This window comes from Myxocyprinus asiaticus, chromosome 36 (assembly GCF_019703515.2).
Source record: "Myxocyprinus asiaticus isolate MX2 ecotype Aquarium Trade chromosome 36, UBuf_Myxa_2, whole genome shotgun sequence".
In the NCBI taxonomy this organism is placed as follows: Eukaryota; Metazoa; Chordata; class Actinopteri; order Cypriniformes; family Catostomidae; genus Myxocyprinus; species Myxocyprinus asiaticus.
Genome location: NC_059379.1, coordinates 27,169,951 through 27,314,129, shown reverse-complemented (window position 1 = coordinate 27,314,129; position 144,179 = coordinate 27,169,951). Strand labels below are relative to the sequence as shown.

Sequence of the window (144,179 nt, the reverse complement as noted above, 5' to 3'; positions counted from 1 at the left end):
TGAATGGGTGCCAAAATGTTGATGCTCCAAAAAGCACATAAAGGCATCATAAAAGTAATCCATACGACTCCAGTGGAATAATCCATATCTTCAGAAGTTATATTGTAGGTGTAGGTGAGAAACAGATACATATTTAAGTCATTTTTTATCATAAATTCTTCTCCCTGCCCAGCAGTAGTGTAGTCTAGGGCATATGCAGGCATACGCCGTATGCCGACCTATCTTTTTTAGGATTTTGCATATGCCCACATAAAATATGTGATGATATGTATGGCCACCAGTACAACGAGTAAGCTTTTGACCCCGAACTTTTTCTAATAACGTGATGCCGCAGCACCATGGAGTGAATAGTTTTTTTGTATGTGTGTACAGAGATTCTCTCTAATCGCGCATGGAGCTGCTGGAGGTGGGAGCGCAACTGATGGCACTGGCAAGACAGATAGTCCGACTAAGCTGATCCACCAATCAGATCGTTAATTTCAGATGTGATTGAATATTTGCTATAATAATCAGTCATATTTTCTGTTTCGGTAAGAGGCAGGACATTTCCAGCATCTATGATGATGCACAAGCATACCTGGAGTAACCATAATTTGCGCTGTAAATTGAGTTCCCTGCTAAACATAAATATATATATATATATATATATATATATAGTATATATATAGAGAGAGAGAGAGAGAGAGAGAGAGAGAGAGAGAGAGAGAGAGAGAGAGAGAGAGAGAGAGAGAGAGAGAGAGAGAGAGAGAATCGGCATAACAATATAAATAAAGGTTTAATGATAAACTTAACCAAAAAGACAAACACACATACACAGGTGTCGGACAGCTGTCCGTAACTCTCTCTCTGTCGCACTGCCGTCTCCGGTCGGCCTTATCCCTCTCAGGCTTAATCAGCCTAATTAGGGGCCGGGTGTGCGGAATCACAACCCGGCCCCACCCTCCACCCTGCCACAATATATAAACAATATATATATATATATATATATATATATATATATATATATATATATATATATATACCGCTGGTTCATCGTGGGTCACGGTGGAGTCGCCGAGCCCTGGAGTGAGTGCAGTATATGTAGCTTTTGGTGTAAATGTAGTGTGGGCTCTCACTAAAGATCATAAAGTAAGTCAGATTTGAAATGTCATATGCTGTATCTACTGTAAAACGTATGTGCATAAATAATATTATTGTTCTTTGCTTAGTTTGTTTGTTTTTCCTCTTTTCCTAATGTATAATAGGTCTGGTTTAGACGGGGCGTGAATTCCCATAATCCGTGTGGCTCAGTTTGGATCGGTATGGTTGGAGAGATGGTGATGATCAACGTGGGTCTTAATGACTAGGTCAGAGATTAGTAATGTTCCTTTAGTTTTTTTTTCCCTGGGTTGTGTGATTTATCTTATCTCTTGGATACTTCTTCCATTGAATGAGCATATATGGGTGGTTGACTTGGAAATATTTTGATCAAATCATAGAGGAACACTCTAGGAAAGGATATGATAGTTGAAGTTTTATATATATATATATATATATATATATATATATACACACACACACACACTGGCAGCCAAAAGTTTGGAATAATGTACAGATTTTGCTGTTTCGGAAGGAAATCGGTACTTTAATTCACCAAAGTGGCATTCAACGGATCAAAAAGTGTAGTCAGGACATTACTGGTGTAAAAAACAGCATCATCACTATTTGAAAAAAGTCCATTTTTGATCAAATCTAGACAGGCCCCATTTCCAGCAGCCATCACTCCAACACTTTATCCTTGAGTAATCATGCTAAATTGATAATTTGGTACTAGAAAATCACTTGCCATTATATCAAACACAGTTGAAAGCTATTTGGTTTGTTAAATTAAGCTTAACATTGTCTTTGTGTTTGTTCTTGAGTTGCCACAGTATGCAATAGACTGGCATGTCTTAAGGTCAATATTAGGTCAAAAATGGCAAAAAAGTAACAGCTTTCCCTAGAAACTCATCAGTTAATCATTGTTTTGAGGAAAGAAGGCTATACAATGCTTGAAATTGGCCAAAAAACAAAAAACTAAAAAAAAAAACTGAAGATTTCATACAAAGGTGTACACTACAGTCTTCAAAGACAAAGGACAACTGGCTCTATCAAGGACAGAAAGAGATGTGGAAGGCCAGATAAATAAACAAGAAGATAAGTACATCAGAGTCTCTAGTTTGAGAAATAGATGCCTCACCTGTCCTCAGCTGACAACTTCATTGAATTCTACACGCTCAACACCAGTTTCATGTACAACAGTAAAGAGAAGACTCAGGGGTGCAGGCCTTATGGGAAGAATTGCAAAGAAAAAGCCACTTTTGAAACAGAAAAACAAAAAGAAAATGTTAGAGTGGGTAAAGAAACACAAACATTGGACAACAGATAATTGGAAAAGAGTGTTCTGGATCTTAACCCCACTGAGCTTTTGTGGGATCAGCTAGACTGTAAGGTGCGTGAGAAGTGCCCGACAAGACAGCCACATCTATAGCAAGTGCTACAGGAAGTGTGGGGTGAAATGTCACCTGAATATCTGGACAAACTGACAGCTAGAATTGCAAGGATCTGCAAAGCTGTCATTGCTTCACGTGGAGGATTTTTTGATGAGAACCCTTTGAAGTAGTTTAAGTAGTTTTGAAAAAAAATTTCAAATTGTAATAGTAATTTTTCACATTATTAATGTCCTGACTATACATTTTGATCAGTTGAATGCCACTTTGGTGAATAAAAGTACCAATTTCTTTCAATAAGAGCAAAATCTGTACATTATTCCAAACTTTTGGCCACCAGTGTGTGTTTATATATATATATATATATATATATATATATATATATATATATATATATATATATATATATATATATATATACCGAGTCCAAATGATGGATTTGTATACAGTATTCTTTGTGTTTTGTTACTTTGGGCTGATTGAGTGACCATCCGGCCAATCACAGGTGAGGTTAGAAATGTTCCTTTAGTTTTTTTTTTCCCTGGGTTGTATGACTTATCTTATCTCTTGGATACTTTTCCATGAGGTGAGGTAGGAAAATTCCTACTTAGAAATTCACAGTATACCCACCTCTTCAGATACTACTACACCACTGCTGCCCAGCAGGGGCAATACGCATGAAGAATGTGAATCACCAAAAACACTTGAAGAAGAATGTGAAAGTGAAAGTTAAAGTGGAGATTGACTGAGCAGGGAGGAGAATAAGTAAAAAAAGACTTAAATATTGATCTGTTTCTCACCCACACCTATCATATTGCTTCTGAAGACATTGATTTAACAACTGGAGTCTTATGGATTACTTTTATGATGACTGTGATTTTTGGAGCTTCAAAATGTTGGCACCCATTCACTTGCATTTTATGGATCAAAACAGCTGATAAATTCTTCCAAAATCATTTGAGTTCAGCAGACGAAAGAAAGTCATTCACATCTGGAATGGCATAAGGGTGAGTAAAAGATGAGAACATTTTTATTTCTGGGTGAACTATTACTTTAAGTATTAGCATTACCTAGCTTTGACATAAAAAGTACTGAGTATACCTTTTGCATTAAAGAGAAAAATGGGGTGCAATCCATTCCAAAATGCACATCGCTATGACTTAGTTCAAGGTTTTGTGGGTTGTAGGGTGTAGGGCTTAAAACAATGGACATTCAGTAAGCACTTCAGCGTCATCTTTCCAAGCCAAAGGAGCTGCTTTGCCAACATATAAAGACAGGTGCTAATTAACATCAGTTGTACCTAATCAGAAATCTTTATACATGATTTGTATTCACTCTTGATTACTTCTAGAATGCAACCAAATAACAAATGCTTTAAAACTGTCAGAAATTATGAAGGAAATTAGGTCCCTTTCTGAGCACTTTTGTTTGGAACGACCCTACAGCATGGCTGCCAAGATTGTTCTCCCTTCAAAGTGCCCTTCAGAAGTGCACTTATTCCAATTGGAATGCAGGGATAGTCACTTGCTGAAAACTAGTTAGCAATGCTTTGTTGGTAACTCATTGACCATTTTAAAGTCAATTTGAGACGTCGTTCACAACATATTTCACTAACATCTGACGTATTTCAACAACAACACCAAAATAAATGTACATGAGTGCAGATGAGTCATGCATAATAAGACCTGTATTGTGCATTAAGAAACTAAAGAAGGACAATTTTTATTTCATTGTTTTGAACTTTAAATATTGTATGATGAATGATGGTGTTTTTCCTTTTTTGTCATCAAATATGCAGGTTTGTACTCCCAATGGATCAACAACTTGTCGTGATCAGGGGGCTTGAATGTTTTAGTGACCCCAGGAGCTATGCCAGCGGGAGCTAGTCTCCTGGTAGGGTCATCCAAGCTGGACAGGTCAAAGGGCAGAGACGAGACTAAGTGCAGTCCCTGGCCCTCCAGGTTGGGGGTTGGGCACAGGGCTTACAACCTAGTCCTATGAAAATACACCTTGTTATGGAAACAGCAACAAAAGAAACCAACACTACTGTGTGCAAAGGGCTTCCAGGTGCATCAGAAGATACTCGAATGAATAGCAGTGGTGAAAACTGACAGGAGGCTATTGACAGGAAGACGGAAGTCTCGAGCACCAAATGCAAGACCTGGAGAGCCCTTACAAAAATGTACTGCAGTATGAGTGCATGTGACGAAGTGATCATCACCGTTGGGAATGGAAGCACTGGCTTTACACACCCACTCACCACAACCACACTCCATTTTTCCCCCTTCCGCCATCTCCACTATCGGAGGAGTGGGTGCACACGTGCACACGTGATTCCAGTAGCACAAGACATTACACCATATACACGGATAAATAACACTTACACGTGTTGTCTTGTTTGATGTGATTGTCTTTCTGGCTTGTGTAGGTATAGTCGGCCTTCCGTGTTGCAGTGCTGCGCCAGCCAAACTGAGTGGCCAAATGGGGAACAGTTATAACATCATTGGACTGCAGCGCACTGGCGCAGTGCAGCCAGAAACCAACGAAACCATCTGTGTTGTCAAAAGGGGAACAAGAGGAAAATATACCTGAACAACAAGGGGGTTTGATATTGTTTATTGTTATGTTTGATGTCAGCATTTGATCTGATAACGCGGAAATGTGAAGTTTGTTGTTTCTGTGTTTCTAAGTAAGCATATGCAGTACTTAAGGTGATTGTTACTTACCTGTAGATAAGGAGGACTTGGTCTGGGACTTGTTGGAGATTTCGGAGAAGGAGGTGATAGCAGACATCCCAAGGGATCAGAGAAAGTCAAGCTGGGATAAATGGCTGCTGTTCGTTCTGTTCGCCTACAGAGAAGTTCCCGAAGCCTCGACCGGTTTCAACCCCAACGAGTTGCTGTACGGCTGGCATGTCCAAGGACCACTGGACCTGCTGTGGAAGGGATGGGTGGCCCCTGCAACCCGTACAGAGGAGAAAGGCATCATTCAGTTCATCCTGGAGATGAGGGGCCATCCCATGCGCTACCAGGACCAAGCGAGGGAGAACCTGCAGCAAGCACAGCAAGAACAGAAAAGGTGGTACGATCAACATGTGAGGCTTCATCAATTCCAGCCAGGGCAGAAGGTGTTGTTACTGTTACCGACCCCTGCAAACAAGTTATTGGCCAAGTGGCAGAGGCCATACTCCGTCATGAGGAAGATGGGGCCAGTGACATATGAGGTTCACCACCCTGATAGTGGAATGTCTCACCAAGTTTACCATGTCAGCCTGCTTAAAGAGTGGAAGGAACAACCCGATAAGACCCCAGAGACATCACTGTTGATCAGAGAGGTAGAGGATATAGAGGATGATGAGCCAGCTCCAGAGGCAGGCAGTCTTCGGCGGTGACCCTAGAACATCTGGCGGAACCCCAGAGGGCTGAATTACAAGACCTCCTTGACCAGTTCCCTGCCTTGTTCCATCAGAGGCTTGGACAGACTGAGGTGATCCACCACACCATCTATCTCACCAACACCACTCTTTCTAGACAGCGGCCTTACCAGGTGCCAGAGAGATTTGTGGCTCCAAAGAAGGAAAAAATTATGGGGATGAAATGGCTGGGAGTGATAGAAACCTCCATGAGTGAATGGAGCAGTTCGCTGGTCATAGTCCCGAAAAAAGATGGATCATTATGGGTCTGCATTGATTCCCGTAACCCGAATGCCCAGTCCAAATTTGATGCCTACCCTTTGCCCAGGATTGATGATCTGCTGGAGAGGATAGGACCTGTGTAAGGGAGGTGCCCCTTGATCCTGCCTCCAGAACGTACACTGCCTTTAAGACTCCGCTAGGGCTATTTCAGTTTACAACCCTACCCTTTGGACTACATGGGGCACCGGCTACCTTCCAGAGGTTAATGGACCGAGTTCTCCAGGGCTGCGAAGAGTGGTCTGCTGCCTACTTTGATGATGTGGTGATTTACAGCAACACCTGGGCAGACCACCTGAAACATCTGCGCCAGACCCTGGAGAAGATCCATGCAGCAGGCCTGTCCTTAAATGTGAGAAAATGTGAGTGGGCACAATGGGAGACCAGCTACTTAGGGTACCATCTAGGCAACGGCGAGCTATGACCCCAGGTTGACAAAGTGGAGGCTATTTGACGCAGTCCTCGACACAGGACAAAGAAAGAGGTGCGGTACAGTTCAGTGAAGTGTATCTGCATTCCACACTGTTATAACCAGGGACTAAATGTAACGTCTGGAAGGAAGTTACGAGAGCTGGATCTAGGTATGGCAAAACAGTATTTAATAAAATAAACAAAGTGCAGAATAACGGGGTAAACACAGGAACAAAATAAACATCCACGATGGGAAAACCGAGGAACAGATAAACAGTGGAGCAGACTCAGGCGTGGCTGTGACATGGCGTGAAGCAGACTCAGGTGTGGCTGTGACATGGCGTGGAGCAGGCTGAGGCATGGCTGTGACATGGCATGGAGCAGGCTGAGGCGTGGCTGTGACATGGCATGGAGCAGTCTGAGGTGTGGCTGTGACATGGAGTGGAGCAGACTCAGGCGTAGCTGTGACATGGCGTGGAGCAGACTCATGCGTAGCTGTGACATGGCATGGAGCAGGCTGAGGCGTGGCTGTGACATGGCATGGAGCAGGCTCAGGCGCGGCTGTGACATGGCATGGAGCAGGCTCAGGCGCGGCTGTGACATGGCATGGAGCAGGCTCAGGCGTAGCTGTGACATGGCATGGAGCAGACTCAGGTTTGGCTGTGACATGGCATGGAGCAGGCTGAGGTGTTGCTGTGACATGGCATGGAGCAGACTCAGGATCCAGGGCAAAAGATGGCGCTAGCTCAGCAACCTTGACGAGGGACTCTGGCTTGGCGGCCATGACATGGAACTCTGGCTTAGCGGCCATGACGTGGAACTCTGGCTTGGCGGCCATGATGTGGAACTCTGGCTTGGTGTCCATCTCCCCCACAGTGAATGATGAACCACATATTAGTTGGGCAAGGTTGATATACTGAGCCAGGCTGTGGGTTCCTCTGACTGCCTGGCATCAGGGAAGAGATTGACTCATTCAGTCAAAAGCGAAAACAGTCCTTGTGGGCAATCTCATTAAAATCGACCCTGCTGGCCAGAGCACAAATGTCCTCAACATATTCTTCAATGGAAAATTTTCCTTGCGTAGATGAAGAAGTTGAACTGCTGGGTTCATCTTGGTCAGTCAGGTATTCTGTAACATTGTTGCTGGCCATGACAATGACGATGACGTGTGATGAACCCAAGTGCAGTTTTATTAACAATCGTGAAATCCAAAACCCATAACTCCAAACGTGAACAAAATACAAAAAAATGAACTTGACGTAACTTGACTAAACATGAACAATCCTACAATGTTACATTCACAATACCTGACAATGGACAATGGCAAACATGAGGCTTAAATACATGGACAAGGGAGAAACATGACAATGATAACCAATGACAAGACAGAACTGATAACAAGGTAACAAGACAATAAACCAATGAGAGCAAGACACATAGTTCAAACTGAACTAGGGTTGTCGAAATTAATGCATGTGATTAATTTACAATGTTTGACGCATTAATGTCTGGCATTCTATTCAGCTCTGTGTGAGATCTAAACACTCTGCAAAAGGACAGAACCTTTGTGATGTAACCGGGAGGACCTTACACAGAGTCGCACACACCACAAACACACAGCAGCAATTCTGAGTTGGTGATCAAAGTGATGGAGAAATTACCTCTTAATGGTATTTTTTTGTACAAAACAAACCCAAATGCAGCAAACTAAAACCACATTCACATGACTTGTTGGAGTGAAGCGGCCAGGGTTTCCTCTGCACCTCGTTGTGCTTCTGTCTTACCGGACTATTCAGATAAAGTATCATTATGTGGGCAGTATTAGTGCTAAAAGCAAAACAAGCCCTATTGACGTCTGCAAAAGAAAATGCATGCCTTCAGATGACAATTAATTCACGGTGGAAGAGCGAGTTTGGTCATCCTATGAACCTGAAGATTTGCTTCTTATGTGGTCAGTAGCATGTAATATTTGCAATATTTGTATTAAGACTTTGTTGGCTAATCGGTTATTTCTGCCTCTAGTCAATGTGTTGGGTTCATACCTACTAGTGGAGTATCACATGAATTTTGTTGTGCTTGTTCCATATGATGACAGCAAGAGGAAAATTCCTCAGTCCACAAACTGTGTTCTGTGTATTTTGTGAAAATACATTTTCAAATATAGACAATACAAATATATTTGAAATTATGCTAAAGTGTAAATAGAGTGAACACGGTGCACTTTGCTCATGCTTTCGTTTCTCACATGTTGAGATGAGAGCGCATCATCAGTTGCGCGCACGCCCTTTCTCTCCCGCACATATACCACATACAGTAAAGGAAATGTGGAACATTTCTGGAAAAGTTAGGTTAGTGCAACCTCTTTTTTTCAAATTTTTATTCTACGTAAGAACTTTATTAATGTGAATAATAAATTTCTGTGAATTTCTTCACATGCTCATTAGCATACATCTTGACAAATAGTAACCATACGGCACTTGGCAGAGGTCAAAAAGGTTTTCCAAAATGACTTTTGCATTGATTCCTGCTTTTAAACTCAGAGATGTGGATTTGCATGGAAATTACTAAATGCATTTTAACCAGAAAAGTGTATTTCATATTTCAGTCATATTTCAGCATTTTCAAAATCTGTGATTAACTATTTTAAAAACATGTAATTAATCATGATTAAATGTTTTAATCGACTGACAGTGCTAATGTTTATACATTTATACATGCCAATTTTTTAATGTTTATTTTATACTTTTATATTTGCTAGTGAATGTTTTATTTAAAATATTCCGTTGCTGATGCTCAGGTGTCTTAATGGCCAGGCACCTTTTTAAACATTTGAATGTCAAAAAATTGCTGATTGCTAATAACCTGCATTGTGTTTGCAGTCACTGGTCAAGTTTTGAAGAATTTAGGGAAGTATGGCAAAAGTATTAAGTGTAGGAGTGCAGTTCTAGAGAACAACAGTAGAACTACAGTACAAGTTTCAGTACAAATTTGGACGCAGTATTCCTGCAGTTTCCAGAACTGCAATTCATGTGTGGTAATTTGGATGCAGTATTACTGCAGTTTCCAGTAATGTAGTACATGTGTGGTAATTTGGACGCAGTATTCCTACAGTTTCCAGTACTGCAGTACACGTGTGGTAATTTGGATGCAGTATTCCTGTAGTTTCCAGTACTGCAGTTCAAGTTTGTTCATTTGGACACAGTATTCCTGCAGTTCAAGTGTGGTAATTTGGACACAGTATTCCTGCAATTTCCAGTACTACAGTTCAAGTGTGGTCATTTGGATGCAGTATTCATACAGTTTCCAGTACTGCATTACAAGTGTGGTCATTTGGACGCAGTATTCCTGCAGTCTCCTGTACTGCAGTACAATTGTGGTAATTTGGACGCAGTATTTCTGAAGTTTCAATTACTGCAGTACAAATGCTGTCATTTGGATGCAGTATTCCTGCAGTTTCAAGCACTGCAGTACAAGTGTGGTCATTTGGTTGCAGTATTCCTGCACTTTCCTGTACTGCAGTACAAGTGTGGTAATTTGGACGCAGTATTCCTGCAGTGCAAGTGTGGTAATTTGGATGCAGTATTCCTGCAATTTCCTGTACTACAGTTCAAGTGTGGTCATTTGGATGCCATATTCCTGCAGTTTCCTGTACTGCAGTACAAGTGTGGTAATTTGGACGCAGTATTCCTGCAGTTTACAGCACTGCAGTACAAGTGTGGTAATCTGGATACAGTATTCCTGCAGTTTTAAGTACTACAGTAATATTGCGTCCAATTTACCTTGTACTACAGTTAAAAAACTGCAGTTATTTTTGTAAGGGTGGGTTCTAGAACATAAGAACTATGTATGAATCAAGTAAGCTATCTTAAGTAACTCCATCCTTGGAGTCAGTGAGAGTAGATGGACAGGATCAGGCAGACACAAGACCTTTACACGAGAGACAGTCCTATACTCTGGAAGAATTGAGAACTAACACCAAGAGGGAGTAGCCATAACCCTGAAGAAAGGAACAGAGAAGAGTCTAATGGAGTGGAAGCCTATCAATAGCGGACTCTTAAGGATTAGAATGAGAGGAAGACAGCTTACCATCATCCAGTGTTATGCCCCCATGAATGACAGTGGCCAAGAAACCATGGACATGTTTTATGACCAGTTTCAAGCTGAAATGGAAAAGTTGGAAATGACAACACAAATTATGAAAGAGTAATGGGGAAAGAAGGATGCTTCTCAATGAATGTCAACAGAGAGAAGATGTTAGAACTCTGTACCACCTACAACCTTGTCATCGTAGGAGCTCTTTTTCCACACCGTGACATTCACAAGCTGACCTGGTGCTCCCCCAATGGAAGAGACAAAAAACAGATTGACCACCTGACCATCAATGGCACCTCAAGAAAATCACTCCTGGATGTCATAGTGAAGAGGGGAGCCAATGTTGGCAGTGACCACTACTTTGTAACAGCAATGATGAAATTAAAACTGCGAAGAACAGACTGTAAAAGACCAGGATACCAGCGTTGTAATGTGAAAAAACTATGCAAACCCCAGGTAAAGGAAACCGTTGTTCTGCAATTGAAGAACAAGTTCCAAGCTCTTGCAAAAAAGGAAAATCACACACAGTTAGACCAAAACATCATCAACACCAAGTGAGAACAGATCAGGAAAAATCACAACAGATACCTGGCAAACCATTGAAGACAGGAGAAACATTAAGAAGAAACTGATGGAGGCCAAATCAGAAAAAACTGAGGGAGAGGTACAAACTACAAAACACGGACGCAGATCGAACAGCAAAATGATGGCATGAGGGAACAAGAGAGCATACATAAACATTCTTACCAGCTTGGCAAATGATGCTGCCAGCAGGGGAGTCCAAGGAAAGGTGTACAAGATAACCCAGACATAATGCGGCAAGTTCAATAGAAATGCAGATGTTCCAATCATGGACAAACAAGGGAGACTTCTCACAACAGAGACGGAAAAAGAAGCACATTGGGCAGAGCACTTCAGCGAAAAACTAAACAGACCACCACCAACAGCAAAATCTGGCATCAATGAAGCAGAGAACGTCCTTGATGTCAGTGTTGCGACACCAGAGAGAGAGGAAATCATATCAGCCATTAGATCCCTCAAGAATGGAAAAGCCCCAGGACAAGACAATCTCAAGACAGATCCAAAGCTTGCATTACAAGCGTTACAGCCACTAGTTATAGCCATATGGGAAGGGAAGAAAAGAGTGCATGGACACCATCATCACCAGAAGATGGAGTTGGATTGGACACATCACCAGAAAAGAAGGGGAGATCACCTTCACTGGACACTAGAAAGGAAACGCAGCAGAGGCAGACCAAAAAACACCTGGCGCGAAACAATGGAGACCGAGCTGAATGCCATGAACCAGACCTGGGACACCATACAGCAGCTGGCCCAGAACAAACAGGAGTGCCAGACTTTGTTGCTACCCTTCATGCCAATAGGCATAATGGGCAGTAAGTATGCAGGTCTGTAAGGAACCATACACCATGTAAACATGGAGAAAATAAACTAAGTATGTGAGCAATATACAGTATAAAGTGTTGAATAACATTATGCAGTAAACAGAATCCAGTGCCAGTACACTGTAATAGTACAGTATTTAAAGTATTGCAAATAGTATAAACTTGTATGTGTCAAACACGTCGAAATGGAAGGCTAGCATGCTCGACTGTCCAGGAGACATAATGGGATTTGGAAAAACTAAATATACCCTAGCCTTAAGGCTGGGGTGCTGTGGAGCAGGACGGATGATGCTGGATATGACTATAGACTGGAGATACTAAGGAAAACAGACTGAAGTAAGGGTGGGTGGGATGATTTAAAGACCTCTCTGCCAACAACAATGGTTGATGATGTCTTTAATGTCTCGAGTTGATGTCCTGAGTCCCAGTGATGTGCTGGGCAGTTTTTTGTATGTCGGGATTCTCTCAACAGTGCATTTTCTCCAGCAGCTGGACAAGTAGTTGGAGTTTTACTCTTCCTCCTTGGAAGAATGCTGATACCCTTACCATAGCAACCAACGTAGATATACAAGAAAATGACTGCATTACAGATTTAATTTGATCACTTGCACATTGCAGTTGCAAAACTGTGCAAATGATTAGTCCTGAAGATCGGATTTGAAAAACAAATGGGAATTGTCTGCCTCTTCCCTGTAGGCTGATTCATCGTTTCTGGTAATCAGCCCAACTGTGTTGTCATCTGTGAACTTGATAATAGAATTGAAGCTGTGGAAAGAATGCAGTCATATGGAGAATACAGGAGAGGGCTCAGCATGCATCCCGGTGTGCTCTGGTGTTCAGATTTATGATGAAAGAGAATGATCTTTTCTGACCTTGCTAAACCTTGCTATTGTTTCACATCATAGGCTACTTACCTGGGCTGCGTTTCCCAGTAGCAAGCTTAAGTTGATCATAGAAACCATTGATACCAATGGATTCAACAATCTATTAGGCTTACGATGCTTTTGGGAAATGCAGCCCTGGACATTACCCAATGTTAATTCAATAAAAAAAGGTGTCTGATAAACTAGTTGAAAGAAGTACATTAATTTATAATAAATTAGTTAATGATTCATGTCCATTTTTTTTATTGTTTTCAGCTTCAGCTCACTTGAATTTGTTCTAGAATCTAGATCATTAAATGTGACAAGATGCTTTAGAATGTCTTTTCTTTATGGAATATTCCACGTTAAATACAAGTTAAGCTCAATCGACAGCATTTGTGGCATAATGTTGATTACCACAGAAAATTATTTAGACTCATCCCTCCTTTTCTTTAAAAAAAAAAGCTAAAATTGAGGTTACAGTGAGGCACAACAATGGAAGTGGATGGTTTAAAGGCAGAAATTTGAAGCTTATAATTTTATAAAAGCACTTACTTTAAAGGTGCTATATGTAATATTTTTACTGTACTAAATCATAAAAATGACCATAATATGTCATTAGAGAATTAGGAAACATGCTAATTTGAAATACCGCCTTCTCCGATAACAATGCTACAGCCAGTATATTCTACTCTGAAGTTTCCATTCCAGCCAGAATTTTTGTTTATGTTTTGGCCTGTGTGATCCCACCCACTGTCCACTCACAACACCGCCGGGTTGCCAGATTTGAACAAGTTTGCAGGCAAACAATACTGCGTGCTGCAGCTATGGAAGCCAGCAAACGAAATGGATCAGAGATAACAGATTCCACCCGACCTAAAAAGCCTCGCCATCCATCTAAAAACCACAAGGTGTAGTAAAACAAGGATGAATATTGGAGATGCCTTTGGAAGATGGAGACAGCTTAAAGCCCAGAAATCCTTTAAAACGGATGCTGAGTTGGCTAATTTGCGTGTCCTCATTCTGGCAACCCACATGAGCTTCGAGTCTGGGGCGAGGCAGATAACTCTCCAATATTTTGAATTTGGACTGCAGTACCCATTTCAAACGCTTGTTGTCAATCTTACATATAGCACCTTTACATCTTCTGTTAAAACTCTTATTTTACTTGAGCTGTAAAGTTGTTTAAATTGTCATTTTTACAGTAATTTTAGGGTTTGTTGACATTACATCGTCATGGCAATGAAGTTGTAAAATTGGCTATAATTTTACACAGAAGCTATTTATCTAACTAAAATCATGTTTACATGCATATTGTTTGTCTTGTGGCTAGAAATTTGAGAGTGAAGGGTAAAGTGAGTATTTTAACATAAAAAAATGTGCCCACATTCACTTCCATTGTAAGTGCCTCACTGTAACCTCGATTACAGGACAAGGACAGACGAGTCGAAATAAATTTTTGTGGTAATCAACATTATGCCACAAATGCTGTCCATGGAACCAAACCTATATTCAACCCAGAATATTCCTTTTAACTGAAAAAAATAACAAAACAAAAAAAACTACCTTACCAGAGTCAGTTGTTCTGAAAGATCAGTTTTGGTGTTGTTATCCAGCCACATGCCAGTGTAGATCATAACACAATTGAAATTTTTGCTGTTGCTTGGGTGAATCTTACAAGACCTGTCAAAAACATGTCCAGATTCACCCAATTCTCATTGCTGTAATGAACAAAAACAAACAAAAAAATTAGATAATATTTATGTTAAATATTTATAGATCATGGTAGCATTTGTAATAAAGTAAAACATATACAATAATGACAAACTTAATGAGAATTACCTTGGAGAAAAATGGAAATGACAGAAAACTCAAAAGTGAAACAACCAAATGGATTACAGTAAAGGGGGAAATGAAGCTAATGTCATAATGCAACTTTAATGATTATTAAAAAAATGGGGGGCATTAGCATTTAGATATTATGGTGTGGTTACACAAAGCATCCAAAGTTATTCACACAAATACCTGTGCATGGAAATCATGGAAAAATAAATAATATACTGTATGCCCAAAATGTTGAGTTATGAGTGGATGTACTGTATACGCCTGCCTCTTGAGATGTGGACAGAACATCCAAGCCTTAATTGACTCCAGGCACCCCCACCACCACGTCACCCTCTGTTTTTGGCTTTTGTACTAAAAGCCTGGAGATAAACTCCAGAAATAGAGGAGAGAGGGAAGAGAGGGTGAGTGAGTCATCCATATCAGCTGCACTTGTCCCTGGGAGCATGTGTGGCTTAATGCCTTCATTGCACACATGTGCACCCATAAACACACACACAACACTTTCTAAGATGTTACTAAGTATGCATACAAAATACCAGCTTAAATAACAAAAGAAAATGTTACAATATTAAATGAATTTGATCCAACATCTGTATGAATATACAGTTGAATTGAAAAAATAAACTAAAGAATTTAAGCTGTGGCTAACCAGCAAAGCTTAAAACACTTGATTAACCACAATGATTGATTGACAGGTGAGTAATGGTACTTCGCTGTTGTCCGACACACATGATGACAAATTAGCATTTAAACTAAAAATACAATGGTCACAAATGTTTTTGACCACAACTGAATGTGGTTTTATCAGATCGCAAATCATTTTGGACATTATATACTGTATTTAGCACTGTCTACTTTTGATTGGATCACCTAGATGGATGAATGAGTCCCCATTATCAGAATTAGAATCAGAATCAAAATCAGCTTTATTGCCAAATATGCTTACACCTACAAGGAATGTGTCTTGGTGACAGGAGCTTCCAGTGTACAACAATACAAAAACAGCAGCAAGACATAGATAATAATAAAAAATAAAAAATAGTTATACACATATGTACATACACACACAGACACACGCATACATACATACAGACAGACATACACATGCGTAGTGCAACCTAATAAAAAGATTACTAAACACAATAAAAAAATAGGAGTGCTCCACACTGAGGCTGCCATCCACGGCGCCATCATGATGATAGTTTTCTTTCATGTATAGACATATTTCCTATTGAAACAGGTCATTTGGGCGAGACTTATCAAAGCTCCCTTTTTCTTCAAATATTTTTTATTTGAAATAGGCTAAATCTGCTTAAAGTTAATTTTGCCAACTTTTAGGAGTACCGCTTACATACAGATAACTTCAAAGGTAGTAGACATGGATTAAAAGCCACAAAACTTGAATTTTGGTTTCATATGGCCTTTAAACAGGCCTCAGATACATAGCTGCATGGATAAAGAGTGTGATTTGCCTGTCAACCACTTGGTTATGATCACCTAAACATTTGGGACAGTGTTTGCCTATTTCAACAATTTTAAGTTTGTCAGTCATCCTGTGTTTTTACATTCCAGACTCGAGTTCTGGGAGCAGCTCTGGCAGCTTTGCTTTGCCTGTGTTTCTCAGTTGGCTGCTGGGTAAGAGCTAATAGTGAGCTTTGGAGTCGCTGCACATTTACAGCTGACTTGCATGCTGTCTGTGTCTCAGCGAGGACCAAAAGTCTGGATTGTACGCAGTGTACCCTGAAGCACATTTTCCTGGCTGGGATTCAACAGCAGTAGCTTGTGTCACTGGGACAGCAAGACCCCCACTTTCTTTTGCAGTGTCCTGCCAGAATTGTCCAATTCCAGTCTGAAAATTTTGTAAACATCAGAAAGCTTGTCATGACGTTATGATATATTCTGTTTCCAGGCCAGACCTCATAGGAGAAATAAGTAATATAAACCAACATATAAGCTACATAACTCCTTTGAACAGGACATGAAAAGCAACTTTCTGTGTTGTAGATTGTTCTGTTTCAATATGATCTTGCTCTGGTTTGATCAAATGCTTATTGTCTACATGGAGATATAAAAGCATGCTTTATTTATGGAGTTAAAACAGTATTCCGCTGCTCTCCTATCTGCATCTAAATGATAGAGATCACAGCCCAGCAAATGATTACATCTACCTCTGATCAGACAATCAGGCAGCTCAAAGGGAAGTGAGAGCTTTGCTGAATAGGAATGTTAGCATTGTCTCTGAACTACTATCAATGGTCTGTCCTTGGCAAAGAGAAGATCATTCCACTCTCGTATGATCTGCCCTTTAACATTATGCATTTGTTTGCCAGTCAGACAACAGAGCACAGTCAGGTTCTGGAAGTAAAAATACTATTCATTTTCTTTATAGAGAATCCGATTTGTCAAAGATAATAAACCGTCCTACTATGAGTTTGTGTTTAAAGGGATAGTTCACTCAAAAATATAAATTTTCTCATCGTTTACTCACCCTCTTGCCATCCCAGATGTGTATGACTCTCTTTCTTCTACAGAACACAAATGAATATTTTTAGAAAAATATTTCAGCTCTGTAGGTCCATTCAATGCAAGTGAATGGTGACCAGACCTTTGTAGCAAACATAAAAGTAATCCATAAGGACCTACAAAGCTAAGATATTCTTCTAAAAATCTTTGTTTGTGTTCTGCAAAAGAAAAAAAGTCATACACATCTGGGATGGCATGAGGGTGAGTAAATGATGAGAGAATTTTCATATCTGGGTGAACTATTCCTTTAAAATTCTTTATTGAAATTGTTTTTTAAATCCCTGTGGTGAAAATGAATAAGAAAGGCCACTGAAAAAGTGGGAGGTCACTGTGGTTCTATTGTGTGCTCTATTGTGGTTCAAGGTCCACTTCATAACATTTTAAACATTTGCTATTTCAGAGGAAATTATTAGAACCTCTTGCCATTTTTGAAACTGAACTTTACTGAGACGTAAAAACTGAGAAGCTTTTTCTTCAGCTCAAAAACTTGCTCTTATCATGCCTTATGCTCTCCTTCTCTGTTTAAACATGATTTTCATAGAATGTCTGTACACCTGGCAAATGCGCTCATGTGATTCGGACTTCAAAGCACTTTTTTAAGTCGTGTTTTCTTCCCAGAACCCTCTGGCAGGCACTGCTTGCAGTACGGAGAATGTGTTGAAATTAATGTACTGGTGAAATCAGTTTGTAACAGGCTTAGCCACATTGAAATTGAACAAATTACCTGGAACTGGCAAACAATAAAGCAGCCAAATGAAACCATAGCAATCATCCTTTCGATTAGGCGACTGAGGCAGTGGCGTAGCAGTAATTTTAAAAGTGTGGGGGGGGGGGGCGGGGCAGCTGTCAGTAGGTGGTTCGCACAGGCTAGGGTCGCTCCGATACCAAAATTTTGGCTTCGGTACGATACTAATTCGATACTTAGGCAACAATTTAAAACAACTTAGGTTTTTTTATGAAATTACAAAGAAAAATATTGACAAAAAGAACTGCATAAAGTCTTATAGATACAAATTATGCCTTTTCTGTTTTAATTTTTCTGGATTCCATGTTAAATGTTGAATTAAAGGTAATGATCAACTTGTGTTTAATCAAAAACAGTACATACTGTACAGCTTTAATCAAATGAAAATATAATACTTTTCAACAATTTATACAGTATATATATATATATATATATTTATACAGTATATATATATATATATATATATATATATACACTATATTGCCAAAAGTATTCGCTCATCTGCCTTTAGACGCATATGAACTTAAGTGACATCCCATTCTTAATCCATAGGGTTTAATATGACGTCGGCCCACCCTTTGCAGCTATAACAGCTTCAACCCTTCTGGGAAGGCTTTCCCCAAGGTTTAGGAGTGTGTTTATGGGAATTTTTGACCATTCTTCCAGAAGCGCATTTGTGAGGTCAGACACTGATGTTGGACGAGAAGGCCTGGCTTGCAGTCTTCGCTCTAATTCATCCCAAAGGTGCTCTATCGGGTTGAGGTCAGGACTCTGTGCAGGCCAGTCAAGTTCTTCCACACCAAACTCGCTCATCCATGTCTTTATGGACCTTGCTTTGTGCACTGGTGCGCAGTCATGTTGGAACAGGAAGAGACCATCCCCAAACTGTTCCCACAAAGTTGGGAGCATGGAATTGTCCAAAATCTCTTGGTATGCTGAAGCATTCAGAGTTCCTTTCACTGGAACTAAGGGGCCAAGCCCAGCTCCTGAAAAACAACCCCACACCATAATCCCCCCCTCCACCAAACTTCACAGTTGGCACAATGCAGTCAGACAAGTACCGTTCTCCTGGCAACCACCAAACCCAGACTCGTCCATCAGATTGCCAGATGGAGAAGCGTGATTCGTCACTCCAGAGAACGCGTCTCCACTGCTCTAGAGTCCAGTGGCGGCGTACTTTACACCACTGCATCCGACGCTTTGCATTGCACTTGGTGATGTATGGCTTGGATGCAGCTGCTCAGCCATGGAAACCCATTCCATGAAGCTCTCTACGCACTGTTCTTGAGCTAATCTGAAGGCCACATGAACTTTGGAGGTCTGTAGCGATTGACTGCAGAAAGTTGGCGACCTCTGCGCATTATGCGCCTCAGCATCCGCTGACCCCGCTCTGTCATTTTAGGTGGCCTACCACTTCCTGGCTGAGTTGCTGTCATTCCCAATCACTTCCACTTTGTTATAATACCACTGACAGTTGACTGTGGAATATTTAGTAGCGAGGAAATTTCACGACTGGACTTGTTGCACAGGTGGCATCCTATCACAGTACCACGCTGGAATTCACTGAGCTCCTGAGAGCGGCCCATTCTTTCACAAATGTTTGTAGAAGCAGTCTGCATGCCTAGGTGCTTCATTTTATACACCTGTGGCCATGGAAGTGATTGGAACACCTGAATTCAATTATTTGGATGGGTGAGCAAATACTTTTGGCAATATAGTGTATATATCTGTCATGGTCCAGTCACCTTTCAAGTTGAGGCTTTATCTGACGGGACCGTGGCAGTATCGGCCTGTCTTAGTGTTTTGTGTTCCCACTTTTGTATGAGCCGTGCACTCTCCGGTGATGTCATGGTCCTCTCAACCGGTCAGGTTGGGTTTTGGCTGACGAGGACCATGACATCATCGTCCCCTGTTTGTCTTGTGTTTCGTGTTTTGTGTGGCCGCCATGCACCCTCCTGCGATGACATGGTCATGGCACCTTGCCAGGTTGTGTGTTCACCTGTGGAGAACCGTGGCATCATCGTCCCTTATTGGTTTTGTCAAAGCGTGTTTACGTTTTGCCCTTATGTGTTTCAGGTGTCGCTGGCATGCTGAACACTGATTGTTTCCATGGGAATGCTGATCATTGCAACTTTCAGCTGCAAGCAACACCTGCCCCTTGTTTGTTTCTCTTATTTAAACCTCCACGTGTGTCATGTCCGATGTCGGATCATTGTTTCTGTGACTGTCACATTGGTGTTAGTTGTCTTGTCTAAACTTTTGCTCTTTGTGTAGTTGCAGCGGGCTTGTGTGTTGGTTGGGGGCTGGTCTCTAGAGGTGAGGTTTCTCTCTAGATCGCCTTCACCTTCACCTTTGATCGGTTGCCCAGTATTCCCATGGAGGAGGATTCCTTTTCTCCACCTGTGTTCGGGGAGATAGTTGCCTGGGTGTGACTTTGTTGTTTTTTTGAAGAAAGAACTTTGTGTTGAACATTAAATCCTTTTGAACCATTTCATCTCTGCTTTTGGGTCCTGTCTTCCCCTACCATGACATATATATATATATATATATATATATATAATTTTTGGTAAAAAAAAATAAATAAAAGATCAACAGAGCTTTACAGTATTAATGAAAACATTAAATGAAAACTGATTACTGATTAATACTAATAATATAACCATTTATTATTATATTATTGTTACTATGTGTATTATTGCGACTGCTTTGAATATGACATTTTTACACAATAGTAATATTTTTCTGTCGTAATGTCTTCCATTTCAGTTGAATAGAGCACTCAATTCAGCGGGACTTTTATTGTGAAAGATCTTTGAAGTTCTACCTGTTTGTGAAGGATATATCAAGCTTCCCACAACTGGTGAGTTGAAATCTCAGAGCGGCAATGGAGAAAGAGTTAATTTGAGAGTTCACAGCCGTTTATACACTCAACACACTGATCTGTGGCTACTATTGGACACACTGCATGAAAATCAAGCATTAGTATTGTGTGTTCGTGTGCGTGCCTGTGTGTGTGTGTGTGTGTGTGAGTGAAGGGGATGACAGGGCAAAGATTTGCCTCATACTGTGGCACGCAGCGCATGTGACTGTATATTATTTCATTAAATGACATCCTTCTGATGTTTAATGATCACACTTGGCCATATAGAAGCTTTTTTATTATTATTTTCAAATGGTCTTTGATTTCATCTCAAAACTCTCACATTACATTACATTTAGCTAATGGCAGCATACATGATGATATCCTACTGTTTTCATTTTTTTGGTATCGCGATATTTTGTTAGTGCCGGTATATCGTGCAACCCTAGCACAGACCCAATACTTACAGTGCAGTATTAATATATTACAGTATATATTAATATATAAGTATGATATAAGTATTATATTAATATATATGTATTATTTACTTTTAATATTTGTAGTATTTTAAAGATACAAATATTGTAAAATAATTGCAAAATTAGCTGCAAAAATAAAGGGCATCTTGTGGAGCACTTACTTCTGTTTCACACGTGACAATAAAAGACTGAGCACAAGTTGGTCCTGAATAAATTATTGAATCAATTACAATAATGACAATTGTGCATGTGCACAGTTTTATTTTTTACACTGTGCTTGTGCATTGTAGGATTGAGTATTTGTACTACGTTCACCAAAATTAGTTCAGATCCATTTAATGATTCAGTGACCATTTCTGGTGATGCCAGAGGGTGGTGACAAATGAGTGTCTTGTGTGAAATAGTCACTGAATCAACGATCAAAAGAACATTTTAATCCTTTAAAATTTGTTTGTCTACAAACCTACAAAGAGACTTTAATAGAGGTTTTAAGTAGTGGTCGAAAGATATGGGTTTTTTAATTGCCGATGCCGATATCCAGAGACCAGGGTGGCCGATAGGCACACAAATTAATATAGTAAATAACAAACATAAAATTGCTAAAAATATATATAAGCTCTTATTTAGCACTTTATTTACTCAATTTCACACAAAACTAAAAAAAATAAAATTGTATTTTGAATGGTAGATAGCAGTTTCTTCAGATTTCTGTTTAGTCATCACATTTTTGTAATTTCTTTTCACATGAAGAAATTGTTAATATATTAGGAAGAAGGAAATAACAGTACACACAGTAGTCCAGCAACCATGGATGGCATGTCCACATTAGCAATCGCATTTTCTCAAAAAATACAGAATCAAACCAATTGTACATACGCTTTTGAAACAAAAATTTGAAACGTGAAACGCTTTTAATTTGGGCTGCATCTGAAAATGTTAGCAGCTGTCTTGCTACCTTGCTGCTTAATCAGTTAATGGCTTAACTGACAGCTGTTTTGAATGAATGGAACTCTTAAGGAAACTGGTCTCCGAACAGATTGAAAAGCACCTTATTTTCATCCTACCTCCGTATACAGCCTTCTGGAGGCAGCATTTTCCTAGTTTCGAATGCAGCTTTGAAGATGCACTTACGCACTTGTGCGGATCCAACCCGAGCCTCATTCTCCTGACAGTTTTCTCCTGGATTGCCTGCTTGGAGTAACACGGAGTGACCGTCATGATTTGTGAATCAGAGGAACTTTTGATCCTGATCCTGAAGTTTTTGATTCTCGCTCATGGAATACGCGCTTCAGAGGAAGATACTGTTATTAGATGAGCGCTCGATGGGAAGAAAATGTTGGATTTTCGTGAGGTTCGTGAATTACATCTGTTTAAACAAGATTTCTGTATACTTGCAAACGGTATATAATAGAAGTTTTACTGATATTTGCCTTTATCATTAGAAAATAAATTTAAAGGTGACAGGGAACTGTAGAGGAGTGACTGTTAGAATATGTGCTTTAGAGGTAAATAAATGAGTGCTACACATGATGCTGGATCTGCTCAAGTTGTGTGAGGCTGGTTTATTACATCTATTTAAATGAGATATGTGCACATTTGCAGATGGTATATCATATTAGTTTTACTGATATTTGCCTTTTTATCATTAGACAAGATATTTAAAAAAAGTTACAGGGAACTGTTGAGGAGAGAGAGGGAGAATGAAACAGGCGAGCACTTTAACATTATGAGCTCAAACGCATCTGCCGTGGCTCTGTTATGCAGACCGTTTAAATGACACTGTGTTGCACACAACACGGTCTATTATTATAGAAACACAATGGCACGTAACAAGAAAATGAACCGTAACTGGTCGTTTACATGTCTCAGTCGCTTCACATGCAAGCAAGCGATTCTCTAGTCTCTTTTACATGATCTAGTAATAGATCATGTAAAAAGCATAACTTAATGAAGACTCATGTGCTGATATACTGTAAACTCCACTTACAATGTGTGCTTTAAAGAAGGATTGTCCTTTGTTTTTTTTCTGCAGTGTATTTCATATAATGCTGCCAATCAAGAATGATATGCCAATAAATAACTCTCATTTGTGTGTTCTTCATCTCTAGATTATTAATTTAGATCAACATCAATGCCGATACAAAACATGTTTAAATGAGCATTGTTGAAAGCAACTTTGTTGAAATGAACGAAGCCATGTTGATTAGACTGTCTGACTAACGGCCTATTACGTAAGGGTTGTTTCGGCTCATGAAACTCACCTATGATTGGCCGATGGTCGCTCAATCAGCCCAAAGTAACAAAATGCAAAGAATACTGTTTACAAAACCACCATTTGGACTCTGTATGGATTTAGGTTGGAAAAGTGCGGGGGACAAAAATCACCTTTTTAAAGAGTAAAAGTGCTATGCCCTTGGACTGAGGTGATTCTTAAATAGCACACTGCTGAATAAGAATGTCACAGAAGCTTAGGTAACTGTAAAATTACTGTTTCATCAAAATAACATAACATACACATAATGAAACACAAGGTACAGCATACTCACAAGGGTAGAGTGGCACCTAAAACAATGAATCATGCTAATTACTCTACGAATGGCAAAAATTGAATGTCATTTTCCTTAATTATACAATGACTGTTTTGGCCCCTATGTCTCAGTGTTGTCATCACTGTGTGGAACTACAGTATTTATTAAAGATTAAGCCCAGAGCAAATGCCTGATCTCTCTTGCAAAAGAGTGTGTATTTGAGAAACATGCCCAGAACAAACTGAGGTAATGCGGACGATGATCTCCATGTATCAGCATGATCATCCCAAATTTAGCTTCTGCTCATCCAGACATGCAGCAAACAGTCTCTCCAAACAGTGTTTCCATGTCTGCATCTTCAATGATTGACACAACCAGAAATATTTACAGTGGTAAGTGGAGTAACAAAGAGATCTCTAAAAGTGATAAAAGCTCTTTTCCATGTAATGAAAGTGAATGAGGACTGGGGCAGCCAAGCTCCAAAATGACAAAACGAAAAGCACCATAAAAGCTATCATAAAAGTGGTCCATGTAATGAGTGTGATATATTCCTTGCTAAATAGACTTCTTAATCCATTCGATAGAGATTATGTGAGAAACAGACTGAAATTAAGTAATTAAACACAACATTTTTGAGTGAGCTATTCCTTTAATTAAAATTATTTTCTGATTGGTCAATTGCGCCATCTAGCAGTCTGATTTTTCTCAGTAACAACTGCACATCCACGTATCAGACCGCTCATCTGGGTATCTGAGTCATATTTACTACTTCTCAGTTAACTGTGAGATCTCTACAAGTAAGCTAGTAACATAATTTCAATGCTAATCAATGTTTCATGTCCATTTATTTGTTTATTTGTCAAGTAACCTTGTCATATGTTTGATAATGAGGAGTAAGATGGTCATTTTCACAAAATAAACACCAACAGAAATCCTGTCTGGGTTTATTTTGCGATAACAGATGAGTGTACATGATCCCTTACTTTCCTTTCATATGTATATACTGTGCCATTCATTTGATGTGTATTTTTCATTTAAAGATCAAATTTAGATTGAAATAGTTCCACTAAAGTTACCAGGGACATATCTGAGGAAACACCCACAAATTTTCCAGAAAGTTGTGTAAAGTTCATCTTAAAAATGTCCACTTGTATGCCGGTTGTTTTTAATCCTCATTTATGATGTCCACTACAAATCCAGACAGTCAAAAGTCACTTTAAAAGTCATTTTTAACCATTCGAGGTGTGATTTATATCAAAACATGAATTCAACATGGCTGCTGAAAGAGTTGAAAGTACCTCTGGAAAATGTACCATTATCTTTGATTACAATGGACAGATGGGTAACTCTTAATTTTTTTTTTTTTTTTTTTTTTTAAGAAATGGGAATTATATGCATGTTTTTAAGTAAAAGGAAATATTAATTAAAAAAAATTATTTTATGATTTAATAATTCATGCAACAGAGGGTTAAAACAAATAGTCATCCAAAAACGCATTTACAGATGGAAAAAGAGTGGTAACTTTAGTTGCCTGTGGGCTTAGATGGGTTAATTTATAGAAAAGAAACTCGATTCTGAAACTGACCATATGCTATCAAATGGCAAAATGAAATTGAATCACCTGACTTTGTTCGATCAAGGGGCACTCTGCCCTCGGAACGGGCGCTCTGCCCTTGGAACACCCCCCCACCCCCCCCCAGTGCTGGCCCTGGTTCATACACATTCATATCTCTTTGCAAATAAGAGGTCATGTGTTGATTGAACTGTTTCTGAGCATCCTATGTGTCAACACCCTGCGAGAACTTTAAAGCTGATTGCATAATTTGAGAAACACGGTCAGTGAATTTTTGGAGCAGCTTGCTCTAGCTGCAGAATGTCCCTCAGACCTCGATGAGTAAGTTATATAAGAGGGAAGCAGAGATGAATTCAGGTCGAGTACTGGCAAGACAGAGCAGAGGAGAGAGAGAAAGGATCAGCAAGATCGTGAGAGACAGAGCACTTGTACAAGTGATTTAACAAGACACCCTGAAGTGTCGCATATGGAGAGGTTTTGATTGTCTTGGTGAGGTAGTGCTGGATTTACCCTTGTCTTCCTACATCCCTATGCCTAAGCCTTATGGAGTTATATATGTGCCAAAACTTTTATTTTGAGCATGGAAAATGATATTTTGAGCACACAGAAATGTTCTGTGTGCACAAGATGATATTTTGAGCGTGCAAGTTGATATTTTGAGCACAAGAAATTTATTTTGCACGAGCAAGATGATATTTTGAGCGCACAAAAATGTTTTGCGCGCACAAGATGATATTTTGAGCACACAAAAATGTTTTGCGCGCACAAGATGATATTTTGAGCGCACATAAATGTTCTGCGTGCACAAGATGATATTTTGAGCATGCAATTTGATATTTTGAGTGCAAAAAAGTAATTTTGCGTGCACAAGATAAACTTTTGAGCTCACCAAAAATGTTATTTTGTACACGCTTGAACTCAGTTTTGTAAAGCAAAGTACCTTCTTGCAAAGATTAATAAAATTTTTGCGTGTGCAAGATCTCACTCGTTCTCTCACCTCGTATGCCCTCTGCGTGCGCTTGGAACTTTAGATTGCTTGTTTGCTTTTCCAACCATATTCCGACAAGTCCCACCTCCTACGTCAGGACTGGCTATTAGAAGTTGCTTACAAGCGCTCTGCGATTGGACAATTGAGGTAGCGACAGCAACCATGAACATCTCAGTGTAAATGTAGCAGAAGAGCCAACAGGCACAATGCTCCAAGTTCAGTACACACTTTATATTCTGTATGCAGTTGTCATTACAAAAGATATTTATCCCATGGGTTATAGATATACCATGAATACTGTAAGGTTTAACTTACTGTAATATAATTTTTTTCAGAATATAGTAGCCTGGGATCATGCAATGCTAAGGATTTCTTTCTATTTTTAAAAACTTTTTGCAGTCTCAAAGAATTCAGGTTCAATATACTGTACATTTAATTTACCCCAAACTAGGACAGGAGACATAATTAGCCTCTTTTCCTTTTCTTCCATTTCTTCTCATTAATCAATTTTACCAGAAGAGTTGTGGTAGAATGCATAAACTTCATAAAAACAGCATACTGAACATTTCAAGATACCCCACAGCTTTGAAATGCAAACATAAAAAGCTTTTCAAATGTATTATCAAGAACAGAATGTTAATTTTGTAAATATTCATAATATTTATAATATGCAAGGCTGTTGAAAAATAGGAGAGGACACTAAAGAAGGTGGACAAAATAACATGTTTATTAAAGAAAATAATATTTCATATAATAATAACAAAAAGAAGAAGGTTCAGTGGTTGCTGATTCATGGTAGACTGTAATCTGGTCATATTTGTTTTAATAAACTGATCTCTCAGAATATCCTTTGGGATAGACAGAAGTCAAATTAAGTTCCCACAAAACTACACAACTGTGTCAGTCTTAAAGAGTTTTACACATGGGAGAGATTAAATTAATATAATTTCAGATGAGCATGATAGCTAACATGACCAAGCTAGTAGCTTCATAAGCTTAACTTGGTAACCTAGATAACCAAATACTAGCCAAGAGAACCATACTAAGAGAGATAGCCAGATAGTTAGCTAGCTTGTAAGCCTATTGGCAGTGTACAGACAAAAAAATATATTTCATAAAGGTTAAATAAAAACAGTTAAGTCAACAAAAGAGCTACTTTCATGCGGTCATAGTGTGTTACACATTCCCTTTCTTGAAAACAAACTATCCTCTTCTCCTCATCTTTGTTTTTATTAGCAGTATGATCTGTGGTCTAGCCAGCCAATCAAAATGTACCACCTCATCTATGATTGGCTGAAATTCTGGCACATTATAATGCTGTGGCCTTGTTGAGCAAACAAGCAGTCAAAGCTATGAGTGCATGCAGAGTGTGTAGAAGGAGAGAGAGTGAGTGAGATCTTGCACACGCAAAAAAACAGCAGAGTTACGTAAATTTCAGAATTCTGTGCAAATTCACATTCAAATAACCTTTATTCAAGTGCAAAATTGATTTTTGTTTCCTCAAAGCGAATTCATCTTTGCAAGAAGATACATTGCTTTACAAAACTGTGTTCACGCATGTGCAAAATACCATTTTGTGTGCTCAAAATATCACCTTGTGAGCGCAGAACATTTTTGTGTGCTCAAAATAAAATCTTGCACGCTCAAAGTATAATTTTGTGCGTGCAGAATTGTAGCACACAAATAACTCCATAGGAGCTGATTGAGACAGGGTATCATTACACAAGCACTGGGACTGTTCTGCTCAGACACACTCTATTCCTGACTATGGCATTCATTTTTCCAAAAATAAAATGCAATAACTGGCTTCTCACACACCACAATGTTGTGTTTTGGTGACATCAACGTAACTCTTTGCTTTGAGTTTCAGAGAATGGATTTGCAAAGACATTTGGTGACGCCCAAATAGAACACCAATGGCCCCTAGTGGAAATTAGATTCATTTTATATCAAGTCTCAGTAAGTATTTCAATCCATACATGGTGGTTCAGATCAGGGATTGAAAACGAAATGTTTTTCATTTCGGTTTGTTCTGAGCAGAAACAGTATTTTTTTGTTCCAGTTCCTGTGTTCCACTGCCTCCTTTCCAATAGTGACGGGTAGAACGAAATAAAAGAACTGTTAATAACATTCTTTTTAAAATGATGGTGCTCTATGCAAAGGATGGGTGATATTCTATTTGCAGTGTTTCCAGATATGACAAGAGAAACAAGGCACCTGTTTTGGAAAAACAAGCTCAAAATTAGGGACTTGCCTCGCCCAAAATAAGAAAAAATAAGTGATTAATTTTTCCCCATGTGGGGAATTTTTAAGACAGAAATCATGACAAGCATAGTATACAGTAGCCTATATAAAGTAGCGTATTTTCAATAAATTCTTAACATTAAATATATACTAAAAATATTTCAATTATTTATTTGGCCACCTAAAATTAATTAATAGCTTAAATCCCTCTCTCCTGCATGCATGCAGATGCTGCATGGGCTCATTTTAACTGAACATCACCTTTTGCAAGTAAAATGTTTTTTTTGTTGTTTTTTGTTTTTTTTAATTTGGAATGCTCAATTCCCAATATCCTTTTTTTTTTTTTTTAAGTCCTGGGTGGTGGAGGACGAATCCCAGTTGCCTCCGCATCTGAGACCGTCAACCCACGCATCTTATCACGTGGCTTGTTGAGTGCGTTGCCACAGAGACATAGCGTGTGTCCACCATCCACCACGCCATCCACCGCAGCAACCACACTCACCACGTGCCCCACCGAGAACGTACCATATTATAGCGATCACAAGGAGGTTACCCCATATGACTCTACCCTCCCTAGCAACCAGGCAAATTTGGTTGCTTAGGAGACCTGGCTGGAGTCATTCAGCACGCCCTGGGATTCGAATTAGCAAGATAGCGAACTCTAGGGGTGGTAGCCAGCGTATTTTACCACTGAGCTACCCACGCCCCTGTTGAATGTTTTTTTTAACAAGCAGTGTCATTCAGAATCAAATGGTCTTTGGTTTCATTGAAAAAAATTATCGGAATAAAATTAACTGGTTATTAACCGTTTACCAGCATTTCAAAATAATGTTTTCTCTGTGAAACAAGTGAAATGGATAACTTTCCGCATTTGGTTACGTTCTGCAAAAAAAAAAAAAAAACGTTTTCATTTTCGTTTCTTGAACCGTTTTTAGTCCCTGGTTCAGTTTAATATAAACAAATGAGCAAACGCAGAAGTTTGTGTCTGCGTTCATGATGAACAACTGTTTATGTATTAATAGTGAGTAAAGTGGGAAGTTTCCATGTGAAGGCATAATCGGAAATACAGAAATTTCATGCTTGAAGATCATGATGTGATCAGTACAAGCAGTTGATAGTAGGAGAAACCATAAAATGTAGACCTAGAAATCAAATAACCGCTCACTTTAAAAATAAATAAATAACTGTGATTATATTTTAAGACATAGACTTTAATACAGTATATTAGACTATATATTATTATTAAAGTAACTTTAATTTTGTAATTACAAATAAATTATGGATTTATCTTCTGCATAGTTTTAATAAATATTTTTCAAATATATTCAAAGATTCATCAGCCAAATATCAAAGGGCAATGCATCTACGTTCATTTCCACAGTTAATTCAGGATGACTTCAAAGACTTTGTCACCAGTCTTACAGTTCATACAAAATCTTTTTTTTTAACATTGGTCCCTGACATTATATTAGTTTATTAATTTAAACCATGACTTCTTCTACACATAAATAACTAATATTGGCATTATATTCATGTTGTTTAGCCAGAACTGGCTCCCAAAGTGAGCATTGATTCTCCTTTGGTAATTTTTTTCCATTAACCAACATCTTATGGAGTTTTTTTGTTCCTTGCCAAAGTCGCCTTTGGCTGGCTCACTGGGGGTCTAAATGCAAATATTATTTAGTTATTAAGGCAAAATGAACAATCACATTTTTATCAAATAGCACAATGATGACTAAGACATTATTGGCTTTATTTTCTGTTATAGCATAATTTTCTGTACAGCTGCTTTGAAATGACATCTGTGGGGGAAAGTGCTATACAAATAAAAATTACTTGACTTGAATATTGCCAACTGATCCAAAACAATAATGTAATAATGTTTCATCATGTTTCACTATCTAGAGGAAAATAAAGAAACCCACAAAACATTTTATATTCAGATGCATATTCCCTTAAATAATAAAGGCCAAGTTTAGATTATAGTGAAAGACCAATAACTGAAGCGCTTATGTCTTGAAACACACCTCCTGAAACATTGACTGTACAATGCTGACATCTACTGATTTGTCCAGATAATTGGCATCACATTTCCCAGACTGTGGTGTGGACATGCCATGTGGACACCAAGAGAAAACATATCAAATTTAGATTGTTATAAAATTAGCAACAGTATTTGATTTATGCTATTCAGGCAAATTAAAAACAATATTTTCATTTATGATGACGGCAAAACAAAACGGTCCTCTTGAAGGAGGACGTTTTGTCTTTTCTTTTCTTTTTTCTTTTCTTTTACCAGACAAATTAAAAGCAAGATTCTTAGTTATGATGGTCTGGAAATAGTATATTGTCCCATTGAAGGAAAAAATAATAATAAAAATAATAATAATGAAATACAATAAAGTATATCAGGTACTGTAAATAAAAAACATAGTCCATAGTCCTAATGCAAACTACACATAGTACACTTTAATTATAAACAGCTAACTAGCTGAGTTAAAATAATGGACAAAGCTGGCAAAACAGAACATGCGACTGATACATATTCTGTCCAAAGCATTAGCAATTCTCAGTAATATTTGTGTAATCAATAAAAGGTGGTACAGATGTAAAATTGTCCAGTGTCAGCATTTTCTGCAATTGTTTCCCATCATTAATGGCAAACACATTTTAGGAAGAGCAGGTAAAGAAAAACAAAAGTTTTTGTTTTAGGAACATTCAGAAGGATGCAAATTGATGATCTATTTTAATATATGGTAGAGTGACTGTATTTTTCAAATACAGTTGTGTTAACCACGCAATGTTTAAGCTTGTGAAGTTCTCACCTTCTTCAGAATAGAATACAGTATGTCACAGTAATGTGTTTTGTAGGGGACATTGGTGGCTAATCTGATAGCAGCATAAAGAACATCTGTACCTATAGCATATTTGTAAATAACATCTCAATATTCAAGTATGGACGATTAAAAATATATTTATTTATTTTTATAGACAAACATTACACGGAACAGCTGTCCAAACAATAACCCAAGCACTAAATTATTGCATTCAAAAATTGAATAATTCAAAAATGCATGGTCACTTTAATTGAAATTAAATTAGTAACATTCTTACTAAATTAGTATATTTCTTACATGTGAACCAATCACACCTCTTTTTCTCAGGCAGAGAGACTGTACTTAATGTAACTGAGCATTTGTATAGTTTCTGAACTTTTTTTTATCAACAACACAAGTCCAACCATGTAAATAAAAAAACATAATTACACATATAGTTCGTTTTTTGAATAGACTCCACAAAGTTATTTGAGGTAACATTTTTGGCGAATATCCCACTGTGTAAACAAAATTATTACGATAGCAATTATGGCTCCGAATTTGACTTTTATTGAAACCAATTAAGCATTTTTTGACTAGCAAACCAATATAACAAAGCCACTAAAATGTGGTTTTCAGTTTTTCATTGCCTAGTATTTGTGTTTAACCTTGGCAAACATCTGCTTTATTATTCGATGTTAAATGGATGCACGTTGATGTGGGTCTGTCGTGTCTGTGGGGGCCAGATCGAAGTAGCAGAAATCGTGGAACAGAAACCACCACCAGACTAAATTCATTGAACAAGATTTACATAACTCAGCACACACTTGGCAGATCAGAGACATGCGTGAGGTTCCCATTAATCTGCATTGGAATGGCACCCATAGTGCCATCAATTTTATTTTATGATGCCAGGAGGATTTGCAGCTACAATGAACCATTTCTACACTGCAGTATTTACAACAGGAAAATTTTGAGTACTATGGGAAGCCAGTATGTTTACTTTGGGTGAGAGAAGGTATTCCCTGCTCCATCTCAAGTTATTACCAACTAGAAAACTGCAGGGCATCCAAGGACACATCCGATCTCTCTCCTCTTTCATACAGATGTTAAAACTTGGCCTCATTTTTGTCTTCATGGACAGTTTAGCAAAAAATAAATAAAATAAATACAAGTTATACTCATGTGTCTCTTTGCTGTAACTCTGAATGACATTGAACAAGATTAATTAAGACATAATCTTTCCCCCTGGCCCCCTTGATCGGTCTACTAATCATTTGGCAGCTAAAAAATGAAAGTCTCGCTTTTTGATATTTTTCTATTCGGCCACTCCTTGCCTTTAAGGTCAAGGGTTTGCTTTCCATCGCCTGCGGCAGGCATCTTTTGAAGCCCACCCTGAAAAACTATAAGGAAACCATCTGTTAGGACATTAGATCTCTGGCAGAGGAAGTCCCAAATGTTCAAACCTCATATCCAAACAGCTCTTCATTTTCCAACTCCCCCTCCACCCCACAACTCAGCATGGCCCTCCGTCTGGGGTGCGTGTGTGGTAGTGTGCTGGAATGAGCTGAGGGGCCCCATCCCAGTGAAATGTCTACAACTTTATCAGTACAGCTCAAACTCTCTTTCCTGGTTATGATGGTGTATTAATTTTTGGATACATGTTTATATTCATGACAACTTAATAAACGCAGCATGATCCTTTAATAAAAGAGTCATGAAGGAATATGTTTAATGGTTATTGTTTTATTATAGAACCATTTCTACAGTGTTTAAATAAGGTAAATGTTGTTTATCTAGATACAAAAAATAAAAATAAAAATGCAAACTTGAATTGAGGATGAACCTCGCGCTGAATTGCTCATTTAAATGTTTTAAAAGGGATAGTTCACCCAAATATAAAAATTATGTTATCATTTACACACTCTCATATTGTTTTAAACCCATTGGACTTTCTTTCTTTTATAGAACACAAAAGGGGATGTCTCAGTCACCATTCGCTTTCATGGTATGGAAAAAAAAGATGCATTGAAAGTGAATGGCGACTGAGGCTGTCAGTCCCTTACATTTTGCTAACCATCTTCTTTTGTGTTCAATGGAAAAAGGAAAGTCATACAGATTGAAACAACATGAGGGTGAGTAAATAATGACAGAATTTTCGTTTTCTGGGTGAACTATCCCTTTAAAACCTTTAAATTATTTAAATTGTTGGCTAAGAAAATATTTGCATTATTAGCAAATAGAATAGAATTACACCGAGGTTCAAATATTTTTGTGTCATTTCTGCAATGCAAATCATAACAGACACTGAGCTATTGTAAAAAGATTATTTTTAAAAAGTATCGTAAAAATATTTAAGTGCTTATAAGAAATGACAGTCAGCTTATTGGTTCATCAGTCATTTAAAAAATAAATAGTTTACAAAATAAAGACTGTCTGTGCTAAATCGTCTACGCTCAAATTTCTCTACAGACGTAAGGCTTAAAAGAGAGCAAAGAAAGATTTTTTTCCCTGCTGCAATCAACATTTCCTTCAATATTATACAATATATCTAAGTGCATTAAGTACATCTAACTGTATAATACAATGGACTTGTCATTTAATCAACAGACAGCTTTGAAACAACAGCAAATCTTTAGAAGAGTTCTACCAAGGGGGTGGGGGGGATTCAGAGAGCAAGTTAATTTATCAAAAATATCAAATGAGACAGCATTACAAAAAATGTGCCAAAAAGTTCATTTCTCATAAAGTATTACTGTCATTTTATAGTGCAGGCATGAAGTTCCTTTTGAAGTCAGGGAAGTGAGAGTCTAACAGATGGGTTTGATTAATGGGTTTTATGTCCACAAGTGAGTTCTTTAACATGGGAATACTGTAAGGGCAACTCTTTTAAAAACCTTTAAAGTTCATGTTGCTGGAGAAGTGATCATTTTTATACAAGCTGCAGGAAAAAAAAAATTGTAGATACAAGAACTGTACATCAATTCTTAAAACAAAAATATTAAAACAAAAGCACAATGATTCCATTATTATTTTATATTTCTCTCTGCCTCATGACAATCATGTCAGACACTGGTTAAAAGGGATAGTTCACCCAAAACAAAATTTTTATTCTGTCATCATGTACACACCCTCATGTTGTTTCAAAATCAAATTACGTCCCTTTTTCCCATGGAACACAACATTTGTCAACCTAGTCTCATAGAATAAACATTACTATACCATTTTTGCGAACTGACTTTTACCTGGCTCTACAAAAACTGTGCGTTTTATTCACTTCCACACAAATCACAACAGCTGATTATGACTTTATAAGCATTTATTTTAGCACTATTATTCACACACTGCTATGTTATGGTATTGAAACACTTACTATAATGCATCATTTTAAGAACAATACATTTTAACACTTGTATTACACACCCACCTACATTTACACACTTATTCCAATGTTATCAATTTCTGCGGTAGCTTACCTCATAGAGTGTTAGACTTTGAACTCAGTCCACAGTTTGAGTCCTGCCAAACACGTAAGCTGACGTGTGAGACAAAAGTGTCATAGAAGCAACAAGAGATGATGTGGTTGCTTGAGAAAATGTGCTTTTTATTTCTCATTTTGTTTTTGGACACTGTTGGTTAGGGTTAAGGCAAAGCCTTGGTAAAGGGTAAGGATGTCTCCTTTGTGTCTACCACTCATTTGATTTATGATCACTATTGGTAAGGTTTAGGTTAATGTTTTAGGTTAGGGAGGTACGTTTTACTCATTAAAACCACTATCTAATATTCAACTTAACAATCTTACCTGATTACGAGACCATTTCACTCACTTTTGGCACCCCCCGCTGGAAATTTCACAGGGAAAATGCACCGAAATGTGTAATAGTTTTTGCAAAAATGTTGCCGCATTCACGTAATGTTCATGAGATCAGGCTCAAATAAGTTATCTGGCAGAATGTAAGGCTCTGTCACCATTCACTTTCATTCTACGAAAAAAAAAAAAGATGCAATGAAAGTGAATGATGACTGAGGCTAACATTCTGCCTAACAATTTTTGCATTCCACAGAAGAAAGAAAGGAACAACATGAGGTAAGAAAATTATGACAACATTTTCATTTTCGGGTGAACTGTCCCTTTAAAGAAACAATTTGCGTAACTTGTGTGGTAAAGTCCTATTGGATGAACTCTTTCAAAATGTCACAGGTGTTTTTGTTGATGACCTCACGGAGCCTACGGACACGTCGGACACTGGAAAGGCTGATGAAGCTGTCCGGCTGCAGGACAGCCATGCCATTATTCACTTCACCCATGATGATGATCTGACCATCTGCAGTGGTGATGTTAGGACACGGGCAGGCCCAGTCCATGTGCTGCAATGTCACTTCCAAGGGCTCCTTCCCAAAGAATCTCAGCCCCATTTTTTCATCCTTCAGGATTTCCTCCACAGTGATCAGAGCATGACCAGAGTCCTGGTCCTCCGTCAGCTCCGTCATGCGTCCCAGAATGACAAAATCGCTTTTACAGAAACTGGTCACCATCTTGTGCCGTGGCTTGCACGGCTTGCACTGGTGGTTCCTTGGAAACGGACAGGCATCCTCACATGCTTCTTTGGTTTTGAAGTTATTCTCGTTGCCTTTACAGCCACTGTAAATGAAGGGCTGGCACTGGTGCAGGGAAGCACTGTAGGCCCATCTTGGTTCATATGCCTTGCAAGGCCCCTGGTTGCTCGGAAGGTGACAAGGGGCAGCAAGCTCTTCCTGGCAAGATAGCATGCATGTCTCATACGTGTCAAAGTGATTTTGATTTTTGTTGCAGTTACCATAAGTAAAAGTGTAGCAGTTGTTCCTCTGAGGGTCATAAAACCAACTCAACTTTTTTTCCCCACAGTTGTCATTGTCAGGCACTTTCGAGCACTCCTTGGCTGGGAACCGTGTGGTGTTGGTCTGCTCCTCTTTCATGACTTTCTCTCTCTGGACCACAGAGAGTGGAAAATGAACTTGGAAGGAGCCACCTTTGTTTGTGGCAGTGCAGGTATAGATACCTTCATCTTGCAGTCGGGCATTGTAGATGACCAGCTGGCCAATATTGATGACAACCACGTTTCCATGTACGTGGTTGGGTTTCATGACCACGTTGTCTTGACCCTCCAGCTGCTTCTCCCAGGTTATCTCAGGCTTTGGCCGGCCAGCAACTTCACAAAGGATGCTGGCTGTATCACCGACAAAAACAGACTGTTGCGAGGGGCTTCCCACCATCACAGGGGCATGCACGTCTAACGGGGTGGTGTGCTGCAGGGCGGTTGTGGGGAAAGCGGTAGTGCCTGCATGTAGAGGTGAGCTAGTGTTGGGCCAGGTGAGGTGGAACCTGCATGTTACTACAGACAGGGAGATGCCCTTGGAGCAGGCTTCCGCATCCATGTAGCACATGTTGTAATAGGTCATGCCGTCAGAGGCACAGGTGAAGTGGGGCTCCCTCTCACAGCGGTCATGGCACTTGCACACAGGCTGGCCGTCCCAGATGTCACACTCTGAGCCTTGCTGAGTGCACATGAACTTGTCGCAGGTTGCTTTTTTAGGTATACCCATGGGGCCTTTTTTTCCAGTGGCATCAGTGAAGCGGGCTGCCACACAGCTTCGATTACCACAAACATTGGTGCAGCACTTTTCAAACGTTTCACATTCCTGATGAGTAAATGCATCATTTTAAAATGTACAAAATGCAATGTAAAAGCATATGTGTATGTCCTGGGAAAGAATATTAAATAATCCATGCTTGGGCAAAAAAATAAAGAAAAAATACTTATCATTCATCTGATAAAACTTACTGACAGAATGACTGATGAATAGTGCAATGGACATACTGCATGCATGCAAAGAGATGCACAATTTAAACATTTAAATTGAATTTAAAGTCAAACCTGATCAGATTCACATTCTCGCGTGCAGGTGCTCATTGCATCAACCCACAAATTTGGATTCATGTCGTTGGGACAAATTCCTGCGTGGGAATACACAACTCTTTGCAAAGTCATGCCTTTCACGCACTGCCTGTACACAAACAGGAGCAAAAACTGTCCCACCACGAACCAGATCCAGCGAGGAAACAGCATCCACCACATGTTGGAGGACAGAAAGGAGGAATTGTTTGAACTAACCCAATTTTATTGAAACAGCTGAGCCAAACTGAGCGCCTCGAGATTCCAAGCAGCAGGAGAAAAAAAAAAGTCTCCTAGAAATTCCTTAGTATTGTGTAGGACTTGAGTTTAGATCTCTGTATATATATTGTAATAATTTTCACCTCTTGAGCAACAGAGGCTATTTCCCTGACCGCAAAATTCGCCCTCACGCGCAAATGACAGTTATGAATTACTCTGTGGTTCTTGAGAGGATTAAAAGCATCTGCCCCAGTCTTGAGTTGGTACTGGGACACCTGCCTCTCTTTGAAAGTGCTGTAGCCGGATTTAACCCTTTATCCTCATCATCATGAAAAAAATTAATGATGCGTGCTTTTCGCGTGCAAACCCTTCGCATGTCTCCTGTCTGACAGCGCAATATTTACAGAAGGCCTATTTTAGACATTTTTTGCCGCAAAAAAAAAAAAAAAAGAAAAGAAAAGAAAAGAAAAAATACACAAAAGTTGAATTGGATGTCCAGCGCAAAAGCTGCGTCTAAAATGCGTTCCTGTAAAGATTAAACTCAATCGCTTAAGCTAGTTTAAGCATAGCCTATTACATTAGCTATATGCATTTTTTTTGTTTGTTTGTTTGTTTGTTTTTTAATCTGAGGGTTCATGAAGGATTTTGTGTTCGTTGAGTGATAAAAAAAAAATAAAAATAAGGTAAAGAAAATTATTTATAATCTAGATTTGCCTAAAGCATATATTTCTAAATGTGGTTAATTTGTTCTATAAGTTTTTTATTTATTTATTTATTTATTTTTAATCGACAGAAACAACCTTCACATCAATGGTCCATTTGGTTGCTTCTCGAGCATAAAATCATCATTAAACAAATGTCGGACTATAAAATGATGCAATGAAAATTGGAGTCTGGTCAACACAAGTTTGGCACAAAGTAACAGTGTAATTAAATACTATTAATCTATAATACCGTGTTACCGTGAAAATCAATCATCTTTATTAGAAAACAAACGGGGTGCCTGAGTTGGCTGAGAGGTGTGTCCGGTTGGAAAAGACTAATAACTTGTAGGTGATGTTTTTAAATCATAACATTGTCGATAGCCTACAGCAGCTATTTATGAAAATCACTAATGCTGATTAAAGAAAGGCAAAATAACCCTCATTAGCGCTGCCAAAAGAATGTGCCTAGAACAAAGGTCATGTAACAGGAAATGTATTCACAGTGCAGTTTAGCACATGATTAACACGCGTCCTCGACGTAGGCCTATACGTTTTTTTACATGCAGGGGAGAGTGGGGCACAAACTAACACTTTTGGGTTTTCTTAAGTTTGTGTAAATGTACTCGGGGTTGGAAGTATTTTTCTTTTTTCACATTCATTTCATACGTGTCTGTTACACATATGTGGTCTTGTTTCATGAATACAGCCTATACTTTTCTCGCAATCTACCTCCAAAAAAGAAAGTGAAATGTTACAACATGCCCCGCCTATGGGGGCACGTTGTAACATTTCACTTTTTTTTTTTTCGGGCACATTGTAACAAGACCATATAACAGCTTAAACCCCCCTCTAACAACTGTATCTGATCTTATTAAAAAGCCTAGAAGATAAACTAAATCTTCATGACAATAAAAGCCATTTATTAACTTTGTCATATATAATATAGCAATAATTTTGACATTTGATAATAAATACACAACAAAACCACAGCATTGACTGAAATGATGCATGGATTGATGTCAAAACACACACGCGCGCGCGAGCGCGCGCATTAAGAGGAATTATGTAAATTACATATCTGACAGCATGGAATTGCATATAGTTTTTTGTAATTGGGGCACATTGTAACGCAGTGTTACAACGTGCCCCGTCGGCGCAACTGGGATTTAAAGCTGGCTGGTCAATTCTGCTGGCTAACTGAGAATTAAAAGACTATGTAAGATGCTAGCTAAAAGATTGGAGATTAAAATGATACCCAGGGTTGGGAGGGTTACTTTTGAAATGTATTCCACTACAGATTACAGAATACATGCTGTAAAATGTAATTTGTAACGTATTCCGTTAGATTACTCAAGGTCAGTAACATATTCTAAATATTTTGGATTACTTCTTCAGCACTGGTAGATTTTTTCACTTGTTTTGACTATAAAAACTCTGCCAGTACAGTAAGACAAAATACACATGTTAAAAATACATTCTCTGAAAAACCTAAATATCTTATGCAGTGTTGTTTCTAAAACAAGATAAATCAAACTGATCTTAAGGATTTTTAGATATTTTTTACAGGAAAACAATAAAAAAAATAAAAAAATAAAAAGATTATCAAGAATAAGATCTTTGCCCTAATATCAAAGGTCTTACTAGAAAAAAAGAAATTATGATACAAAGTGAATTTTCTTGATAAAAACAAAAAATATGATCGTGCCTGGAAACCTGCATGTAAAATGGACAAACAAATGAAGTTTCGTCTTACCAGTGTGTGTGGAAACGTTTAAACCACGTGTGTTACATCTAACACCGCATTAGTTTGTGCCTGCGTTAATTCACTAACAACTTTCAGCAACAACTTTTAAATGAATTAAAACAACAAAAGTTAATGTCACAGTGTTTTGTGCAGAATTAGAACAGACAAACGGGATATTGGCACACCAAATGTTAGCTTATTAAACACTATTAAACTTCTATAATATTGTTTGCGTTATAAAACTGGATAATACTCGAACTGGATATGTTAATAGGAGCTACTGTGTGAGGTTTAAACACTGAGCTGCAAGTTTCACCTCACTTTACCCCTGCAACCATATATTAACTTTTACAGTGCCTGGTTGTGCACCATTAGCTCTCTGGTAAAGAAACAATTCCTTGTTCTCACACATGCTTCCAAAGGGGAAAAGCACATCCAGGTGTCAAGTGAGGACAAACGCTTTATGAAACTCATTATAAATTATGATAATGAGCCCTAAGCTTATTACATTGCCTTTTTGACAAAGAAGGATTGTTGTGAATTTGAAACGGAGATTTTCAAAGTAAATTACACAATGACTGTAAATCAATCTGTCCTGATATTAAGAAAAGTGAAAGTGCACAAGTATGTACAGTATCTTATTTAGAATACTCTAATGAAATTACTTTATGAGAAGTGTTTGGGTGAACTTTGGGAGAATATCAGCATTTCATCTCACCTTAAATACTAAAACATTTCACTATATGAGACTACAAAAGTGAAATTCATGATACTCTCTGAAGTCAGCTACAATTTGGCCATTAACAGTAATCATCAGCAGTATCCATATGAAATCACGCCCCAGGTGTTTGGATCCAAATATATCATTAACTGAACATCTAACAACATATCAGTGTCTGTTTAAGCATTTTAGAGAGAGAGAAAAGTTTCAATGAAGTATTTGAGTGGACGTTTTGAGTATGGCCTCAAGCTAGAATCAAAGCTTTCATGAGGCAACTTCTAACTGCTGGCATATTGATAACATACTGCAACACCAACTAAGATTTCTGCCTCTTTGATTGATTGCTACAGGAGTAGCTACAACACAGTGCATTCTTTTACGGATCCTACTTCGGAGACAGATTACCTTACATGCCCTGTATGGAGGCAACAAATGATGTATTTGTTGAAGGAAATGATTCAGTGGGAACAAAAATTAATAAACACTTGCCAGTCTGTGGGTCTTTAGTGAGGACTGATACAGCCTCAGGCTGTAGGTTTCAAATAATTGGCTGGTTATTTCTGAACATGAAAAGGGACATCAAGGTAAGTCCACTATCCATAGTTTAAAATCATACCCATCAAATATTGTCTGGAAATGTGTTATTTGAGAGGTAGGTACCAGAGATTTGCAAAGCAGACTGTACAAACAAGTGCATAAAATTAAAACATGATTGTTCTTTGATACATTCTTACTTTTAAAAAGTCCCCGAACGTTACCATTATGATTGTTAGAAATGAATTAATAAAAAATAAATGACAGTGATTTGCTATTCTGAAACTTTGACCACCAAGCCACAAAGTTAGATGTATTTAAATAGAAACATTCCGTTTGACAGCAGCAGAAAATACCTATTGTCTTTGCAATAGAAATGCTAGTAATTTTAAAGTAAACAGAATGTAAAAATGTTACAGTAAAAACCTGTAAATTTGTTAACTGCAAGTTACTAACCATACACAGCGTAATAAAACGGTATACAATTTTAATAGAAAATGCATTTTCAAAATGTACTTTTACAGGAAAATGTTGTTAAAAAATTGTTTTTTATTTATGGTTTTTAGAAAGGACAGAAATGAATTTCATTGACTTCATGATGAAGTCATCATGTGGCCTTTTATTGTACCAAATGTGTCATAATGATGGTTATCAGTACAAAGTATCAAGCAAATTTTTGTCGTTTAAGTAGGATGGTGTCTTTTAGCCACCACTTTGACAGTTTTTTTTACCATAAATTTAAAGGTGCACTGGAGGTGTAATTTTTTGTTTTTGTTGTGTTAGCAATATGCTGGCAGTTGAATTCAAAATTTAATCAATTATATAATAATTATTAATTAAATATGTATGTTAAATAGGTCTGTCGACATACAAATTTTGTTTTGATCATTGATTCAGTGACTAACTCATTTCACACAAGATGAAATATAAATTTTAAAAAAATTATTTAGCAAAACTTGAATCTTTAAAAACTACAAATATTAAAAGTAAATAATACGTATATATTAATTATATTATAATACTTATATCATACTTATATATTAATATATACTGTAATATATTAATACTGCACTGTAAGTATTGGGTCTGTGCAAGCCACCTACTGACAGCTGTGTTGTCCCCCACCCACCCACACTTTTAAAATGACTGCTATGCCCCTGATATCAAGGAAGTTGCTTCTTGTGCTTAAATCCTGCTTGTTTCACAAAATCAGATTAGATTATTTTCACGGTTGTTGTTATTACATCATATTTACATCAATAACGTTCCTGGATTAAGTATGTCCAAAATCTATTCATACTACTCGCTTGCATACCTGAAGTAGGACTATGTACTGTTTCACCGGACGAGAAGTGCATCCTTCATCAAATGCAGTACATAATCTGACAGTATGAGATTTTGGATGCAAGGTTCGAGATCAGTCTGATCACACACATCTTGCTAATGTCTGTAGATTCACCTTCGTCTTGAAAAAGGGGGTGCATGTAACCTGCTTAATGTTGGGTGACCACACGTCCCCGTTTTCCAGGGACAGTACCGGTTTTTGACGGTCTGTCCCCGACTGGAGCTGTCCCCGGAAATGTCCATGTTTTTACTTTGCATTCAAAACAGTACACAAAGGGAAAATACATGGCAAGAAAGCCACTATTTAAGCCTACAGGTGTTGTATCGAATTGTGTTCCCCGTCGGAATCTGTTTCCCCCTAGCCCCGATAGGGTATGGGGTTATGGTTAGGGTAGGTAGGGTAGTGTAGGTTAGGGTAGGTAGGGTACAGTAGGGTAAGGTAGGGAAGGGTTAGGCTTAGGTTTGTTTATGGAGGAACACATTCTGACAGCAGAGAATGTTACCGTCAGATACTGTTCCCCCCTTACAGATCTGCTGGGGGGAATCAGATCCCGACAGGGAAAGTGAGTTCGACACAACACCGGTAACAAGGTTTACTGTGTGCTGTTTATTTTGACCAACAGAGGGGGCTGCTCGCTATAGCAGCTTTAAGTCATCCATCTTCCTTTACTGATTACTTGTTTGCAAGTTTTACCATTAAGAACTGGACCAGGGAGCAAGGGCAATTGAAAAGAATTATCATCATTTTTATCAGATTCGAGGGGAGGCACAAACTAGCTGTGTTATAATGAAATTATATTGTTATATATTATATAAAATTAATGCATTTTAAATAAGAATATGTCATTAAGAACATGGACAAATAAATGAAATGTATAATAAAGTATCTGCAAAGAGCAACAATAAATGTAAGTCAGCACATTACAGCATAGATTACTGTCACGTCTAGGTGTGTTTTTGTTCATGTTATGTGTTCATGTCTTTTATTTTGAAAGTTTAGTTCCTGTTCCTGTTCATGTCATGAGGTTTCCTGGTCATGTGATGTCCTGTTTCCCCTCCATGTTCATGTGTCTTGTGTTCATTGGTTTATTGTCTTGTTAACTCAGTATCAGTCTTGTCATGTCATTGGTTCATGTTTTAGTATTTAGTTATCTTGTTATTAGTTCAGTCTCATCTTGTCTTCGTCTGTCTGTCATTGCCTGCCCATCGTTACAATTACATTGTGCTTTGCTGGGAAAGATGTGACTGAAAAGAAGCATCATAATGCATAAGAGTTGATCAAAATAAAAGGTATAATTAAGAAAACAGTTCCATAGGAGACACTATATGAGATAACTCATAGAAACAGTTTGGTTAAATAGTGTAATAATAATAATAGTGTAATAATTATTATTATTATACAATATTGAAAATCTTTGGCCATGACTACAAAGTGGAAAAATCCCCAACAATATGAGGCACCTAAGGGGAGCAATCCCCCCCTTCAGAAATGAATTTCAGGCCCTGATATTCGTATGATTTCAGTTGTAATACTGTCCCACGTCATGGCCACGAAGCCAGCGTCCCATGTCATGGCCGCCGAGCCAGGGTCCCACGTCATGGCCGCTGAGCCAGGGTCCCATGTCATGGCCGCTGAGCCAGGGTCCCACGTCATGGTCACCGAGCTTGCACCACCTTCTGCCCTGGATCCTGAGTCTGCTCCATGCCTTGTCACAGCCACGCCTCAGCCTGCTCCATGCCATGTCACAGCCATGCCTCGGCCTACTCCATGCCATGTCACAGCCATGCCTCGGCCTGCTCCATGCCATGTCACAGCCACGCCTGAGTCTGCCCCATGCTATGTCACAGCCACGCCTGAGTCTGCCCCATGCTATGTCACAGCCACGCCTGAGTCTGCCCCATGCCATGTCACAGTCACGCCTGAGTCTGCCCCATGCTATGTCACAGCCACGCCTGAGTCTGCCCCATGCCATGTCACAGCCACTCCTCAATCTACTCCATGCCATGTCACGCCTCAGCCTGCTCCATGCCATGTCACAGCCATGCCTAAGTCTGCCCCATGCCATGTCACAGCCTCGCCTGAGTCTGCCCCATGCCATGTCACAGCCATGCCTGAGTCTGCCCCATGCCATGTCACAGCCACGCCTGAGTCTGCCCCATGCCATGTCACAGCCACGCCTGAGTCTGCCCCATGCCATGTCACAGCCATGCCTGAGTCTGCCCCATGCCATGTCACAGCCATGCCTCAACCTGCTCCAAGTCACAGCCACGCCTGGGTCTGCCCCATACCATGTCACAGCCACACCTCAATCTACTCCATGCCATGTCACGCCTGAGCCTGCTCCATGCCATGTCACAGCCACGCCTCGGCCTGCTCCATGCCATGTCACAACCACGCCTCCGCCTGCTCCATGCCATGTCACAGACACGAGTCGGTCTGCTCCATGCCATGTCACAGCCACGAGTCGGTCTGCCCCATACCATGTCACAGTCACGCCTCAACCTGCTCCATGCCATGTCATGCCTCGGCATTGTGCTTTGCTGGGAAAGATGTGACTGAAAAGAAGCATCATAATGCATAAGAGTTGATCAAAATAAAAGGTATAATTAAGAAAACAGTTCCACAGGAGACACTATATGAGATAACTCATAGAAACAGTTTGGTTAAATAGTGTAATAATAATAATAGTGTAATAATTATTATTATTATACAATATTGAAAATCTTTGGCCATGACTACAAAGTGGAAAAATCCCCAACAATATGAGGCACCTAAGGGGGGCAATCCCCCCCTTCAGAAATGAATTTCAGGCCCTGATATTCGTATGATTTCAGTTGTAATACTGTCCCACGTCATGGCCACCAAGCCAGCGTCCCACATCATGGCCGCCGAGCCAGGGTCCCACGTCATGGCCGCTGAGCCAGGGTCCCATGTCATGGCCTCAACCTGCTCCAAGTCACAGCCGCGGCTGGGTCTGCCCCATGCCATGTCACAGCCACACCTCAATCTACTCCATGCCATGTCACGCCTCAGCCTGCTCCATGCCATGTCACAGCCACGCCTCGGCCTGCTCCATGCCATGTCACAGCCATGCCTCCGCCTGCTCCATGCCATGTCACAGCCACGAGTTGGTCTGCCCCATACCATGTCACAGCCACGCCTCAACCTGCTCCATGCCATGTCATGCCTCGGCCTGTCCATGCCATGTCACAGCCAAGCCTGAGTCTGCCCCATGCCATGTCACAGCCACATATCAATCTACTCCATGCTATGTCAGAGCCATGCCTCAGCCTGCTCCATGCCATGTCACAGCAATGCCTCAGCCTGCTCCATGTCATGTCACAGCAATGCCTCAGCCTGCTCCATGCCATGTCACAGCAACGCTCGAGCCCGTCACAATAATGCCTCAGTCTGCTTCACGCCATGTCACAGCCGAACCTCAGTCTGCTCCATGCCATGTCACAGCCAAGCTTCAGTCTGCTCCATGCCATGTTACAAGCAAGCCTTTGCTCCACGGTCCAGGCCGGCCTCTGTTCCACAGTCCATGTCCGCCTCTGCTCCATGGTCCAGGCCCACCTCTGTTCCATGGTCCAGGCCTGCCTCCACTCTACGAGCCAGTGCTCATGCCTGCCACGGCCAACGAGTCAGCATCCACGCCTACCATGGCCAAATCAATATCCTGCCGTACCATGTTACCACGTCATGCCATGTAGCCACATCAAGTCGCCACAACAACTTGATTCACCATGGTCAAAAATACATAACATCCGAATTGTCCCCTTTTTTTAATTCATAGATAAGTAACGTGAAATTTCAATGACATATTTACCACTGAACTAGAAATGTCTCCATTTTTCATTTCAGAAATCTGGTCAACTTAGTTTAATGTAATCTGTTTTCTGTACAAAAACAGCTTCTGTGCCAGAAATCATTCAAACACCTTGGGCCATTACCGCCACATACATCTAAATTGGGAAAAGTACTGACAGTTTGAAGATGAATTGTGCTTCAGTAACAAACTAGCGCTTTGTTTTTATATCCGAGAGAAATCTTGCTTTGTCACCACTTCATTGTAACATACCCGCCTTAGCTCTTATCCTTCCGCCTGAAGCATGAAGTGAACTGGCAGGTAAAGAGGAAGAGTCAAACCCATTTATATGTCATGTTGTTCAGCCTGAGAGAATGATATTGCTTTGTACTCTGGCACTTTAGACATTATTCATCCTTTTGAATCCATCATCTGTCAACACAGCAGCGGGGGTGAGACAGCAGTCTTTAAATAAAGTACCACTGATCCTAATTAAGAAAATAGCATAAGACCAGCCTCACCTCCCAATATTCAAAACGCAGAACATGAGGTGTCTTGTTTGGAGATTAATGGGAATAAACAGCCCCCCTGTTAAGATATTTGTGGCCCTGCCAATGTTTGTCACTTGCGGGAAACCACATAACAGAGGATGTTTGAAGATCTGGAATTGTTTTCTGCCTTCAGGAGACGATTCGTGATTAAGCTTTCTCCGTGAGCCCAAAGTAGATGTGGAGTGCTTGTCGAGATTTTTCTGGGCTTGTGTCATTCAATTGGGATATTTAATTAAGGAAATAGTTCACCCAAAAATGAAAATTCTGTCAACATTTACTCACACTCATGTTGTTCCAAACCATGTTGTATGGCAAACATATGGGCAAATTTCATGATTGGTGGTAAAATATGAAATGTATCAACAACTCCACCCACACAAACACATACAGTACATACTGTATAAGTACAATGGACTAGGATCAAATATGTACTCGATATTGCCATATGACATTACAGCAGTGTTTCTCAACTGGTGGGTCCCCAAAAGTGCGTCGCAGGTCCATTCGGACTGGGTCGCGGATAGCAGGGAAAGAATATGCATAATATTTTTTTTTTTTTTTTTTTTTTTTTGCCTAATGTGTATTAGGTACTATTTTATTTCATAAATACTATAATTTTTTGTTGTTGTTGTTATTATTATTTGAAAGACTAGCTAAACTGACCTAATCATGGTAATGAGGAGCCATCTATGGTCTTACCTGTGCTTATATGTCATTGCACTGTAAATAAAAGGGCAAGTACATAAAGGGCTTTAAAATCTGGACCTCCAAGACTTATGGACAAATTTTGAACAAAGTTTTCCTCCTGTGTAATATATGTTCTGTTTGAATAATGTTTGATATTAGGAAATAAACTGGATAATACATATAATAGGTTCATATACATAAATATGCTCATCAACTTTTAAAAGCGGCGAGAGAAAACTTCTTGTTGTTGACATCATCAACAAAAATAATGTCAAATGATACATGCCCTTATACTTGAAAACCATGAACAAAACTATGCAAGATAAAAGACAATCCAGTGCAGGATACATTGAATACAGATTATGTTTTCTTTACTAAGGTGGGTCGCCACTTGATGTCCAATGTAACATCTGGGTCCCGAAGCAAAACCAATTTGAGAACCACTGCACTACAGTATATTTCTATATTACTCTACAATCAGTTAATGTACTACAAAAATAATACCAGTGTACCATGAGTAAAATGGCAGATTATCAATTCATAAACACTTACTTTTCGCCCTGTTCCTTACACAGAAGCAAGTTTTTGTTGATTTAAAACATGATAAAGCATTAAACTTACAGGGATAGTCCACCCAAAAATGAATATGTACTCACCCTCATGTCATCTCAGATGTGTATGACTTTCTTTTTTCTGCAGAACACAAGCTAAGATTTTTAGAAGAATATTTCAGATCTGTTGGTCCATCCAAGTGAATGGTGACCAAAATTCTGAAGGTGAAAATGCACAAAAAGTCAGCATTAAAGTAATCCAAAGGGACATGATAGGTGTGGGTGAGAAATTGATTAATATTTTGGTCCTTTTTTACTATAAATCACCACTTTCACTTCCACATCTTCTTCTTTGCAGTCTTTGTGCATATCACCACCTACTGTTTGGAGCTGGTCAAAGGTGGAGATTTGCAGTAAAAAATGACTTAAATATTGATCTGTTTCTCACCCAAACCTATCATATAACTTCAGAAGATATGGATTTGACCACTGGAGTCTTATGGATTACTTTTATGCCTGCTTTATGTCATTTTTGGACCTTCTAAATTCTGGTCACCATTCACTTGCATTGTGAGGATCTGCAGAGCTGAAATATTTTTCTACAAATCTTCATTTGTGTTCAGCAGAAGAAAAAACGTCATACATATTTGGGATGGCATGAGGGTGAGAAAATGATGAGATAATTTTAAATATTTGGATGAACTATACCTTTAAAAACGTATCTGTTTGGGAGAAAATCTAACTCGCTTCTAGCGTTAACATAGTGGACATTTCACCTCAGAAACTATACCAATTTATACACAACATTATTAAATACTGACTACTGTCCTTAATGCCCGTGCATATACACTCAAGTATATTGGGGGAATCCTGGAGTTTGACGAAAGAAGGAAACCCCACTATTGCAGCACAATTCCATTGCAAAAGTGAAAAGTAAAGGAAACAAACACAGCAACAACTCTGGTAAAGCAAAGCAACAGAGAATAAAATAGCGAAGTTGTCCTCAGACATCATGTCTGTTCTTTACGCAAGCATCACAGGGAAATTACGTTGCTGTTGAGAAAGTTGCGTACTGAATACGGGAGTAAAGAGAAAGACTATAACACACTGCATGCAAACGTGTACGCCACTTTCGAGTCTTAAGCAGCTTTCTTGCAATAAATGACTTTCTGATGTTCATGAAAACGAGCTCTGTAAGTTGAACTCAAGAACCGAACCAGTCTGATTCGTGAACAAAATATTCAGACTGGTGTTATAAACCAAATCATCTGATTCAATAAAAATATCAGACTCACAAGAATGAAATAGTTCTTGTGTCAAGGCACATGCCAAGGAAAGCCAGGTCGGATGTCAAGATTTTCAGTGAATAACAACTTAAAGTTTGGTCTGCTTCTCACACAAAGCTATTGTATGGCTTCAGAAGAGTCTGAATATGGAGCATATGGACCACTTTTATGACTATTTTTGGGGCTTCGAAACTCAAAAGCGCCTGTCCCCATTTTTTTGTAATATCTCCTTTTGTGTTGCATGGAAGAAAGTCATAAAGGTTTGAATAAAATGAAGGTGAGTACATTCAGAATTTGTTTTATTTTGGGTGAACTATCTCTCTCTTTAATTAAGTTTTTGATGATTGGAGTTTGGAGTTTTCTGGCTTTACAAAGGTAGCACTCTGGAGAAAAATGTGAGAAAATCTGCCCATTTAAGCCCTTTAATTATATAAAACTAAATCTGGCTTATTATTTGAATAGGAATATCTTTATTTGGGAGGTGAAAAGAATAAGTTGTAGTGACAATCTGCAAGATATTTATTTTTCACATTCAGTTTGTTTCACCCTGTACTTTACATTGGTGCTAAAGGTAGTAGAAATGTGTATGGTTGAGAGCTCAGAGGAGCACAGATAGCAGCTGTGTCCAGTATGATAGGAATGACGCCCTTTGACCTGCTTTATGTTGTATCTGTAAGTGCAGATTTTTTTTATATATATCCACATACAGTGTCACACTTCCTTTCAGGATTTACATTACTTAGATTTTACAACTTACATGAGATGTGTAGTCTTTTGAAACCCATAAGGATGATGTAATTAATTAATGAAAAACATTGGTAAATGTGTTAGCTTCTTTTGATACTAAAAAAAGAAGGGCAGTATGTGCCACATACTGCTGTATATGTCACTTATGTACTGTACGTCCTCTAGTGGTGAGTAACAGCCTAAATATCTATAGACACTGCAACACAATTAGGGTAAATTCAGGTAATTGGGCCACTGTATCTTAATATCAAAAGTGGCCCAATTTACCTGAATTCACTCACTTTTTAGTAAATTATAATTAAACAGTCATTTACATAAATAGATTTTTAAAATTGTAAAAATAAAAATCTAGGATTTTTAAAAAACATGCTGAATTTCACTTTTCATTTGAACTTCACCAGAACATTTTGGTCAGTTAATCTTTTAACCTAGATGTAATTTTTTAAGTTGCAGTGTTTTCAGACCTCGAATAATGCAAAGAAAATAAGTTCATATTCACTTTTAAACAACACAATACTAATGTTTTAACTTATTAAGAGTTCAGAAATCAATATTTGGTGGAATAACCCTGATTTTCAAACACAGCTTTCATGCATCATGGCATGCTCTCCATCAGTCTTTCACATTGCTGTTGGGTGACTTTATGCCACTACTGGCACAAAAATTCAAGCAGCTCGGCTTTGATGGCTTGTGGCCATCCATCTTCCTCTTGATCACATTCCAGAGGTTTTCAATGGGGTTCAGGTCTGGAAATTGGGCTGGCCATGACAGGGTCTTGATCCGGTGGTCCTCCATACACACCTTGATTGACCTGGCTGTGTGGCATGGAGCATTGTCCTGCTGGAAAAACCAATCCTCACAGTTGGGGAACATTGTCAGAGCTGAAGGAAGCAAGTTTTCTTCCAGGATATCCTTGTACGTGGCTTGATTCATGCATCCTTCATGAATCTGCCCGATTCCAGCCTAGCTGAAGCACCCCCAGATCATCACCGATCCTCCACCTGGTTGCTTAATGGTTAGACGGAGACCTGGAGAGGCCTTCAAGCCACAGTGTCACCCACTGTGAAATTCGATGGAGGATCGGTGATGATCTGGGGGTGCTTCAGCAAGGCTGGAATGGGGCAGATTCGTTTTTGTGAAGGACGCATGAATCAAGCCACGTACAAGGATATCCTGGAAGAAAACTTGTTTCCTTCTGCTCCGACAATGTTCCCCAACTGTGAGGATTGGTTTCACCAGCAGGACAATGCTTATAAATACCTATAAAACACATACCTATAAATAGTAAATCCAGAGAAACTGATCATTTTGCAGTGGTCTCTTAATTTTTTCCAGAGCTGTCTATATATACATACATATATATATATATATATATATATTTTACTATCATTATTAAATTATTAATTATTATGTTTAATAATTTAATGTATGCCATGTTCTGTGTCCACTCCTTACACTTAAAATAGATAGGAATTCATCAATTTCACATTTCTTCATCATGGTTTCTGTTATTAAAAAGCTCTAATTTTAATGTCCATGTACTTTATTAAATACTAAATGTATGAAGCCATGTGCTTAAATTATAATTTGAGTAAAATAGACGCTCTATGCATTTTCCACTTAAGGTGCAAACAATTCACACAAACTCTGTAAATTATAAAGGACCCCTGAGATAAGTTATGTGCAGCTGCCTTAAACCAAGTGCCTAGCATCAATGGAAATAGCAGATTAAGAAAGTGAATTTGTTAAAAATCTGTAGTAATACCAAAACAGAATTTGGAAACTGCCCATGAAAAAAAATGTACAAAATACACATAGAACAGAAATAGCATTACTTTTTTTAATAAATGCGACGATACTCCAATTCTAGTAACAGAATTCAAGTTTTTACAGATTTGGAATCACACATTTAATTGAGCAGTAATCTTCCCTATTGAACAACTTCAGAAAGTGACTTAAATAATACAGTACAAAAAATACACTGCTTCATCATGAAACTTAGTCACTGAAGTAACAGTGTCACTGTAGTTTATAGAAGGAAAAAAACAATAATGTAAATATAAAAACAGATCCTGAATGTAGCTTGCTGCTGAGTAAAAAAAAAATATTACATTCACTGGCATTCTGTGTGATACTGTGTGAAGGCACTCTTGGCTTTTTTACAGCATAGCAGGTTCACACCAACCCCGCATCCTTAGCCATTCCAAAAAATATTCCTTTCTGTGCAATAAGGTTTGCCGGTGTATCGAATTCAGCTATCTGTCCCTTGTCCAAAACAAGCACTCTGTGACAAGAGAAAAGCATGCAATTAATTCAATTTGGAGTTGAATTTGTGCATATGCATTGCCTTAATAAAGAAATGTATTTGAAATGTCTGCTCTTTATTCCAATGAATCGGTGTTAACTCATAGACAGTTACATCAAAGAATTATCAAGTCTTTTAATTCACGTATCAAGCATTTCAATTTCAATTTACTATTTACATTTTTAATTTTACATCACAAGCATGCTTTAATAAACAATAATATTTTCTCTAATAATTTATTTTAACAATTTAATAATTCAAATTTGATTTGCATTGACAAATGTGCATGAAGTACCTGGTATAGTCCATGATGGTGTTGAGTCTGTGAGCTATAGTGAAAACTGTGCAGTCTTCAAACTGAGTGCGGATTGTGGACTGGATTAGATCATCTGTCTCCAGGTCAACAGCGGCTGTGGCTTCATCAAGGATGAGGATTCTGGTCTTCCTCAGCAAAGCTCGTGCCAGACATATCAGCTGTCTCTGACCCACACTAAACAGGTACCAGCAGGTGTTATATAATGATATCACCAAAAGGTCCTAACTATAATGTTGCATAGCATATACAGGAACAGAAATGTGAATGCAACGATCTCTTTTTTACTGTTCCCAATCTGTCACTCACTCGACGTTGTGTCGATGTAGTGACACTAGGGGTCACTCCTGGGAGCCCCAAACACCTCTGCTTCTTTGAAAAAAGGCCAATGAGAATTGGCGAGCGGAATTTGCATGCCACACCCCCAGACATACAGGTATAAAAGGAGCTGGTATGCAACCACTTATTCAGATTTTCTCTTCGGAGCAGTTCTATTCAGTGCACTGAATTCAATTCCCTCCAAAGACGCACCTCAAAACTGCTGGATTTACAGCGCATTTCAGCGGCTTCTCCCCCTCTGCACCCGTGGAGTGCAGAGAACGCCCCTGGGTGCTTCGGCAGAGTGAAAATAAGAGAGTATATTCTAAAAGAGTATATTTTCATTCACAAAAAGAGCGGCACACACACGGAACATCTTTTTAAAGATGACTTTCCGTTTGTGTGTTATTCCTGGTTGCGGTCGTTATCTCTCCGCTTCTGACGACCACGATCGCTGTCTTACATGTCTGGGCGAGAACATGACCATGGCAACGTTGCGGTCATGCCTTGCTTTCGTAAGAAAGTGTATGTAGCCGCTATTTCGGCTCATCACGATGCAGTAGATGGTAAGTACTTGGGGAAGCACGACTTGATCATCAGGCTTCTGAGAGGCGCTAGTTGGTTGAATCCCTCCAGACCACGCCTCGTCCCCTCGTGGAACCTCTCTGTAGTCCTTCGGGGTCTACAGGGAGCTCGCTTTGAGCCCTTGGAGTCAGCTGAGCATAAGGCATTCTCTTTGAAGACTGCCCTCCTGACTGCGCTCACTTCCATCAAAAGGGTAGGGGACCTGCAGGCGTTCTCTGTCAGAAAATCATGCCTGGAGTTCAGTCCGGGTTACTCTCACGTGATCCTGAGACCCCGACCGGTTATCTGCCCAAGGTTCCTACGACCCCTTTTAGGGATCAGGTGGTGAACCTGCAAGCTCTGCCCCAGGAGGAGGCAGACCCAGCCTTGGCATTGCTGTGTCCGGTGCGAGCTTTACGCATCTATTTGGATCGCACGCAGAGCCTTAGAAGCTCCGAGCAGCTCTTTGTCTGCTTTGGTGGACAGCGGAAAGGAAGCGCTTTCTCCAAACAGAGGATCGCCCACTGGGTCATTGACGCCATTGCGATGGCATATCAGGCTCAGGACATGCCACCCCCTGTGGGGTTAAGAGCCCACTCTACCAGGAGTGTGGCGGCCTCCTGGGCCCTGGCCAGTGGCGCCTCTTTGTCAGACATCTGCAGAGCAGCGGGCTGGACAACACTCAACACCTTTGCAAGGTTCTACAATCTCCGGGTAGAGCTGGTCTCGTCTCGTGTATTGGCAGGCACGAGCAGGTAAGTTCCGGGACAGCTAGCCGGGTGTACCACTTGCGCATAGCGCCTTTCCCCTCCCTTGAGGTGAAGACGTGCGCTCTTGACTCCCAGTCGTGTTCACAGACGATGATCCCTGGATGACTTTACTCCTTAGCCCTCTGGCAGTTGAGTTTGCAGAGAAACTCTCTGCCAGACCAGTACGTGTGCTAATGAGACCCTGACCCCTGTGGAGGTAGGTGCTCCACATGTGCTGGTTCCCCGAAGGCGACCCCATGTGATATATTCCGCAAAATCGTTTCCCTGTCGGCAAACTGCGTCTTCCTTGGGCAGAGGCTCCTCTGCCCCCGGTCGCCATGCTCTGTAGAAACTCCTCCCCCTTCGGGTAGGACTTACCATGGGACCTCTCCACATGACATACTTCCGACAAGACTCGGTAAGACCATGTGACGTATTCCACTCAAAATACCCCTCCCCCCCTCTTTTTGGATGGGGTGTGGTCTCTGCAGTGTCTTCCCCTTGGGAGGGACACCCCCCAACGCAGACACTTATGGCTCCCAGTCAGTTAACAAATTCCACTCTTTATGGGGAGAAAAGAGAGGGAAAGAAGCCTCGGCTGGGCTAGCCTGTCCCTATAGTTGGGCAGTCGACTTGTTCCTGATGGACCGTTCGACGCTCATAAGAGCGTTGGGGGAGGTTACGTGATGGCCTGGTGTGCTGGCTATGAGGCACACAGCGGTATGCCTGTCACACACCACCAGTTCACGTAACACAGTTCGACTACATCAACACAACGTCGAGTGAGTGACAGATAGGGAACGTCCTGGTTACTTGCGTAACCTCCGTTCCCTGATGGAGGGAATGAGACGTTGTGTCCCTCTTGCCACAACGCTGAACTACCCGCTGAAATGGCCGGGACCTGGTCTCGGCTCCTCAGCACAAAACCTGAATGAGTGGTTGCATACCAGCTCCTTTTATACCCGTATGTCCGGGGGAGTGGCATGCAAATTCCACTCGCCAATTCTCATTGGCCTTTTTTCAAAGAAGCAGATGTGTTTGGGGCTCCCAAGAGTGACCCCTAGTGTCACTACATCGACACAACATCTCGTTCCCTCCATCAGGGAATGGAGGTTACGAAAGTAACCAGGACATTCTATACGCTACTAAATGTACCTTAGGTTTTCCCCTCCTTCTGAGCATTCCAAATTGAGTTTGGCAGCCTGGTTGCTAACATACTTCTTTAAATGAGACAGCTCCAGAGCTTTCCACAGTTCATCATCGCTGTATTTATCAAAGGGATCGAGGTTCATACGCAGAGTTCCAGAGAACAGAACAGGTTCCTAAAAATGCATTTCAATCACACAAACAAGTTAAAATGCTTCTGCTGCATACATAAAAGCACAAGCTAGCAATGCAGTACCAGATATGTTATATCATAATAAAGAATAAAGCAAGCGAAGTGTGCCTGGCCTCCTGGAAAAAAAAATGAGAGCTTAAACCAGTTTAAAGGAATGAAAATTAAATTATCTCCTCATTTACTCACCCTCATGCCATCCCAGATGTGTATGACTTTCTATCTCCTGCAGAACACAAACAAAGATTTTTAGAAAAATATTTCAGCTCTGTAGGTTCTCACAATTCAAGTGAATGGTTACCAGAACTCAGAAGGTCCAACAGTGACATAAAGGAGGCATAAAAGTAATCCATATGACTCCAGTGGTTAAATCCATGTCTTCTGAAGCAATATGATAGGTGTGGGTGAAAAACAGATCAATATTTAAGTCATTTTATACTATAAATCTCCACCTTTGACCGCCTCAATCAGTAGGTGGCTGAATGTGAAAGTGAATGTGTAGATTTACAGTTAAAAAAGGACTTAAATATTGATCTGTTTCTCACCTACACCTATCATATCACTTCAGAAGGCATGGAATTAATCACTGGAGTCTTGTGGATTACTTTTATGCTGCCTTTTGGGCCTTCATAGTTCTGGTCACCATTCACTTGCATTGTGTGGACCAACAGAGCTGAAATATTCTTTGAAAAATCTTTTGTGTTCCACAGAAGAAAAAAAGTCATACACATCTGGGAAGGCATTAAGGGGTGAGTAAATAATTAGATAATTTTCATTTTTGGGTGAACTATCCATTTAAGTGAGTTAGCTGGTCAGCCTGGTCTGGTTTGCTGGTTTTAGAGGGGTTTTGTCAGCTGCTCAGGCGGGGACTATAAATCATCTAAGATCAGCAAATCAGCTTAGGCTGGTTTAACCTGATTTTTACAGTATGGTGAGGACAGTTCTTCATTAAGTAGAAAGCAATCTTTCACAATCACAACATTCATATCATAAACATAAAATCTTCAATGTAATCTTTAAAGGTGCTTTCACACAGCAGCATGTTAGTTTTTATTAAAAGGTGAAATTAGGTTAAGAACAAGTTTTACTGGCGAAAACAATCAACAGGAAAAAACAAAAATGTTATGAATCTGGACACAAGCTGAAAACCAATTTGCCACAACTGTGTTTTCAGTTGAACAAGCTAATTAGCCACTGTTTTGCGAGCCAGAAGTTGCATTGGCTCTCTTCTACTGCCAGGATGAAAATCACAATGAACTGGGAAATTAGCTTTTTCTGCTGACATAGTAAAGGTAACATTAGTGAAACACTAATATGACAATAAACACCATTTTCAAGCTGTGCTTAAATTAAAACAGATGCCATACCACCAACAAAGCCGAGGAAATTACAACACACCGACCTGAGGGATAATGGTGAGTTTGGATCTGAGGTCATGAAGGCCGATCTCGGAGATTTTCACCTCGTCGATTATGATTTCTCCCTCCGCCGCCTCTATCAGGCGGAACAGGCACAGTGTCATAGAGGACTTGCCAGCCCCTGTCCTTCCCACGATGCCAATCTGTAGAGAAAAAAGGTTTTTAATTCTCTGTGATGAGTGTTTTGTTTGCCGCACTCTAATAGTATTGTTGAGCACAGACCAATGCAAGCCATCATAATGGTAAACATTTTGCGATGTTCCTCACCTTCTCTCCTCCTTTGACCTTCAGCGAGAGGTTCCTCAATACCAGGTCCAGTCCCTCTCGATACCTCACACTGTAGTCCATAAACTGTACATTTCCCTCTGGAGGCCAATCTGGGGGTGGCTGTTTGTCCTTCACTATCCATGGAGCCTATGGGCATTAAAGGGATAGTTCACCCAGAAATGAAGTTTTGTCATTATCCACTCTTCCTCATGTTGTTCCAAACAGTAATGCTGTTATTAAAGGAGCATTTTGAGGAATCTTTGTACAGTTCTTTGGATAGTTTATAGTAACCACATCCAGTGCTGGGTAGATTACTTCTGAAATGTAATCTGGTACTGATTATGAATTACACAACTAAAATTGTAATCAGTAACTTCATCTTTTAGATTACACTATTTAATCGAATCTGATTACTTTTGGATTACCTACTGCATGTTTTGGTGTAAATCTAATTTGATGTGTACTATTTATAGTAAACATGAAATCAAATAACAAACTTGCTATTTGTCAGTTATTATTGACATTATAGTAAGCAACTGAATATTTAATATGGTTGCCAGTTGGACTGATTTGGTTTGAGAGGGACTTTGATCTGACCCAGACAGTTTTTGACAACTGATGTGAGATTCAACCTTATATATTGCTGTGAGTTTGTTCTACTGTACCTCAGTTGGTGTCTCTGAGTACTCCTTCACTCTCTCCACTGCTACTATATTGCTCTCAAGGTCAGAGGTCATCCTTACCATCCAGTTTAGGGACATCGTGACCTATTCAGTAAAGTAAAAGAAGGAACAAGTACTGTTATAGAGAACCTGCAGGATACAGATAAAAAAAGAATTGCAAACAGGTCATGAGTCATGACTCAGACTTCCAGACATATTTCCATCTCTAAAATTATTACAGTTCACCTTGTTACTCATTTCATTCTGTACTATTATTAATATCTGAAAAGAAGAGATTACGCACAAATGTTTAAACATTATTTACTTAATCTCAAGTTTACTCACCTTAACAAAACTCATTGGTTCTTGAAGGTCTTGTGACCAAACATGCCATTTTAGATTTGTGGGCTGTTTACGTGAGTTTATTTTGATTTGATTAGAAAATAATGACTTACATTTTGTCTGTTCATCATAAAAAGTGATTGTTTGCTTTCGAAAGACTCAGAATATGATGCACGAGTCACATGGACTACGTTTATCACACTTTTGGGTGCTTTTTAAGCTTTAAAGTGAGTCACTATGCACTGCTGTTGTATGGAAATAAGCAACTGTAATATTCCTTTTTTCACAGAAGAAAGAAAAGTAATTTAGGTTTGCAACGACATGAGGGCGAGTAAACCATGACAGAATTTTCATTTTTGGGTGAACTATTTCTTTAACATTACTCGCTTGTATTTTTATAATACACTTCTAGTGTGAAAAAGGAGTTTTATTTACCTGCAGAGCGTATGACACTGACAGACCAACCAAGCCGGGGCTGAGCTTGTCTTTCCCAATGACAGCAAATAGAGCAGCAAACAGCACAATGCAATTCCCAATGAATTCAACGCGAACCCCCAACCATCTGTATTTTTTCAAACACAACACTTTACAACAGAGTGACCAAATCTCACAAGGGTCATTTGTTCAAAACCTAATTTTTCAATAAACAGCATAACGGAAAGAACATATCCATTAACAAACAAGTTATTGTTCGTATGTTCTGTGTTAAAGAGATAGTTCACCCAAAAGAATATGTTAGGCAGAATGTTAGCCTCAGTCACCATTCACTTTTATTACAGCTTTTCCATGATGACTGAGGATAACATTCTGCCTAATATCTACTCTTCAATTCCAAGGAAGAAAGAAAGTCATACAGGGTTGGTACCACATGAGGGTGACAAAATTATGAAGAAATTTCAATTTTAGGTGAACTGTCCCTTTAAGTGTTCTGCAGAAATGCATGAATCCAAATGTGAGACCAGACCTACCTGTTGGAAACAATACCAGGATAGTAACTCTTTTGGTTCTCATCCACTTTCATATCACTCATGAGTACAAAGGCACTGTTTCGCCTGTAGGCACGGATCACACTAGTGCCTGTGATGGTCTCCGAAAAATGAGAATATATAGGAGACCTACTGACAGATTCCAGTCTCTTAAGCTGTCGAGATGTTGCAACATAAAATCTCTACAGAGGAAATCAGGGGGAGAGAAACAAACATTCTGTTTAACTGCTATTATAACAATAGAGACCAATACAACAGCAGCAGCAACAACAACATAGTATAAACAATATAACAAAACGGGAACATTGAATATCAATACATACACATACATATGTATGTATATATATATATATATATATATATATATATATATATATATATATATATATATATAAAAGTGAGGATTCAGAAAGCACCATTCTTATTAAAGAGCAGCATTTGTGGCATAATGTTAATTACCACTTTCAGTAAGGTACTTACAATGGAAGTGAATGGAGCCAATTTTTGGAGGGGTTGAAAGCTGGATTTAATTCTACATTAATTCTACTGTTAAAACTTGAATATTATTTGAGCTGTGAAGTTGTTTAAAGCATCGTTTTAGGGTCGTTTACGGCATACGGTAAGCAATTTTATCACAATAAAATCATATTAACACGCATATTGTTTACGTCTTGTGGCTATACTTTTGAAACGGTGAGTATTTTAACATTTATGGATTGGCCCTATTCACTTCCATAGTAAGTGCCTCACTGGTTTTTGCTTTTTTTAAAGAAAAGGACAGACAAGACAAATAAAATTTTTATGTTAATCAATATTATGCCACAAATGCTGTCGATTGAGCTTAACTTGTATAGAACCCAGAATTTTCCTTTAAACTGGCAACATGCAAAATGTTTTGCTCTGACATTCTTTGCCTGAACAAGTCTTTTCAATTAAAGCAAAGTTTTGTATTTTGTCATGTCCTTAAAAAAGAACCACATTTCAATCAGGCACAATAATCTAATGCTGTATGTTTGTCTTAACTGGGACTGTTCGGTCAGTTTACTAATAAATAAGCAGACTAAATAATCTTAAAATTAAAAATTAAATGTTAAAGTTATTGGCTGTTTTGTCCTATACATTTTACTGTTAATAAAAAAAATGTGTTTTTAGTTAAGTACTCCATTATACAGCTGATAAAAAAAAATCTAAAAATTCTTCTATAAAATATAGTAAGCTATAATAAATTCTACTGGATGTGTTCCAAATATCCAATTAAATTATTCTTACATTGAGACAAACCATGCAAAATTTTTATTCTTTATTTATAATCATTTCTGTTGGTGTAGTTTCTCGAATCCTCACCATACTTTTTATCACTCATCAAGCAGTATTTAACTATAGTCAATGTGATTTTTTTTTTAATATTTGAAATATATATATAAAATAATAATAATAATAATTATATATATATATATATATATATATATATATATATATATATATGTATAACATATTTGATTTACAAATCTGATTCACATTAAGACTAAGAGTTTAAATATACATGGAATCAAAAACTATCATAATGTTGTAGTGTTTGGTTTGGCTTTGCGCATTCCTGAATTACTCAAGAGTTTTTCTTTTTCAGCAAGTATGTGCATAAAGTATCATCAAAGAAAGTAAAAAAAAAAAAAAATTGGATTAGATATTTCGGGTACATGCAATAAGCAGTTGCATCACATCGTTCAGTCATCTCACAGAAAATAATGTGCAGTTAAGAAAGAGAGATTGTCTGTGCCATGCAAAGCTTCAGCCATATCCAATGTGCAATTATTCGACAATCAAGAAGGATGCAAGTTTAAGTTATAATTATGCAATGAGAGATTGGAGGGTTTAGTACCTAAGTGCTTTATGACAGAGTCACATGTGAAGAATCACAGAAGATTGATTCGAGACCAAAAGAGATCTTCAGGCCTAATGAAACGACATCAAAGGCCCATAAAAATCTAGAACAAACTATCCAATAAAACACCCTTTCTAAACCCTAATTCAGCCATATGAGTTGTTGCAAGCTATTTTTGTTAGCACCATAATGCCTTTTTTTTCCTTTGGCCTACTGTATTAATGTAATTAGGATGAACTAGTAAAATAGAACTTAACACAACGTTAGTTGCGTAATAATTAGTAGCAAATTAGCGAAGCCTCAATAAACAGAGGACACACCACCAAAACCACAGCATAAATATTTTGATTTACTTATTGACTACTTCTTATTACCTATGCACAGTGATAGACCGATATATTGGCCGTTGACACCAGACGATAATCGAGCCAATTTGGAAGCATTAGCTCTTCCTTGTGTAAGTTCCAACAACTGCCAACATCCTTGTTAATGGATACTGCATTTCTGTGAATTTTAAGTAAATATTGTTTAATTACAGTGTATTTTCATATTAATTGATATAATAAAATGTTATTTTAATTGTTGTTTGTATTTTTTGTTGTTTGCAAAATAGTATTTTAAAATGTTGTATTAGCCTATTTCCCATATTTTAAATTATAAATTATATTGGCCATTGGCCATTCTGCCCTATAGTTCTTAGTACTGGCACAGGCCATTAAAAAAACCAATATCGGTCAACCACTACGTAATGGACTTATATTTTGCCCTCACATCCCCAGTTCACCAAAACTACATTCCAGGTACAAGGAATATATGTGCACTAGCGTTAGTATTGACAGCTAAATGCTATTCTGTTAGTGTTAAAGGACAAATGAATGCTGATGTAATGCACATGGAGATTAAACTGATGAAATGATGGATACAGCACAGCAAGCCATTTCAAAATCATGTTCAGTAGACTATCAAAACAAATCTTCCACTCCTGCAAAACTAACTCTACAGTGCAAGGCTGTTCTTTACGCACCTTCTCTACTTGTCAAGGGTTTCACAACAAACAGCATGAAAACGCTTTAACTTGCTGAGTATGCAGAAAAACGTACTGTACGACAAACATTTACGCTCAAATGAAAGAATTTTAATGGTTACATACAATGGGGTCCAAAAGTCTGAGACCACATTACAAATCTGGGATACAAAATCAAATTTAAATTTGAAAATGAACAGAAGGTGTTAGGGTTTAAAAACAAAGAAACACTGTGATTTAAAATGAATAAGAAATATAAAGATTCTGCATTATTTCTAGACCACTAATCAAATAAGATATTCATGACATTGGCCATGTTAACTTCATTCTAAAAAGTCAAATTTCCTCCCTTAAATTGAAGCACACAAGATGCTCTTCTTTCAACTTTTCACTCAAATTGATATGCTGCTGCTATTATTTGTAGGGCTGTCAATCGATTAAAATTAATATTCGAATGAATTACATGATATGCCGATTAATTGATCAGATTAATCACAATTAATCACATATCAAAAAATATTTGATTTAATATATAGTATGATTAAATAATAATAAATAATTAAATATATATATATATATATATATATATATATATATATATATATATATATATATATATATATATACATCATAATTATTATCCATTTGATTATCAAGCATTGCATTATGTGCCAGACAAGTAAAGCATTGGTAAGACACTACAAAAAGTGGCTTTAGAAGGCAAAATATTGTTTATTTCCATATCACTGAACCTACAGTCTATTGGCCTATAGTTCACAGCAATCCATTTTGCAACTGAATTCATCAAGCTGTCAGAGATGGATTTATTATAAGGGCTTTTTAAGGACGCGTCAATGTATACTTGCGTCAGACGAACACTTTTGCAGCGTCTCACTTTGAATGCAATGTGTCATAAACACTTCGTTGTGTAAACATAGTTTGAAACTCAGAATTGCACTCCGTCCAGCTGTTTGAATGCAACACATTCTCATCTTTGGACCCCATTATATTTACAGATTGTGAATCTTATGAAGTGTACTTTATGGTACGGTATTATACTTTTATACAGTACAGTTCTGTAAAGTTCTTAAAAACTCAAGAAGGTGCCTTAGTAAACAACAGCTATTGGATAACAGTCCTGAGAGACGAGCATCCATGTTTGACAGAGTCTCGACTCCCTGACTGAACTAAAACCGAATGACAAACCACATGGTGTATACTACAACACTAAGACAGTGAAAATGCAGCTATAACATAAAAAACAACACATGTTAACATGCTGTATTAATGAGTTAGCAGACTTGTTCCTATTTACCTGGACCCACCAATAGAACAGCATTAATGGCACTATGACTATGAGGAACATCGGGGTGAGGGCAGAGCATACGATCAGCACATTTACTGTGTACCAGAAAGTGCGCATCCAGATATCAATATTGTCTGGAATAAGAGAGTCTATTGTGTCCACGTCTTTGCTGAAGCGGTTCAAGACCCGCCCTGAGGGCGTGGCCTCGAAAAAGGCCTGGGGAGCCCTCAAAATGGCATGGAGCATGTTGAGGTGGGTAGTGTGGGCCGCCTTCAGCATGCTGTAAGCCCGGCACAGTAAACAGTTGGCCAGAATCAGCGCACCTGTTGAGGGGGGCAGCACAGTGAGAGACAATGAGGGAGAGGAGGGTTAGTGGGGTGGGCCCTTACTCGCTCATGTCTCATATTTCATTTCATTTATGCATTTGGCAGACGCTTTTCCCCAAAGCGACTTTCAGTCGAGATACATTTGATCAGATTGTGTGTTCCCTGGTGTTCGAACCCTTTACCTTGGCGTTGCTAGTCACCACCTATTTTCTACCAGGTGATACACTGTTGCTATGTTACCACTTGTATTTGATAAATACTGACAGACATTGGCCTACGAAACTGCTGGCCTTATGCAACCACACTGCACACATCTAGAAGAGAAATAGACTTATTGGAAAGTCAATAGAAAACATGTTTCCTGCTTGTCTTTTGCTGATCGGCTTAGCACAGCTTTGAAAGAGAAGTGAAGAGGTGGAATAGGAGACTGATATGTTTTTCATTTAATTATCCAGCGCTGTGTATGTTTTTTAGGTGGACTTAAGCAAAAGTCTCCATTTAATCTCCATTTAATCTCACTGCTGTCTAGGAGAAACATTTGAGATATTAAAAAGTTCTCATTTGGGAATTTTCTTTCCTGCAGGCTGTGCACATGAACGATAGATGTCTGTAAAAGATAATATAACTAGGCAATACTAACAAGGTCACTAAATAACTATGGAGAGCATGCATGTACAATTCACAAAGAAATACTGGGAAAACTCCCATGTGGCCCTGTATGCTCTGTTACAAATCATCACCAGAGGGCACCAGTATCCCATTGCTGTTCATTCCTATCAGTGAGGTTCGTAGCTCTAGGGAGTAGGGCTCTTACACGCCAACGAGGCAGTGGCCATATGTAAAGCGAAACAACTCCCAGGGGATATGATAGAGCTCCACAGTAAAGTCACTCACCATGTGCATCTATATCAATTGTGTAGGTGTGTGTGTTTGTGTTGATAAGTGTGAAAGCATACGAGCAGCAAAAGTCAGAACAGGAAGTGGGCAGGCAGGCTGCTGCATGGAGGAACAGGAAGTCAGCACTCAGTTAGGGTGGAAAACACTGGATAAAGTGACTGTGGGGCGAATTCACTAAACAGCTGTGCCACTTTAGCATGTGGTATTTCAATGTAAACCCTGCGTTTACAGTTTAACCAGGCGCTAAATGTGCTGAAATAGTGCTGAAATCGTATTTACATTAAGTCATTGTCATTCTTTGTTGTGCAAACACAACTCTTTAAATGCAATTTAGACACATTATAGATTACACCTTATTTACAAAACTCAGCGCTATTTGCCTGCCACAATTAATGTTGCGCTATTGCCACCCAGGCAACGCAGGCAGTAAATTGAATTTCATTTAAGAGGTGTTTGTGTACATTTTCTATTGCTCAAATAATAATATAATAATGTAGAAGAGTGTAATGTGCACGAGCACACTTTTGCCATTTTAAAGTGCCGATTAAGGTGCCTGAATCACAGTGGTGGAGCTGTAGAGTCGCAGTAAAGAATGCTAGATTACCAACCCACAAGGTTGTGATTGCAATGTGCAAATTGTGTTTTGTTTTTGCGTGTGTGTGTGTGTGGGGGGGGGGGTTGTTGTGCTTAAAGCTGACGTGCATAACTCCTTTAGTGAATCAGGCGCTAAAACAACGCAGACAGCGCATGCAAATAAACAACGCTATCAGTGGCAGCAATTCATTACTAGTGAATTCCCCCCAAATAGACAGACAAAAAAGAGAAGGACGAAATCAAAACGGGTAAGATAGAATTGCTTCAACGTCTTTGTACCAGATCCTGGAAAGCACATGCTCTGACAACACTCAAAAAGGTTCTGAAATATAACCAGGTTACATCCAGCTGCAAAAGAAATTAAGAAATACCTGCACAAAGAAGTAAATCAAAGCTAGGGGGGCAATGACCAGGGCGAAAAATGGTGTACTGCAAATGATAACAATCATGGTGGACAGAGAGGCAAAGAAGGTGCCCAGGAACATGAGGATTGTGGACGAAAGAACCTCATCTATCACATAAATGTCCTTGGAGAAGCGATTGATGATCCGGCCTATGGGGGTGGTATCGAAGAAAGACTGGGGCGTGTGAAATTTGTTGTCCAGCAGGGTCTGGTGCAGCTTACGTGCTGCCCGGATTTTCCCCATGGCCAGAGTAAAGGAAGAGAACATAACCAGGATGCCTGTGTTAAAGAGACCAGAGGAGGGGGAGGAGGTCACTACATACTACTACACAGATCTGCAGGGGAAAGGGTTGGGGGTAGGGAGGAGGTGTGGCATTGTTTGAGGGAGTGTTAGCTGAAGTAAAATCCAAAGATTGGAGGAGCACATTCTTTACAACAAGTACACATAAAACACACACATCTGCAACATGGGACTTAACATGAATGAAATGTAGTACGACCAAATTCTCATTTGATGTGCACACGTCAGACGATGTTTCACGGATCTCACTGTAAAAAATGATTTGCTTAATCAGGATTTTCTGTCCAAGTAACATTTCCAGTAAAAGCATTTACATTTTTCAAAAACAAGATAAATATTTAAGATAAGCAATCTTTTTTCTTTTCTTTTTTTGGGGGGGATAGACAATGAAAGATTTGTTTTCAGAGAATATATACTGAATTAAGTTTACTATTCTTACCCCATTGGCAAATCATTTTTTTTTTTTTTTTTTTTTGTAAAAACCCCTACAAATGTTAGAGTTTGTTTCTCTAGTAAACTTATCTTGTTTAAAAGATGATTAGACATGTTTCTTACGACGTTAGCACATTTTAGGCATAAACCACAGGAAATTGTGATTCGTGAGTTTAAAGCAATAAAAAAAAGTAAATGAACTTGGTAAACAGAATAAATGCAAGATGTATTCTCTGAAAACTTCAAGTAAATTTACTTGAACATTTACAGGAAATTTGGTTAGATTTATGTTTAAAAGAAGAAAAGAATATTGCCATTAAATACACTGCAAAAAAATCATTTTCTTATAGAGTTTTTTGTCATTTCATCTTGTTTTCCAATATAAATCACTAAACATAATTAAAACATGATAAATTTACCTGAAAAGCAATATGAAATGATATTTTGTCTTGCTTTCATTGTCAATATCATATGTTTTCAAAAAATTTTTAGCAATGTTTATGCTTATGACAAATAAAAAACATTAGATAAAATGTATTAAATAAAACAAAACTTGATTCAAATGGAAAACGAGTTTATTTTTCTTACCCCATTGGTAAATAGTTTTTCCTGTTTTATTATATAGATACACATTTCTCTGAAAACAAGACTTCATATCTTATGCCATCTGCTTCTCAAGTAGTTTTTCTTGTTTTAAAGATGTTTAGATATTTTTATCAGAAAATAAGACAAAAATACTCAGTAGGAAAATTATTTTTAAGTGCAAACATACTTATTAAACAAAATAAACTTAATTCAAAACATCTTATCTGAATACTTTTTTAAGGATGTTTATATTTTCTTTCTGCATTTGCAACTAGTTTTTTTTTTTTGCATTAAGCATTAACCTCAAAAAATTCAACTAGATTTGTTTAAAACAAGAAAAAACTATTTGCCAAACAACTTAATAAACAAAATAAACTTAATTCAAGGTATACTGTATTGTACCCTCTCGAAACAAGTCTTAATATCTTAGACATCTTCTCAAGTATACTTACTGTATCTTGTTTTAAGGATGTAGGAAAAACGTAAACAGATTAAGATAATTATTTTTTTGTAGTGTGACTCTTGGACACAGGTTATCATTATGTAATCTAATCAGAGGAGGCTCCATTAGATTTAACAGACCAGCGTGCACTGTATCAGATAATATCCACATTACATTATGCAAATGGTAGAGAGGATGGGTGTGCAGTACCTTGTGAAATGCCCAGCGCTGCGTACACCCCCACCCTCATTTGAACATTCTCTTGTGTCCTGTTGTGCTGTGCATCATTAGTCCATTCGCTGAGCCAGAAATTGGCTCCGATGGAGGCTGCGCTCTGACAGCCATACAGGAAGCAGATGAAAAGGGACAGAAAAGGCCCCACCGCTTTTGCATATTCCCAGTAAACCTTGAACTTCACCTAAAAGAGGAAGAAAGCAGAGCCATAATGGGAAAACTCAGTTTAATTTGAAGATAGAAGTGTTCTTGTAAGCTACCTTAAAGGATCTGGAGTGTTACTTTTGACATGTCGGTAGTTGACATTAAATATTTTCCCTTGTACATTCATACAAATTATAAGCTAAAATATTGATGTAAATAAAAATATAGACATGTCAACTACCCATGTAGGTAAGTTTAGATACATAGGTACTTTACTCTAGGTACTATACTGTAGGCACTATACTGCACTCTGAACATTCATACTGTATATATTTTTTAGTATAATAGTAAAATATATATTTTACTATTTACTATCGATATTTGGATGTAGGTTTCCAGCATTGAATGTAAGTGTGCTGATGTCCCCACCAGGTTTGTTAACTAGCTTAACCAGTATTACCAGAAAGACAATGCTGGTGAACAGCATGTTGACCAGTCAGACCAGCACTAGTCAGGATAAACCAGCCCGGACCAGCATTTTAAAAACAAAATGATGGTGATTCAAGCTGGTCTTTTCAGCAGGGATTTGTAATAAAACTGCTGTTTCTTCTTTATTTTCACCCTCTCTCTCATTTTCAGGTATTCATTTGTCTTTTTTAAGAGTGTTTTGCTTGATGGCATGGTTCCTGTCCTCCAGATGGGAGCAGTCATGAGTCACTCACCCGCCCAGTTTCTGCTGTTTCTGTTTGGATGAGTTTCTCCACCTTTTGCTCCTTCTTCTCTGTCAGGGGCTCTGCAAGTTTCTTAGTGCTGCAGCGGCGGTGACGGATGGACTTGCCCTTTGGGTTCTCTAGGTCATTAGACATGACGCTCATCTGCCTGAAAGGGACAGAAGACAAGAGACAAGACAAGATGTCTCAATTTTAATCAGCATCTTAAGTCATAACCAAGTTATTGTTTGAAGTAAAGTCCCAATATGATAAATATTTTGGTTTGTCTAGGACACCTGTATGGGTAGAGTAGAATTACTGATACATCTTTTGTTATAACTAAAATAGCATGTGCTTTGGTTGTTTGGGAATGTATTTCTAGTAAGCTTATCTAACATATTGTTTCCTAGTTATAGGCTTACCAAATAAACAAGCAATATTGCCTTTTGGAATAAGCAATTGCTGTTAACTACACTGTAAAAAGTGGTAACCTGCAATCGTTTTTTTTTTTCTACTTGATATAACCTTTAAAATTAGTTTTGTTGGTTTATTCTAATATATTCAGGTTGATTCGAACTGAATCGAACCAGTTAATTTAGATGTTACCACACTTTTTTTTCAGTGTAAGCATAAATGGAAGCTCAGTGTAAGCTCTGCTCTCTCATACCTGGTGTTATAGAACTAGGGAGACCAGATGTCCTGGTTTATAATGGTGCATCCCAGTGTTTGAAAAACTGATCACTATATATAAAGCCCAGGACAAATATATTAGAAGGCAATGATTTAACACCAAAGTAGAACACACTTGGGACTGTTTTTCAAACCAAGATAACCAACACTTTTCCATATGAGGCAGAAGTGTAGGGGTTTGTATATACAGTGCTCTATATTTGTGCAGTAATTTGTAATATAATGAAAAGTATATTACTGTAACATGCATGCACACACATCAATAGACCAATGAATGGTAAACTTTCATATAGCAATACGTACACCAGTCCTCTACAGTAAGTGGTTTGGGCTGTATAGATAAAATGTGAAGTGCATTCTATACCAGTAAGTCATACAATTATAAAAGCAGACAAAGTGGTTGCCAAGAGCCAAATTTCTGTCATGGACACAGGTGCTCGTAAAAGCAGTAGTCACAAAGCCAGTGCAACTGGCACAGTGAGAAGGCATTAAAAAAGCATGTGTACCTCATGAATTTTCTGCGGGCCTCATTGACAACAGGTTCGTTATCCACCATATCAGTGTGGTTACTAAGAGCATCGTCAGGAAAATCCTCTTCTTCGTCAACCACCAAAACTGTGAAACAACATCAGGAGTCAAGATGATAAGAATCTACTGTATGTGAGAGCAAACGGATTACAAGCATTAAAAAATAAAGGAAAATAAAAAGCCAATCATATAGAAATAATTATAACACGCATAGGATGCTGACTGGTCAATTTAGCGTTCCAGCTGTGCTAAAATCGACAATATACTGTATTAACTGCAATGACGCAAAACAACCTTAAGCACACGTATTTGTGGTGCATAACCACTTTCTGTTATTTCAGTGCTGTGCTATAATACTGTAAATAACCTACACAACGCACTTAACAATGCCCTCTAGCTGTGACTATTACACAATATTGCGCAGCTTCTCGTATCTCATTGCTTAAATATATAACTAAGTTCAGGCATGAAACTCTAAAAGGTGCTAGCTGTTCTTTGAACCTGTTATCTGTTAGCCAATCAGCTCGCTCACATGTGATATGTCAAGTCAATCGGCTCACATGGTGTAAGCTTATAGGTCCTTTGACGTGTAATCTGGTAGCCAATTAAATTTCATACTCTCTCTTTGCTTAACATTTAAATTTGCTCAGTTTGCAAGTAAGCTGGTTTCACTGAAGAGCACTGTGAGAGTTTTCTCTGAAACCCTCCTCCACCCCAGTTTCACCTGTCTAGATCTGCTACAGGTGGATTGTTTTTATGTCTAATTGTACAGCAGCATGTCTTACATGCTTTATGCAGCATGTCTTGTGTTTTTCAAACTATGAAGCAGCAGCAGCATGTCCACAAGCTTAATTCAGCATGTGTCTATGTTCTAGCCTTAGCAAGTTTCCGTACTTGCTCGGCAGCAGCAGCAACAGCGTAGCAGACCTAGTCTGCTTAGACCAATATCCAATCAATATGTCATACCCGTATTAACATGCTAAATCTTTCAGAGTTGTCATGACTGACATACAGTGACACAGTCTGTAATTCAGTGATGTTTACAAACCATGAGCATTTTCAGTCTCAATGCCCATTCTCTTTTTATCTTTTTTTCCAATTTCTAAATAACATTGTTATTTACCGGTGACTTCATCATCTTCGATGATATCCTCAAGAGAGTAATTTCTGAGGAACTCGGCAAAAGCCCCATTTTGTTTGAGCAGATCCTGGTAGGAGCCCATCTCTGACACCCTTCCGTCCACAAGCACAAGGATGTTATCCACCTGAGGCAGGAAGCTGATACCGTGGGTCACCAGTATCCGTGTCTATAGAGGGAACAGCACATTGGTTTAGCCCTGGTCTCCTAATTCAGGTAACTATAACAGATTGTGAGGAAGTTATTCAGTATATATCAGGGTTAATGTGAGGGGTTTGTGATCTGATAACATCTCGAATGTACAAACAAGATTGTTTTCATTCTCAGAAAATAGTGCCATTTACGCTAATTCAATGATTTTTTTTTTCAAACAATTTGATTTGAAGAGGTTAAATGCTGAACTTTCAAGAAACCATATTTTCCCAACCTCAGACATAAAGTAACAAGATTGTAACTGCAATGTCAGAAAGATCAAACAATTATTTATAAAGAGGAAAATGGCACAGAAATGAGGTTAAATTGAAGGTGCAAACACACATTTAGCATTTTCTCAGAAAATTATTTGTGACGAGGAGGAGGGTGGGCCCGGCCCCCAATCGGTTTAACAGCCGAGGAGAGGGATAAAGACGAGCCGGATGTGGCAGTTAGAGAGAGACAGAGAGCCACACACAGCTGCCGTGTGTGTGTTTATGTTTGTGTCTTTTGCTTAAGTTTTCATTAAATATTACTTTAATGGTTCGTCCGGTTCCCACCTCCTCCTTTCCCATTTTAACCCCCCCTTACAGTATTTTAGAAAGAAACTCCATGGACCATGGAAGCATGATTTTTTCTATTCTGTATAACACGTTATTAAGTAAACTGGCGATGAATGAGGACATGCAAATTGGCTATAAACAGTGCCAAAATGAAGTTCAGTTTCATGTTAATTATTTCAGTTAAGTCATGGCACAGATAGCACACAAACAGCACGGTTTCCTGAGAATGACCCATTTCTCAGAAAGGTGTGGTAATAAAACATAATGTGACACAACACAATTAAATGTAATTAGCTGATTTCCTGATTCTGTACACGTCTATTTGTAAACCATATGAAAACACTGTGGTTTTATTTGTCACTGTGCACTGTCCACCCAAATTATTTTCAGAGAATAGGGTATAGAAGTGTCAAATGACTCATGCAAATACCTTGTCCTTGAGGACTCCCTCAGGCCCAACAACTTTGTCAAAAATATGTTTGGCAACATGAGCGTCCACAGCAGACAGAGGGTCATCCAGGAGATAGACGTCTGCTTCACTGTAAAGTGCTCTGGCTAGACTCACTCTTTGTCTCTGGCCACCAGAAAGATTAATGCCCTGCACAGAGACACAGATAGCCATAATCCAACCACTGTTACTCCAAAAGCTGCACTAAAATCAGTTACAATATACAGTAGCACTATTCATAAAAATAGTATGTTCAAAGTAATTTACTTTAGGGAGACCAGGGCTAGTTGTCGTAATTTTTTACACTTCAGTGGGTATTTCTCAGGGTTGATTTATTTTTGAAAATCTGTTTTTATATAGACACATAACTTAAGGTCTTGGCTACAAAAAAGCTATTGAAAATTCCCACCATTATTGCCCAGGAAAAAAGATACAGTACACTGAATGCACACTGTCACACTATATGTGGTGAGTTGTCACAAATGGAACCTGCCTTTAAACAGTCTATTATGGTCTTTATTCAGCTAAACTTATGAAAGACAAAACAATTAATGAAACAGCAAAAATGTAAAATGTAGCATACAAAAATATCAAACCAATGTTTTGGCATTCACAAACTGGAGTTAATACATTGATTGTACAATTTCCAACATTTGCCACAACAAAATGTGACAACTTGCCCCGACCTGATGTTTATGAAAAACAATTTTGTCAACCTTTCTGTTACAATCAACCTTTGTTATATAGTTGATGCTTACCTAAACAAAACCAGTGTGTTCGCATATTTACCCAACAGCCATTACAAAAATATGATATTGGTATTTTAGTTTGGAGGACAAAATTCATAATTACTCTATTTAAGAGGGTTTTGAACTAGCTGTTTGAAATCAAAATACATAACCACTGCTGGAGAGAATACACATTTGTGTAATTGGACTTTTGACTCAAAACCTTATAGTTAATGAGATACAGTTACTTGTGACAACTAGTCCCGGGATCCCCTTTATTAAAATTGATGGTACCTTCTCCCCTATCTCTGTTTGGTCGCCACCAGGAAGCATTTCCAGGTCAGGGGTGAGGGCACAGGCCTCCAGCACACAGCGGTACTTCTGTTCCAGATAGGGTTTGCCAAACAGGATGTTATCTCTTAAAGTGTCATTCTGGATCCAAGCTTGCTGTGGTACATAAGCCACAGAGCCCTAAATCAAGAGAAAAGCAATATGCTTTAATAACTCTTGCCATGTTAATAATTGTAACTGTATAGATGAATAATTAAAAATAATCAGAATTAATCTGGGTGATGCTACACACCCGTATCGAGATTTGCCCCTCGAGCTTCTTCATTTCTCCAAGCAGGGCGGACACAAGAGAGGTCTTCCCACAGCCCACATGACCCACCACTGCCAGCAAAGAGCCCTGCGGCACCATCACATTAATGCTGCCAACAGATGCCAAGTTATTATCACTGCATAATCTCCATTCATAATTTACTGTATTTACTGACAACTGATCAAGAGCAGAACTGGAGAGCAACTAAATAAAAGTAGTGATGCACACAGTCATTTTTTTGCTAATTGCTAAACTTTAGAAATGGTAGTAGTAGAAATGCTCAGCTGTTTACAGTAGCTACTTTTCCCAACGAGCAGTGGTGTAGCATGACAAATCACAACATTGCTGTTTTTACTAGGGATGCACAAATCAGAAAATGTTTGCCCGATACAGATACTGGTTTTAACACAAAAATATATAGGCCAATGCCGATACCAAAATGTTGCCACTATTTTACTTATGCTTTTTAAATGTATAAAGAGGCACAAGAGCTTTTTTACTGTTTTAACAATAAATAATTTGTACTATACATGGATGGATCTGTTGAACACATAACAGGCTAAAATTCTAATAAAAATATTAATAAAATATAAATAAAAGATAAACATATTTAAAAAGATACAAAAAATAACTTAATATGATCACATGATGACTGATAAGAAAAAAAGGTTATTTTGTACTTCTAAAACATTGCACATCTGTTTTTTGCAGTTCAAAACATCAGAACTCACATTTTCCACATATGTACTGTATATGATAGAACATTACAAATTCATACTATGCATATGTTGGGCGATTCCACAGAAATGTCAACCACATCATGGAAAAATAAGAAAGATTTAACAAAAGAAACCAAACCTCCTTTTAAATTCTGAAATTATATTGGTTTAATGTATAATGGATAATGCCATCCAGACTGCTAGAGGGTGCCGCTTGTTCACACAGTGCTGACTGAAGTGCTGAATGCAGACATCTGGTGTGTTCCATTTACAAGTGATCATCCCTATTCACTTCGTAGATTTTACCAGTCACTGTGAGAGCTTTGGAGGGCTGAAAGGTATGGGGCTCAAAATTAACGATAATTTGGAACTCACCATTTAAGTCATTGTTACTGGAAATTCTGTTTGATGCAATGTTACATCCAGTGCCGGTCCTACCCCATTTGGCACCCTAGGCGAGACCCTCAGCCCGCATGTTAGACAAATTCATTGAGAAGAACTGACTCAAAAGAGTGATTAATTCACGCATTTGGCATCACTTCGATTCACGAGCCCCACGCTCGTGAGTCTATGGCCGTGTTCGCAGTGGCATACTATTCATACTAATCTCACTGTTTTTTGCCAAATACAGGTATAACAGTGTGACGAGGAGGAGGACGTGACGATGCACAGCTGCCGCTGAATCAGCTAATCAGCGGGAGAGCAAGATAAAGGGGAGCCGGAGGCACCAGTTCGAGAGAGAGATGCACAAAGCCGCGTTGCATGTGTGTCTGTTTATGTTTGTTTTATGTTGTTTCTTATTAAACTTTATGTTTACTGTTCAGCCGGTTCCCACCTCCTCCTTGCCCGTCCTTTACAGTAAGAGAAGTATGGTAGTAAGGCATTTAGTACACAGTCTATTTGTTTCATGGGGGGTGCCACAACACGTCATCGGAACACACAGGGCGCATTTTTTCGACACAGATTGAACACATACTTATTGGCTCAGTAGATCGTGCCCCCGAAGCGATGACCGGCTCTGCTTACATCATGATTATCATGATTGTTCTCCCTTCTAAGTGCTCTTTCGAGGCTGATTCCCGTTTGCAATGCAGGGAGTGGTTTGTTGTCTATATTTTTAAACATTAGTAATCGCGCAAGGCCATATTGTGATTTTAATCTTAATTCAATCAATCACGCATCATTATTAGATATTATACCAATGTCTCAGAAGTCAAAGTCTGCTGGTTTCAAAGTGTTTTGGATGGTTTCCCTCATCATGTAGCCTGTGGCTAAGTGCCGCTTTCACGACTGTCACGTCCGTTTATGGCTGATTTTCACATTAACATGAGAACAAGAAAGAATAAAACATTTAATATTACATGTTCTTAGGAGTGCCAACCCTTCTACATATCATTATTTCTGGATTGTGCAGTTTTTAATCTCCACTTTTACTTTTACATCTGAAAGTCACATGTGGTACCTGTTTAGTTTCACTTTCACATCTGAAAGTGAAAGTTAAAGTGGAGATTTAGAGTAAAAAAAGGGCTTAAATATTGTTCCGTTTCTCACCCACACCTATTATTTTGCTTCTGAAGATATGGATTTAAACACTGGAGTCTTATGGATTACTTTTATGTTTCCTGTATGTGAGTTTTGGAGCTACAAAGGTCTGATCACCATTCACTTGCATTGTATGGACCTACAGAGCTGAGATATTTTTCTAAAAATCTTCATTTGTGTTCTGCTGAAGAAAGAAAGCCATACACATCTGGGATGGCATGAGGGTAAGTAAATGATAAGATAATTTTTGGCTGAACTATCCCTTAAAGCCTCAACACAACAAAATTAATTCACAACACAACGAAAATCCCACAGCACAACGGAAATATTCCACAACAAAACAAAATTAATCCACAACATGACGAAATGAATGAGACATAACAAAATCAGAAAAGAAATACAGTATTTATAAAAATGCTATATTTATTTGTCCTTAAACGCTCTGGACAATGCAACCTGGTTGGGTTTCTACCAGAACTCTTAATGCACATAACTTAAGCAACATTTGCTCGAATCTGTACCTGCACTGTACTTGCATACGTATTGATGTATAAGGTGTCCTGCTCCTGTGAAAATGAACTGTATGTAGGCTGCAGCCCCCGATCGGACAGCAAAGCGCTCAGGGGAAATGACTTTAAATGACTTAAAATAATTACTTTCTGTTAATTTCATTGTGGTGTGTCTTATTTCTGTTGTGTTTTGAGCTTTTATTTGCTTTACGAATTTGTTTGTTGTTACAGTAGCTGCTTTTTGTAAATAACTTGTAGTGTAGTAAACAAATGTTTTAAAAGCTTGACTGTAATTTAAGTTTAAATTATGAGTAGCTTGTAGTCTGACAAACTACACTTTCAAAGTAGAACGCTGCTCAAGAAAATATTTTTGTTATAAAAGCATTTGTGTTTTTCTGATACACATGACACAGTTGTGTGAATGTTCTTACTTCTCAAGAGTGACTTGGTCTTGCTTGGCCCATGAGAATTTCCCATTCACTACTGTCACTGCATATTCTGAAGAGAGAGAAACCATGAGTCAGTTAAAGCAGGAGTAGTCATGACTTATTGTAACAAAGTAAACTGCAGACAGCAGTCACTGAAAACAGATTCACAATGATTCAGAAAAGTAAACTTGTCAGCCAGCCTTTAGCCTCAGTGAAGAAAAGTGAAAGAGCCCTCTGTCATTACCTGAAGCATTGTTTCTTCTGTCGACACTCTCTGGATCCAGTTCATCGTGACTCAGGAAATCCTGGATGCGCTTCAGAGACACGCTGGCCTATGCATTGAGCAGATGAATGATTAGGGGAAAAAACAATGCAACATTAAGTGGGAGAATGAGTTACACTGCTGAAGCATTTCAGAAATGCTGATCTTTTGTCAGGAATTTACTGTGGTAAATATTGTGTAAACCTTTAAACAGTTTAAGGACTGAACCTGTATGAATCACCCACACAGACAAACCTTCTCAAAGTATGATCACAGCATTATTATTTTATTTGTAACATTTTCTAAATCATAATTTTTGAGGTGGGACTACTGTTGTAAGAGAATGAACTTCTGGTTATTCGCAGATTACTGAGTTGCATTTCTATTAAATTAGTTGTATGGATGGGTGTAGTATGAGCTAGAGAATCTAGATGAATGGACAGGAATTAAACAAAAGTTTGCCTTACAAACAAAAATCTAATGTTTCTACAGCAACAGGTGTCAGTATATTGTTCAAGAACACTGGGATGAATAAGAGCCAGCAAACTGTAAACAAAACAATTTTGAGTGCACTCTTTTTGAGTTATTCATAATGTTAATAAAGAAAAAAATGATGTGAATGCTCACTTGTACAATGCTGCTTATGACTTGTGGGAGCATATTCAAGGGGAATCTTAAGATGTTGAACAGAGACAAAGACACGAATGCCTTCTCTGCATCCAAGACGTTCTCTTTATCCACAGTCACATATACAGCAAATGTTGTCAAGGCTACCTGCAGACACATCAAAGAGAAGGAATCCTTAAGAATCCTTTTTCCATGGAGAATTTTTGAAGAATCTGTATAAAAATCTTGGTAATATTTTATAAGAAGGTTCCAACATTAGTTAAAATGAACTAACAATGAACAATACTTTTACAGCATCTATTAATCTTGGTTATTGTTAATTTCAACATATGCTAATACACTTTTAAAATCAAAAGTTGTATATGTTAACATTAGTTAATGCACTATGAGCTAACACGAACTAACAATGAACAACTGAATTTGTATTAAATAACATTAAATCAAAGATTAATAAACACTGTAAAAAAATATATGTTGCTTGTTTTTTCATGATACCTAATGCAATAATGAATGTTAACAAATGGAACCTTATTGTAAAGTGTTACCCAAATCCATTTAATGACATTATATACCATAAAGGTCATTTTACATCACAAGTCTTCTGAAGCCAAACGATAGGTTTGTGTGACAAACAGTTATTTACTGAAAATCGTCCCCTCTGCCAAAGCTCTCAAATCAAATAAGCCGACTGTGACGCAGGTTGGATGTCAGTGACATCAATCGTCATTTGTTCTCTAGTGTCTTGTGTCCAAACATCATTAATGTAAATGTCCAATCTAAAGCAACACATCTAATACTGCCATATTTGATTTGAGAGCTTCAGTGGAGGTGAAGATTATCAGTGAATAATGACTTAAATTCTGGACTGTTCCTAAAAAATCTATTAAATGGCTCCAGAAGATGTAGAATATCACATAAGTCTTATGGCCCACTTCTGTGGTGTTTTTTTTTTTTTTTTTTTTGACATTTTTGGAGCTTGACAGATATAGTTACTATACATTTTGTCACTGTATGAAAAAGACCCACAAGAAGATTTTTGTGTTTTTTTTTTTTGTTTTTGTTTTTTTTGTGTGTGTGTTTTTAAATAAACAAATAAACAAATAAATAACAGGATACAGGTTAGGAGTGACATGAGGTTGAGTAAATATTTTTGGGTGAACTACTTCTTTTAAAAAAATAACGTAGCTTTAAAACACATTTGTTTTAAAACAAAACAAAGTTTTCCGGCAAAAACCGTTTCAACTTCCTGTTACTCATCTGTCAGCTACATGCTGTATGAGTAATGCATTTTGAAACATGAGCTGCCAACATGAGGCCAATTAGATAAGGATATACCACATAATTTGGCATATCAAAGATAACCATTTTGCATTCTGTTCAGACACGTAACACCACACAGTAAGAGATAAGAAAATGGAAAGATGTATTACCAGGAACGGAGCACTGGTCCAGGCCATGGTGGAGAGCGCGCTGAGGTAGGCAGTCTTGCGCAGCACATTGAGTTCTTTCTGGCGGATCTGAAGGACCTTCTCTTTGAAGGAGATCTCCCAGGCGTAGAGCTTCAACACCTTTATGCCATTGAGAATCTCATTCATCAGCTTGATGCGGTCATCTTTATGTTTCATTTGCTCCACCTGTACAGAGTACAGGAAACAACATCAGATGATGATGACCTTAAGTGAGTGTCAAGTCCAAAACCTGCAAAATGCTGCATTTTTGCATGCAGCATATGGAGGTAGGAAGGCATAAATTTGCTTTGGTATCAAGTGTTTACTTCACATCCTGTCTACTTTTTACATAAAAAGTGTTGTCAGTATTTTTGGATCTCTCTAAATTTCACTTGAATTTGTGCTAGATCATTGGACATGACGTTTTGGTGCCTTGGAAGCCAGTCTTAAACCAGTTTTCTTAGGAGGTACCTATGCCTGTTGAGTTGCCTGTTAAGTCATTGACTGGCTGGACAGTAAGGCCTTTGGTTTCGGACACTGCCCATGTCTCTTATTTCTACCACTGCTACTTGATGGGCCACACCTGTTACACTAAGAGGTTCAGATAACTGCTGAAGAGCTTGGGTAGTTAGCATTGCACACAACTGATATTAATATGCTCTCTTTAGGAAAATGAAGGGTGAATTAGTGGTTTGCTAGAAGCTAAACAAAAATGTGAAAAATATGAGACTGTTTAGTTTCTAAAACGGCTTCTGAAACAGATACACCTGAGCTGTGAAACCACAGTCCAGAAGGAAATATTGAAAAGTGTTCAAACTGAACACTTCTGTGTGTTGGCCTAACATACAGACATAGATGAAAATCTGCGTAGGAGAGGAGAGTTGACCTGGTAAGTTCTGGTCTTCATGGCAATGAAAGCATTGAACGGAATCAGCAGAACCATCACAGCTACACCAGCCAGCACTGATGGACCCAAATTCTGAAGAAAGGAGAAAAAACAAACAAAAGAATAAGAAAAAAGCTTTCACATCCAATTTTTTGTCAAACAATTTTTGTCAAACATAACTCAAATGATCACACGTCAATGTTCCATGAACACCAAACCATATGTCATTGCTGACGTGTATGTATCTGAATTTGGATAGTTTCATGCTCTCTTGGTTGCCAATAAAAACACATTGAAGGTGCCACACCATGTTTATCCTTGCTGCATTTAATGTAATCTGTTTTTCCCCATCTTACATAGTTTGTTCATTGTTTTTGAGGACGAGGGCATGTCACACAACCTGTCCTTGTTGGCATTTGTCTTATTTGGCTAGTTTCCACCAAGTGACAGATGAATTTGAGTTTGATTGGATGTAGAGCCTTTGATGTCAACAACAAAAGATATGAGAAGTGTTTTCTCCTACCTATCCACAATTGTGTGATTACTTGCATTATTTGCATTCAGCCATGTTTTTTCCCGTTTTTGTGTAATAACCCACCAGTTGAGAACCACTGGATCATCAATAAATATGAATATCTTTATAACAAAAAATGCAAGGGGTGGTATTTTAGATTTAGCCAATTGTATGACAGTTTACCTTCCAGAGGAAGAAGAGAGCTAGAATGATCTGCAGTGGAGCTGACCACAGCATGTTGAGGAAGGTTGTGAGATCCATGAAGCGCTGAGCATCCACAGACATCAGATTGACCACCTCTCCCACCGTAGAGGAGCGTTTGGCCTCGTTTGTGAGCACTAGTGACTGCAGACATTGATTAAGTGTCAAACATGTTGTTTTCCATGATCCAACATAATATTCAGCATACGATTAAGCATATTATATATAGCAATGCCAATCCCCATATATTCCATCATAAGTTCAATAGAACTGTAAAATTTGCAATGATACAGCATTTCTGCCCATTACACCAATAAAAACTGTTGTAGGCATGTTCTACTTTCCAAAAATGGGGTGCAATTTTTTTCAAGTTGTTGAAAAACTTTAACTTTTCAAGTTAAATTCTATTTCAACAAACAGTCAGTGAAATTAGGTAAAATTAGTTCAAATTAAATAATTGGTTTTCCTACGAGTTATGAAATATCAGTTCAGCAGATTATGTCAAAATTATGACTTTATATGAATTAAATTGTTGAATACAGTCGAGATGGTCAAGACGTCTGAGGTGGGACAGGCCAAAATCAATATTTTAAGGAGGTTTTTTATTTTTTTTATTTTTTTATGTGTTACAAACTATTCCCCATTTTATGTTTATCTAACATACAGTATATTATACAGTGGTTCATTCATCAAAGTGTGTCTAGTACTTTAATAAAAAATAAATAATGGGATGCCAAAGTGTAACGATTCATGAAAAGTAGCACACAGCAAAAAATACAAATAAAAATACAAATTCAAGGTGAGTATTTTTTCCAGCTTGTTTTCTAGTAAATATATCTAAACATCATTAAAACCACATAATGTATATTTATTTGAGAAGCAAAATTGTGTAAGATGATAAGAGAACATACCTTGATTTACCAGTAATCTTCTTACCCCATTAGCAAATATTTGTACGCATAAACAACACTAATTTTTGTTAGATTTCTTTGAAAACAAGACTTAATATCATGTAATTTTACTTCTAAAGTAAATGTATCTATTTTTTTACTTGACTATATTTTTACTTGAGAACAAGACAAAAACACCGCTTCTGAGAACCATTTTTGCAGTGCATTTAATTTGTAGTAGTGCTGCCTTTATTTTTATTGAGGAATATTTTTTCCCCTTTTTATTGATATCCCTCTGACAACATTCAGCAAAAGGTTTAATGGTTATATTGTAAATGTAACTCTTGCTTCTGACAGCCATAACAATATATCACAACAGTAATAATACAATCAAGTGCAAGTTAATGTTGATATAAGCTCAAGTATCAGTATTTAGTGTATTTTTTACTAGGAGCTGACAGCACTTTCCCACACATGCCCCTTATGAAGCTAAATTCATTTCAAATAAACAGCAAGTCAGTGAGAACTGTAATACCCATGTTGAAATAACCAGCATAGCTGCTCACCAGCAGATATTGTATTTTAGATGCTGGTGTGCTAGTGTTCCCACCAGGCTTCTTAAAAGGGGCTTCTTACAGTAATCACATCTTTTATTATTGAATTTTTTGCTCTAATATTCACTTATACTATTAATACTTATAAAGGTTTTTTGTGGCAAAATTTATATTTTAGTTTCTCATGAACTTAAGTGGCAGGTTTGCTCCATCAATTAAAGGCTCTTGCAAAGCCAAAGTTAAAATAATTATTTAATATAGGAAAATATAACAAAAATATTTATTTTATTTTATATAACATTATATATATATATATATATATATATATATATATATATATATATATATATATATATATATATATATATATATACACACACACACCTGTATATATCACTGATATATATATATATATATATATATATATATATATAAAAGGCACGTGCCATGGGCTTTGAGACTGGGCAAGCATCAAAGAGTTTTAATACACATTATTAAAGACAGTGCCCAAAACACATTATGCAGGTGAGTGTAATGTCGCAGAAATTTTATAGCCGTAAATTGTTGCCTTAGAACCCACCAGTCAATGGAAACAATTATGTCACAGTGGCAAACTTCATGACCAAATTGTTTTAAATTCAGGACAGTAATACTGCTCATATCACACAAATGAAAGATTGTCATATATTGAGCCGAGCATGTTTATGTCCATTAAATCAAACAAATAACCATACTGCCAGAAAACCTTGTTTTGACATACAGCAAAAAGAAAAAGCAAAGATTGCCCGTTTCTAGCAGGCTTTGTTTCAACATCATATGCCTCACTTGTCACTCTTCCCACAGTTCAGAACCACTGTAATGGACAGCGGCAAATAACTAATCTGACCACCAAAGACAACAATCTTAACCTGAATGAACAAATCAAATGTAATGTAGACATGGCAGTCTCTACATCCCTTAATATATTTTTTTAAACAGACACTGCGCCCTAATATTAGAACTATAAAACAGACAGAGCAGAACACAACAAGTACATGACTGCCAGATCACCACTTCATAGCCTCAGATTAACCAGAAACAATGACCTAGTATCAAAGACACATATTTTTAATAAACATATTAATTTACCTTTACTGGAACACAAAATCCATGCGTCTCTCCTTGTGAATGAACATCTCCGTCACTTTGTTGTAAAAGTCGCCTGCTTGTTGAAGTTTCGATAGCCTCTCTTTCTCAATTTCATTGAAATCAAGTTTGCTAAATCCCCGTAGGTCGCCAATGCTTACACTATATAAATTTTAGCGCATTAGTTACGTGAACTTGAACATGTTGACACAAAACAAAAATGTAGCCTATAAGGTAGCATGACTGATGGAAGGAGCTTCTGATTGGCTCAGAAATGAACTCATTATGGTAAGCATGCTTACCTTGGTCATTTGTAGTAGCGGGTGTGATTCAATTTGAATGAACGTACAGTGTTGAATGAAAGGGCGATAAACAATGCTTTGAATCTAAGTCAGAGAAAGCATAACATAAAATGCTTATACCTGAGGGTGGCGCCAAAGCGAATAAATGTCTCACTGTCCGTGCTGCTCAACCGAGATGAAAGATGACGAATTTGAACGAAAACAGTAGTTTATATTAACAATTATATTTAAATATTTCATAGTGCCATTTTTCTTTTCACTCTTCTGTTAGGTAAGCACTGCTTACCTTGCTTATATGGACGGCACGTCCCTGATATAGAACTGGATCGCTGAAGCAACGGTAAACTGCCTGCAGGAGGTGAAGCCACCGGAAGTGTTCGAGCGGCCATCTTGGTATTCCCAAACTCTCAATGAGCATCAATGACTGACAGGCGAAAACACCCCCGTTTCACCGTCTCCAACCTGTGGATACGACAGTTACATTTCGCCCTCTAATGACTATCATTTTTAATGTTTAATTTGCTTGTTCCGGATAATATTCGTTACGAGGGAGGAGATATACACGGATCGTGATGTCAGAGCATTCACCTGCCCCGGTGTTCAGTCTATCAGTGCAGCACAACGATCACCAAAGGAAGTGGGAAAACTGTCCACAAGTTGTAATGTAAGTAGGAAAAGCTGTAATATCTGCTTGATTAGGGTGACAATACATCCTTACCCCAGAAAGGGACTTTAAAAAAGTCAGACCGGGATTTCTAAATTTGCATGTTTTCATATTGAAGTGCTCTCTGTAGTCATACTTGGATACATGTCATAAATACATGTTCGTATTTGCTTTATATTTGCGTTGCACGTCTCCCTCTCTGCACGTCCGTCGCACGTGTGATAGAGGGAGAGAGGGTGTGCGCTCTTATACAAGTGATCATGAGAACAAGGCACTTTTTGATGAAAACATAAAACAAGTAACTCTGAACAAACACTTCGAAGTTCACAATAAATAAGTCTGAAAATATCTGTTTGTATCTTACCTCAGTTTCAGTGAACTTGTTTACATTCAGCTGATCTGTTCGCTAATGAAGTTTGTTAGTGGTGGATACTGTATGATATAGATATACAGCATAACTCGCAAGGGCTTTCAAGAAACAGAAAAAATTCCTGGCTATAAATAAATAATTACATGTGTAGGACGTTTGCATTGTAGGGATGTACATGCAGATTTCAGATATAAAATCAGTGATTAAATGACTAATGTTTACTCGCTGAAATGAGATGATTTCCTATTAAGTCAACAGGGACATTGGAATAACAGTGGCTTCACTGTTATGATGTCATGAGCGATCCAGTTGTCTATATACTGTATATCAGTGATATATATAAATATATATATATATATACTATATTGCCAAAAGTATTCGCTCACCCATCCAAATAATTGAATTCAGGTGTTCCAATCACTTCCATGGCCACAGGTGTATAAAATGAAGCACCTAGGCATGCAGACTGCTTCTACAAACATTTGTGAAAGAATGGGCCGCTCTCAGGAGCTCAGTGAATTCCAGCATGGTACTGTGATAGGATGCCACCTGTGCAACAAGTCCAGTCGTGAAATTTCCTCGCTACTAAATATTCCACAGTCAACTGTCAGTGGTATTATAACAAAGTGGAAGCGATTGGGAATGACAGCAACTCAGCCACGAAGTGGTATGCCACGTAAAATGACAGAGCAGGGTCAGCGGATGCTGAGGCGCAAAGTGCGCAGAGGTCGCCAACTTTCTGCAGAGTCAATCGCTACAGACCTCCAAAGTTCATGTGGCCTTCAGATTAGCTCAAGAACAGTGCGTAGAGAGCTTCATGGAATGGGTTTCCATGGCCGAGCAGCTGCATCCAAGCCATACATCACCAAGTGCAATGCAAAGCGTCGGATGCAGTGGTGTAAAGCACGCCGCCACTGGACTCAGTGGAGACGCGTCCTCTGGAGTGACGAATCACGCTTCTCCATCTGGCAATCTGATGGACGAGTCTGGGTTTGGCGGTTGCCAGGAGAATGGTACTTGTCTGACTGCATTGTGCCAACTGTGAAGTTTGGTGGAGAGGGGATTATGGTGTGGGGTTGTTTTTCAGGAGCTGGGCTTGGCCCCTTAGTTCCAGTGAAAGGAAATCTGAATGCTTCAGCATACCAAGAGATTTTGGACAATTCCATGCTCCCAACTTTGTGGGAACAGTTTGGGGATGGCCCCTTCCTGTTCCAACATGACTGCGCACCAGTGCACAAAGCAAGGTCCATAAAGACATGGATGAACGAGTTTGGTGTGGAAGAACTTGACTGGCTTGCACAGAGTCCTGACCTCAACCCGATAGAGCACCTTTGGGATGAATTAGAGCGAAGACTGCGAGCCAGGCCTTCTCGTCCAACATCAGTGTCTGACCTCACAAATGCGCTTCTGGAAGAATGGTCAAAAATTCCCAAAAACACACTCCTAAATCTTGTGGAAAGCCTTCCCAGAAGAGTTGAAGCTGTTATAGCTGCAAAGGGTGGGCCGACGTCATATTAAACCCTATGGATTAAGAATGGAATGTTACTTAAGTTCATATGCTAAAGGCAGATGAGCGAATACTTTTGGCAATATAGTGTATATATATATATATATATATATATATATATATATATATATATATATATATATATATAAAACAGTTAGTTCAGGTCCTTGAATCTGATTGGACGAGAGACGTTCCATGAGTATTGATGTCTCAGAACATCATCACTGTTTGTATCACTCTGCTTGTGTTCGTGGCATTCTAGACTAAAGTGTAGGAGAGCAGCTAGATGTGAGTCTTTTAATTTTAGCCTGCAGGTGGTGACAAAAGACAATTTTTATGTGTTATGAGCCAGTTCAGTTTGACCTGCATTGACCTCAAGGCGCTTACCTTTTACCAGAGTTTCCGCATTGGAAGGAAATATAAATATTCAACATGGCGGAGGAGAGAAAGGTTACTATAGTGAACGACTCTTGCACACCGACTACTACAAAATACTCAGGGGGGACCTATGCACGGACAGCTATTTTTACACAGAGAAAATAGGGTGTATTTGACCAGAAATCTATTATCTTCAGCAAGCTGACTAACACTAAACTATTGCTTGGGACTGGAGTCGTGACAGACACAGGTAATCAAACAAGCTCAGTCTCTCTCTCTCTCTCTCTCTCTCTACTGCCAACAACTCGAGGCAGTTGATGTGCCAACGCAGCTGCGGGCCAATCCAGGAGCCCATTGCATACGGTCCCCAGCCCGTCTCGGAGGCGTCCGTCGTAACCACGACACACCTGGATACCTGCTCTAGCGGAACCCCTGCCCGTAGAAATGCAAGGTCGGTCCAAGGGCTGAAGAGGCGGTGACAGATCGGCGTGACGACCACACGATGTGTCCCTTGGCGCCATGCCCATCTCGGGACTCGAGTCTGAAGCCAGTGCTGAAGCAGTCTCATATGCATCAACCTGAGCGGTGAGGCCACTGCTGAGGATGCCATATGCCCCAGGAGCCTCTGAAAAATTTCAGTGGAACTGCTGTCTTCTGTCTGAACACCTTCAGACAGTTCAGCACCGACTGTGCGCGTTCATTCGTGAGGCGCGCCGTCATTGAGACTGAGTCCAACTCCAAGCCAAGAAAAGAAATGCTCTGAACTGGGGAGAGCTTGCTCTTTTCCCAGTTGACCCGAAGCCCCAGTCAGCTGAGGTGCACACACAACACATCCCGAGAGTGAGCTAGGATTAGCCAGTCGTTGAGATAATTGAGGATGCGGACACCCACTTCCCTTAGCGGGGCAAGGGCTGCCTCTGCGACCTTTGTGAAGACGTGAGGGGACAAGGACAGGCCAAAGGGGAGGACCTTGTACTGGTCCGCCCAGCCGTCGAAAGCAAACCGCAGGAAGGGTCTGTGTTGAGGTAAGACCGAGACGTGGAAGTACAAGTCCTTAAGGTCTACCGCCGAGAACCTTGATGCCGGACGCTCGCTAAAATGCGTTTTTGCGTCAGCATCTTTAACGGGAGTCTGTGCAAGGCCTGGTTCAGTACTCGCAGGTTCAAGATTGACCGCAACCCACCGCCTTCGGTACGAGGAAGTAGGGGCTGTAAAACCCCTTCTTCATCTTGGCCGGAGGGACGGGCTCTATCGCACCCTTCCGTAGAAGGGTAGCGATCTCCGCACGCAAGGTAGCGGCATTCTCACCCTTCACCGAGGTGAAGCGGATGCCACTGAATCTGGGCAGGCGCCTGGGAAACTGAATCGAGTAGCCGAGTCGGACGGTCTGGGTCAGCCATCACGACGGGTTGGAAAGCGCGAGCCACACGTCCAAACGCCGGGCAAGGGGGACCAAGGGGACAATCACGTCAGACGTACCAGCGGGTGGGGGCTCGCGGTGGGGCGGAGCCTGAGGTGCCAAGTCGAGGGGGCTCGAACCCCATGGCCATGCTGAGTCCAGAGACATCGAAGCACTTACCTGGCTCCTGACGCCCACCATAAGATTGGTCGAGGAGGGGAAGGAGGAATATCATCCCCGCAGTCCATTGGAACCAACCCGGTGTGAGCATGTTTGTGCCACAGCTGGGCTACCGCTGGAGCGCCAAACCTGCCAAAATGGGACGGTGGATGGTGGTTGTGACGACAGCCGTGCGCACCTGACATGTGACCCAGGGAACAAAAAAAACACTCTTTTGTTGAAGTTTTGGGTACCGCAGCCTCTTGGGCATGCGGCAAAAAATGAAACAAAAGATTCTCCTCCCGGCCCTCCACCGGGGGATGGAGTGGTCTGTCCACCAGCTCCATAGAAGCGGGTCTCCTCGTCCCTGGGTCGCCCATCTCAGGGGCGCTTCGAAGCCTTCCTTGGGTTCTTGGCGGCCGGCCATGGGACGGGTGGCGACCGTAACCAGGAAATACACACAAACGGAGAGGCATCTTTAAAAAGACACTCTCCGTTAATGCCACTCTTTTAAGAAGGGAAAATATACTCTTTTAGTAAGAAGAATATACTCTTTTAGCAGCTGAAGTGCCCAGGGGCGTTCTCTGCACTTCACCAGTGCAAGAGGGGGAGAAGCCACTGTAATGCAGCGTAAATCCAACAGCTTTTCGAGGTGAATGGATCGGCAGAGTAATTCAGCTCGCTGAACACAACCGCTCGGCTCCGAAGAGAAAATCTGAATGAGTGGTTACATACCAACTCCTTTTATACCCGTATGTCCGGGGGAGTGGCATGCAAATTCCACTAGCCAATTCCCATTGGCCTTTTTTCAAAAAGCAGAGGTGTTTGGGGCTCCAAAGAGTGACCCCTAGTGTCACTACATCGACACAACTTTGAGTGAGTGACAGATAGGGAACCATGTTGATGTAGGGCCATACAGCATTTTTGCTCATGTGATATTGCTTTAATGTGTGTGTGTGTGTGTGTGTGTATATGTGTGTGTGTGTGTGTGTGTGTGTGTGTGTGTGAGTTATAACAATGTATATTAAAAATAATAAGTATTTCTTACAAGACATGAAACTGAATTATGCTACATTCAAATGTAAATTATGTACATTCAAATGTACTTTTGACCCGATGACAGTGGAATTGTTTGTCTGTTTTTCCTTGCATATCAATGACAAGCAACACAGGTTATCCATTATGTCAGTAAAATGAAACTGCACCTCTGGGGAAAAATCAGACACATCATCAGTGGCTTAGTGGCTTAATGTGGAAAATTGGAATGGAATGTGGAATATAATGAGGAATATTCCACATCTACACTATATGGACAAATGTATTGGGACACCTACACATTACACTTACAGGAGCTTTTATGACATCCCATTCTAAATCCATAGGCATTAATATCGAGTTGGTCCCCCCTTAACAGCTTCCACTCTTCTGGGAAGGCTATCTACAAGATTTTGTAGTGTGTCTGTTGGAATTTTTGCCCATTCTTCCAGAAGAGCATTTGTGAGGTCAGGCACTGATGTTGGACAAGAGGGCCTGGGTCGCAATCTCTGGTCTAGTTCATCCCAAAGGTGTTAGATAGGGTTGAAGTCAGGGCTCTGTGCGGGCCAGTCAAGTTCTTCCACACCAAACTCATCCAACCATGTCTTTATGGACCTTGCTTTGTGCACTGGGGCACAGTCATGCTGGAACAGAAAAGGGCCTTCCCCAAACTGTTTCCACAAAGTTGGAAGCATAGAATTTTCTGAAATGTTAATGCCTCAGCTTACCAAGACATTTTGGAAAATTCTATGCTTCCAACTTTGTGGAAACAGTTTGGGGAAGGCCCTTTTCTGTTCCAGCATGACTGTGCCCCAGTGAACAAAGCAAGGTCCATAAAGACATGGTTGGATGAGTTTGGTGTGGAAGAACTTGACTGGCCCGCACAGAGCCCTGACCTCAACCCTATTGAACACCTTTGGGATGAACTAGAACGGAGGTTGCGAGCCAGGCCCTCTCGTCCAACATCAGTGCCTGACCTCACAAATGCTCTTCTGGAAGAATGGGCAAAAATTCCAACAGACACACTCCAAAATCTTGTAGAAAGCCTTCCCAGAAGAGTGGAAGCTGTTATAGCTGCAAAGGGGGGACCAACTCGATATTAATGCCTAGGAATTTAGAATGGGATGTCATAAAAGCTCCTGTAGGTGTAATGTGTAGGTGTCCAATACATTTGTCCATATAGTATATCTCATGGAGTTCTGAAAAAAAAAAAGAAAAACCTTTAGGCATTCTAGATCAACTTCTGATGGTAAATTTTCCACAAAGTTAAAAGATTCAAGATGCACAAGTCTCAGCAGATGTTTCTTTTATAAGAACCAGACCTCTTTTGTATTCTTTGAGGGTGGGGAGGGGGTTTGCTAACACAGGAGGAGAGTTGGATTGGGTTGCACTGAAATGATCAGTGATCTTATTAAAAATTTCAGCCACTCATTTCTGACGTTGGGATCCCCCAGGAACCACAGTACACACAACTGTTCGTGAACTTTCATGTTTTACTTCTAGAGTTTAATAGTAGAATTCTAGTAATAAATGTGCGCAGTCATTTCATAATATTTCGGGTTTCTGATGCCAGAAGTCCAAGGATTTCTTAATGAGCCTTTTTTGGTGCTTTGAGTCAATAGATGTTATTTTTGGACTGGAGAAGAAGTTTTGAGTTCTGAAAGTTACTGCATGTTTTCACAGTGCATTGAACTTTCAAAAGACCATGCACAATTGGATTCCTCAAGATATGATTCCTAAACTAGCTTAAAAAGCAAGAATTTTGGTCAACCAGCACATCAAAAAGACTATGCTGGTCTGAACAAGATGGCTATGTTTTTCCACAAGCAAGACCAGCACCAGATCACCACTAACCAGCATACACCAGCCAGGAAATATGTCTAGTCTAAGCTGGTCTTTTCAGCAAAGGCACATTCCCACATATATTTGAGTATTTACCTTCCTGTAGATGGCCCCTATGATTCCAGTGCGCAGCCTCATGCCTGTGACAAAGCAGTACTGGAAGTGCTGATGCAAGATGAGGGTCTGTAGGAGGGAACTGCCGAACATCAGGAAGGCCAGTGTGTAACCCCACCATGAAGGAACGCCCGACTGTTTGGTGAAGCCAATCAACAAGCTGCCAATGAAAGGAGATTTTTGAAGAGACCGTTACGTGCATTTTGAAGATATTTAGTGCATTCAAAGTACTGTTTGTTTCATGCAGTGTGGCTTATATTTACATGTAGCATATTTATAAAACATCCAATATGCAACTGCATTTGTCAAAAAGCACAACACAGCAACTTATTTGCATAAATCAATTTGCATTGTAAAACCTGGTTAAGGATATATGGAGTCTGAAAAGTAAATAGAGCAAAACTCATGCAACGATTTTGCAGTGTGCTATGTAAAACAGCATTACAAGAGAACATTCTCTTCCACCGTCCAGCTAATTAGCATATTTCATGTTGTTCTACCTGCTATAATTAAACTAAATAAACCTATTCAGCTCTAAGTAAATGTTATCGGAACAGGATGGACAACACTAATATTAGAAGCTACTAACTGTGCTGTTCATTTTCACGCTGTGTCCATTCAGGTCTACATATAGCAAACGATTACATCTGTTACCTTAAACAAATAGTTCACCCAAAAATTAAAATTTACTCACGCTCATGCCATCCCACATGTGTATGACTTTCTTTCTTCTGCTGAACACAAATTAAGTTTTTTAGAATAATATTTCAGCTCTGTAGGTCCATACAATGCAAGTGAATGGTGGCCAGAACTTTGAAGCTCCAAAAAACAAAAAAGGCAGCATAAAAGTAATCCATACGACTGGGGTTAAGTACTGTATATCTCTTTAGAAGCTATATGATAGGTGTGGGTGAGAAACAGATCAATATTTAAGTAATTTTTTACTATCAATCTCCACTTTCACTTCCACATCCTCCTCCTTGTGTTTTTGGTGATTCACATTCTTCTTGCATATCACCACCTACTGGGCATGGAGGTGAATTTATAGTGAAAAAGGACTTAAATATTGATCTGTTTCTCACCCACACCTATCATATCACTTCTGAAGACATGGATTCAACCACTGGAGTCGTATGCATTACTTTTATGCTGCCTTCATGTGCTTTTTGGAGCTTCAAAATTTTGGTACCCATTCACTTGCATTGTTTGGACCTACAGAGCTGAAATATTCTTCTAAAAAACGTCATTTGTGTTCAGCAGAAGAAAGTCAAAAGTCAATATTAAGAACAATACTGACAAAAAAAAACAAAATCCCTTACTGCATTTTATTTAATTTTGTTCTTAATGTTTTCTTTTTAATAGAAGAAATATTTAATAAATTGAGAAATGCTTGAGAGCTACAATCCATTTATTTATTTAATTTGTTAACATTTATATTAATATTTACTGTAAATAAATTCTACATGCTACAATAAAAAATGAAAACAAAAAACAGCAGCTCACCACAGACCCTCATCCTGTTATAAATCTCTGAACCAGTAGATAAGAGTAATTAAACATCATTCGTTATTTCCTGGAAGCTTTCCTAGCAATTACGACACATTGCTGTTCCACGTATGGTATCGCAAACTTCCCTATCATAAAATTATTACTGAGCTATAGTGTTCCTCCCTCTCAGTAAATGATAAAGCCTTAGACCTTACCTGAGAAGCTGGGGGTTAATGAAGGTAATGAGATCCTGCAGCAGTTTAAAGGCTGAGCCAATGAGGAAGTAGGGTCCAAAGGCTCTGAGCAGGGCCCACAGGAAGGAGGGCTTCTGGGACTCTTTTCGTTTGGACAGTAGAACTTCCACCTCTTCAGGACTGCCACCCACATTGTTGGTCTCAGCACCCGTGCCAGCTTTTGTATAAGTGGCCTGCTCCTTCATGCTCTGTTCGCTGTACAGAGATTATTATATTCTGAGGTTACAAATGCTTTTTCCCTGTTGAAAACAACAGCTTACACCTGGTGGTTAGCCAAAAAAAAAAAAAAAAAAAAAAAAACATCTCAAAAGAACTAACCAAACAACTAAATTGGCTGAGAAAGGTTATACAAAGACATCTTTTTTGACCTGTGCATCTTGTGGCACACTTGCAGTGTCAGATAACTTTAAAAATGCATGTGACAAAGATCAAAGTGAGTGAGATCTGAAAGGAGGATGCGTTCTTTAGTGCTTTTAGTTTCTTGATGCTCAGCACTTAACCTCATTGAAAATTCAAGAGCAGAATAAGTGGCAAAATTAAGTTAATCAAGACTTGACTAATCACCCTTCCACTCTTTGAAAGTTCTATATCCATTTTCTGTCTTGCAAATAGACCAGAGATTGCAGATTACTTGAAACTCTGTACTTTTCTTTTTTTTAAAACCCAAACTGATATTTTGAGTAAAAGAAAGAAAAAACTAAAATAAGAAGAAAAGAAGAAGAAAGCCTTTATTATTGTTACACATTATACATTTTTCATATATACAGTGAAGTTTCTTTGTTTTCACATATCCCAGCTAAGCTGGGGTCAGAGTATAACAGAAATAAATCATGTTACCAACATTAAAATCAAGAATTTGCATTCTCAACCCATTTTCCTAATGTGAGATTTTATTTATTTTAATTGTAATTTTTATTTAAGAATTTATTTGATCGTGAAATTGGGCATTCCATAGCCAGACCTGTTTGCAAGTTCATATAGCCTATTGTAGAGGAATACTCCGCTCCTGAAAGACCACAGGCACCCACTTTTGTGGAGGCGTTTCGGTCAAATTTACCCTTGAGAGCAACTCGACATATCCCCAGTCGAAAAGGAAAATTGTTTCAAAGGCATTGCTTGAAAAGTTGTTTCATTTGGATGAACACAGTTATTACATCTTTTGGATGAAGTGCACTGATAAATCATCCACAATAAGACCAGAAACATGTATTAAGAAGGTAAATCTTGGGTCAATTTTGATTTCATGTTGACTGTAAGAATTCTCAGCAACTGAAAATGTCATCGTCAATGTAAATGAAACCAAGGCTTAATCAAATACAGGGCCTGGTGCTTCATAAATATGAGAAGTTTATATTCAGTATATAAGTTCATGTGCAGTTTGTATTAAAGTATACCTCTGTGCTTTGGATTTCTCCACCTCCCATTCATTGAGCAGATTGGGGACAACCATCTCTGAACTGTCATGCTTGTTAAGGGACCACAGGTCTTTATTCTCTAGTGGGGATTTGTAGCCTTTGATAGCCATGCTGTAGAACACAAAAAATATCTGTCTCAGATATGAGCAACGATATTAATAAAGAATCTTATAGTCCAGTGTTTTACACAAAAGGAGATGTTAGGCAGATTGTAACTATTTACTTTCATTGCAGCTTTTTTCCATACAATGAAAGTGATCTGTTGAACTTTCCATTTAAAGCTTCCCCTTTTGGGTTGAAACGGTGCAGAAGATATGTGTATTAAAGGGTTAGGTGAACCAAGAATGGAAATTCTGTTGCCATTTTCCTCACCCTCATGTGTGAAAATACAATGAAAGTGAATAGTGTCTGAGGCTGCCACTCTCTAACATTCCGTCTAATATTTCCTTCTGTGATATACAGAAGAAAGAACGTGAACTGGGTGAACTTTTAATTTAAATGTCTTGTTTAGGTGTTAAATTGACCATTAAAAAAAAAGAAAAAAATGTAATGTGTTCTTTTTAAAGACATTTTCTAATTGAAGAAAAACATTGCTTCTGACTGCCCAAAAGCAATATTAAACACACAAAGAGACACCCACCTTGTAAACCACCAAAAGGTCATTTTTGAGAGGAATCCAGCTGTTGTTTCTGGACATGCATTCTGAAAAACCAATTAAAACACCAGTGAAAACACCACAGGCACTTTCAGCGTGCAATTCTGACTTTCCAATAACCTTTGTCATGTTTTAGGAATTCAAAGAACAAAATAAAGTTTGTGGTTATTAAATCTTTGATAACATGCTGGCCTGTCTTGTAATTTTGTTGGCCTTTTGAGTCATTGTACATTAGGCACTACATACACACACTGACTTACAGGATCTGTAACCACACTGGAGAAAAGAGGCGGCTTTTCATTGAAGCATGACAGGATGAGTTCGAGCAGGGTGAGCCCGAAATAAATGTAGAAAGTTGTAAACCTCAGCTTGTCTTTGACTCCATTCTAAAAGACAGAGAATCCTGCTTTATCAACTTATCATAACAACTCTATACGGCACATGAAAAAAAGCCCTGAATAATTCATTATTCCACTCGATCGTGTTTTGTAAAAGATCCTAGATCTCAAGATGTCAGAAGCTCATAAGCATTGTCCAAACTGTTCAAGGAATTGACCCAAAAATGAAAATTCTGTCATTGGTTACTCTTCCTCATGTTGTTCCAAAGCTGTATGACTTCATTTCTTCCGCAGAACACAAAAAATCTTAGTATGTTCAAGTTGATGTTTTCCATTCAATGAAAGTGAATGGTGACTGAGACTAACATCTTCCTAATATTTATTTTTGTGTTCCGAAGAAGAGAGAATGTCAAACAGGTTTTGAACATCATGAGGGTGAGTAAACGATGACAGAACTATCTCTTTAAATTCAAAATGTTACACCAATAGCACTAAAAATTGGAGTACATAATCTTGTTTTTTTTTCTGCTCAGGCAGAAAATCAGATGTTGAAGGCATTTCTGAGAATCTGAAAGTTATTTAAGTATAAAAGCAGCAGCTAGTGGACGTGTACTCCAGAGTGGCAGCCTTGAGTTGTGTTTGTTGCTCTGTGAGTTAGATAAGCTGTCTCGAAGCTTGTTTAAGGAACAACAGAAGCACTATTCTCTCCAAATAGTACTGCCCTGAACTGAACTCTTCTTGAAGTCTCTGCTCTGAAAGCTGAACATGTTGGTCAAAAGATGCACATGAAAAATAAAAAAGGAGGAAAAAATCCAGAAGGAAAGAGTCAAATAAGCCACAAGCTGAGTTTACATCCACTTTTTGCACTGTTGTGTTATCAACAAAGTGAAAATGCGTTTGCGAAATTTACAGTCTCGTGCTCGTTTCCATCCAATTTGGCCTTTTATTGATAAAATGGTGTGTGATGACATCATCCTTAAAAAAAAAGTTTTGGTTTATCGCAAAATAAATTTGCCCTTGAGCTGTTTCCATACAGAATTTTGTGTTTATCACAAATTGTGTACCTTTCACATCCCAGTTGTCCCCAAATTTTGTCCCCAAATCTTTGTAAATAAAGAGAGTGTTGAGTACAGAGAGTACAGAGTAGTGGGGGAAACTTTCGAAGTTAGTTAAACAACCTTCCATCAATGTGTACATGCTGTGTGCACAGCTATCAAAGAAAAAATTATGTTCCGTTACATCAGGCTGCCAAATGTAGCGAAGGCCAATGAAATTGTGTAACTGTAATTCCTTGTGCCACAGGGTTATGGTGCACTGAATGGCCCGCACATCCTCATTCTTCCCCCGACGGATGACTACCATGATTACATTAATCGCAAAGGGCAGCCATCCATTGTTTTCCAGGCACTTGTCGATGACAGGTGCATGATATGAGATATTTGTGTTGGCACTCCTGGAAGTGCCCATGACGCAGCTAGGTTTGAAGCATCAGATCTGTAAATGGAAAGCCTAACCTAAAAAGTTTAACAAAAAAAGATTATGTGGACACTTGCGAAATTGTATCAGTATTTGCATTTCCATCAATTACTGTATATCGGTAAACATTTTGATGCGCTAAACATTTTTCATCAAAAAGTCCTTGGATGGATCCATAGTTAAAGGAATATTCCAGGTTCAATACAAGTTAAGCTCAATCGACAGCATTTGTGGCATAATATTGATTACCACAAAAATGAATTTTGACTTGCACATCCTTTAGTTTAAAAAAAGGCAAAAATCGGGGCCTGGGTAGCTCAGCAAGTAAAGAGGCTGACTACCACACTTGGAGTCATGAGTTCAAATCCAGGCCGTGCTGAGTGACTCCTGTCAGGTCTCCTAAGCAACCAATTGGCCCGGTTGCTAAGGTGAGTAGAGTCACGTTGGGTTAACCTCCTCGCGGTCGCTATAATGTGGTTCTCGCTCTAGGTGGGGCTCGTGGTGAGTTGTGTGTGGATGCCGCAGAGAATAGCGTGAAGCCTCCACATGTGCTAGGTCTCCGTGGTAACGTGCAACAAACCACGTGATAAGATGCGCAGATTGACATCTCAGACGTGGAGGCAACTGAGATTCGTCCTCTGCCACCCGGATTGAGGCGAGTCACTACGCCACCACAAGGACTTAGAGTGCATTGAGAATTCCAAATTGGGGAGAAAAGAAAAAAAAAGAAAAAAGAAAAGGCAAAAATCTGGGTTACAGTGAGGCACTTAAAATGGAAGTGAATGGGGGCCAATTTTTAAACGTTAAATACTCACTGTTTCAAAAGTATAACCACAAGTCATAAACAATATGTGTGTAAACATGATTTTAGAGTGATAAAATCATGCACTAACCTTTTCTGTGTAAAGTTATCACCAATTTTACAACTTCATTGCATGATGATGTAATGCCAACAAACACTAAAACCCTAAAATGACTGTAAAAATGACAATTTAAACAACTTTACAGCTCAAATAATACATGAGGTTTAACAGACAAATTAATGCAAGTTCTTTTATAAGATTATAAGCTTCACATTTCTGCCTTTAAACCCACCAAATATTGTCCCTATTCACCTCTATTGTAAGTGCCTCTCTGTAACCAAGATTTTTGCTTTTTTTTTTAAGAAAAGGAGGATTGAGTCGAAATACATTTTTGAGGTAATCAATATTGCCAACAAATGCTGTCAGTTGAGCTTAACATGTATAGAACCCGGAATATTCCTTTAATGTCACATGAGAGAGACATATGAGGATGGCCAGGAATGAGAAAAACATTCACGGAAGTTCACTACACAGAACTCAGACTGTCAATCGATTAAAATAATTGACTTAAGATGAGATGCTGACTAATTAATCTAATTAATCACAAATAATCACATGTATCAATATTTGCTGAGAAAAGTCCCTAAATTAAGATCATTCAAATCCTTTACATTATTGTGGCAGACAAGCAATAAACAAAAATAGAAAAAAAGTGGCTTCAGAAGTCAGTATATTGTTTGTTATATTTCAAATTTCTTTTTAAAATGAAACTATCACTGGCCTATCAATCCACAGCAATCCATTTTACAATCAAGTTTGTCAGTCTGTTACACTTGGGAGCTGTTCAAACAGAATTCTTTCTCTGCATCATGCTGTTTTTTCAGTGTCTCGCACCATGAATGTCACATTGTAAGATGGTGTGTCAATTTGAAAAAAATTCAACTTTATAAAGTGTCTCAAGACCCCTGCATTCTTTTCCATTCAGTTGCACTACATCTAGAAGTTTACTTTCCTTTAATCAATGACTGAGTTAGTGAAAGTATGCTAGTGGGGTTGTTTTGGGTGGCTTGCCACAGACCTCTTGATTGGTGTGCATTATTTTGGAGCGGAAAGGCACAATGGCACACAACACTGAGATTGTCCAAAATATGAAGAGCACACCGGATGACTGCACTCCTCTTAACCTCTCAAACTGGATAAGGAAGGTGGCTAACAACTGGAAAAGATGAAAGAGAGAGGGAAAGAGAGTACTGTTTATAATAAAAGTTTAAAAAAACATAGATATCTACCATCCTTCTGGGCACAGATAGCTCAAAATTAATGTCAGAAAATGACTGCAATTGCATTACTAGGAGCATTAACAGTGACAATGAAGTTTTTTGATACTATAAAAATTATAAAATTCCAAGCCTTTTGTGTTATCTTCTATCTGTATTCTTGGCAAATACTTTTAAAGGGGTCATTTCATAAAATGTTCATGATTATTTGTCTCTGAGGTCTTTCAGACTGAGAAGGAAGTTGCAGTATGTTTTCATAGTTCATCAAACTATTATATATATATATATATATATATATATATATATATATATATATATATATATATATATATATATATCTTACCATTGTCATGCCAACTATTAAAGGGGTAACAAAATAAATTGGGGGTTTAGGGTGATCCTGGTTCATCTCATGAAATGCAGAAAAAAGGTCGGTCCAGCATACTATCCACAATATCAAGCCCAGAACCTGCACACAGATATAATCAACCATTAAAAGAGAAGACAAGGGAGTATAACCACGAAAACACGCCTATAAGTGAGACATACTGACACTGCTTCAAATTTCTTACCGTTTTGATTCTGTTTAATATAGACATCATAATGTAACCTCTGCTGTTCCTCTTGAGGTAGAGGATATAGAAAGGGGAAGTTACCCACAGGAAGATACAGGGAGTCCATGGCAATATTGACAGCTGAAAGCATTCTGGGAGATCTGGCAGGTCTGTGTACAGGGTGAGATTGGGCTCCTGGGGAAGAGAAGTAAACACATTTACTGTTACCAAACAATACATTTTTACATGCAACACAAAGAACAAGGGCTGTAAATGTCTTATTACAAAGCACTGAGTCTTGCATCTTTTGACCATACAATGATAGAGTGAATGAGGCTAACATTATGCATAGCTTTTTTTTTTTTACAATGGACAAAAGTCATATGGGTATGAAACAACATGAGGGTGAGTGAATTATGATAGAATTTAATTTTTGGGTGAACTGTCACTTTAATTGCAGCTGAATGCTAGATTTGTCAAAACTGACTATATGATAGTACACATTATTTATGTATCTGACAGTGTTGAGTGTTGACATATTGCGTAATAGTGTAGCAAGAAAAAATGGTAACACTTTACAAAAAGGTTGTATTAGTTAGTAAACTACATTTAACAAGAACTAACAATGAGCAATACTTTTACAGCATTTATTAAGTAAGGGATAATGTGCAGTCGGTTGACTGTACATTATCCTGCTTATTACATGGCTACTAACCAAATAAATAAATACATGGACTTAAATTATTGATTTGTGCAGAAATTATGTGATATGAAATAAATCTCTAAACAGCTGAGTCTGTCAGTGTTTATTCTGTGCAAATGACCACTTGACTCCTCATTATGCATCTTATTACAAGACTACTCGCCAAATAAATAAATGGACATGAAACACTGATTTGAGTAAATGGAAATTAAACATAAATGAACATGAAACATTGAGTTGAAACTGTTTTATTAGCTTACTTGTAGAGATCACACAGTGATCTGAGAAGCAGGAAAGATGACTCGCAATACCCAGATGACCGGTTTGATAAATCTTAATCTCAGGATGTGCGGTTGTTACTCAGAGATATCAGACCGCTAGGTGGAGCCATTGACCAATCAGAATCGAGTATGCTAAAGCACTGTGTAATAATCTTGGTTAATGTTAATTTCAACATATATTAACATTATTAACTAACTAGGGCTGTCAATCAATTAAAATTTTAATCCGATGCAGATGAATTCATCAAATTAATTTTTAAAATCAAAATTACTTAAAATCTAAGTAAATATTGTAATTATGTCACATCCCTTTCTGGAAGGGATTTTAATGATTAATCGATTATCGATTAATTGTTGTCAATAATTTGATCGATTAAGCTTACTGATCGTCAATTTATTAATTTCAGAACAAATGCGTTCATTAATCCTGCCAGCAGATGTTAATAAGGCTAAATACAGTCATCTGCCGCTAGAGGGTGCTTGAACGCTGCATGTCACGTCTTGTCTGCATCACAGAAGAAGAACCACACAGACAGACAGATGAAGCAGGCTCAATGTAATCAGTTTTGAAACTTTTTTCTATAAAAGAAACATTGTTTTCTGCATACACCTTGATAGTGTGTTGAAAGTATAACATGACAACAAGCTTGTTGATCCCACCTTGTCTCCTTGTTTCATCCAAACCTACAATTATTTCAGTGATCGACAAGAAAGCACAAAGGCACATTTGCTTCACCGTCACCATAGAAGCGGTAAGTTATGTACTGTTTACGCAGCAAATAAAAATTTTTTTTCAAATAATTCATTAACAGTAATTAAACAATTCACAAATTCATACAAAACAGCCGAAATGTATTAAAATACACTGAACTATGAATATTTTAAGAGGAAATTGCCAGTAATTACATTAACAAGTGTATACATTTAAATTATATTTCAACAGTAGGCTACATGGACATATTATTTGGAATTCTCCATGTGCGTCTTGCAGTATTAATGTTAACGATTAATCGATTAATTGATTGTTAATTTCCATGACAATCAATTATGAAAATGTCGAAAAACTGACATCCCTACTTTCTGGTATGTTAATTTTGAAACCTTTTTAACATCCTACTTAGATAACTATGCTTTTGGGAAATGTGTTGTAGAGATTTAGTACTACTTACGTGCAATTAAAGTTCTACTTAGTGCTTCGGGAAACCAAGCCAAGCTCGTGAAAACTTTCGTAAATTAGCGTCCATTACGTGCTAATTTATCGGGAAGCCCAGCCAAGGTCAGAAAGCGATTCCACAAATCTCACAAATATACAGTATATCTTTGAAGTCTTCTAGCTATACTTCATGGTTAATCACAGAAAACTGTGAAATTAATTAGCTAAAATTTTTTATCGATTCACAGCCCTAATATAATAAGGATCATATAAACCTGTGGAAATTTATTATGCAACACTTTTTACATCCAATTTATGTATTTTTTGCATATTAATTAATAAACCCCCACATAAACTGATAATCTTATTATGCCTATTTTAATCAGTAAACTACATGAGATTACATACAGTAATTAAACACCGTAAAAAAAAAATTTAATAACCTACAAAATGTACTTAAATATACATTACCTAGTTTGAAGTCTATTTTGTTTAATATGATTAAATCAACCTGGCTATATTGGGTTACACTAATAGAAGTAATTTTTAATGGTCACATTAGGTAAAAATGCACCTTTTTACAGTGTTGTTATATATCAATGTTCTTACAGTACACGAAGGTGCTCTTGAATATGGAAATAACAATCCAAAAAGAAAAAGGAATACCAAGGCACACTTCCAGATCAAAAACACAGTAAAAGCCTTTATCGTCACTGGCCACAACAATAGTCGTGTATTTGTATTTTTTCTTGTATTTGTCTGTTTTATTGTTTGTGTTTTGGACCGTGTGTGTCCTTAATAAAGCTTTGATTGAATAGTCAAAAACAATGGAAAAAAGAGGGCTGCAATCCTACGTGTATCGGCAAAAATGCCTTCTTCAGTGTGCAGTTTTTTGACAAGCAAATACTCCATATTATCATGGCTACAACTGTATGCCTATCTTTACAAATGGTTAATTTGGCGACACATTCAGCATGTCAGCTGTCAGCTCGGCCTGTTAACATCTCACGTGGCAAACACTGAAGATGTTAAAAAAAACCCTCTTGAGCAAAAAAAAAGATGGTTTAGGCAAACTTAAAGATCAGGCACATTGTAAACACATTCCCGCCCTTTGTAAGATAAACACAGCTGCCCCGTTTCCCTGCATATGTCAGCACAGCCATCAGCCTGAATGTGCGTAGGTGTGAGCGCAATCTAGGAGAGCAAATCCAGACCCACCAACTGATGTGCACTGCATTCACTGCTTGGAACACTACAAAAACATTATTTAGAAAGAAATGAGAAAGAGAGTGGGAGAAAAGAGGAAATCATCCACAAGAGGAATATTATGTGTGAAATCAGTAGGCTAAACAGTAGGGTCCAAAAGTTCCGCATTATTTCTAGGTCATATTTCTAATTAAATGTACTGTAAGGATGTGTGTGACATTGACTGTATTAACTCATTTGTCCAAAAGGTCAGATTTCCTTGCTTGAATTAAAGCATATCCATTTGGAACATTCTCAAATAATGCTGTGATAACATGGCGAACCGAATGAAAATATATATTGAAATTCATGATCATTTTTCAATGTAACTTTTCACTCAAATTGTTTTGCTGATAATATAATTGGTACTTAAGCATTTTAACTAGACTGTTGGAGCCCGGTATTTTGTTTTAAATAAAACAGATACCAATACACCAATACAATACAACATGTAGCTTTAGCAAAACCTTTTTTTTTTCACTTTCACACAAAGAAACTGTAGGTTTTGTAGGAAAAGTAAGTCGAGGTAGGAAGAATGAAGATGATGTGTGTGTTTGTAATAGAGGGCTTTACTGCCTGAAAGGATTAGTAGTGTGCACATGCTCAACCCTGTCTGTTCTAAGCTCCACCTTTTACAAGGCCGAAGCCAGATGGGCTGCGTTAGGAAAGACAGCTTTTAAGATCTCAGTCGCTGTTTGCTTTGTGCACCTCTATTCATCTTGATCAGCGATGCATGCAAACACCATTAAAGCACACCTAGCAAACCAGAAGAGGAACATTCCTTTAGGGTTTACTTGTGCGGTCTTTCCTGAACCTCTGGACGCACTACTATCGTATTACAAACAGACGAGAGGGAGCAGTATGTTCACTATAGAGCAGGCAAAGTCTGAGGATATCACGCTTAACAAATGAAAATGCAAGTGAGAGGACATTTTGAGCATGTATTTCTTCTTTAAGAATGTCAGGGGAAATAAAGTGGGCAGTTCTAAAGGCTGTGTCTGTTTTAAGGACTGAATCATATGCTATTCAAGACAGCAATATGTGCAATTGTTGCATTTAATGCATTACTAAGTACTTGTATGCTTTTATGTAAAGAATGCTAATTACAATGCTTGGAGAGAGATGAAGAAAAGAAAAAGAAAAAAGACCACACATGTGGTCTAAATAATTTTGAAACCACACATTTGAATCCAGATTGAAGGTGTATTGCATGTTTATCAATACATATTTACTTATTACATACATATAATACATGTAACATATTACACATAATAATTGTAAAGTCATGGGGTTTATACAGTGACCAAAAATTTTTTGGTCCTTTTGTTCTTTAAAGTAGCCACTCTTTGGCTAGATTGCAGCTCTGCACACTCTGGGCATTCTCTTAAATCTTTTGTTTTTGTTTATAAATTCATATGGGCACAATACAAAAATACATTCAAGCATTTAAGCCTTAACCTTAAGATCAAAAAGTTTTTAAGATCATGGGAAACATTTGACTGTAGTGTATTTGTAATAAAAATGAATTTACACAAATGCACATACACGCCCTAATCATAAAATCTTAAAATCTTCTTTTTATCATCCACTGAAAGGCCATGTGTTGAAAGGAAAATGTGGGATCAGAGAAAGGCATATGCATTTATGAAATAAAAGCCACAATATCAGGAAGGGTTGGAGAGAGAAGGCGAGGACTCAAATGCAGAGAGTAGGATGGGCTTTATTTAACTCAAAATATAAACAAAACTAATAAAAACTACCACGAAGGGGAAAACTCCAAGGTCCAGGGCTGCATATTGCAGACAGACTGGGCTCGAAACACTGGGCTGGAACAGATGACAGGAACCAACAAGGAAGACACCTAACAGGGTGAACAACCACAACGTACTGGCACGGGACAGAAAACACAATGAGGTTAAATAGGGAAAGAAATGAGGAGGGTAAGGGAAGGCAGGTGAGGCAAATTAACTAATAACAAGGTAAACAAGGAAGCGGGGTTTCACTTAAGACAGAACAGACACGAGTGCACGTGGCAATGAGAAAACACAAAGTCAAGTGCACTCATACAACACTAGTGTCAGGATCCAGCCACAAAAACTATAAACAAGACCAACCGAAGTGGCAAGATCCTGACACTAGATACACAAGACAGGCACAAACACAGAAAGACAGGTGACAGGATCCCGACGCAAAAAAACTCAACTAGAGAGTCGGGATCCTGACACACAAAGCGCTATAGAATCAAGCATTAAACCCTGTCTTAACCTTATGATTGTGTTCTAACATTTATTCTGTGCTCTCACGGGAAACACATCACTGTCATAATGTACATCACTGGTGAGCTTAAGTACAATAAAATGCAAAAAAAAAAAAAAATATTTGCTAACAGTCAGTACTCGTCCTATTCCTTAAATATAGTGTAACCAAAATATACGTTGAAATCTAGATTTCTAACAGTCGTGTAGAAAAAAAGCACTACATATGGTTATATTTTGTCTTGCAGACAAGTATTGAGAGGAAAAGAAATGGTGCCAATTAGTGTTGATACCAAAAATATGCTAATATGGTAATGTGCAATTGAACACACTCATTTATCCTATTTAAAGTTAAATTTCAATGTAAATAATAAATTAAAAGAAATGCATGTTTCATTCAAGTGTTTCTTAATTAAGTACACATTGCAAGTGTGCTCAAGTACAGTATGTGCAAGTATTTTTAAGTAGAACCCTACCTGAAATCTGTTTTTTTTTTTTTTTCAAAATCCTTTTTTGCTTTTTATTTTTCCAGGATTCCATGTTTTAAAGTTTAATTTAATTTCATCATTAAAATGGTGTCTAATCAAATTAATACTTAAACATAACAATTACTTTTCAACATACCATTGCGTTTTTTTTAACAATCTTTTATTCAGTACATCAGCACTCTTGCTTGTGATATATTGCTTAATTATTATTATTATTATTATTATTTATTAATCATTATTTATTATTTATTGATATTTCTACAGTGAATATTACATCTTACAACACCGTTGTAATATATCTCTGTTGCAACTTCAATTTCAGGTGTCTAGCTTTTATTTTGAATCATGCTTCACTTCTTCCTCTGACGCATAAACAGTTCTCTACATGGCCAAGTGTGATCGTTAAAGTGCAAATGCTGTGATTTAATTACCGGTATATACATATACAGTATAGTGCACACTTCACAGTGGATTAGTGCTCTGCTTTGTCATCTCATACAATGCAAATGATTCTCAATGTCTGAGTTTCCAGTGTTTGAACTGTCTACTTCACACATTTGCTTTCATGCCACTATCGATTAGGTTTAGGTATAGGATTTAGGGTAGGGACCTTAGTTTTGTTTATTTAAAACACTAAAAACAGATGAGGGTTTTTACGGTTATTGCTCAATCATATCAGAATTGCTTTTTATGACACTTTTGGTAAGGTTTAGATTGAATGTTTAGGTTAGGGAGGGAGGTTTTGTTCTTTTAAAACTCCATTAAGCATAAACCTTAAAAACATCTTATTGGGAGAACATTTAACTTGCTTTTAGCACCATAGAGTGGACATTTCACCTTGGAACTGCAGCGATACTTGTCAAGTAATGTCATTTTGCAAAAATGTTGCCACAGTCACATACATTTCAAGAAATCAGGATGTGTAAATCATTCCAAAAATTGGAAAAGAACCACAGGCATTATTTCAACCACATACATGTAATATTTAAATTATATTATATAAATGCATATAAATATTATAAATATTTTGTCATGTTCATTATTAGGGGTTTAAATTGTGTAAAAGATGTTTGCATTAAGATCATCTGCCATGGGGCCACACAGCACACAGAGCTCCGTCTTACAGGACTGCGAAATAGCCCAGACTCATCATACTTTTCTGTACAGGAGAAAGTTTAGACAAAGACTTGCTTTTAAAATGTGCAATGGGGTCCAAAAGTCTGAGTCAACATTGAAAATGTGGGATTTCTACAGTTTAGAAAAATTTTTAAGCATTTTAAAAGAGTATAAGCCAAAACATGCTCAAGTAAGTGAACACAGACATTGATGCATTCCAGAATGTGTCATAGCACAATTCATCACACAACGCAAGTATGCACTGCATTCTCAAAGTTGCCACAAGGGGCGCTATAGCAGATGTGTGTGAACTGTCAGCTTTCTACGATGAGTTTTCTCTTGCAAGCCAACTACTGTGATGGCTGGACAATTCTGAAGAGAAGTTTGAAGAGAAGGTTGCTGAGAAAGTAAGGTAAATACAATATACTGTATCTACAGCAATTTACCTGAATGATGGCACATCCAGTTAAATGGCACAGACTTTTGAAGGTACTGTAACTCTACCCCCTTGAGTACTGAGGTTTGTTGCCACCTCAGTAACGCAAGAACACGTTAAGCATGTTCAACTGAAATGTGTGTTGGCAATGCGTTGGCCAAGCAATCTATTCTGCGTATGTGTCTTTTACGTAAATTATGTTTCTGGCCTAAAAAGTAACAGTATGACATAAAGAAAAATATAAAATTCTGCACTTGTTCAAAATTGAAATCTGTTTGTTTGTGTCCGGGCATGCTATCATTATGGCAAAAGAAGGACATTAATGTGCATTTTTTCAGTCAAAACTTTGCACTCAAAATGTAATCCTGATAATTATTTTTAAATAAATCAATACAAATTCTATTCAACTGGAAAGAATGCAAAATAGAAGCATTTTCACAAGGCCTCAGACTTTTCCAACCCACTGTACATTGTGTGAGAACCTTCAGGCTAATAAGAAGCAAAGTTTTTGATGGCACTTCAAAGGGATTCATTGTTGTTGGAGAATACCACTCTTATTATGTCCCTGGGATTAATGTGCAGTGCAAGAAGGAAAACAAATATTGAAAGGTTGGGGATAATTCTCTATATTACGCAAAGATTTATTTATCTTGAAATTTGCACAGGCTGGGTTTCCCAAAACACTAAGTAGAACATTAGTAGCACTTAAGTAGTGCTTAATCTCTAAGGCACGTTTCCCTAAAGCATCATTATCTAACTAGTTCTTAAAAACGTTCGTAAATTAACGAGAACTTTAAACCACTCTTAAGTCCATTAAATGCAACTTAAACATATCTTTCTGGCATCTTTCACAGTTTATCAAAGACAATGGGACATTGAATAAATTGTATTAATATATTTTGATCAATGGAAAGCCATTGTAAATATTTCAGAAGATTAAAAAGTGTTGAAAAAATCGCAATGAAATCAATAGGCAGTCTCCACATGCGATGTGATAGGTCTAAATTACAAGACAAGTAATACAGTATAACATTATATTAGCCTTCTTTGATAAGCATAATTGTAATGGCAATAGAAGAAGATGTGTTCTTATTAAACAGATTATTTAAGAAGACATGAGTAATGTAATGTGACCATGCAGTTTAAAACTTTTTAACATTAAAATAATTAACATTTGGTTAACAAAGGAGATTAGAGTAAGAGTGTGCAATGAGAGATTCCCTCTCTTTCTCCTCTTCCTCCTACCTCCAATGGCTGGTTCAAATCGGCTCGCCTATAGATTTTTACAAGGCAGTAACAAATTGCATGCTGCATAATGGCATTAAGGCTACAAGTTCACAGTACCTTGAACTCTAACCTGATTATCTATTAATATTTAGACAGGTCTACGGGTAGTTCAATACTGATCCCCATCATTTTAATCCTGTTCTGTGTGCATTTGTTCAGTTTCCAGCCAAAAAACTTTAGGCTGCATGAGAGTCGCTTATGATTCACATCGCGTACATTTATTGCATGCATTTATTGCGTCACTTTCATTAATCTCTATGATTGACCATCAATACATCTGAAACTCTGTCTTATTAAAGCCATTATTATTTCTATCATTAAATTCTGTAATATTTAATACATTTTCGTGCCTTGACAAGGTTACAAACAACTTCCATGTTTGTTAATATTTCCACATTATTTTCATGTTGAGAAGACAAACTCTGTACATATTTGCCAAAGTGATTAACACCTTTGGACCGGACATCTCCCATAACAAATCACTTAATTTCTACTTTATAATGAGTGATCTACGTGCTGGTTTTGGAAACAGTCGTTACTCCGTCGTAAAACAATGAGCGACAGAGTTAAGATTATCGTAAAAGTTTAAGTTGCAACGTTATCGGGAAACCCAGCCACAGTCAGGATCTATGCAATTCTTTTCTTTTCAAAATGATTATTTTTCCTAGCATAAGTAGACTCACTCCTATTCTTAATGTTTGATCATTGTGTAAGAGCAGTAGAGTCATTACACCATGTGGAATCAAAAACAGAGTGATTCACAGTTCAAATAATGTTTGATCTACAGAATGACCAAGTCTATATCTTCCAACTTCATATTTACAATACCAGTCAATTATTCTATGCTTTCAAGCCAAAAAGATTGCATTGTTCAAGATTTTTTGTTATGTCATGTTTTTAGGCTTTTTTATTTTAATAAGTAAATAAGTAAAAAAGCATACATTAATAGGCAGTTGTAAAGTACAGTATGAATACACTGCACTGAGCAGCTGCCCCCACCCTGCAGAGTCTCAGCAGCAACAGGTCTCAGCGAGCTGTTCATGGACGTATTGTTTGAAAAATACTGGCTGACAACAACAAACTGTTCCCACTGAGTTAATTTCAACCCGAACCGAGCCCACAGCAGGGAGAGGAGAGGAAAGGTGGCCTCTGCTTCCCCAGTGTAATGTAATACAGACGAGTAGCCGGATGAAGGCACAACTTAAGTGGGTGGTAGCAGATACGGTTGATTGCACTAATGAGGATTTTCAAGGCACAGCCCTAATCACAGCAGTGGAAGAGTGAGACCTCTACCTTAGGACTAATAGATTCTAATTCATTTCACATACAATCTTTCAAATATCTGTTTAATGGGGACATATCATGGAAAAGAGGATTTCCATGCTCCTTTGAAATAAAAATAGAAGACATACTCTGACGCAGTGGCTGTCTACTGGTTTTGCTTCAGGACCCAGATTTTACTTTGGACATTAAGTGGTGACCCAGTACAAAACAAAAATTATTTATCATACAAAAAGTAAACATAAATGTGCTTAAATCAAACAATGAAATTTATTAAAATTACCATAAACTGCATAGACCAAACAATAAGCAATGTAAAATTATTAACATGACTTAGGCTGAATAAGAACATTAACAATTTTACAACTGCCCAAATAACAGGAGTGTGATTTACCAGTGTAACCCAACGGAACAAGTACTGGCCAGATATTGTATTAGTAATAACCATATTACCAAGTAACAGATGAGTGAAAACAGGGTAGAATTTGATTGGACGCACAGCCTATTATGTCAAAAACAAAAGATATGGAAAGCGTATTCTCCACCATTTTGTACATTTAGTAGTTCGCAGTTAATATAATCCTGTATTAAGGATAGTGTAAACATGTGTGGCTCTCTGTCCGGGGCGAAGGGCTCGAGGCTCGAGACTTGACCCGAGCTCGAATACCCCCCCGGACTGGATCAGTATTTATGGAATAGATAGGAGGAGATGGGGAGGTGGTGGGATGCCGGAAACTCTCAGTGCTACGTTGAGGTAAGCAGCTGTTTATATACTCTTACTCTGGCTGTGTGATTGGTCAGATTAAATGAACTTGCTCCTCCCAAACCTTATTAATAAAACTACATTAAATTTTTATTAATAGCATTTAGCATTGTTTATCCTGCTACCTGCGACCCTTTCAGAACAGACCTGTGACTCATTTTTGGATCATTTGTCATCATAATTCACAACCATAATTACATTAACATAAAACCGCCCACAGTTACATATTACATAGCCTCCTCCATCTCTCTGTTTGATTTCTGAGTACTCCAGTTCAAACAAATAAGGCTGGGCATAGAAATGCATCTATTCTTCGACTTCAAACTCTTCAGATATGTTTTCTAAGTTCTGTTCCCAGGTTTGTGTACACCTGTGTTGTGTTTTCTGTTGATAATATCGCTGGTGGTCCAGCTGAAGTGAAACAAAGCGGTTTCTCGCACGAACGTCCCATTTTGCAAGCAGGGCCTGTGTATTGCTCTCGTGCACTCTCATGAACGTGCACAGGTAGCAACAGTTGGTGAGCATTTTAACTAAATAATAGATAAGATTTAGATTTGTTTCTCCTTAAACATTATCATATGCCTTCAGAAAAATCATGAGTCACATACAATAATTTATTAGACTTCTGAATTATACTTATGTGTCCTTAATGAAGCCGGAAGAGGTAGTCACCATAAACTGTCTTTGAATGACATCACTAAGCACAACATTTTTTCACAATTTCTCTTTTTGTGTTAAGAAAAAGAAAGAAAATCATGTGGGGTTATAACAAAACAGGGGTGAGTTAACAATGAATGAATTGTAATTTTTAGGTGAACTATCCCTTAAAGTCCTATAACTTTGCCAGCTAACATATTTCATTACAGATTTCACTTGATTTAATGTCTTCAAAATAAAGTAGCACAACAGCCTGTTTAATTCTAAGAGTCAGGAAGAGGGTGGAAATACTCACCAAATTGTTTTAATGAAAAAAAAACAAACAAAAAAACACTAGCATTATAAGTGGACTGCAAGGGAAAACATAAATGCTATGCCCTGATCTGTGAGGTTACCATAAAGTATTTCCCAAAAGTTATCTGGGGCTGCTGACCAATCCTGTGAAAGTTTGTCCTGCATTTCAACAGTCTGTCATCTAATATGAGATTTTACTGTGGTACCATGCTGAGACAGCAAGCTTATCACAAGTTGGTTTGAGACAAAAACAACACCCTTGTGTAGTATTGAAAATGTTGGTCTGAATATCACAGTGGTGTAGGCTGTTTTACAAAACCTCAAACTACAGTAAATGAAAAGTATGGTGAATAATTAGCCTGAGAATTTACTTCATGCTGTTACATTTGAATGATTACAGTACAGTATAAACCAATGTAGGACAGTCGATGAAGGGCAAGATGGCTGTAATAACTGACACTAGCCTATATAATCTACTAACAGACTAATATATTGGACAATCCTTAGAAATCGCCAGCAGTGACTGCAACTGGTGCGTTTCCCAAAAGCATTGAAAGCCAACTATGGTCGTAAATTCCATCGTTACCAACATAGTTCAACGATTCGATGTTTCCCGAAACCGTTCGCAAACAGCATTGCAAAGTTGTATGGTTGGAACTACAGCTCTTTACCTGTGGTTAGAAGCATAGTTCCTGGTTAGTTTGCTGTGTGGACATCATTTCACTTCGGCTTCTATATCTTTTATTCCATATATTTCTTTCATTCTGTCAAGACTTTAATCACATTTACATGCATAAATTTAAAAAAAAAAAATATATATATATATATATATATATATATATATATATATATATATATATATTAAATATACATATAAAAAATATTCTGGGATTTACAGAAAGCTGCATACTGAAACATCATGTAAACGCGAATGCAGCTGTTTCAGCACTTAAATGCTGTAAAGAGAAAGCGCTTTAACACAAGAGGTTTCTGTCGGAGAACACGGCTTCAGTGTCCATGTTAACACACAAGTGCCGTTTTTGGCTGCATTCCAAACGGGATAAATCAGCCTCCGAAGGGCAGTTCATAGGGAGAACAATCACAATAGATAGCTTCAAACTGAATTTTCAATAAAAATGGCTTTAAAAGTGAATTTCAAATGACTGTTATTTTGGAGCCCCTCATCTTTCAGCCATCCACTGCTCTCACAGTGGATGGTTAAGACTTTGTAGGGAATAGGGCTTAGGGATTATCTCTTCTGAACAGAACGCGCCCATTTGAAGAGTGCACATGTGCGTTTGTGCTATAGTGCATCGGGGAAACTACGAAGTCTGATGTAGAGGGAAACGCATCTATTGCAGTGCAATGCACATTTTTCATTACACGGTGCATGCCGATTTTGTGTCTTCAGCAGCTTTCTCACATTAAACGTCTTTCTGGCGTACATGTAAGCTATTATAATTACATTTTCCTGGAAGTTATTACTCCAACCCCTGCGTAATGTCATTAACGACAGCTCTATGTTGTTGAACGATGGATGTGCAACATAGTTACTATGGTTTTGGGAAACAGTCATGACTAGCTAGTTAATTTCTCCAACGATACGTCGTACTATGGTGGTTAAGCAGTGAGTTATGTCCTTGTTTGGGAAATGCGCCCCACTTAAGTGAAGTGGTCTTTCTGCCTAGCATTAGTTCCAAAATCTATCAAATATACAGTGTCAATGGATAGTGCACATTTTCTATTTTCATTTTTTCGGTGAATTTTGAGTAAACTTTATAAAGTGAATGAGTGTAAAATAAGTCAGACCTCTACACTGCGAATAAATCCCTCGCATATGCAACAAATTTTGTGCTAAGCAAATAAAATATTCTTAAGAACTTAAGCACCGCAAACCTTTTACTGAATAAAAAGCTGGTGATCTGGATTCAGCCTTGTCTTTTACTGCGTGCTGTGTCTCGTGAGCAAACACTCTGAAGGAAATTGACCTTATTTGGCTGCAGTGAGTCCTGAGGCGTCGTGGTTGTGCTGTTACCATCACTTTAGATGAGCCATGATATGCCATAATTACATTTACATTGCATTTAACGACGTCAACTCTAATTTTGCTTAAACTTTCCCCCTGACTGTTTTCACAATATTCTCTGTATTAAATCATGTCTACAGACCAGTGTAATGCACCTGTTTGACGTCCGTAAGAAAAAAAAGTGTTGCAAAACCCGAGAGCTTGTAGATTTTCATTAAATACTTGTACAAGCAAGTCATTCACATTATGCAAGTAAAAGTTTCCTTTTGCTTCATTCTGTGTATTGTGTGTCTAAAGACGAGACCCAGATACTCCATTTTAATTTCATGTTTCTTTTAATATCCTTTCTGTTATTTACTGTCAGTTGGTGATCAAAAAGACAAAAATAAACATAAATTATAATCAAACATTGCACGGATGAGGGAAAAAACACCATGAAACATATCTCGCCTTAATTTGCGCTGAACTTATTCAACCGTAAACATCTGCTTACAGAGCTGCTGGTTCTCTTAAAGAGACAGTACCAATTTAGTGCTTGTTATACATATCAATGTAAACTCAATGTAAATCCCACAAGTGCTAAATTTAGTAATTTAGTAAGTTGTACATGTAAATTCAGAAAACACTGTAAATATTAAATAATTTAACAAAAAGGCTCGTGCCGCATCTATGCAAGGGTTTGGTAAAAATACTTTTTTGGCATATTAGTTTTGATATAGTAGCACTTAAATTATTATTTTTATAATATAATTATTAACTAATTGTTATATGTGTAATTCTATTTTCATTATTAGGTTCCAACCTTGTGAATATTTTGTTAAAAATGTGTATGAAATTTCAAACAGTGGCAACAGCTTGCATCATTATCAAAAATGCAATTTCACGACATTGCATATAATATTATATATAAATTGATAGGATGTAAAATGTGTACATTTACTCAAGCTAAAACTTAATTAAAATGATCAAAAAAGAAATATGAAAAATGTACAATCTCACATACTATATTGCGTGGTCATATATATGAAAACTATATATATGTGAAGATGCCCCCTTCTCGGTTTGCTTAATATCTTTTTCAATTTTCAGTTGCATTACGCTTACATGTTGTCAAAAGTCTGGCAAGTAAAAACAAAAATGTACCAGCCAATGGCGATTCTTTTTCCAACAGGTCCATATAGAAGGTTGTAAGTGTTCATTCATAAGACACTGCATCAACACTGTGATGAGCTGTTGCCTGCATGAGGGGGAATTCGGAAGGCTTTCATGAAGAAGTGAAACTGCAAGACATGTCCGGGTCAAGAGATTTTCCCTTCTTCATTTGTACTGTTAGGGACTATTTTTATCTGCTTGTAATATGTGATTTTATTTTAGGTCTACACAATAATGACTAGGCTTTAATGGACATATTTGTTAAAGGAATAGGCAGGTTTAGTCAAAACAGAAAATCCTTTCACTATTTTCTCACCCTCATGTCATTCCAAATGAAACCCATATGAAAGTTGGAATTTTGGGATGCTCAAACAAACAGAGCAATATTTTGATTGCTCTGCTTCAAAGCCACAGTATAACTTTTCAAGGAAATCAACCTGCCAATTAATTACTTAAAGTTGTCTTTTCACATTATGCATGGGATGGGGGAAAAGTATTTGCCATCAAAAATGTATACACGGCTCCTTTAAATCTTTATTATGTTACATATTTGTTAATGTAATTTTAGTTGTGTGAGTAATGATCTGTTTATATCAACTAGTAACAAACTAGCATGCTCCACTTGCTCAACCAAAACCATCTGGCATGTTGCTCGACTACACAGTTGTTAGTAAATCAAGTTTTACACAATGTTGTTAACTCTATTAAGTAAACTTTAGATAGCTTGCCGGCTTTGGTCAAGAGACTGTAAGCAAAAATGCTTAAACATCCCTTAATGATTAAGATCTGAATTTAGACATTTCTCTTTTTTGAAAAACATATTTGTGCACAGACAGAACTGCACAGAACTGTTAATATAATATAAAATAATATAAGATAATATATAGCTGCTGAAACTGCTCGAAAGACAAATCATGTACTGTATACATACTATTATTATTACAACGACTGATACAACACAACAAATTTAAAGTAAACTATATAGCGGTATTAATATTTGTTTATGCAGTTATGGTAGTAAGTAAAACTTATTGTGTTGAAATTACTCCAAGGTAACCATAAGTGTGCATGCAAGACAAACAAAATGCACCCAAGGGAGACTGACAATTTATTACAAAGAATTTAAAGAAATGAAGTGTGGTTAGAGTGAAGTAGCAACTGCGTGGCATTCTTTCATAAAAAAGCAGTGTACCCACAAACTTATGTAGTAATGCAACATACCCACTTTGTATTAGGTGTCTTTAACAAATATGTATTTACGCATTTGATACTATGTACTTATTATGTACGTATGTGTTGTTGAATTGCACTTACATTTAAAGTACCTGCATTTAAATATAACTAGTTACACAGTTCAAATAACCTTACACCTAACCCTAAACCCACCCTACCCCAACCCTTACCCTAAACCCTACTCCTAAATCTACCTATACCTCAGCCTCTGTAGCAGCAAATGTGAATCTTGTGAGTACATAGTAGTTAAAAACAACTAATGTAAAGTTAAATTAATTTAGGTGTTTGCCTGAACTGACTGCAGCTCTATAGGGGCAAATTCATGCAGACATTTAATTAATCCAGGGCCAAAACAGATATATTTGATGCCGCTACTGGTCATCAGACAGTCCAGTCAAAATCCACTAGGTCGACAATGTACTCTAAGACTTTCTGGTGGGGAAAAAAATACAGGGGTCAAAAGAGGTGACAGATTTGAAACAAAGCAGGCCATGCCAATCCATCTAAAAAACATGTTATTGCCCTGGAATGAGTTCCCTTACCTGACATTTCACACATGCCAATAATTGCTTTAGCTCTCATTATAGTAACATTCAGTATTAAAAATTTGGAGGTAATCCTGATGGATTAAGTACTTTGTGCTCATTTGAAATTGGGACACCACAATGCTACAACTACTTCCCACTGATCTCAGTGTAGGAAATATGGCAGTTCTGGATTAAGTAGTTTGCTATGACTGACCCATTTGCTTAGCATTTTATGGGAGGGATTTCACCTATATTTGAAACATGAAACTAATGATATGGCCTTAGTATAAAAGAATGAAAATGGAATGAAATGGACACTGGTTCTTGCTTAACATCTTGTTAATAATCATCAGAATGACACTGGAACTATTTACATTTGCAAATACACAGGCTGATGCAAAACACTGTTGATACGTAAAACAGCAATGTACAATTAATACATATGTCTGTCCAGTTCAAGATATTCTGATAATACTAATACCTTGTCTATTCAAATACATTTGCATTTGAGAAACTGCAACAATTATTTCTGCTATAAAATATTTGATTTATCTGAAAAATGATTTGCTTTTGTCATTTTGCTTTCATTCACATACAGTATATATTGTATATATATATATATATACCGTATGTATAAAATGTATAGAGAGCAGAGCAGCTGTACTCGGTGCGAAAGAAGACATTTGAGGACAAGGACAGCATGTGCTACATAGAGGAGGGGTGGATGTAGAGCAAGCGAGCAATATCAGAGTGAAATGAAGAAAAAAAGAGGAGTGAGAGAAATGTATTGCACTGTGTCTCTTGAAAAAAACAAACTATAATCGATATCCTGCGAGGAGCACGGGTCGGTGATACATACATCCTCCACTGCAGTCACTGAGAGATGTAGAACAAGATGCCAGTTACCTTACATGCCCCTGTGCATGGCTTTTGAGCAAGCTAATCTAAATCTGAGTGTGAATAAAATGAGCTGAATGCAGCCAGACAGCAGTGTCTGAACCTTTTCACTCCCCTTCACTCCTCCTTATATAAAAATGCCTGGTTTTAACGATTGCACTGTATGATATCTTTCATTAATAACATTAACAACCATCATTATGCTTTAAACTAATGTATTATTATACAGTGTATTGTATTATTTTATTAAATAAATTATGCATTAAACAACACGGTTCCCCTACCCCAAAAAAAACCCTCTACCTAATCATGAAACTATTGATAAAATGATGAAACCACCTAATATGAGTACTGAAGTATTCTAAAGTGTAGTGTGTTAAAGTTACAGGGAATAATGCACATTTCAGTACTAAATTACATCTTGTCCTCATCTTATTCAGAAAATAGTGGTTCACTTACAGTATCTATGTAGTATAGCCTACAAAGAACTTACATGTATATTGCAGTGTCAATGTGCTCAATTTGGTGGGATAAATAGGAACTATACACTGCTTAAAGCTTGAATTAGGATATCTGACCTATTATAAAACCGATAGTTCCTGTCATAGATTCTAAATGGTCAATGCAGCATACCAGACCTGATAGCATACACAATATAATAACAGTTTTGATGCAGAACACCTGTTCACCAAGCAACTGTGTATCACTGCGCAGCACCGATTACAGTCTCAAGTACCTTATTGCGCTTACATCCTTAAGGTGATTACGTACAGATACATATGTGTTGCATCGTATAAGAAAAAGCAATTTGCAGGACACGTTTGTTCCTCTGATTCTGATTCTGATTCAAAGCAACATGGGCAGTAAAGTCAGCTCTAAGGACTATAACCATTTGAAAAAGTAAGAATAAAAAAAAAGATCATTTATTTAAGTTTTCAAGATAAATTCAAGTTTTGATTAGTTTTAGAGCAGGCCTAATTTCACAACAAACCTATTATGGAACTACAGTCAAGCTTCCTGTGTGCCTGTCCAGTTGTTATACCAGCAGACACTGCACTGATGAGTGAGATATGGTGGTGACAATTCAATAGATGCAACTGAAAATCACTTTGAATCAAGGGCATAGCAGCCATGGGGGAAGTGGGGGACACGTCCCCAGCACTTTTTAAAAAGGTGATTTTTGTCCCCCACACTTTTCCAAGCTAAACCCATACAGAGTCCAAATGGTGGTTTTGTAAACAGTATTCTTTGCGTTTTGTTACTTTGGGCTGATTGAGCGACCTTCCGGCCAATCACAGGTGAGTTTCATGAGCCGAAACAACCCTTACGTACTAGGCCGTCAGTCAGACAGTCTAATCAACACGGCTTCATTTCTACAAAGTTGTTTTCAACAATGCTCATTTATCCATGTTGATCTAAATTAATCATCTAGAGATGAGAAACACACAAATGAGATTTATTTATCGGCATATGGTTCTTGATTGGCAGCACTACGTGAAATGCACTGCAGGAAAAAAAAAACAATCCTTCTTTAAAGCACACATTGTAAGTGGAGTTTATATCAGCGCCTGAGTCTTCATTAAGTTATGCTTTTTACATTATGTTTGTGAGGTAATAGTTTGATCGGTTGTTTTTGCCCATTTAAGCAGATTACTACTTAAAGGTGCTATATGTAAGATTGACAATAAGCATTTGAAATGGGTACTGCAGTCCAAATTCAAAATACTGGTGAGTTATCTGCCACGCCCCAGACTCGAAGCTCATGTGGGTTGCCAGAATGTTGACGCAAATTAGCCAACTCAGCATCCGTTTTAAAGGATTTCTAGGCTTTAAGCTGTCTCCATCTTCCAAAAGCATCTCTAATATTTATCCTTGTGTTATTACGCCTCTGGTCATGGTGGTTTTAGACAAATGGCGAGGCTTTTTAGGTCAGGTGGAATCTGTTATCTCTGATCCAGTTCGTTTGCTGGCTTCCATGGCTGCAGCACGCGGTGCTGTTTGCATGCAAACTAGGGATGCACCGATCCGATATCTGGATCGATATCGGCTCTGATACTGACGTTTTTAGATGGATCGGATATCGGTCCGACGAGCCCGATCCAAATCCGATACTGTGTGTTAGTCATGTTCGTTCATGTCAAGCTCCAAAAATGAACCATAAAAACACCAGTATGACTCGTACATTTTATTCAAAGCCACCTGAAGATGTACAATAGCTCTGTGAATCACAAAAAGGCTGTATTTATTAAGTAAATATATGATACGCACGTGCAGCACCAGTGCATTCTTGAATGGCGCTGCTCTGTTTACACACACAGTTGCGGCTATTTTTAGCCTTCACGATTTGTGCAACATTTGAGCGCTACTCACGAACAACATCTCAGATGTAGATGCTCAATAGTTCGGTTCACTTATAATATGCATTTAGAATGGCACCGGAGGTGCATTTGACCAGAATTTGAATAAGAAGCGAATTAAACTACTGTGAACTTGCTTACAAACAGACACATACAGGACTTCCTGGAGAGTTCAGAATGTCAAAATAAAAGCCCGAGGGTTTTAAAGGTGCACAAATGAAATATATTACTGTTGTAGTTAAAATTCTAAAAGTCAATAATAAAAATAATAATAATAATAATGTATTATTATTATTATTATTATTATTATTAATTGTTTACAAATTATAACAATATTTCAGTTTAATGGGTTCCAAAAAATAACTGTGAATGAAAAGTGGACTGATATCTTACAACTAAATTGAACAAAAGTCCAGATACAAGTTGAATGTTTTTTGCACAAAAAAAAAAAAAAAAAAGCCTTCTTTTCTACTGAACACTTAGACTGGAATTATTGTTAATTTTGCTGCAGCATTATCCAGTAGACTAGTTAACAATAACTTTTTTCTTAATAGTTTGTACATTTATATTGAAATAATGTGTAGTCAGAGGTTTGTGTTACTTTACATATAATTAGCATCACTCAGTGAGGTATAGATATTCTAAACTGATTATGAAAAAAACAACACTGGTATTGGATCGGTATCGGCCGATACTGAGATTTCAGATATCGGAATCGGATTGGAAGACAAAAAGTGGTATCGGTGCATCCCTAATGCAAACTTGTTCAAATCTGGCAACCCGGCGGTGTATAAATACTATTGGTGAGTCATAAACAGAAATTCCAGCCCAGAATAGAAACTTCAAAGTAGAACATACTGGCTGTAGCATTGTTATCGGAGAAGCCAGTATTTCAACTTAGCATGTTTCCTAATTCTCTAATGACATATTATGGTCATTTTTATGATTTAGTACAGTAAAAATATTACATATAGCACCTTTAACACAGAGTAAAAAATACAATTGTGCACATGCACAATTATCATTATTGTAATTGATTAAATAATTTATTGAGGACCAGCTTGTGTTCAGTCTTTTATTGTCATGTGTGAAACAGAAGCAAGTGCTCCACAAGATGCCCTTTATTTTTGGAGCTAATTTTGCAAAATGTTGCAATTATTTTGCAAAACTTGAATCTTTAAAATACTACAAATATTAAAAGTAAATAATACGTACATATTAATATAATACTTATTCTTATATATGAATATAAACTGTAATATATTAACACTCCACTGTTAGTGTATGGTCTGTGCGAGCCACCTACTGACAGCTGTGTCCCCCCCCCCCCACTTTAAAAATGACTGCTACGCCCCTGCTTTGAAACCATCCTGTATTTTCAATTCTCTAATTCAGTATAACTTCAAGGATTGCTAGATTTGTCAATGTTTTAAAATAAATATTTCATGACAGTGTATATCTAATGGTGTTGTTGATACATACTGGGTGATTAGTAAGGAAAACCATATACGTCCCAAGAACCAGTGAATGATATTGCAAACCTACTGGTGTCAAGCAGGGGAACAGAGGAAATTCCCAACACTTTGCATTTCGTCTTAACCTACATAATGTTGATCTTCTGTAAAGCTGAGCGACTGTAGTCTAATGACCACGAGAATAAGCCCTCGCTGTGTCCGTCGTAATAAAATAGGCCACGCACAAGGATGGCATTACCTTGAGTAACCTCGTAAACAACAGACATTCCTCTCCAGAACCTGTGACGTGAACCGAGCGGGACGCCCGCAGCCTGAATAACTGAATAATCCTACATCAACCGAGAGGTGAAGCCGAAAACCTCACACCATTCGGAGAAGGTGTTTTGAAGCGGGTTGTTAATATGTTAACGTAGGTTGCTCGTGAAACGCTTCAATGTAAGGGGCGTGTTTTTGCCTCCGTCGCGCGCGCTGTATTCAATTGTTTTACTGTGTAAATCGCGTCTCGCAAAGGAGCGCCGCCTTTTTAGAAGAACGTCAACTTTTAAAAACGCGTCTCGTGACACCGGCGTTCTGTTATATTCGTGGCGCTGCGTTCAGCAAGGACGAGTTCGGCGTGAACGGCCCCTAGTCTGAATAACTGCATGTAAACTGAGAGGTGAACCTGAAAATGTATCTCCATTTGGACAAGGTGGTCTGAGAAAGCGAGTTATTAACATGTTAATATAGAAGCAACAAATGTGACTGGTAACACTACTATGTAGTAGATATCTATTCAGCACACTGGCTGTCATCATATTCAGATGTCATGTCAACCGTATTGCCGAATTTCAATAAGAGTTGCTTATGTTTATGAACTCACTCACTCACTCACAATCTTTAATTCTAATACTAAGCCATACAAATAGGCCTACGATTTAAGGTCATAATTGTTGAGCATTATTTATAAAAGGCTGCTTATGCGCACCTCGGAAGCTTAGATGAAACGCTTGGCTGATGTAATTTAATAAGGTGTCAAGGAAACATATCAAAACATATTATACAATATGACGGGAGCTTTATGCAAGGCTCGTGTTAAAGGTCTTTTAATACGCGAGAGTTGATCAAAACTTACCCAGAATGGAAGTTTGGACCCGCATAAGTGCTCCATCTGTGCGGTGGTGCTCTTAAATGGACCTCTTCCTTGTGCCGAGAGGATGTGGCTGCTTTTCTTTGCTGCTCTTTTGTTCTTGCATACAACTCAAGGCAAGCACACTACTTAGCCCCCTCAGTACAGTAGAGACAAGTCACTCTGAGGTTGTCATGGCACGAGAGTCCGCCCATTTTTTCATGCGTATCTAGCGCGCGCGCGCGCGAGGACATGCCACAGACTTAGGTTTGTATACAGTACAAGGCAAATTATAATCACAACAGATTAACCTTACTCCTAAAAGAAAACCTTTTTGCATGTTAGTTTTAGTTAATTAAATAATAAAAAATAAATAAAAAAACAGTAGGCTATTTATTTGAATTATTAAAGGAATAGATCTCCCAAATATTAAATGCTATCCCAGATGTTTATGACATTCTTAATTCTGCTGAACAAAGATGAAGATTTAAAGTAATAATAATAATCATAAAAATACCTCTGTGGGTCCATAAAATGCAAGTGAATTGTTACCAGAACTTTGAAGCTCCAAAAAGCACATACAGGCAGCATAAAAGTAATCCATATGACACCAGTGGTGAGTAAAATGACATGTTGTTTTACTCACCACTGGTGTCATATGGATTACTTTTATGCTGCCTTTATGTGCTTTTTGGAGCTTCAAAGTTTTGGTCACTATTTACTTGCATTGTAAGGACCAACAGAGCTGAAATATTCTCCTAAAAATCTTCATTCGTGTTCTGCAGAAGAAAGAAATTCATACACATCTGCATGACAGGAAGGTAAGTACATGATGAGAGCATTTTAATTTTGGGGTGAACTATTCCTTTAATAGTTTTGTTTTTCCACATGCCCCAAAATGTCCCACAAAAGAAGATTTTGACATATTTCGCTAACTTCTGGAGACGAATTTGTCACACACGCACACAGACAACATTTTTATTTTTTATATTATTATTGTATTGCTTTGTGTTATGTTGTATTGCACTTTAGTTTAGTTAGTTTAGTTATTGAAACTTCTGGAATCACAGAATTAATCACAATTTAATTATTTTTTTCTATTTTTATTCCTATTTCTTGTTAACAAAGTTTGAAAACAAGCAAATATAGAATATTATTTGAATATTATCTTGGACAAAGGGGGGCCTTTTTGAGTAAAAAAAAAACAAACAAAACAAAACAAAACAAAACAAAACAAAAAAACAAGTTGAGGACCACTGTTCTAGATGATTTGTATTAGCATGCCCTCAGGGACATAATAGTACTTCTATGCCCAAACTAGACCTTCATTTTCATTTATGCAAATATCGTCAGGTACATATGTAGTCATAGGATTGGATCTTAGGTATAGGATCCTTTTTGATTACTTTCACAAATCTGTAAATGCTAAACAATATTTTGAAACCAGGGAGGAAATATTTGTGCACAGGTGTATAGTTCTTAAGGAAAATAATAAGAGTTGTTTTTGTTTACTGTAGAGGAGCAGTCAGTAAACAGCGAAACACATGAACAAAATGGAAAGCTCCTAAGCCAGTGAAGGGCCTCTGCTATAGAGAGTGTAACCAAAGGATTTATCCTGATGAAGGAGATCTCATTACAAGCATTAAAACCTGTTCATGTTCCTGGAACAGCTCATCTGCACCAGAGTCAAATGAAGATGTGCACAGACCTGCATACATCACTGCAAGCCTGTCTTTGAAATCCAGGCCTAACAGAATAACGGCCCACTCATTGCACATTTTTCATCCATTTTCTCATTTATCCTCAATGGATCCACTTTTTATTACCTCTGTTATTCTTCCTAAATGCCTACATTTCCACTGTTGTATGTCTTTTGCCATATAATATTCTGTATGAAATCTACTTTATGGGAAATCATAATTAATGGAGTTACATGAGACAAAAGAAAGTATTGTTGCATTCTGTCTGGTTTGAAGTGATACAGACTGTCTGCATTCGAGGAAGTAGTTAATGTGCTTCTTTTTAAACTCTTTAATATGAAGTTACAAAGTTGCACTCGAAAACAATACAAAAACACTCAATTTGTTACAATGGCAGATGCCAAAATCATCAAGAGAGATTTTGACTCAGCTCAGTTGCAAGAAAACAAAATGCCATGTGTTAATATTACTGCCATTAAAGTTGACTTGTCAAGTACAAAACAAATATCAATTTAATTATATATTCAATACATTATTTTTCTGTATAAACCGAGATTAAAGGTTTTTTTTTTTTTTTTGGTTGGGGTTGAGCGCCCTCTAAAGGCTGAAAGAACTCAAACACCAGAAGCTGCTCGTGAAATGTTGTGACAAAGGAACAGATAACATTTACTGTAGCTTAGATTTTAGTTTTTCTCATGATTTATGTCTGACTTAGACAATGTATTGCCCTTAATTTTTCTGTGTGGTAGAAAAGAGGACAAGTCGTCTAAATATTATTTTCCTGAAAGTTTTATAGCTGTTTACTGTAAGAATCATTGTGATATTATTAGCAAAAGCCTAAAAATAAAGAATACAATACAATACAACACTTTAAGGTTTATTTTTCAGATTTACATCTCAGTGCCTGTCATGTGCTCTCTGACCACCAGATGGGGACTCTTCTCCAGATGAATTACAGTGCAAGCACTCTTCAGGGGGATTTTTTGGGGTAGGTCAGGACTCAACTGGACTCCTGTTTGGACCACAGCAGTTTGTTATGGTGGATTAGAGTTCAGTACAATACTACGGTGGCGCAATGCTGCCACGTACATATTATTTTTTTTCATTCAGTTATGTTGTAAAAACAACATCTTTTCTAGTAATGATGAGATAATAAGTAATAAAAAACATATTTTCTCGTAATGAGATATTATGTCGTAAAAAGACATCTTTTCTCTTAATAACGAGATATGTCGTAAAAACGACATCTGTTCTCTTAATAACAAGATATGTTGTAAAAACATCTTTTCTCTTAATAATGAAATATGTTGTAAAAACATCTTTTCTCTTAATAATGAAATATGTTGTAAAAACGACATCTTTTCTCTTAATAACGAGATATGTTGTAAAAACATCTTTTCTCTTAATAATGAAATATGTCGTAAAAACGACATCTGTTCTCTTAATAACAAGATATGTTGTAAAAACATCTTTTCTCTTAATAATGAAATATGTTGTAAAAACATCTTTTCTCTTAATAATGAAATATGTTGTAAAAACGACATCTGTTCTCTTAATACGAGATATGTCGTAAAAACGACATCTGTTCTCTTAATAACGAGATATGTCGTAAAAGCGACATCTTTTCTCTTAATAACGAGATATGCCGTAAAAGCGACATCTTTTCTCTTAATAACGAGATATGCCGTAAAAGCGACATCTTTTCTCTTAATAACGAGATATGCCGTAAAAGCGACATCTTTTCTCTTAATAACGAGATATGTCGTAAAAGCGACATCTGTTCTCTTAATAACGAGATATGCCGTAAAAGCGACATCTTTTCTCTTAATAACGAGATATGCCGTAAAAGCGACATCTTTTCTCTTAATAACGAGATATGCCGTAAAAGCGACATCTTTTCTCTTAATAACGAGATATGCCGTAAAAGCGACATCTTTTCTCTTAATAACGAGATATGCCGTAAAAACGACATCTTTTCTCTTAATAACGAGATATGCCGTAAAAGCGACATCTTTTCTCTTAATAACGAGATATGTCGTAAAAACGACATCTTTTCTCTTAACAACGAGATATGTCGTAAAAACGACATCTGTTCTCTTAATAACGAGATATGTCGTAAAAATGACATCTTTTCTCTTAATAACGAGATATGTCGTAAAAACGACATCTTTTCTCTTAATAACGAGATATGCCGTAAAAGCAACATCTTTTCTGTTAGTAACGAGATATGTTGTAAAAACGACATCTTTTCTCTTAATAACGAGATATGTCGTAAAAACGACATCTGTTCTCTTAATAACGAGATATGTCGTAAAAACGACATCTTTTCTCTTAATAACGAGATATGTCGTAAAAAGACATCTTTTCTCTTAATAACGAGATATGTCGTAAAAACGACATCTGTTCTCTTAATAACAAGATATGTTGTAAAAACATCTTTTCTCTTAATAATGAAATATGTTGTAAAAACATCTTTTCTCTTAATAATGAAATATGTTGTAAAAACGACATCTTTTCTCTTAATAACGAGATATGTTGTAAAAACATCTTTTCTCTTAATAATGAAATATGTCGTAAAAACGACATCTGTTCTCTTAATAACAAGATATGTTGTAAAAACATCTTTTCTCTTAATAATGAAATATGTTGTAAAAACATCTTTTCTCTTAATAATGAAATATGTTGTAAAAACGACATCTGTTCTCTTAATACGAGATATGTCGTAAAAACGACATCTGTTCTCTTAATAACGAGATATGTCGTAAAAGCGACATCTTTTCTCTTAATAACGAGATATGCCGTAAAAGCGACATCTTTTCTCTTAATAACGAGATATGCCGTAAAAGCGACATCTTTTCTCTTAATAACGAGATATGCCGTAAAAGCGACATCTTTTCTCTTAATAACGAGATATGTCGTAAAAGCGACATCTGTTCTCTTAATAACGAGATATGCCGTAAAAGCGACATCTTTTCTCTTAATAACGAGATATGCCGTAAAAGCGACATCTTTTCTCTTAATAACGAGATATGCCGTAAAAGCGACATCTTTTCTCTTAATAACGAGATATGCCGTAAAAGCGACATCTTTTCTCTTAATAACGAGATATGCCGTAAAAACGACATCTTTTCTCTTAATAACGAGATATGCCGTAAAAGCGACATCTTTTCTCTTAATAACGAGATATGTCGTAAAAACGACATCTTTTCTCTTAACAACGAGATATGTCGTAAAAACGACATCTGTTCTCTTAATAACGAGATATGTCGTAAAAATGACATCTTTTCTCTTAATAACGAGATATGTCGTAAAAACGACATCTTTTCTCTTAATAACGAGATATGCCGTAAAAGCAACATCTTTTCTGTTAGTAACGAGATATGTTGTAAAAACGACATCTTTTCTCTTAATAACGAGATATGTCGTAAAAACGACATCTGTTCTCTTAATAACGAGATATGTCGTAAAAACGACATCTTTTCTCTTAATAACGAGATATGTCGTAAAAACGACATCTTTTCTCTTAATAACGAGATATGCCGTAAAAGCAACATCTTTTCTGTTAATAACGAGATATGTTGTAAAAACGACATCTTTTCTCTTAATAACGAGATATGTTGTAAAAACGACATCTTTTCTCTTAATAACGAGATATGTTTTAAAAACAACATCTTTTCTCTTAATAACGAGATATGTTGTAAAAACAACATCTTTTCTCTTAATAACAAGATATGTTGTAAAAACGACATCTGTTCTCTTAATAACGAGATATGTTTTAAAAACAACATCTTTTCTCTTAATAACGAGATATGTTGTAAAAACAACATCTTTTCTCTTAATAACAAGATATGTTGTAAAAACGACATCTGTTCTCTTAATAACGAGATATGTTGTAAAAACGACATCTGTTCTCTTAATAACGAGATATGTTGTAAAAACAACATCTGTTCTCTTAATAACGAGATATGTTGTAAAAACAACATCTTTTCTCTTAATAACAAGATATGTTGTAAAAACGACATCTGTTCTCTTAATAACGAGATATGTTGTAAAAACAACATCTTTTCTCTTAATAACAAGATATGTCGTAAAAACGACATCTGTTCTCTTAATAACGAGATATGTCGTAAAAACGACATCTGTTCTCTTAATAACGAGATATGTTGTAAAAACAACATCTTTTCTCTTAATAACGAGATATGTTGTAAAAACAAAAAATTTTTTGTAATGAGATATGTTGTAAAAACAACATCTTTTCTCTTAATAACGAGATATGTTGTAAAAACAACATCTTGTAATGAGATATGTTGTAAAAACAACATCTTTTCTCGTAATAACAAGATATGTCGTAAAAGCGACATCAAAGCGACATCTTTTCTCTTAATAACGAGATATGTCGTAAAAGCGACATCTGTTCTCTTAATAACGAGATATGTCGTAAAAGCGACATCTTTTCTCTTAATAACGAGATATGTCGTAAAAGAGACATCTGTTCTCTTAATAACGAGATATGTCGTAAAAGAGACATCTGTTCTCTTAATAACAAGATATGTCGTAAAAGCGACATCTTTTCTCTTAATATGTCGTAAAAGCGACATCTGTTCTCTTAATAACGAGATATGTCGTAAAAGCGACATCTTTTCTCTTAATAACGAGATATGTCGTAAAAGCGTCATCTTTTCTCTTAATAACGAGATATGTTGTAAAAACGACATCTTTTCTCGTAATGAGATATTATGTGCAAAAATTACATCTTTTCTTGTAATAACGATATATTATGTAATAAAACGACATCTTTTCTCATAATAACAAGATATTATGTCATAAAAACGACATCTGTTCTCTTAATAACGAGATGTCGTAAAAACAACATCTTTTCTTGTAATGAGATATGTTGTAAAAACAACATCTTTTCTCTTAATAACGAAATATGTCGTAAAAGCGACATCTTTTCTCTTAATAATGAGATATGTTATAAAAACAACATATTTTCTCTTACTAACGAGATATGTCGTAAAAACGACATCTGTTCTCTTAATAACGAGATATGTTGTAAAAACAACATATTTTCTCTTAATAATGAGATATGTTGTAAAAACAACATCTTGTAACGAGATATGTTGTAAAAATGACATATTTTCTCGTAATGGGATGTTATGTCATAAAAACGACATCTTTTCTTGTAATGAGATATTATGTTGAAAAAATTACATCTTTTCCCGTAATAATGAGATATTATGTGCAAAAATTACATCTTTACTTGTAATAACGAGATGTTATGTAATAAAACGACATCTTTTCTCATAATAACGAGATATTATGTCATAAAAACGACATATTTTCTCTTAATAACGAGATATGTCGTAAAAGCGACATCTTTTCTCTTAATAACGAGATATGTCGTAAAAGCGACATCTTTTCTCTTAATAACAAGATATGTCGTAAAAACGACATCTTTTCTCTTAATAACGAGATATGTCGTAAAAACGACATCTTTTCTCTTAATAACGAGATATGCCGTAAAAGCAACATCTTTTCTGTTAGTAACGAGATATGTTGTAAAAACGACATCTTTTCTCGTAATGAGAGATATGTTGTAAAAACAACATCTGTTCTCTTAATAACGAGATATGTTGTAAAAACAACATCTTTTCTCTTAATAACAAGATATGTTGTAAAAACGACATCTGTTCTCTTAATAACGAGATATGTTGTAAAAACGACATCTGTTCTCTTAATAACGAGATATGTTTTAAAAACGACATCTTTTCTCTTAATAACAAGATATGTTGTAAAAACAACATCTTTTCTCTTAATAACAAGATATGTTGTAAAAACATAAAAATTTTTGTAATGAGATATGTTGTAAAAACAACATCTTTTCTCTTAATAACGAGATATGTTGTAAAAACAACATCTTGTAATGAGATATGTTGTAAAAACAACATCTTTTCTCGTAATAACAAGATATGTCGTAAAAGCGACATCAAAGCGACATCTTTTCTCTTCGTAAAAGCGACATCTGTTCTCTTAATAACGAGATATGTCGTAAAAGCGACATCTTTTAACTTAATAACGAGATATGTCGTAAAAGAGACATCTGTTCTCTTAATAACGAGATATGTTCTAAAAGCGACATCTTTTCTCTTAATATGTCGTAAAAGCGACATCTGTTCTCTTAATAACGAGATATGTCGTAAAAGCGACATCTTTTCTCTTAATAACGAGATATGTCGTAAAAGCGACATCTTTTCTCTTATTAACGAGATATGTCGTAAAAGCGACATCTTTTCTCTTAATAACGAGATATATTGTAAAAACGACATCTTTTCTCGTAATGAGATATTATGTGCAAAAATTACATCTTTTCTTGTAATAACGATATATTATGTAATAAAACGACATCTTTTCTCATAATAACAAGATATTATGTCATAAAAACGACATCTGTTCTCTTAATAACGAGATGTCGTAAAAACAACATCTTTTCTTGTAATGAGATATGTTGTAAAAACAACATCTTTTCTCTTAATAATGAAATATGTCGTAAAAGCGACATCTTTTCTCTTAATAATGAGATATGTTATAAAAACAACATATTTTCTCTTACTAACGAGATATGTCGTAAAAACGACATCTGTTCTCTTAATAACGAGATATGTTGTAAAAACAACATATTTTCTCTTAATAACGAGATATGTTGTAAAAATGACATATTTTCTCGTAATGGGATGTTATGTCATAAAAACGACATCTTTTCTCGTAATGAGATATTATGTTGTAAAAATGACATCTTTTCCCGTAATAATGAGATATTATGTGCAAAAATTACATCTTTACTTGTAATAACGAGATGTTATGTAATAAAACGACATCTTTTCTCATAATAACGAGATATGTTGTAAAAACGACAAATTTTCTCTTAATAACAAGTTATGTCGTAAAAACAACATCTGTTCTCTTAATAACGAGATATGTTGTAAAAACAACATCTTTTCTCTTAATAACAAGATATGTTGTAAAAACATCTTTTCTCTTAATAACAAGATATGTTGTAAAAACAACATCTTTTCTCTTAATAACAAGATATGTTTTAAAAACGACATCTGTTCTCTTAATAACGAGATATGTCGTAAAAACGACATCTTTTCTCTTAATAACGAGATATGTTGTAAAAACATCTTTTCTCTTAATAACAAGATATGTTGTAAAAACATCTTTTCTCTTAATAACGAGATATGTTGTAAAAATGACATCCGTTCTTTTAATAACGAGATATGTCGTAAAAACGACATCCGTTCTTTTAATAACGAGATATGTTGTAAAAACATCTTTTCTCTTAATAACAAGATATGTTGTAAAAACGACATCTTTTCTCTTAATAACAAGATATGTTGTAAAAACAACATCTTTTCTCTTAATAACGGGATACGTTGTAAAAACGACATCTTTTCTTGTAATGAGATATGTTGTAAAAACGACATCTTTTCTCTTAATAACAAGATATGTTGTAAAAATGACATCTTTTCTCTTAATAACGAGATATGTCGTAAAAACAACATCTTTTCTCTTAATAACGAGATATGTTGTAAAAACAACATCTTTTCTCTTAATAACGAGATATGTTGTAAAACAAAAAAATTTTTGTAATGAGATATGTTGTAAAAACAACATCTTTTCTCTTAATAACGAGATATGTTGTAAAAACAACATCTTGTAATGAGATATGTTGTAAAAACAACATCTTTTCTCGTAATAACAAGATATGTCGTAAAAGCGACATCAAAGCGACATCTTTTCTCTTAATAACGAGATATGTCGTAAAAGCAACATCTGTTCTCTTAATAACGAGATATGTCGTAAAAGCGACATCTTTTCTCTTAATAACGAGATATGTCGTAAAAGAGACATCTGTTCTCTTAATAACGAGATATGTCGTAAAAGCGACATCTTTTCTCTTAATATGTCGTAAAAGCGACATCTGTTCTCTTAATAACGAGATATGTCGTAAAAGCGACATCTTTTCTCTTAATAACGAGATATGTCGTAAAAGCGACATCTTTTCTCTTAATAACGAGATATGTCGTAAAAGCGACATCTTTTCTCTTAATAACGAGATATGTTGTAAAAACGACATGTTTTCTTGTAATGAGATATTATGTGCAAAAATTACATCTTTTCTTGTAATAACGATATATTATGTAATAAAACGACATCTTTTCTCATAATAACAAGATATTATGTCATAAAAACGACATCTGTTCTCTTAATAACGAGATGTCGTAAAAACAACATCTTTTCTTGTAATGAGATATGTTGTAAAAACAACATCTTTTCTCTTAATAACGAAATATGTCGTAAAAGCGACATCTTTTCTCTTAATAATGAGATATGTTATAAAAACAACATATTTTCTCTTAATAACGAGATATGTTGTAAAAACAACATATTTTCTCTTAATAATGAGATATGTTGTAAAAACAACATCTTGTAACGAGATATGTTGTAAAAATGACATATTTTCTCGTAATGGGATGTTATGTCATAAAAACGACATCTTTTCTTGTAATGAGATATTATGTTGTAAAAATTACATCTTTTCCCGTAATAATGAGATATTATGTGCAAAAATTACATCTTTACTTGTAATAACGAGATGTTATGTAATAAAACGACATCTTTTCTCATAATAACGAGATATTATGTCATAAAAACGACATCTTTTCTCTTAATAACGAGATATGTCGTAAAAGCGACATCTTTTCTCTTAATAACGAGATATGTCGTAAAAGCGACATCTTTTCTCTTAATAACAAGATATGTCGTAAAAACGACATCTTTTCTCTTAATAACGAGATATGTTGTAAAAACAACATCTGTTCTCTTAATAACGAGATATGTCGTAAAAGCGACATCTTTTCTCTTAATAACGAGATATGTCGGAAAAGCGACATCTTTTCTCTTAATAACGAGATATGTCGTAAAAACGACATCTTTTCTCTTAATAACGAGATATGTCGTAAAAACGACATCTTTTCTCTTAATAACGAGATATGCCGTAAAAGCAACATCTTTTCTGTTAGTAACGAGATATGTTGTAAAAACGACATCTTTTCTCGTAATGAGAGATATGTTGTAAAAACAACATCTGTTCTCTTAATAACGAGATATGTTGTAAAAACAACATCTTTTCTCTTAATAAAAAGATATGTTGTAAAAACGACATCTGTTCTCTTAATAACGAGATATGTTGTAAAAACGACATCTGTTCTCTTAATAACGAGATATGTTTTAAAAACGACATCTTTTCTCTTAATAACAAGATATGTTGTAAAAACAACATCTTTTCTCTTAATAACGAGATATGTTGTAAAAACAAAAAAAATTTTGTAATGAGATATGTTGTAAAAACAACATCTTTTCTCTTAATAACGAGATATGTTGTAAAAATGACATATTTTCTCGTAATGGGATGTTATGTCATAAAAACGACATCTTTTCTCGTAATGAGATATTATGTTGTAAAAATGACATCTTTTCCCGTAATAATGAGATATTATGTGCAAAAATTACATCTTTACTTGTAATAACGAGATGTTATGTAATAAAACGACATCTTTTCTCATAATAACGAGATATGTTGTAAAAACGACAAATTTTCTCTTAATAACAAGATATGTTGTAAAAACATCTTTTCTCTTAATAACAAGATATGTTGTAAAAACAACATCTTTTCTCTTAATAACAAGATATGTTTTAAAAACGACATCTGTTCTCTTAATAACGAGATATGTCGTAAAAACGACATCTTTTCTCTTAATAACGAGACATGTTGTAAAAACATCTTTTCTCTTAATAACAAGATATGTTGTAAAAACATCTTTTCTCTTAATAACGAGATATGTTGTAAAAATGACATCCGTTCTTTTAATAACGAGATATGTCGTAAAAACGACATCCGTTCTTTTAATAACGAGATATGTTGTAAAAACATCTTTTCTCTTAATAACAAGATATGTTGTAAAAACGACATCTTTTCTCTTAATAACAAGATATGTTGTAAAAACAACATCTTTTCTCTTAATAACGGGATACGTTGTAAAAACGACATCTTTTCTTGTAATGAGATATGTTGTAAAAACGACATCTTTTCTCTTAATAACAAGATATGTTGTAAAAATGACATCTTTTCTCTTAATAACGAGATATGTCGTAAAAACAACATCTTTTCTCTTAATAACGAGATATGTTGTAAAAACAACATCTTTTCTCTTAATAACGAGATATGTTGTAAAAACAAAAAAATTTTTGTAATGAGATATGTTGTAAAAACAACATCTTTTCTCTTAATAACGAGATATGTTGTAAAAACAACATCTTGTAATGAGATATGTTGTAAAAACAACATCTTTTCTCGTAATAACAAGATATGTCGTAAAAGCGACATCAAAGCGACATCTTTTCTCTTAATAACGAGATATGTCGTAAAAGCGACATCTGTTCTCTTAATAACGAGATATGTCGTAAAAGCGACATCTTTTCTCTTAATAACGAGATATGTCGTAAAAGAGACATCTGTTCTCTTAATAACGAGATATGTCGTAAAAGCGACATCTTTTCTCTTAATATGTCGTAAAAGCGACATCTGTTCTCTTAATAACGAGATATGTCGTAAAAGCGACATCTTTTCTCTTAATAACGAGATATGTCGTAAAAGCGACATCTTTTCTCTTAATAACGAGATATGTTGTAAAAACGACATGTTTTCTTGTAATGAGATATTATGTGCAAAAATTACATCTTTTCTTGTAATAACGATATATTATGTAATAAAACGACATCTTTTCTCATAATAACAAGATATTATGTCATAAAAACGACATCTGTTCTCTTAATAACGAGATGTCGTAAAAACAACATCTTTTCTTGTAATGAGATATGTTGTAAAAACAACATCTTTTCTCTTAATAACGAAATATGTCGTAAAAGCGACATCTTTTCTCTTAATAATGAGATATGTTATAAAAACAACATATTTTCTCTATAATAACGAGATATGTTGTAAAAACAACATATTTTCTCTTAATAATGAGATATGTTGTAAAAACAACATCTTGTAACGAGATATGTTGTAAAAATGACATATTTTCTCGTAATGGGATGTTATGTCATAAAAACGACATCTTTTCTTGTAATGAGATATTATGTTGTAAAAATTACATCTTTTCCCGTAATAATGAGATATTATGTGCAAAAATTACATCTTTACTTGTAATAACGAGATGTTATGTAATAAAACGACATCTTTTCTCATAATAACGAGATATTATGTCATAAAAACGACATCTTTTCTCTTAATAACGAGATATGTCGTAAAAGCGACATCTTTTCTCTTAATAACGAGATATGTTGTAAAAACAACATCTGTTCTCTTAATAACGAGATATGTCGTAAAAGCGACATCTTTTCTCTTAATAACAAGATATGTCGTAAAAACGACATCTTTTCTCTTAATAACGAGATATGTTGTAAAAACAACATCTGTTCTCTTAATAACGAGATATGTCGTAAAAGCGACATCTTTTCTCTTAATAACGAGATATGTCGGAAAAGCGACATCTTTTCTCTTAATAACGAGATATGTCGTAAAAACGACATCTTTTCTCTTAATAACGAGATATGTCGTAAAAACGACATATTTTCTCTTAATAACGAGATATGCCGTAAAAGCAACATCTTTTCTGTTAGTAACGAGATATGTTGTAAAAACGACATCTTTTCTCGTAATGAGAGATATGTTGTAAAAACAACATCTGTTCTCTTAATAACGAGATATGTTGTAAAAACAACATCTTTTCTCTTAATAAAAAGATATGTTGTAAAAACGACATCTGTTCTCTTAATAACGAGATATGTTGTAAAAACGACATCTGTTCTCTTAATAACGAGATATGTTTTAAAAACGACATCTTTTCTCTTAATAACAAGATATGTTGTAAAAACAACATCTTTTCTCTTAATAACGAGATATGTTGTAAAAACAAAAAAAATTTTGTAATGAGATATGTTGTAAAAACAACATCTTTTCTCTTAATAACGAGATATGTTGTAAAAATGACATATTTTCTCGTAATGGGATGTTATGTCATAAAAACGACATCTTTTCTCGTAATGAGATATTATGTTGTAAAAATGACATCTTTTCCCGTAATAATGAGATATTATGTGCAAAAATTACATCTTTACTTGTAATAACGAGATGTTATGTAATAAAACGACATCTTTTCTCATAATAACGAGATATGTTGTAAAAACGACAAATTTTCTCTTAATAACAAGTTATGTCGTAAAAACAACATCTGTTCTCTTAATAACGAGATATGTTGTAAAAACAACATCTTTTCTCTTAATAACAAGATATGTTGTAAAAACATCTTTTCTCTTAATAACAAGATATGTTGTAAAAACAACATCTTTTCTCTTAATAACAAGATATGTTTTAAAAACGACATCTGTTCTCTTAATAACGAGATATGTCGTAAAAACGACATCTTTTCTCTTAATAACGAGACATGTTGTAAAAACATCTTTTCTCTTAATAACAAGATATGTTGTAAAAACATCTTTTCTCTTAATAACGAGATATGTTGTAAAAATGACATCCGTTCTTTTAATAACGAGATATGTCGTAAAAACGACATCCGTTCTTTTAATAACGAGATATGTTGTAAAAACATCTTTTCTCTTAATAACAAGATATGTTGTAAAAACGACATCTTTTCTCTTAATAACAAGATATGTTGTAAAAACAACATCTTTTCTCTTAATAACGGGATACGTTGTAAAAACGACATCTTTTCTTGTAATGAGATATGTTGTAAAAACGACATCTTTTCTCTTAATAACAAGATATGTTGTAAAAATGACATCTTTTCTCTTAATAACGAGATATGTCGTAAAAACAACATCTTTTCTCTTAATAACGAGATATGTTGTAAAAACAACATCTTTTCTCTTAATAACGAGATATGTTGTAAAACAAAAAAATTTTTGTAATGAGATATGTTGTAAAAACAACATCTTTTCTCTTAATAACGAGATATGTTGTAAAAACAACATCTTGTAATGAGATATGTTGTAAAAACAACATCTTTTCTCGTAATAACAAGATATGTCGTAAAAGCGACATCAAAGCGACATCTTTTCTCTTAATAACGAGATATGTCGTAAAAGCAACATCTGTTCTCTTAATAACGAGATATGTCGTAAAAGCGACATCTTTTCTCTTAATAACGAGATATGTCGTAAAAGAGACATCTGTTCTCTTAATAACGAGATATGTCGTAAAAGCGACATCTTTTCTCTTAATATGTCGTAAAAGCGACATCTGTTCTCTTAATAACGAGATATGTCGTAAAAGCGACATCTTTTCTCTTAATAACGAGATATGTCGTAAAAGCGACATCTTTTCTCTTAATAACGAGATATGTCGTAAAAGCGACATCTTTTCTCTTAATAACGAGATATGTTGTAAAAACGACATGTTTTCTTGTAATGAGATATTATGTGCAAAAATTACATCTTTTCTTGTAATAACGATATATTATGTAATAAAACGACATCTTTTCTCATAATAACAAGATATTATGTCATAAAAACGACATCTGTTCTCTTAATAACGAGATGTCGTAAAAACAACATCTTTTCTTGTAATGAGATATGTTGTAAAAACAACATCTTTTCTCTTAATAACGAAATATGTCGTAAAAGCGACATCTTTTCTCTTAATAATGAGATATGTTATAAAAACAACATATTTTCTCTTAATAACGAGATATGTTGTAAAAACAACATATTTTCTCTTAATAATGAGATATGTTGTAAAAACAACATCTTGTAACGAGATATGTTGTAAAAATGACATATTTTCTCGTAATGGGATGTTATGTCATAAAAACGACATCTTTTCTTGTAATGAGATATTATGTTGTAAAAATTACATCTTTTCCCGTAATAATGAGATATTATGTGCAAAAATTACATCTTTACTTGTAATAACGAGATGTTATGTAATAAAACGACATCTTTTCTCATAATAACGAGATATTATGTCATAAAAACGACATCTTTTCTCTTAATAACGAGATATGTCGTAAAAGCGACATCTTTTCTCTTAATAACGAGATATGTCGTAAAAGCGACATCTTTTCTCTTAATAACAAGATATGTCGTAAAAACGACATCTTTTCTCTTAATAACGAGATATGTTGTAAAAACAACATCTGTTCTCTTAATAACGAGATATGTCGTAAAAGCGACATCTTTTCTCTTAATAACGAGATATGTCGGAAAAGCGACATCTTTTCTCTTAATAACGAGATATGTCGTAAAAACGACATCTTTTCTCTTAATAACGAGATATGTCGTAAAAACGACATCTTTTCTCTTAATAACGAGATATGTTGTAAAAACAACATGTTTTCTTGTAATGAGATATTATGTGCAAAAATTACATCTTTTCTTGTAATAACGATATATTATGTAATAAAACGACATCTTTTCTCATAATAACAAGATATTATGTCATAAAAACGACATCTGTTCTCTTAATAACGAGATGTCGTAAAAACAACATCTTTTCTTGTAATGAGATATGTTGTAAAAACAACATCTTTTCTCTTAATAACGAAATATGTCGTAAAAGCGACATCTTTTCTCTTAATAATGAGATATGTTATAAAAACAACATATTTTCTCTAAATAACGAGATATGTTGTAAAAACAACATATTTTCTCTTAATAATGAGATATGTTGTAAAAACAACATCTTGTAACGAGATATGTTGTAAAAATGACATATTTTCTCGTAATGGGATGTTATGTCATAAAAACGACATCTTTTCTTGTAATGAGATATTATGTTGTAAAAATTACATCTTTTCCCGTAATAATGAGATATTATGTGCAAAAATTACATCTTTACTTGTAATAACGAGATGTTATGTAATAAAACGACATCTTTTCTCATAATAACGAGATATTATGTCATAAAAACGACATCTTTTCTCTTAATAACGAGATATGTCGTAAAAGCGACATCTTTTCTCTTAATAACGAGATATGTCGTAAAAGCGACATCTTTTCTCTTAATAACAAGATATGTCGTAAAAACGACATCTTTTCTCTTAATAACGAGATATGTTGTAAAAACAACATCTGTTCTCTTAATAACGAGATATGTCGTAAAAGCGACATCTTTTCTCTTAATAACGAGATATGTCGGAAAAGCGACATCTTTTCTCTTAATAACGAGATATGTCGTAAAAACGACATCTTTTCTCTTAATAACGAGATATGTCGTAAAAACGACATCTTTTCTCTTAATAACGAGATATGCCGTAAAAGCAACATCTTTTCTGTTAGTAACGAGATATGTTGTAAAAACGACATCTTTTCTCGTAATGAGAGATATGTTGTAAAAACAACATCTGTTCTCTTAATAACGAGATATGTTGTAAAAACAACATCTTTTCTCTTAATAAAAAGATATGTTGTAAAAACGACATCTGTTCTCTTAATAACGAGATATGTTGTAAAAACGACATCTGTTCTCTTAATAACGAGATATGTTTTAAAAACGACATCTTTTCTCTTAATAACAAGATATGTTGTAAAAACAACATCTTTTCTCTTAATAACGAGATATGTTGTAAAAACAAAAAAATTTTTGTAATGAGATATGTTGTAAAAACAACATCTTTTCTCTTAATAACGAGATATGTTGTAAAAATGACATATTTTCTCGTAATGGGATGTTATGTCATAAAAACGACATCTTTTCTCGTAATGAGATATTATGTTGTAAAAATGACATCTTTTCCCGTAATAATGAGATATTATGTGCAAAAATTACATCTTTACTTGTAATAACGAGATGTTATGTAATAAAACGACATCTTTTCTCATAATAACGAGATATGTTGTAAAAACGACAAATTTTCTCTTAATAACAAGTTATGTCGTAAAAACAACATCTGTTCTCTTAATAACGAGATATGTTCGTAAAAACAACATCTTTTCTCTTAATAACAAGATATGTTGTAAAAACATCTTTTCTCTTAATAACAAGATATGTTGTAAAAACAACATCTTTTCTCTTAATAACAAGATATGTTTTAAAAACGACATCTGTTCTCTTAATAACGAGATATGTCGTAAAAACGACATCTTTTCTCTTAATAACGAGACATGTTGTAAAAACATCTTTTCTCTTAATAACAAGATATGTTGTAAAAACATCTTTTCTCTTAATAACGAGATATGTTGTAAAAATGACATCCGTTCTTTTAATAACGAGATATGTCGTAAAAACGACATCCGTTCTTTTAATAACGAGATATGTTGTAAAAACATCTTTTCTCTTAATAACAAGATATGTTGTAAAAACGACATCTTTTCTCTTAATAACAAGATATGTTGTAAAAACAACATCTTTTCTCTTAATAACGGGATACGTTGTAAAAACGACATCTTTTCTTGTAATGAGATATGTTGTAAAAACGACATCTTTTCTCTTAATAACAAGATATGTTGTAAAAATGACATCTTTTCTCTTAATAACGAGATATGTCGTAAAAACAACATCTTTTCTCTTAATAACGAGATATGTTGTAAAAACAACATCTTTTCTCTTAATAACGAGATATGTTGTAAAACAAAAAAATTTTTGTAATGAGATATGTTGTAAAAACAACATCTTTTCTCTTAATAACGAGATATGTTGTAAAAACAACATCTTGTAATGAGATATGTTGTAAAAACAACATCTTTTCTCGTAATAACAAGATATGTCGTAAAAGCGACATCAAAGCGACATCTTTTCTCTTAATAACGAGATATGTCGTAAAAGCAACATCTGTTCTCTTAATAACGAGATATGTCGTAAAAGCGACATCTTTTCTCTTAATAACGAGATATGTCGTAAAAGAGACATCTGTTCTCTTAATAACGAGATATGTCGTAAAAGCGACATCTTTTCTCTTAATATGTCGTAAAAGCGACATCTGTTCTCTTAATAACGAGATATGTCGTAAAAGCGACATCTTTTCTCTTAATAACGAGATATGTCGTAAAAGCGACATCTTTTCTCTTAATAACGAGATATGTCGTAAAAGCGACATCTTTTCTCTTAATAACGAGATATGTTGTAAAAACGACATGTTTTCTTGTAATGAGATATTATGTGCAAAAATTACATCTTTTCTTGTAATAACGATATATTATGTAATAAAACGACATCTTTTCTCATAATAACAAGATATTATGTCATAAAAACGACATCTGTTCTCTTAATAACGAGATGTCGTAAAAACAACATCTTTTCTTGTAATGAGATATGTTGTAAAAACAACATCTTTTCTCTTAATAACGAAATATGTCGTAAAAGCGACATCTTTTCTCTTAATAATGAGATATGTTATAAAAACAACATATTTTCTCTTAATAACGAGATATGTTGTAAAAACAACATATTTTCTCTTAATAATGAGATATGTTGTAAAAACAACATCTTGTAACGAGATATGTTGTAAAAATGACATATTTTCTCGTAATGGGATGTTATGTCATAAAAACGACATCTTTTCTTGTAATGAGATATTATGTTGTAAAAATTACATCTTTTCCCGTAATAATGAGATATTATGTGCAAAAATTACATCTTTACTTGTAATAACGAGATGTTATGTAATAAAACGACATCTTTTCTCATAATAACGAGATATTATGTCATAAAAACGACATCTTTTCTCTTAATAACGAGATATGTCGTAAAAGCGACATCTTTTCTCTTAATAACGAGATATGTCGTAAAAGCGACATCTTTTCTCTTAATAACAAGATATGTCGTAAAAACGACATCTTTTCTCTTAATAACGAGATATGTTGTAAAAACAACATCTGTTCTCTTAATAACGAGATATGTCGTAAAAGCGACATCTTTTCTCTTAATAACGAGATATGTCGGAAAAGCGACATCTTTTCTCTTAATAACGAGATATGTCGTAAAAACGACATCTTTTCTCTTAATAACGAGATATGTCGTAAAAACGACATCTTTTCTCTTAATAACGAGATATGCCGTAAAAGCAACATCTTTTCTGTTAGTAACGAGATATGTTGTAAAAACGACATCTTTTCTCGTAATGAGAGATATGTTGTAAAAACAACATCTGTTCTCTTAATAACGAGATATGTTGTAAAAACAACATCTTTTCTCTTAATAAAAAGATATGTTGTAAAAACGACATCTGTTCTCTTAATAACGAGATATGTTGTAAAAACGACATCTGTTCTCTTAATAACGAGATATGTTTTAAAAACGACATCTTTTCTCTTAATAACAAGATATGTTGTAAAAACAACATCTTTTCTCTTAATAACGAGATATGTTGTAAAAACAAAAAAATTTTGTAATGAGATATGTTGTAAAAACAACATCTTTTCTCTTAATAACGAGATATGTTGTAAAAATGACATATTTTCTCGTAATGGGATGTTATGTCATAAAAACGACATCTTTTCTCGTAATGAGATATTATGTTGTAAAAATGACATCTTTTCCCGTAATAATGAGATATTATGTGCAAAAATTACATCTTTACTTGTAATAACGAGATGTTATGTAATAAAACGACATCTTTTCTCATAATAACGAGATATGTTGTAAAAACGACAAATTTTCTCTTAATAACAAGTTATGTCGTAAAAACAACATCTGTTCTCTTAATAACGAGATATGTTGTAAAAACAACATCTTTTCTCTTAATAACAAGATATGTTGTAAAAACATCTTTTCTCTTAATAACAAGATATGTTGTAAAAACAACATCTTTTCTCTTAATAACAAGATATGTTTTAAAAACGACATCTGTTCTCTTAATAACGAGATATGTCGTAAAAACGACATCTTTTCTCTTAATAACGAGACATGTTGTAAAAACATCTTTTCTCTTAATAACAAGATATGTTGTAAAAACATCTTTTCTCTTAATAACGAGATATGTTGTAAAAATGACATCCGTTCTTTTAATAACGAGATATGTCGTAAAAACGACATCCGTTCTTTTAATAACGAGATATGTTGTAAAAACATCTTTTCTCTTAATAACAAGATATGTTGTAAAAACGACATCTTTTCTCTTAATAACAAGATATGTTGTAAAAACAACATCTTTTCTCTTAATAACGGGATACGTTGTAAAAACGACATCTTTTCTTGTAATGAGATATGTTGTAAAAACGACATCTTTTCTCTTAATAACAAGATATGTTGTAAAAATGACATCTTTTCTCTTAATAACGAGATATGTCGTAAAAACAACATCTTTTCTCTTAATAACGAGATATGTTGTAAAAACAACATCTTTTCTCTTAATAACGAGATATGTTGTAAAACAAAAAAATTTTTGTAATGAGATATGTTGTAAAAACAACATCTTTTCTCTTAATAACGAGATATGTTGTAAAAACAACATCTTGTAATGAGATATGTTGTAAAAACAACATCTTTTCTCGTAATAACAAGATATGTCGTAAAAGCGACATCAAAGCGACATCTTTTCTCTTAATAACGAGATATGTCGTAAAAGCAACATCTGTTCTCTTAATAACGAGATATGTCGTAAAAGCGACATCTTTTCTCTTAATAACGAGATATGTCGTAAAAGAGACATCTGTTCTCTTAATAACGAGATATGTCGTAAAAGCGACATCTTTTCTCTTAATATGTCGTAAAAGCGACATCTGTTCTCTTAATAACGAGATATGTCGTAAAAGCGACATCTTTTCTCTTAATAACGAGATATGTCGTAAAAGCGACATCTTTTCTCTTAATAACGAGATATGTTGTAAAAACGACATGTTTTCTTGTAATGAGATATTATGTGCAAAAATTACATCTTTTCTTGTAATAACGATATATTATGTAATAAAACGACATCTTTTCTCATAATAACAAGATATTATGTCATAAAAACGACATCTGTTCTCTTAATAACGAGATGTCGTAAAAACAACATCTTTTCTTGTAATGAGATATGTTGTAAAAACAACATCTTTTCTCTTAATAACGAAATATGTCGTAAAAGCGACATCTTTTCTCTTAATAATGAGATATGTTATAAAAACAACATATTTTCTCTTAATAACGAGATATGTTGTAAA

General features: G+C 36.8%; 2 protein-coding genes across 9 annotated transcripts; both read right to left on the bottom strand.

Moving 5' to 3' along the window:
- Positions 1-35,702: 35,702 nt before the first annotated feature.
- On the bottom strand, positions 35,703-37,648 carry LOC127427074 (WAP, Kazal, immunoglobulin, Kunitz and NTR domain-containing protein 2-like). The gene is made up of 2 exons (XM_051674428.1): positions 37,448-37,648; positions 35,703-37,211 (listed from the first exon to the last, which is right to left on the bottom strand). The coding sequence occupies exons 1-2, from the start codon at positions 37,646-37,648 to the stop codon at positions 35,703-35,705; spliced, it is 1,710 nt and encodes a 569-aa protein (XP_051530388.1).
- A 14,540-nt stretch (positions 37,649-52,188) lies between these two features.
- LOC127427067 (ATP-binding cassette sub-family C member 3-like) lies at positions 52,189-122,407 on the bottom strand. 8 transcript variants are annotated; one of them, XM_051674403.1, is made up of 31 exons: positions 122,263-122,407; positions 99,544-99,720; positions 99,315-99,440; positions 98,773-98,910; positions 95,338-95,463; positions 95,063-95,124; positions 94,402-94,533; positions 92,969-93,202; positions 91,248-91,425; positions 80,909-81,070; positions 80,212-80,304; positions 79,308-79,511; positions 77,878-78,024; positions 77,233-77,320; positions 76,992-77,058; positions 73,773-73,899; positions 73,484-73,660; positions 72,444-72,611; positions 71,244-71,427; positions 70,099-70,207; positions 68,915-69,071; positions 68,025-68,232; positions 66,023-66,333; positions 59,605-59,804; positions 59,072-59,198; positions 58,298-58,399; positions 57,633-57,779; positions 57,350-57,508; positions 55,767-55,933; positions 52,963-53,157; positions 52,189-52,646 (listed from the first exon to the last, which is right to left on the bottom strand). In XM_051674403.1, the coding sequence occupies exons 1-31, from the start codon at positions 122,296-122,298 to the stop codon at positions 52,538-52,540; spliced, it is 4,617 nt and encodes a 1,538-aa protein (XP_051530363.1). In that variant the 5' UTR covers positions 122,299-122,407; the 3' UTR covers positions 52,189-52,537. The 8 variants fall into 8 exon arrangements, 6 of the variants coding, with proteins under 6 accessions (XP_051530363.1, XP_051530362.1, XP_051530367.1 ...); XM_051674402.1 differs by lacking the exon at positions 66,023-66,333 and adding an exon at positions 63,844-64,157; XR_007894895.1 differs by lacking the exons at positions 52,189-52,646; positions 52,963-53,157; positions 55,767-55,933; ... (3 more) ...; positions 59,072-59,198; positions 66,023-66,333 and adding exons at positions 61,879-62,008; positions 63,844-64,157 and having other exon boundaries at positions 59,662-59,804.
- Between the last annotated feature and the right edge of the window lie 21,772 nt (positions 122,408-144,179).

Bases quoted from the DNA above. Each gene is read 5' to 3' on its own strand.
- LOC127427067 (XM_051674402.1), bottom strand. From the start codon at position 122,298: ATGGAGCACTTATGCGGGTCCAAACTTCCATTCTGG. The intron at 94,534-95,062 runs GTGGGTGTCTCT...TGTGTTCTACAG, and splicing joins ACCTTTTGGTGGTTTACAAG to CATGGCTATCAAAGGCTACA. The intron at 58,400-59,071 runs GTAAATAAAACT...TTTACTGAATAG, and splicing joins CAGTGTCATACGCTCTGCAG to GTCACGATGTCCCTAAACTG.
- LOC127427074 (XM_051674428.1), bottom strand. From the start codon at position 37,648: ATGTGGTGGATGCTGTTTCCTCGCTGGATCTGGTTCGTGGTGGGACAG. The intron at 37,212-37,447 runs GTTTGACTTTAA...TTTACTCATCAG, and splicing joins GAGAATGTGAATCTGATCAG to GAATGTGAAACGTTTGAAAA.